This window comes from Callionymus lyra, chromosome 18 (assembly GCF_982586985.1).
Source record: "Callionymus lyra chromosome 18, fCalLyr1.hap1.1, whole genome shotgun sequence".
Lineage (NCBI taxonomy): Eukaryota > Metazoa > Chordata > Actinopteri > Syngnathiformes > Callionymidae > Callionymus > Callionymus lyra.
The window spans coordinates 9,613,265-9,735,160 of NC_141835.1; the positions used below are offsets into that span (position 1 = coordinate 9,613,265).

Below are 121,896 nucleotides of genomic sequence, written 5' to 3' on the forward strand. Positions count from 1 at the left end.
TCAGAAAAGCAGAATCAGATAACTATCTGATGTGGAAGTAAAAAAAAAAGGTTAATAACCGGGGGTTTGTTTGGTTCACTTGACGCTACTTCCTGCTCCCATATCGTAGCGCAACAGTTTGTAACATTGTAACAAACGTAACTCCTGGCTTTAGGATCTCAGTGTGGAGTAAAAAGTGTCAACTTGAATTGAACATTGGATGAACATCTCGAGGCCCCCCCTAGAGATCCTCCTCCAGAACAAATCTCATTATCCTGTATTTACTTTGTCCCGATCGACCTCCGATGTTTAACTTCTTTCTCCGTCACCTCAGGAGCGAGACGAACCGAACTCTGGCTCTTCTCTGGTTTCTTTATCAGACGTGGAGGCAACGCCAGCGCTTTCCCAGAACCTGTCACGACTCGGCGAGCACATCGCTTCATCCATCACAGGAGCCGGCTCCACGGGCTTTTCATTTCAACTGCGGAGGCCCCACTTCAGAGACCGGGGGCCATTAAGGTTTTCACGTCGGTGTCCCCGAAAAACACTCTTTTTTTTAGTCTCACCCCCTTCTTTCTTCTCGACTTTCACCTTCTCGTTTATCTTTATCTCCCGGTTCCTCTCGCCCCGTCGCTTAATGAGGAGTGAACTGGTTCTGAAACGTTGGATGTGATCCACGGGGTCACGGCGCCTAATCAAACCCACGTTGGGTGAACTCGCCCAGAACCGGAGATTCTGGACCCGTTCAAAAATAAAAAAAAAGCTGCATCCGTGGAGCTCCTGTCATGGTGGCGGCATCAGCCGCACACTTTAATCCAGATCATGCGAGAGAAAGAAACATTTCTTTCCTGGTTCTAATAAATCTTTTTTCAGCTGATCCGATAAACACTATCAGGTTCCTGCTCTTACTCGGGTCTGACCCCGGGTCGATACTTTCGGGGCCGATCACACACTGACAATGTTGACAGTCAGATTTAGGCTTGGAACAAATCTGATGCTTCAGCTCCCCTTCATCTTTTCTGGAGGACGTAAAGTGGTTCCGGTACCTCAGCCAATCCTTCCCAAAACATGCCCCCCCAACCTCCCCCCCAAAAATAGGGATCTAATAATTCGAAGGGAATTTATCTTGTTTTGTAACAGCCGAAATGATTTAACTACAAAACTCTGGCTCGAGAATGTGTTTGACTTCTGACTCCAGCTACTGCAGCCGCACGGTTTACTTTCTCTAGTTCTGACTGAGAATAAAAAACACCGAAAAATCCATCCAATATAGTGTCCGGGTCACTCGGGTAACAGCTTCGGTCTGCCCTTGGGCCTCCCCCCGTTTGAGCATCTTGCAAAAATAGTGTTTTTCAATAGGTATGGAAAAGCTTGTTTTTAATATTATAATTTTAAGGGTTGATACCCTTATATTTCTCTTCTATCATGACTCTTGGCGAAGTCGTAACTGCTTTCATTTGTTTTCAAACCAAAATATGTCCAAACATCAGCTTTAAAAGCTGCTAGAGTCGACTGTATCCTCTCGTCCTCAGTCAACAAATGGATTTCATTTTTCTTTTAGCTGTGAATAGTTTCAATTTTGGGTGACCTATCACTTTAGGATGAACTATCGAGTTTATTTGAGTTATTATAGCTCAAAATGATTATCTGGTAGTCAAGAATCTACATTATCCAAACTGAATACAATACAATATTTTGTGATACTGTAGTCACAAGGATATATTCGTAGTATTGTCGAGTGCTTGACTCTGGTGTTGCAGAATTTACAGACCACATGACTCTTGACGAAGTCGTAACTGATTTCATTTGTTTTCAAACCAAAATATGTCCAAACATCAGCTTTAAAAGCTGCTAGAGTCGACTGTATCCTCTCGTCCTCAGTCAACCAATGGATTTCATTTTTCTTTTAGCTACGAATAGTTTCAATTTTGGGTGACCAATCACTTTAGGATGAACTATCGAGTTCATTTGAGTTATTATAGCTCAACATTATTATCTGGTAGTCAAGAATCTACATTATCCAAACTGAATACAATACAATATTTTGTGATACTGTAGTAACAAGGATATATTTGTAGTATTGTCCAGTACTTGACTCTGGAGTTTACAGACCACATGACTCTTGACGAAGTCGTAACTGATTTCATTTGACGCCCTAGATAAAAAAAAAAAATCCACTTTCACCTCTTTCTATTTATTCTAAGCATTATTTTTTGTAGTTTAAACCTACTATCAACAAATTATGACCATCTATGTTTATTTATTATCATTGACAAAACTTGTTTTTTAGAGATATTTCTAAGGTTTATGGTGATAAAACCCCAAGATATTTTGACATCAAAACAATCAAAATATCAATATCCTGAATTGAAGCGACTTTTGTTGTTGCTGAATATTTTTGTCGGCCATCTTGCTTTTTTTGTGTGGGAAAAAAAGATGGCAGTTTATGTCCACTCAGCAATAGAGAGTTAATTAAAGTGTATGTGTTTAAAAAATATGTTGTTTTTCTTCGGAAGTCAATTTTAATTATTAATAATGAATCACAATATTTCTACAAAAATGTAGTTTTTCAAAAAACCTTTTTAAAAAGATTTTTTGGAAGATAACTGACTTGTTTCTGATGATCTTTTTTGCCTTAAAATATATTTTTTAATTAAATAGTTGAGTATTTTCCTCAACTATTGGTCAAGAAAATATGTCATCATGTTTACCAGATTTTTTTTAATTTAAAGTAAATATATTTTGCTTTTTTCTATTTAAAAAAATGATTAAAAAAACTCAACAAACTTTACTATTAAACCGTTTTTATTCATGAAACTCTACGGAAAATTGTTACCAAATGATTTCAGCAGCGCAGAGAGAAAACACAAAACAATATAAATCCTGTCGTCAGACACGATCCGAGTCTCGACGCCGGACCGACAATTGTGGCAACAGGAAGCTCCCGAAACATTCCTAAGTGTTGTTGCTTGTGGTTTTTGCCTCAAATGTTTTCCAGAAGAAAAGTATCAGCAACAGTCCAGAGAGAGAGAGTTATTGATCCGAGGGTTTATTTGTTCAACGTGTCGTTTGAAGGGAGGAGACGTCGGATCGTCAACAGCCTATTATGGACGTCCTTCTTTCATCCTGTCGCTCCGACGCTCGTCCTGGAGGAAAGATTGTGGATTACGAGGAGAAATTAGAATCATCCATGTATCATGAAGTTGAATCAGAGATTTGTTGGTTTAAAACTTGATATAAGTTCTTAAAATATTATTTTATTTGGTGTTTTAATCGTTCATTTGCTGCAACTTAACTCACATTTTTATTCTAAGGGTTTGAAAATTGCTATTTTTTCTTCATGTGATTCTTCAGCCCAAAGTATATAAATTGAATAGTTATTTAATCTTAAAATAATATCTTAAAATAACTTGTACTTCTATCTTAAATGACGGATGCATCGTTTTTTTTTACTTGATAAAAATGATGACAAATGATGAATTTGGCGTATTTAATTTTCATTTATACTTATTTGTGATGTATTTACGTTTTGATTTATTTATATTATTAACATTATTGATAAAAATTTAAATTTAAATTGCACCAATCTTATTTAATCTCTCGATTTTGATAAATAATAATAATTAAACATAATAATTTCACTGATTTTAGTATATAAAAGTATTATTTATTTATTGTTTAATGATATTTATTGACAATCAATGATTATATAAATAAGAACCAAATTAAATTAAACTGTTTTAAGTGATTATAAATTATTATAATGACCCTAAAAAAGTAAGATATTTTACTTATTTACTCAACAATAATGATTAACCAATTAATAAATTAGATTTAATGCTTTTTGTTAATTTTAAATAAAAATAATCTTTTTTTATTTATTATTTAAAAGTCTTATCACAAAAAATCTGATAAAATAAGTTGTTTTTATTTCTATATCTCTGATGTTTATTATAAATAACCAAAAAACTACAACTGTAATTGTTGCAGTACCGTTTGGGACTGGTAAGTAACACACACGTTGTGTAGTTAACGCCAAAGTCTTAACGCACACATCCTCCCGTCTCTCCGGGATAGTCGTTGACATGGCGGCCATGTTGATTTTGTTCCCGAGGTCTTGAGTACATAGAAGGGAATAGAGCTCGTATTAAAACATATTTTTAAAATTATATGATAATTAAAGCAATTAGGAGTTGTTTATGGGCCCGCGCTGGGGTCGGGGGCCACTCCTGCTGTCGAACAATGTGGATCTTGTTTGGCTGACGTTTGAAGCGGTTTGGCTCTTTGGAGGGTCCTGTTCACTTTTTCTTTTTCTTTTTTTCGACGGCTGCGTTTGAAGCTGTCGTGCGCAGCACTCGACCCGATCTGCGGCGGCTGGAAACCCGAGGGGAACATTATCGAATTTAACACAAAAACACACATTCTGTTTTAGATTTCGTCAAGCATATCCACTCGACTTCGCCCAATAATGAGACACTTTTTTTTTTCACTTCCATCCTACTTACTGTGCCGTATGTCGTGGTACACACGTACACACACCCCAATACAACACACCACAACCTGTACAACACTTCAGAAAAGACACACAACACCCCCTCAAAAAAACAGAAAGACACAAACCACTCCTACATATAATCCCAGAACAGAAACACAACCCCGATACAGAAACACACATAAACGCACCCGAAGAAAGACAAACAAAAAAAACACACACCACCCCAACACAAAAACGCACACAGACCAACCCAACACAAGGACATGGAAAAACGCACACCAAACTTAACACCCAACTCCAAACAAATAAATTGAGATACACTACCCCATCATAACACCCCAACACAGAGACACAAACACAACCCCAATGCACGACTCCACAAACAAACCCCACACAGTCAAAGAAACAAAGACACACAACCCAAATACAGACGCACATACACATATAACCCTCAAACAATAACACAGACACACCACCCCAATTCATCATGCCACCCCAACGCAGAGATACAAACATGCACACACACGAACACCCAAAGAAACACATATTAACAACAGAAGACACACAAAAAACACACACAACCACAATACATAACAGAATAACTAACCACCCCGATTGGGCAAACCACCCCAACACAGAAATAGAGACACCACCATCACACAGAAACACAAACACCACCCCAATACAGAATCATAGACGCACATAACCCTGAGACAGAAATACAGACAAACCACCCCAATTCATCATGCCACCCCAACATAGAGATACAAACATGCACACACACACCCAAAGAAACACATATTAACACCAGAAGACAGATAAAAAAAACACACACACAACCCGACACACAGCCGCAATTAGTAACAGAGATTAACCACCCCAATTGGGCAAACCACCCCAACACAGAAATAGAGACACCACCCACATACAGAAACACAAACACCACCCCATTGCACAACCCCAACAAAGAAGCACACACACACACAACCCCAACACAGGATAAGAAAAACAGACAAACCACCCCAATCCACATACCACCCCAACACAGCAACACCATGTCCACACACACAACCCTAACACTGAGACATGCAGAGACAGAAACACTTCACATACCACCCCAGTACACAATCCATTTGTCACACGCAAATGCTCCCCACACACAGCAGAAAAACATAGAAACAAACACACACAAAAAGACACAGACCAAAAAAAGGAGAGAGTAGCACATATATTCCAAAATATCTGTTGTGTGTGTTGTGCGAGTGAGTCAAAGAATGCGACTGTCTCTACTTTACCATCAAGCAGTGACATCAATGATATTTCAAATGCCAAAAAAGGTAATAAATGACAAAGATAAATGCTTTAATTTTTGAGGCGGAGGTCTGCACTCTCTGAGTGTCTTTGAATATGTTGAACATCTAAAGTTTCCTTCATCTTTTGGCGAGCTCCTCCCCTCTCCTCTCATTGGTCGACCAGCGTCTGACATCACAAGTCGGACGTAAGTCGGGTCACCTAGAAAATAGAAAGTGTGTGTCCGGCCTCGGGCAGCATCGGTGTGAGCTGCGAGTATTTTTAACCATCGGCACTAAATGCTGCATTCAGTTCGGTTCTCGTAAAACCTCCGTCAGAGCAGCGACACACAAACACACACTGTTGTGCACACACACAGAGACACATTGATGTGGAGTCAGAGCTCGATAACCACCATCGTGTCATGTGACTTTACGCTGTATCTCAGAACTGAACAAACCGTTTTTTAAGTTTGTGTCTATTTTCCTATATTAATTATTTGAATATATATATATATATATATATATATATATTTTTTTTTATTATTATTAATTTAATTAAAAAATATGTTTAATTAAATGATATGAATATATTTTGATGACATAATTGCTCCTTAATTTGTTGTTTAATATGTAAATAGATACTTTTCTTATTTTTCAGATGTATCTAAATGTAATAAAATACATTTTCAACATGTTTATTGTATGTAAAACTAAGAAATATATGTATATATATTTTTTTATATATATATATATATTTTTTTTTTTAAATATATGAATGCATCATTTTCTACCTATTTCAAGTCAATTATTCAATATTTTAGAAAATTATTTTAATTAATTTGTAGGTGTTTTTCCCATGTATTTAATTTAAAAAAAACAAGAAAATATATATATATATCCTATTTTTATTATGTATTTAAAATATATATCTTTACTCCATGTTTATCAATGTAAACCTTTATATCAACATAACTTACATTTTATAAATATTTTCGTTAATCAAAAATAAAATAATTTATATTTACTTTATGAAACATCACATTTACAATTTCTATCATATTTGTTATTTATATAAACATATTTACACATGTTGTTTATTCACCAATATTGAATATTCTATTTAAAACAAAATAATTTATATTTAATTTAAGAAACATCACATTTATAATTTCTATCATATTTATTATTCATATAAACATATTTACACATGTTGTTTATTCGCCAATATTGAATATTCTATTTAAATAAAATAATTTATATTTAATTTATGAAACATCACATTTATAATTTCTATCATATTTATTATTCATATAAACATATTTACACATGTTGTTTATTCACCAATATTGAATATTCTATTTAAATAAAATAATTTATATTTAATTTATGAAACATCACATTTACAATTTCTATCATATTTGTTATTTATATAAACATATTTACACGTGTTGTTTATTCACCAATATTGAATATTCTATTTAAAATAAAATAATTTATATTTAATTTATGAAACATCACATTTATAATTTCTATCATATTTATTATTCATATAAACATATTTACACATGTTGTTCATTCGCCAATATTGAATATTCTATTTAAATAAAATAATTTATATTTAATTTATGAAACATCACATTTACGATTTCAATCCTATTCATTATTCATATAAACATATTTACACGTGTTGTTTATTCGCCAATATTGAATATTCTATTTAAAATTAAAATAAAAAAAAATAAAACAATATTTATCTATTTTGTTAATATATTATTCCTTGATCTATTTATTAAAACAAATAAAAAACATTTATTTACATGAACTTATAGCATGTTTGTGTATTTGTTTTGATCCGTCTACGACTGTACGACAGTTTTACGACCTCAATCGAATCTAACTTTATTGCTCGACGGAGACGGTCGAAGTGACAGCATTTCCGACTGGTTCCTGTCCCTGAGTTTGACGGAGGAAAAACTTCCCCCGAAAAGTCTTCTAAGAGGAAAAACTGAGTCGAGCGTTCATCTGGAAACGGATCACAGGCTTCTCTGGAGGCGATGATGACATCTGAAGTTGTCTCTTTCATTTTTCCATGCCGGCGTCCCTGCGTCGCCCCCCCGCCCCCCCATCCTGAATCACTGGAGTGAATGAACTGGAGTTGTGGCTCCGAAGCTCCGGGTCTGCTCGCCTGTGGTCTGTCCAATTCGCTGGAGCCAGAGCAGGATATTTTTGGCCACAGACGGAGTTTGAGTCCAGGCCCACACAGAACTGCTGACAGACGCAGTCGAGGAGGAAAAGGGGATGTTTTCCTACTGGGAGGAACTTTCGTCTGGACCGGCAGAGAAAAGGAAGATGAGTCGATTCGTAAGCGAACGTTACTGTTGCGTTTCGAGTCCGATCTACGCCTTCGAACCTCGTGTTCGTCCGAAACACTTTGAAGTGGTGATCAACACTTTTTCAAAATGGCCGCCTCGGAAATTGATGAATCCAGATGGATCAGCGCAAACTCGCAACCACCCCAACACAAAACTACAAACACATCACCCCAACACATAAACACAAGCACACACAGAACACCCCAACGGAAAACTTAGCACACACCACCCCAACACAAAAATAGAAACACACCACCCCAACACAGAAACACACACACCACCCCAAAACATTAACACACACACCACCCCAACACAGAAACACACACCCAAAACATAAACACACCAACACAGAAACACACACACCATCCCATCACAGAAACACACACACCATCCCATCACAGAAACACACACACCATCCCAACACATAAAAGCACACATATTGCCCAGGCGCAGAAACACACACAACCCCAACCCAGAAAAACACACACCACCCCAACACATAAACACACACACCACCCCAACACAAAACTACAAACACACCACCCCAACACATAAATACAAGAACACACAGAACACCCCAAAGAAAAACTTAACAGACACCACCCCAACACAAAACTACAAACACACCACCCCAACACATAAGTACACGCACACACAGAACACCCCAACGAAAAACTTAACAGACACCACCCCAACATAAAACTACAAACACATCACCCCAACACATAAACACAAGCACACACAGAACACCCCAACGAAAAACTTAACACACACCACCCCAACACAAAAATAGAAACACACCACCCCAACATAAAACTACAAACACATCACCCCAACACATAAATACAAGCACACACAGATACCCCAACGAAAAACTTAACACACACCACCCCAACACAAAAATAGAAACATGCCACCCCAACACAGAAACACAAACACCATCCCAACACAGAAACACACACACCATCCCAACACATAAAAGCACACATTTTGCCCAGGCGCAGAAACACACACAACCCCAACACAGAAACACACACACGCATCACCCCAACACATAAAAACACACCCTCAAAAAAAATGGAAACACACCACTCCAAAACATGAACACACACACCGTCCCAACACATAAACATCCGCACCACCCCAACACATAAACACACGGACCACCCCAACACATAAACACACACACCGCCCCAACACATAAACACACACATCACCCCAAAACAAGAACACACACACCACACACACACACATAAACACACACATATCGCCTAAGGCACACAAACACACTATCTACCCCAACACAGCACTACACACAAAACCTCAACACATACACACAACCCCAACACAGAAACATACACACACATCACCCCAACAAAGAAAAATACACACAATACCCCAACACATACATACCACCCCAACACAGAAACACACACAAATCCCCCAACACATAAACGCACACAAATACCAACCTAACACAGAAAACACACACATGCCACTACAACACAGAAACACGTAAACATGCTACTACAACACACACATGCTACTATAACACGGAAAAAAAAACACATGCTACTACAACACAGAAACACACACATGCTACTACAACACACAAATGCCACTACAACACACACATGCTACTACAACACACACATGCTACTACAACACGGGAAAAAAAAAGACATACTACTACGACACAAAAACACACACATGCTACTACAAAACAGAAACACACACATGCCACTACAATACAGAAACACACCACTACAACACACACATGCTACCACAACACACACATGCTACTACAACACAGAAACATTCCACTACAACACAAACATTCCACTACAACACACACATTCTACTACAACATAAAAAAACCACTACAACACACACATGCTACTACAACATAAACATTCCACTACAACACACACATGCCTTTACAACACACACATACTAGTACAACACACATATACCACTACAACACACACATGCTAGTACAACACAGAAACACAGAAACATGCTACTACAACATAAACATGCTACTACAACACACACATGCTACTACAACATAAACATTCCACTACAACACACACATGCTACTACAACACACACATGCTACTACAACATAAACATGCTACTACAACACACACATGCTACTACAACATAAACATGCTACTACAACACACACATGCTACTACAACATAAACATGCTACTACAACACACACATGCTACTACAACATAAACATGCTACTACAACACACACATACTACTACAACATAAACATTCCACTACAACACACACATGCTACTACAACACACACATGCTACTACAACATAAACATGCTACTACAACACACACATGCTACTACAACACACACATGCTACTACAACATAAACATTCTACTACAACACACACATGCCTTTACAACACACACATACTAGTACAACACACATATACCACTACAACACACACATGCTAGTACAACACAGAAACACAGAAACATGCTACTACAACATAAACATGCTACTACAACACACACATGCTACTACAACATAAACATTCCACTACAACACACACATGCTACTACAACACACACATGCTACTACAACATAAACATGCTACTACAACACACACATGCTACTACAACATAAACATGCTACTACAACACACACATGCTACTACAACATAAACATGCTACTACAACACACACATGCTACTACAACATAAACATGCTACTACAACACACACATACTACTACAACATAAACATTCCACTACAACACACACATGCTACTACAACACACACATGCTACTACAACATAAACATGCTACTACAACACACACATGCTACTACAACACACACATGCTACTACAACATAAACATGCTACTACAACACACACATGCTACTACAACATAAACATGCTACTACAACACACACATACTACTACAACATAAACATTCCACTACAACACACACATGCTACTACAACATAAACATGCTACTACAACACACACATGCTACTACAACACACACATGCTACTACAACATAAACATTCCACTACAACACACACATGCTACTACAACACACACATGCTACTACAACATAAACATGCTACTACAACACACACATGCTACTACAACACACACATGCTACTACAACATAAACATGCTACTACAACACACACATGCTACTACAACATAAACATGCTACTACAACACACACATGCTACTACAACATAAACATGCTACTACAACACACACATACTACTACAACATAAACATTCCACTACAACACACACATGCTACTACAACACACACATGCTACTACAACATAAACATGCTACTACAACACACACATGCTACTACAACACACACATGCTACTACAACATAAACATGCTACTACAACACACACATGCTACTACAACACACACATGCTACTACAACATAAACATGCTCACAAAGCGCTTAAACAATCAAAACGATATTCAATAAAGTATATACTTTAAAGGGCAAGATAAAACTGATAACACAACAGGAGTTGATCTGGAAAAGCGCTACACAAATAAAAATTACTTACTTACTTACTTACTACAACACAGAAGCACACGCACTTTGTGACCCAGTTCTGGAAAAGTGCTCTACAAATATAAATGACTTACTTACCGACTTACACAGGCCACTACACACAAACACACACAGGCCACTACACACAAACACACACATGCCACTACACAATAAAACACACATTAGTGATTAATGAGTTGTAATGACACACGTTCGACACATAGTTGGAAAGCGAGTTGAGAAAAGTCAACATGCAAATCAAAGCCGACGACTTCATTACTTATTTTCTTCGGCAAAGGTTTTTGACGAAAGACAAACACTGGAGCAGATCTTCAGCTTCTATTTCACTGGGCTCTGATTGAGGCCGATTTGCATGCGGCGAGTAACACAGGCTCTCACGGGCCATGATCCCCCTCGCATTAATATTTAATCGCCATCAAAGTGTGTTTTCAAAGTATAAGGTGACTCTCCGGCCGTCGGCTCACGACACACCGAACCGGTGCGAGGCTCTCGGTCACCTTATCCGCCCCCCCCCCCCCCCACACACACACCTGTAGCGCCTCTCCAGCAACAGTAAATCACGTGACCATTTCCTCGCCGAGGAAATCTAAATCCGTGTTGCAGGCGTGAGCAGCTGCCTCGCTCCAGGACGGATTGAAACCCGAGGCGACAGCATTAAGAATTAAAAAGCGCGGAAAGTGGTCCCTGTGCGCGCCTTGTTTTGTCATCACTGCTCCATTAGTGTCACTTAATTCCGCACCTCCCCTCCGCCGGCTCCAGTCAATATCGGGAAAGTCGGGCCGGTTTCTGCCCAAATGGTTACAATACACCTTCTTCACGCCTTGAAGAGCTGACGAAGGTTATCAGGGCCGACCTGGGCGCTCTGAGGGACGACTCTCCACGGGGTTATCGACTTCGGAGTTTATTTTCTTCCTGTGGAATTTCGGAACAGAACGGAATGTAACAAAACATCGACCCGTCCAATTGGACGCCCCGGGCCATTTTACCTCTGATGGTTTGCCCCGCCCCCTCCAAAAGGGGGAGTCTGATAAAAGGGGGTCACCTTTGACCACCAACTTGCTTAGTGGTGAGAAGGTCAGAGATGGCGGTTGCATTCATTTCTATCAAGGCTCAAGTACCATAAACGTTTCCAGAAATGTAAAGCATTATGAAGATTATTTCTACCGTTAAAAATACACTGCTCTTACAGTAGGGGGAGTCAGAAACAATCACGCTCAATTTTTTTTTCATCTGGCGGTAAGGTCAGAGATGGCGGTTGCATTCATTTCCATCAAGGCTCAAGTACCATAAACGTTTCCAGAAATAAAAAACAGCATGAAGATTATTTATACAGTTGAAAATACACTGCTCTAACAATAGGGGGAGCCAGAAACAAATGCGATTAATTTTTTGGTCAGAGATGGCGGTTGCATTCATTTCCATCAAGGCTGAAGTACAATAAATGTTTCCAGAAATATAAAGCATCATGAAAATTATTTATATACCGTTGAAAATACACTGCTCTAACAGTAGGGGGAGCCAGAAACAAACGCAATCAATTTTTTGCCGATTTAACTGGCTGTAAGGTCAGAGATGGCGGTTGCATTCATTTCTATCAAGGCTGAAGTACCATTTATACCGTTGAAAATACACTGCTCTAACAGTAGGGGGAGCCAGAAACAAACGCGCTGATTTTTTTGCTGATTTAACTGGCGGTAAGGTCAGAGATGGCGGTTGCATTCATTTCTATCAAGGCTCAAGTACCATAAACGTTTCCAGAAATAAAAAACAGCATGAAGATTATTTATACAGTTGAAAATACACTGCTCTAACAGTAGGGGGAGCCGGAAACAAACACAATCTATTTTTTGCCGATTTAACTAGCCGTAAGTTCAGAGATTGCGGTTGCATTTATTTCTGTCAACGCTGAAGTACCATTTCCAGATACAGAAAGCATTATGACTAATGTTTATACCATTGAAAATACACTGCTCTAACAGTAGGGGGAGCCAGAAACAAACACGCTCAATTTTTTTCACCCTGCTGGTTTAACATTTTTTAGTTGTAAACTTCTCGGTCTCAGGAACAGGAGCAGGAACGTCGTGCCAAGAAACATGAGACCCTATCAAAAATACTAAATATGTTCGAATTTAACTAATCTAACTAGTTGCGTAGGATTTCAGGTCATTATTTTTATGGAGGTATTTCAGCGACATCACAATATTCAATGCTTTGATTAAAACTTTATATATTTTTCTTCAAATGTATAAAAATGTTAATTATTTTTGAATTATTTAATTCAATCGTTTCTATATTGGAAGGTGAAATTTGTTTTTATTGAATAACTCGATTCAATCATTAGTTTATCGGAAGGTTGGAGTCATTTTTATTTTTTAAAATCTAATTAAAATAATATTTTCTAAATTAATTCACGTGTAAAGTTTTGAATGGTCTGTATTTTGTTCATTCATTTATATTATTTCATTCTTTTTCTCTGTAATGTCACCACAAAAATACTGGAAATGATTCTGATTCTGAGTCAAATTCCAAAAATGTAAAAACTGTTTTTGTTGGTACTATTATACCAACAATATATTGGTCAGTTATTATTTAATATTTGGTCAGTTAAGTATTACTTTTAAAAAAGAAAGTGGATACGAGTTAATAAGGAGATTGAAAGTTTCAACATTTGAAATATTAAATTCAATATAGTGATGGCACTGATATACTTTCATATATAAATGACCAAAATGCCAGACTTTGATTCAAGATTCATCACCATTTTAAAACATCAAGAAAGTATAAAATGTATTTGTCAAAGTGCACCTTTTGGAATCTACTGTATGTGTTTTAGTACCAGGAAAGTTATGACATCTACCAGGTAACAAAGGAAACTGGAATAGATTCAGGAACTTTCGATAATGGAGGAGAATTAGCGACAAAATTGAATTTTAATCTCAGAATTCCAATTAAAAGACAATATTTTGCAACTGGTTTTCATCCATCTTCTTGTATGTCTTTTTCACCCATTTTCTCACAATTTTGACCATCAATTTAAAGAAGCAAAGTTGATTTGCGTTGCTCATTAACATCAAGATGCTAGTATGTAGCATGTAGCATGTAACATGTAGATAAATGTTAACAAGTCCATACGGAGTGTTATAATGTCTTAAAGGCATCACCTAAGACGACCTCCCATCCTAGCGTGGGCGCCGCCACGTGACCATTTATTATTATTATTGCGCTCTAAATAAAACCTTAAACCGTGGCACTGTGTAAACATGGAGTGAGTCACGTTTCAGCGCTGGTGGTTTCAGTGGGTTCGAGTCCAACTTCCCCGAGACGCTCGTCCCTGGAGCGAGGACGACCGGAGAACACGGCACCGGCGAGTGCGGTGGTGGTGGAGACCATAACAGAGCTGACAGCTGTTGTTGATGATGTGGCCGGCTCAGGTGGACGGCGTCCGGACACGAGCCCAACCGACCGCCCGTCCACAGATCTATAATCCTGCCCGATGGTGGTTTTTGGGGGGCGGGGAGCCCGGTCAAAGCCCTGCAGATGGTTCTGAACGAGTTCGATTTTTGTTTCCTATAGAAAATCCTCAGAATAGTTCTGACCAATCGAACACAAATTAAAATTTTATTTGATCATGACCAACACATTTAATGTCTAAACCGGTTTTTACTACATTTTTTACATATTTATACATGTATCCAACATTCACGAGTCACGAGAGGAAAATATCGCCCCACAAAAACACACACATTAACAACAACAACTGAAGTAATAGTAATTATAATAAAATATAAACAACAGAAAAATAAAAAATGTAAAATAATATTGTACACTTGTAGGGGTGTGTACTGGCAGTAACCTGGCGATGTGATATGTATCAAGATAAAGGGGCAATAATATAATGTAATCGTGATACTGTAGTAACAAGTATATATTTGTAGTATTGTCGAGTACTTGACTCTGGTGTTGCAGAATTTACAGACCACATGACTCTTGATGAAGTTGTAATTGGTTTCATTTGTTTTAAAACCAAAATATGTCCAAACATCATCTTTAAAAGCTGCTGGAGTCAACTGTATCCTCTCATCCTCAGTCATCCCGAGAAATCAATGTTGGAAATGTAATCGCAACACAAAAATAAACACTCTGCGAATAAGCATGTTAATTGTTGACAAAGAAATACAAAATTCATTTATTTTACTCACACTTTATTGAGCTATTAACAATAAAATAACATAACATAATAACATAATAAAGTAACATATCAAATATGATTGGAAACGTAAAAAAAAAATATATATATATATATACCTTTTTAATTATCAAAAAATTCAAATTGTACCTGAATATGAGCTGATATACTAGTTTAGCATTAGCTAATACAATCCCAAGCTAGCCCCACTCTGCTTCTCTGATACCTTTTTATTTGTTATACTTAATTTAACAGATCGTGCCATATGTATTTTAACGTATTTAATGAACTTTATTGAGATTTTCAGATTATTTATTATAAGTGCTTTTGCATTACTATTAGAATACTTAGAATACTGTTAACGACCTGTGGGGCTGTTAGCTTAGCAGACGCTTTAAAAGTTTGAAACTAGGGAACGATAACTACACTTTTTTTATATTTTCATGAGTGTTTTTTTGTACTCTTTTGGCCACCATGGTTTTCTTAAACACTTGCGGATTGAAGCCATACAAGTAAATAAGCAAACTCATCTTAAATTCATGGAGATATAAGACAAACAAAATGAAACAATCTTCATCTACTTACTTCTTGATTTTAGCTTTATGTTATTATGGTAAAATCTGTTTAATAATAATAGAGTTATGAATCGTTTTGCTTTCTATTTACAGAGCTTATCCAACAGAGTTTTTGTTTTTGGATTAAATACATATTTAACCGAAATATTTGCATAAATATAAAAACGTTAATTTACCACAATAATTTCGTCACGTCGTATCGTAGCGCTCATTAGCTCGACCAGAAGTTGAAACAGTTTATCCTCCTACGTTCTGGTTTTTAAAACGACTTCCCAGTTCAACGGCAGGGTGTGTTATTATAAAGCTGGATACACAACATCAACAACACAAAAGACGTGCAACACAGGCTTCAGGTCGTCTCACAACATCAATAAATACGGACGGAACAGCATTAGCAATAGCCTCAACCGTAACCCCGCCGACTCTAATACGATGGAATTAGTATCAGTGTTTTAAGGTTCGGGCCATTTAGGTGAAATTCTAAGCCGGGCAGGGAGTAATTTGGACACAAGGAAAATTGATTTTGACCATCAGCACTTTCTCATTTTCAAACAGCGCCTGCGGCTAAACGGGTTAGCCGGTTAAGCGCATTACACAGGTAGCTTCGCCTTTCCTCCCCAATGATTATGTGTCCGCCTTTGAGCAATTGATGCTTGGAATCAGAGAATTATCATATTCCATGACTGGAAGAGACAAATTAGTGCCTGGTCTCGTTGAAGCAGGAACGTTTTGGACTGTTTTTTTGTACCGTTTTCTGCCCTTAAAGGGAGGGGTTTTTACGTATCGGATGTCGGCGAGCCATGTCTGGGATCGGGGCGTTGTCGGAGCCTGTCAATGACAATGTTGGCTGATGGAGTGAGAGTGGAGAAAGGAAGGAAGGAGGGATGGAGGTGGAGGTATAGAGAGCAGGTTTAGCAGAAGAACTGAAGAAGAGATTGTGTTACTTGGATTGGAAATTTGCATTTATTTCAGACTTTGTTTCTTTTCTCTTCTATCAGCCGAGAAACTTCCTCTGAAACTTCTACGTCTGGGTTCGCCCCAGGACCTCCTCCCCCTTCCCTGTAGAAAAGCCCCCCCAGAGCAACACCACCCATTTGAAAACCCCCCAAAAAACAGGTTTAATCATGGTTTAGTTTACAGACATTTATACATAAGGAAGATAGACTGAAGATCTTTCCAGGGCGTCCCTTGCCTCTCACCCTGGGCAACTGGGACAGGTGCCTGCCCTCCACCGCGACCACTTTACAAATATAAATGGTTTAAAACTTTTGTCTTTATTCATTCATTCATTTTTCTTCCGCTTTATCCCTTCGGGGGGAGACTGGAGCCTATCCTACTTTCATTGGGCGTGAGGCAGGGGACACCCTGGACAGGACGCCAGTCTGTCGCAGGGCACTTTTGTCTTTAAACAAAGCAAAATACAGAGACAAAATGTCATATTTACAATCAAAATATGCATCTAAAAATCAACTTGAGAGAATGCAGACCTCCACCAAGTAGCTCTTTTTAGCGATTAGCATCAGTAGCATCCCTTGGATAACGCATAGCAAGCGAAGAAGAGTTTTTCAGCTAAAAGAGAGTCTTTTAAAATCCAAATAGAAAACCACCATACTTTGTTTTCTTTTTATTGTCTGTTTAGCAACATGACAAAAAAAATAAGTATTGAACTTTGTTATTAAGCTATCTTGCTGACGGACACAAAGTATAGCATGACCTCCTTGGCAGAGGAAACACTATTTTGTATTTTATTTTAAATATTTTGTTTATTCAAATATTTTCTGTTATTATTTGGGCTTTTTTAATTTGTAAATTTTAACACCAATGCTGATGTTTTTAACCATTTCATGTACCTAATAAAAAAAAAACATAGTACAGCCAATTGTAAAGAATATTGACTATATTTGAACGTTGAAAATCATCTTCAAGTACTTTTCATTTGGAGAATATATTGAAGTATTTGCTTTATAAAACAAAACGATACTTTAAAAAACCAAAAGTTCAATTTCACTTGATATAAAAACGAAGATTCCTCCAGTAAAGGTCAGAATAATATATGATGTAAAGTCATTTTAACGGCAAAAAAACAAGTGTCTTCTCATGTTTCTATTTGTAGAGAAAAGTGTTTCCAACTCAAAGTGGGCCAAAGAATTGAGACTTCTGTCGAAGCCCAGTATCTCGTGGAGTCCACAGATCAACCGCCAACAACGTGTGCGTGTCATTATGTGGATCATCGAGCCCGTCCAACTACATCGGCTCTTCCCTCCGACTCTTGTCGGTTCTAATCGGAACCACATGGTGGAACCGGATTGGCTGAAAGGAGCCGGGATGGAGATTCCTGCCCGACATTCCTCCGTGTGTTGACCAACATCCCCCTCCAGGGGGGTCAGTGGCTTCAGGGCTCTGGGTAGTGGCCGACCGATAAGGAGGGTTTTTGCTGTCGGACTGTTCAGGAAGGCACTAATGGGAGGGAAGGGAACCACAGGCCACAGACATCCAGTAAGCAGCGAACCACAGTCCACAAGACGCTCCCTCGTCCATTTTCAACATGCAGGTACAAGACATGATTCGCCGCATCGTGTCGTGACACCGTTTCCTTCCTCTCCAAGGTGGCCGGTCCGATTCATCACATGTCACTTTAAAATGAATTAAAATAACAAAATATAGTTAGAGTTACTTTGTAGTACAGACATGTTAGCTTCATTTTAACATATTAGCTCGCTAGTTAGCCTTTTTAAAATATGATAACATTAAAATAATAATTATTGAAGTGCTTAAAATAATTCATATTTTATATATAAAACGTTATATTGTTATATAACACGTCACATTAAGATGATTAAAAAAACAAAACAACTATAGTAAGTGTTACTTTGAAGAACAGATATGTAAGCTTCATGCTAATATAGTTATCCTAAAATCTGATAACATTAAAATAATAATTATAAAAGTGCTTAAAATAATTAATAATAAATGCCCTACAATATATTTTTATATCACACGTCACATTAAGATAATTTAGAATGACTTACTATAGTTAGACTTACCTTGTAGTACAGATATGTTAGCTTCATTCTAGCTAGTTAGCCTGTTTAAAATCTGATAACATTAAAAAATATTATTATTAAAGTGCTTAAAATAATTAATAATAAATGCCCTTCTATATATTTTTATATCACACGTCACATTAAGATGATTAAAAAAAAAAAAAAACTATAGTAAGTGTTACTTTGAAGAACAGATATGTTAGCTTCATGCTAATATAGTTAGCCTGTTTAAAATCTGATAACATTAAAATAATAATTAGAAAAGTGCTTAAAATAATAAATAATAAATGCCCTACTATATATTTTTATATCACACGTCACTTTAAGATTATTTAGAATTACTTACTATAGTTAGACTTACTTTGTAGTACAGATATGTTAGCTTCATGCTAATATAGTTAGCCTGTTTACAATCTAATAACATTAAAATAATAAATATTAAAGTGCTTAAAATAATTAATAAGTGCCCTACTTTATATTGTTATATAACACGTCACATTAAGATGATTAAAAAAAAAGAAACTATAGTAAGTGTTACTTTGAAGAACAGATATGTTAGCTTCATGCTAATATAGTTAGCCTTTTTAAAATCTGATAACATTAAAATAATAATTATAAAAGTGCTTAAAAAAATTAATAATAAATGCCCTACTATATATTTTTATATCACACGTCACATTAAAATTATTTAGAATTACTTACTATAGTTAGAGTTACTTTGTAGTACAGATATGTAAGCTTCATTATAGCTAGTTAGCCTGTTTAAAATCTGATAACATTAATATAATTATTATTAAAGTGCTTAAAATAATTAACAATAAATGCCCTGCTATGTTTATTTTTATATCACAAGTCACATTAATATGATTAGAAAAAAGGAAATATAGTAAGTGTTACTTTGAAGAACAGATATGTTAGCTTCATGCTAATCTAGTTAGCTAGCTAGTTAGCCTGTTTAAAATCTGATAAGGTTAAAATAATTATTAGTACACTAAGCATCTATTTTATTGGGTATTGTAGTGATTGTTTAAGCGCTTTGTGACCCTGGTCTAGAAAAACGCTATACAAATATTACTTACTTTCTTACTTCTTCAAATAATTAACAATAAATGCCGTACTATATATTGTTATATAAATAAACATGGTGTCCCAAAAAAATTCTTCTTGCTTCTTAGGATTTACTTTACGCATTTTAAATGTTGAAAAAAACGTTACATTATCTTGAATAAAATACAATGTTTAGTACTGAAGGTAATAATAATAATTCAATATCAATAATTGTATGATACATATCGATCTATCTATACTGTATATATATATATATATATATATATATATATATATATATATATATATATATATATATATATATATATATATATAAATAAATATATTAATGTAAAAGTGAATCAAACAGTGACTGGTTGCATTTAAACTCTTCGAAAATGGAAGTTTTACCTTTTATTTCGCATCTTATTATCAATATAAGATGGGTGGATGGATGGATGGATGGATGGATGGATGGATGGATGGATGGATGGATGGATGGATGGATGGATGGATGGATGGATGGATGGATGGATGGATGGATGGATGGATGGATGGATGGATGGATGGATGGATGGATGGATGGATGGATGGATGGATGGATGGATGGATGGATGGATGGATGGATGGATGGATGGATGGATGGATGGATGGATGGATATGGATAATATCTGTCATTGTTGATTTGAGTATTAGGTTCGGTCTTCCAATTTAAAAAAAACAAAAAAATGGGTGTTTTTTGACAGAAAAATATTAATAAAACTAGTTACAAACCGTCATATGTCGTCTCAATTAATCCCTTAAATAATTTGAAAGTTGAGAAAAAGTTTGCATGTGTTTACCTCATTATTATTTCCACGACATGCGAAGCTACATCATTAGCTCGGCTTCTCCGTCGCACCTCGGCTCGTGATGTGTCTTTAATTGGGGAGTCATCAAGAGGAACGATCCGTCTCTCCGGGGGCCCGGGCTGGTATCTGAACTCCCCGCCGCCCGCCATGTGCTTCCAGTTTAGATGGCGCTCCGCTCGGGGGGTCAAAGGTTAAGTGAAACTACCTGCTCCTCTGTGTCTGGCGATTATTCGCTTTGTCCGCGGCGCTGCCAGATCATAAAACACTTGTGTCCACTTTCACTCCGGACCCTCAGGAGTCCCCCTCGGCTTCATTACTGTTACGCCCCGGACGTGTGGCGGTACGAGCGCCGCCTCTTCTGATGTCGCGCCGTGACAGCACGTGCTTCGCCCGCCGCCGCCGGCACAAGCCATCTCTCAACGTTACAAACACCCGTCATGGCCGCCCCCGTGTTGACGGTCATCGGTCTGGAAGTGATACAGTAAATAGTGAGAAATGAGGTTTCTGCAGGCAAATGGGATGAGACATGAAAGTGAACCGGAGCGCTGGTTCTGGTTTCCTGTCTGAGCGGCTGTTAATTAATGGCGCAGACGGAGACCATCATTCTTCGGTCGGCCCCCGAGACCGTGGCAGCCCGGTCATCATAGTCAGTCACTTTGTTTATGAATTCGTGACCTCTGACCTCCTGGAAATTTGTCTTTCTTTTTAGATTACTACGAATTATAGTCATTGCGATCCTCGTCTGCTGCTCACAAACTAAATCTTCTTATTTTCTTTTAATTTCATTTAAACCAGTTTTCTTTGCAGTGTTTGCGAGATAAAAATCACTGTAACATATATTTGAAATAATGTTTGTCTATTAGAGACAAATTTAGTTTTTGAAATAGTTCACTTTTCCTTTGTAGTACTACTGTACCAGTACTACAAAGAGGTAACATCTTGCATGTTATTTCATATTCGTATGATCATTAAATACTCAGGGGCCACATTATATACTGTGACTGTCGTGAGGGGCCATCAAGACAAAACTAAAACATAGGAGAAAAAAAAGGGGGGAAGTGGCAATTTAATATTTATAAATCCAATCATCTCAAAATTATATAAAATAACTTTGTTTTTTTAATATAATATGGGTCAAGGTGACCCAGAGACAACACAAGGGATACCTCAAACACATTTGTTTTTAGGCATTTGGGTCACCTTGACCCTGAGATAACACAAGGGTTAAGAAATGTTTGTTTAGACTTAACATAGTAATACATAAAAAGTCAAATAATTGTTTTATTTTAAGTTCTACTCGGACTCATGAGGGCCACATAAATACAGTCAAAGGGCCGTATGTGGCCCCCGGGCTGCACCCAGGAATGTCCTAAGTATGATATTATATAGTTGTTTTTTGTGAAATGTCTTAAAGTAAAATCTTGAATGTTCAGAGACAGGTGATCACTGAAAACCCTTGAGGAGCCAAGGTCTCCAGTAGGGCTGTAATGATACACTACCCTTACGATACGATACAATTATTTCAGCTTTCGATACAATTCGATGCGATATTTTCAGCTTCTGATACGGTTTGATGCAATATTTTCAGCTCACAATACAATATTTTCAGCTCACAATACAATATTTTCAGCTCACAATACAATATTTTCAGCTCACAATACAATATTTTCAGCTCACAATACAATATTTTTTACTTCCAATACAATTCAATATGATATTTTTAGCTCATTAACAATTTAGGGGTACTGAATTTTAGTGACATCTAGTAACTGACACAAAGGATCATTTGTTAAAATCGACACTCTTGACTTGATGAAGATAAAGTGTTTTTTTGGAGGTACAGCCTTCTTGTTATTTATTGTAGATAAAGTTACTTTTTTACTTTTTTAAGTTGAATTAACTTTTTAAGTAAAAAAAAAGAGGATGAAGGTGTTGGCAATTCAATTTCTGTTATAAGCAAAAAAAGAAAGGGGTCAAATAAAGAATTGTATATGATGGGAAAATTTAAAGATAAATCAATAAATAAAAGGACATTAGAAAATAAGCTGAGGTTTTAAATTGATTGCATATAAGTTTATTATAATACATTTTATTTTAAGATTCTAAGATCATTGCATATTTCATATATTTAACCATTTGATTAAAAATGAATCAAACGTTAAACACGTGTTATTTATTTTATCTTGTTTTATTTATTTTTATTTTATTAAAAAATATTTTTTAAAAACACTATAAAAAGTATAAAACAAAACCCCTTAAAAAAATGAAAAATAAAAGAGATATTCAAACTAAGATCTTCAGGAAAATATATGTTTAAAAAATTCATGAAAAAGAAAATACAATAAGACCTGCTTCAAAAAAGTTGTGTAAAATTTAATTTAAAAATTCAAACAAATAACTAGTAATAGTATTGATGGATAGTGATTTTGAAACATTTCTTAATGGTCAGTTTTATAGTATTACTTTAACTGCATGTGGGCCAAAAACAACATATATTCGAATGGTGAATAACAAATGTTGCAAAGGATTGTGGGATTTTTCAGGGTTGAGATGCATTTTCTTTTTTATCTTATCTATTTTATTGGGGATTTCCGTGAGATGTTTTAAAATATATGTAACTTGTTTAGTTTTGATTCAACGTTACAAAGCTGCTTTTGTTAATGAGTCAGATTTGTTCTCATAAAATATATGTGAACATAATCCCACCAAAAAAAAAACAGAAACAATGTTTTTCTGTGTACATTCGACTCATCGTTAACCACACGAATATCACGCAAACATTTCTCCTCTTCAATCGGACGCTGTGTCCGTCCGGACAAGAAAGCGTTTCTTCCTCCGACCGAGATGTTGCGACTGTAATTCGTTTTCCTGGGACATTTTTTTTTGTCAAGTCTTAACAGGCCTTGTTCCTTCATATCCTCGACCAAATTAGCGGACACCCGAAAGATCAAAAGCTCTCCTCGCTTCAGGATGAACTCTTGAACAGTAGTTCGCTTCCCCTTTTTCGTGCCAAATTCCATTCACAGAGAGGAAAACATTGGCGCCTCCTGTAGACAGTGATTAAAGTAAACCGTTGAAATAAGATACAAGGAAATTGAAAAGATTGGTTTTTATAGTAACCGCGACGACTCGCGCTCGCTGAACAAACACGGCAGTTGCGCGCTCGACTGGGAACGAGCGCTAGGGCAACGAAATGACATTGATTATGTATTCCACCCTATAGATTCCTGCGTTGAAACACGGTCGGCTTTCAAACGCGCTCGGATTTCTCCGAACAATGTCTGGTTTCCATCACTGACACTGACGCTGACGTTTCTGTCACGCAGTGAAATTTTCTCTGTAAAACAGCAATTTTCTTTTCTGAGGGGTGTTCCAGTGTGTGGAGCCGCACAACTTGACCTCTGACCCGGTGAGCGACGCGCCCAAGTTTACCGATTGTCTCTTTAACAGGTTCATTGAACAGTCTCTCCGTCGGAACATTGTGGATTTTAAGAATGAAAATCTTAAAAATCAACTTACAGTTTCAACTCAATAGTCAAAAAACATTAAAATTAAGTCCTGTCATGGTGACTCAAGGGCAAAATACCGATAATTGTCGTTAAAAGTTGTGGTATATTTCTTTTTTTCTTTAATTAGACAGACTTTCCGTAATAAGACAGAGTTTTCTCTTCAAAAAGTTTGTTTAATACCGTAGCAAGTTGCCTTTGGCAAAATATCTCACCCCTTCTGCCAGAGAAGTCCAGAAGTTCAAAGGAAAAAGTATAAAACCGATCAAGTCGTTCCGAACGGTTGGTTTGATAACAAGAAAATATTTTAATTAATAAAACAGTCAAAAACTATACTAATTAGATGTACGTAACCCCTTTGTTAGTTTGTTTTTTTCTTTGTAAAATCCCAATTTTCTGCAGTTCGTAGCAAGTTGCCTTTGGCAAAATATCTCACCCCTTCTGCCAGAGAAGTCCAGCAGTTCAAAGGAAAAAGTATAAAACCGATCAAGTCGTTCCGAACGGTTGGTTTGATAACAAGAAAATATTTTAATTAATAAAACAGTCAAAAACTAAACTAGGTAGATGTAAACGGAAACATTTGATTTTCCAAACGTTATTTTTCTAAAATCCAAATCATATTATTTTGAATTCACTCTTGCCATTAAGGCCCGGGGCCAAAATATCCATAGTAATGTGAGATATTTTTTTAATTATTAGACGTATGTATTTACATTTTCGGGCTTTGCTGTTCCAAAAAGTTGTCTTAAATTTTCATAATTTATGTTTGAGAGTTCAAATATAAAAAAATAAAAAGGAAAAAAGAGTTTTATTTATATTTTAAAATCCCAATTTTCTGCGTTTTGTGCAAATGTTGCCTTTGGCAAAATATCTCACCCCTTCTGCCAGAGAAGTCCAGCAGTTCAAAGGAAAAAGTATAAAACCGATCAAGTCGTTCCGAAGGGTTGGTTTGATAACAAGAAAATATTTTAATTAATAAAACAGTCAAAAACTATACTGGGTAGATGTACGTAACCCCTTTGTTTGTTTGTTTTTTTCTTTGTAAAATCCCAATTTTCTGCAGTTCGTAGCAAGTTGCCTTTGGCAAAATATCTCACCCCTTCTGCCAGAGAAGTCCAGAAGTTCAAAGGAAAAAGTATAAAACCGATCAAGTCGTTCCGAAGGGTTGGTTTGATAACAAGAAAATATTTGAATTAATAAAACGGTCAAAAACTAAACTAGGTAGATGTAAACGGAAACATTTGATTTTCAAAACGTTATTTTTCTAAAATCCAAATCATATTATTTTGAATTCACTCTTGCCATTAAGGCCCGGGGCCAAAATATCCATAGTAATGTGAGATATTTTTTTAATTATTAGACGTATGTATTTACATTTTCGGGCTTTGCTGTTCCAAAAAGTTGTCTTAAATTTTCATAATTTATGTTTGAGAGTTAAAATATAAAAAATAAAAAGGAAAAAAGAGTTTTATTTATATTTTAAAATCCCAATTTTCCACGTTTTGTGCAAATGTTGCCTTTGGCAAAATATCTCACCCCTTCTGCCAGAGAAGTCCAGCAGTTCAAAGGAAAAAGTATAAAACCGATCAAGTCGTTCCGAAGGGTTGGTTTGATAACAAGAAAATATTTTAATTAATAAAACAGTCAAAAACTATACTAGGTAGATGTACGTAACCCCTTTGTTTGTTTGTTTTTTTCTTTGTAAAATCCCAATTTTCTGCAGTTCGTAGCAAGTTGCCTTTGGCAAAATATCTCACCCCTTCTGCCAGAGAAGTCCAGCAGTTCAAAGGAAAAAGTATAAAACCGATAAAGTCGTTCCGAACGGTTGGTTTGATAACAAGAAAATATTTTAATTAATAAAACAGTCAAAAACTATACTAGGTAGATGTACGTAACCCCTTTGTTTGTTTGTTTTTTTCTTTGTAAAATCCCAATTTTCTGCAGTTCGTAGCAAGTTGCCTTTGGCAAAATATCTCACCCCTTCTGCCAGAGAAGTCCAGCAGTTCAAAGGAAAAAGTATAAAACCGATAAAGTCGTTCCGAACGGTTGGTTTGATAACAAGAAAATGTTTGAATTAATAAAACGGTCAAAAACTAAACTAGGTAGATGTAAACGGAAACATTTGATTTTCAAAAACGTTATTTTTCTTAAATCCAAATTATATTATTTTGAATTCACTCTTAAATATCCATAGTAATGTGAGATATTTTTTAAATAATTAGACATAATTTACATTTTCAGGCTTTGCTGTTCCAAAAAGTTGTCTTAAATGTTCATCATTTATGTTTGAGAGTTAAAATATAAAAAATAAAAAGGAAAAAAGAGTTTTATTTATATTTTAAAATCCCAATTTTCCGCGTTTTGTGCAAAAGTTGCCTTTGGCAAAATATCTCACCCCTTCCGCACTACTGCCTCCGAAGGACAAAATCTTCCTCTCGTTCCGAGGCCAGGCAGAAATTATAAAACTGATCACCTAGAATAAGGGAGCTAGTTCAAAAATAAAAGCCTTTTGGTCCAAATCCAGCTTGCCAAATCATTTTTATTCACAAATATTCGTTTTAAAACTGATTTAAAGTACATCGAAAGCTAGCTTAACACCAGATATTTTAACCCGAAGCGATTACACCGCTGAAGATTTGACTGGGCCTTGAGTGTGACAATAGAGCCAAAGAATTGTTCTGTCTGATCCAATTGCACGACTCCAGTGTCCTCATTCTTGTCGTATCCACGGGTCGCCATGCTTAGTAACAACTGTCACTCTTTTGGCATCGTGTCCTCGCTTTAATCTTCCTGTGCCGGACCACAACCTCCGGGCTAAACCTTCCGAATGAAGAGCCGGAGTCTGTGTTTAATCCCGACTTGCTGGGAACGTGAGGCCACTGTGACGATATCTGCGAGTGTAAGTGCTGCAGACGCTGCCGTTGACTTGTAAATTACAGACTTTGAAATTGTCCTTTTTTTTTTAAATGTCGTTTGTAAGCGAACTGTGAGAGCGAGTATAAATACTTCTACATCTACATCTGTGTCTTGAACTCTTGGTTCAAGACTGTAATGGTACTTCTTAAGAAAGCATCCCGTGTTACATCAGGACACTTTCTCCCTGTTGTTTTATTTTTTTTCCAAAGCCTTATTTAAATCTTTTATTTTCCCACTGCTGATTGTTCATGTGCGTTACATCATTTCCTGAATCTCACGCCCGGTTCCCTCAGGCCGAATATCTCACCCCTTCTCGCACTGGTTCCAGAGAATTGTGGGATAAAATCCATCTCTTCACACAGACTCAAAATTGGGAACGAATGTGATCTTCACATCGGAGTTAAAAGATCGTTCAAAAGTGATGATTTGGCTCCGCAGCTCTCCAGGATGAGGGCGGCCCCTGGGGCCCCATGAAGTCGAAGGGAAGCGATAAAACCCATCATTGGCCGTTATATTTTGTTCTTTTTTTAATAGTTGTTTTTCATTTTAAAAATAGCTTGTTGACATATGTGTTGTAAGAGTCACTTTTCCATTGTATTCTTTTTGTTTTTAACATCTAAATCAATTGTTTAACTTTGATATTTACGAATTAAATAGAAAACCATGAAACCGATCAATGGCCTTTCTAGATTGTGCTTTTTTTAATAGTTGTTTTAATCTTTTTAATAGCTTGTTTTATGACCGACTTTTCCATTATATAATTCTTTAACCTATCTGACTCATTTTTAAACTCTGATCATTTCTACTTTAATAGAAGATATTGACTTATCTCTGAGGTCTGTGGATCAGAATCTACTTATGGTTCCTGAACACGGTTCAGGACCAGAGGAGAGAAATCTTTTCAGGCTGTTGCTCCTAAGCTTTGGTACAATCTTCCTCTCTCTTTGCGCTTGATGGAGTCTACTGACTCCTTTAAGAAACATCTTAAGACGTTTCTATTTGTTCAGGCTTTTCCTTGATTTTCTGGAACTCCTGTTGTGTTATCAGTGTTATCTTGATCTTTAAAGTATATACTTTATTGAATATTGTTTTGATTGTTTAAGCGCTTTGTGACCCTGGTCTGGAAAAGCGCTATACAAATAAAAATTACTTACTTATTTACTTACTTACTTATTTGTTGATTCATGTTGAGAATTTTAAAATAAAGTCCATAAAAAACGAGTTATTTATAATCGATTTTAGTCATTTTACCTTTTATTGTCACACTATTTTATTTAATTATTTACAAAATTTGAAGTTTTACCCACAAACTACTTACTAGTTTAGTAATTTACTACACGTATTTGCTTGTTCATGTTCAAATATATATTATTTTGAACCAGAGTTTAACCCTTTAAACCGTAAATCCCCTTCACAGCGGTGTTGTAAAAATGATTGGTTCACTTCCCTCCCTGTAAATGAAAAAGCCAATCGTCCCGCCTCAGATCCTCTTAATCCGCTGCACTGTTTGATCGCCAGCCTGTGTCCCTCCCCTTTCGCTCTTTTATCCACCTGGCACCAGAAGAAAGACTTTTTTTTCCCTCTAAACACAGAGTGGTCCAGGCACAGTGGGCATGTGCCTTCCCTACATTTCCACATTCCCTCGTTTGCCCCCGAACTGTGTTTCCTCTCCGGGAGCCAAACAAACATCTGGCTCCGCTGGGCCGACGCCTTCAATCGCCCTGCAGCCAAAACGACAAGAGATGCAGCAGAGCATGATGGGAAAAGAAGGTTTTTTTGTTATTTTTCTCGAGACAAATATGACGAGCTAAATTAAAAACGTCCTGGGTGTGGATGTCGTGGGCCGGTCGCCAGGTTGGAAGCTTCCGGAGCTTCCTGCGAGGACATAAAATTGTCACATGCACCAGTGGCCGGACCCAAACCACCGTGACCATGGGTGGAAGTGACATCAGCGTCTATGGCTTGGCGTGCGTCGGCGTCGATTTGGCGCTTTAACAGAAGGTTGGCGTCACATTTGAGGAGCTGTCCAAGAGCCCTGGGTAACCGCCGGGGGAAGGAAAACAGGGGGATCTGGGAAAGAGAAGAAAGGGAAAGGACAAATTGTCAGGTGGCAGTTGAACTGTAGGAAGTGGGGCAGCCATGTTTTCTGGGCCCGCAAACGAGAAACTGGCGGAACCTTTGACTGGATCTTCACCTTTTGTCGATGGTCCCTGAAGTGATGACATCATGAGTGAGGTAGCTGAACCTGCTTCAAACTTCCATTATCTGCTGCGTATTCCCTTAGTGGGGTCATAGTTCGCCAAGTTCTCAATCAACCTCTGTATGTTTTTGGACTGTGGGAGGAAACCGGAGTGCCCCAAGTCAACCCACAGAACACATGGGGAACATACAAACTCCACAACGAAATTCCGCAAGTTGCCTCTCCAGGGAGAAGGAAGCAAACCCACAACCTTCCAGGCTGACCATTGCACCATTGTGCGCCATGCTTAAAACATGAAATACAAAATAAGTTTCCTATTGCCTCTGAACACAGCACTGTTGTGTTACTACGCGTCTGGAACATACAAGTTTTTGTGTATTCCGCAAAAGAATATGTGTTGATTTGTGGATAAATTAATACAGGAACATCTATCCGACATTGTTTCCTTAAATCCCAGTTTGTTGTTGACTTGTGCCAAGTTGCCTTTGGCAAAATATCTCACCCCTTCTTCACTGAAATTCAATGTTTTGTTGAGATTTTTTCTATCAAAATTCCAAATATCCTATATTTGTGCTAGTATTATTTGCTGCCTTTGGCAAAATATCTCACCCCTTCTTCACTAAAATTCAATGTTTTATAGAGTTTTTTTCTATCAAAATTCCAAATATCCTATATTTGTGCTAGCATGATTTGCTGTCTATGGCAAAATATCTCACCCCTTCTTCACTAAAATTCAATGTTTTATAGAGTTTTTTTCTATCAAAATTCCAAATATCCTATATTTGTGCTAGCATGAGTTGCTGACTTTGGCAAAATATCTCAACCCTTTTTCACTGAAATTCAATGTTTTGTTGAGATTTTTCCTTTCAAAATTCAAAACACCTTGTATTTGTGCTAGCATGATTTGCTGTCTATGGCAAAATATCTCACCCCATCTGCGCTAAAATTGAATGTTTTGTTGAGATTCTCTTCTGTCAAAATTCCAAACATCTTATATTTGTGCTAGCATGATTTGCTGTCAATGGCACAATATCTCACCCCATCTGCGCTAAAATTGAATGTTTTGTTGAGGTTCTCTTCTGTCAAAATTCCAAACATCTTATATTTGTGCTAGCATGATTTGCTGTCTATGGCAAAATATCTCACCCCATCTGCGCTAAAATTAAATGTTTTGTTGAGGTTCTCTTCTGTCAAAATTCCAAACATCTTATATTTGTGCTGGCATGATTTTGCAAAATATCTCACCCCTTCTACAGTACTGGCTGAAAAGTTCAGGACGAAATGTACCTCTCTTTTTGAGTTCAGAGGGAAAATATAAAACTGATTGAATTGGAAATATTTATTACAGCAAAAGCTACTGTATGTTGTCCATAATTGTCCAAAAGCTTCTTTTATACCAGCCTGAAAACTACAAGTAAATCTGTCCATTCATGGGGGCCACAAATGAGCGTAAATCCGACACTGGATTCTCCCTCACGTCTTCTCCTGCTCGACAATTTCGAACAAATGACGCTCCTGAAGCGACCCGAGTGTGTGTTTATAAACATGCTTCAATGTTATGCGATGTCTGAGCCGAATTCGATAGATGGCCGCGCTGCGAGTCGACTGCAACACGATCCAAAATTGCATTCTACGGCAACAGGAGACGGTCTCGTGCCGGCGCTAGCTCCTCAGCGCCGCCTCGCTAACCTCATCACGGAGCACACCAGGGGCCCGGAGAGTCTGCAAACAGCCGAGTCCATTACTGGGAGTAACAGGCCCGACCTGCAAGGTAGAGTGTCTCGGGCTCTTCCAGGGGCCGACGTCTGGTGAGAAGTGTTCCCTGCGAGGCTTTAATGGACTCTGCTAAACACATTCTGTCCGTTTAGCAGCGTTTAGATGCAGGCTCTGGTTTCCTCTCCGTGTTCACGTGGTTCAGGATTGTTCACTTTTCTTTTCCGACCGTGTCATCCTCAACATTTTTTTTGTTTTTATTCATGGTCAACGTATTTGAAAAGAGCTCCTTGGCAGAGGTATGTGCTGTCTTGAAACTCTTAAAAAATATACTTTGACGCTACATAAAAAAGCTAAAAGTATTCATTTATTTTCCAGCGCTGAGCAGGGTCAGGGGTCCATCCCAGCTACCTCGGGCGAGAGGCAGGGGACACCCTGAAGAAGTCGCCAATCTGTCGCAAGGTACAGTGAGACACACAAGTAATAATACACACTTACAGAGAGTTTAGTGTTCCCAATTAAACTTTGTATGGACTGTGGGAGGAAACCGGAGTATCTGGAGTAAACCCAAGCGGACGCGCTAACCACTGCGCCCACCATTTGACCTAGCTAAAAATAAAACAAATCAACATTGCATATAATGTACAATCCCTCACAACAACAACCTTCTCAGTAACTGTGACTCCGAAACAGCCTCCTGTAATGCTTTGCCGCCCAGCCAACCAATCACAGCTGTCGATCACTTTCAACATCATAAACGTTACAATTTAAATACAGTATTGCGATCAGCCTTTACTAAATAGAGCAGTGTGTAGAAAGGCATCATGGGAGTTTTACCGTTTTGTTTGCACCAATCAGATCAAAGTATGGCCGACCGTGGACGATGATGTTTGGGGATGACATAGTGATTTGCAGTGACATTTAAGAGGAATTTGAAGACACGTTGAGCAGGTCTGAACCGTTTGAATGAAAGTCAGTAGTACAAGATGGAATACATATGTGTAGGTAAGTAGTAAGTGATGTGAAGGTCAACAAGGGTAAAGACGAGAGTGCGGAGAGGGCAGATGGAAAGAATCTATAGGGGTGATCTTTGTCCAAAGAGAAGACACTCAAAGGACTAAGAGAAAATGTTCAAAGACAGTAGGAAGACTATGACGAGTCCTCATGATCTAGTGTCCTCTCAACGGTGACCCCGAACAGCTCCCGTAATGCTTTGCCGCCCAGCCATCCAATCACAGCTTCCTGCCTGTCACACCTCATTGCCACAAAGAAAGCGTGTTCGTCTGTCGTTGTCGACACTTCCTCGTCGTCAGATCCGTTATTATCATCAACCAGAAGTCGCTGTGAAAGCATCCGGTGCCGTCGTGGAGTGGGTCGGTTCGCACCACTTATGTTGGTGGGAAAACTGATCCACAAAAACCAGAGAGTCAAGTCGGGGACAGATGTCGACCTGAACAGCTGCCCGTCCTCGGGCGCTTCTCCTCGCCACCTCTTATCACGGGCGCCCCCGACAACAGGCCATTGTTCGGGGCCGATGAGATCCTGGCTCTGGCTCCGAGCGGGAAAGGATGGGAACTCTGCTCCAGAAAACACATGACACTCTGGAAACCGTCCTCAAGGGAAGACACTGGGCTTGAACTTGATTGTGGGTACGATGGTAAATAGATGCTCGCAGCAGATAAGGCGCTCAGAAGCTTTCATGTGTGGTGAGAACTGGACCCTTTCCGTGATCGCGGTTGCGGAAAATAGCGACAGAAATTCAATTAGTAAGAATAAGCGTGGAATCAAATGTGGCCTCTTGATTAAGAGAGTAGAACTGAGTCTTCTGAAGTACATCCAGGACACAGAAGTACCTGGAGCTCGGAGCTATTAGGTGGTTTGGCAGAGTTGGTTTGTAATAAATTCACAACTTCCACAGATCCACGGACGATTTACTTTTATGCTATTTTACTTTAATGTTTAAGCAACAACAGCACTATAAATATATAAATATATATATGTTTCTTTTAATACAATTAATTCAGTTACCCCTTCAAAATATGAATAAGTAAAACAAAGCAATGTAAAATTAATTATTTAAAAAAAATATTGAATAGAATAACAGATTATATGAATATCTGGATTATTTAACAATATATATTTAAATAAAAAAAACTTTTTGCATTATTTTACATTATTATGGCAAAAACTATATAAAAATGATATTATGTAAATAAATAAATTATAAGATTTAAAGCCTATTGCGTTTTGTTTGTCTTTTACAAAAAATTGAAGAAAAAAAAAACTAAGGAAATTACCGTAATATAAAAAAGCTAAAAGGGACTCCAAAATGTGATTTTAAAATTAAGAATTGTTGCTACACATTCGTTTTTAAAACAGACATTAATTATAAATATGTATTAATAAATCAACAATTAGTTAATTAGTTAAAAAACATCTTCATAATATAACTAATGGATTGAAATATGGAAGAAAAAAAATATTATTATTGATTAATATGTGTTTCCTGTATTTCCGCTTTGGCCAAATGTTTTCGCTTCGATGTTTGCGTTTGTTGTGAGCTTTAGCCATAGTTTCCTATTTTAAAGTATGATTTAAAAAATGTTTTACACTGAAAATATAACGGATAATTAAATACATTTTAATATAAGAGTCTTATTTGTGTTTATCATAATATCGTTTTAAGCAAAACATTCAATAATAAAACTAAAAAATATATATAGTTTAAAAGTATAAATCATTGAGTTGTTGGTTGTCAAACCAAAAAAAACACGCTGAGGTTTTCCATTTTATTTAAAAATAAATGCATATTTAAAGGGATTTATCATGAATTACCGGGCGTTTGGCGCCCTCTTCCGGTGAAACGATGCAACGAGATCGAACCGGACACAGTTCCATCTACAACAAAAACATCTTCCCTCCCATGATCCCTCACGAAAAAAACCTCTTACCGGAACATCACGAAAGTCCTCTGAGATCTTGTGGCGCTTTAATTTTCATCAGTAATTATCATCCTAAAGTTTGGTGGACGCTGTTGTGTTTCTTCTGATGACAACACAGTAGACGTGTGTGTGCTCTGTGGGCCGCAGAGCTGCTCTCACTGTGGTCCGCCGCCAGTGGAAAACCCATAATGGACTTTAATTGGGACTTTAATTGTGTGCGGTCGAAGCAAAAGCTCCAACAAGAAAGCTGGTGGTATTTGAGTGCAAACATACATCTTTTTTGTGTGCGTCCTGCTCGCAGGAACAGAAAGTGCAGTGTACACGCTCCGCACACACGTCACCATCTATATGATGTTCGGGGCCCACGAGGCAAGGGAGATAATTGGTGAGTCGAGCTCATTATGGGATGCATACTCTGGTGTTTGTGCTGCAACAGAGATGCGTTTGGTTCTATTCGCCGGTGCCCTCGAGCAACGGCAGGCCCCGATTAATACCGTGAACTTTGTCTTTGCCTGTTGGTTGTAAGTTCCAGCTGGTGCTTGTTGACATATGACTCTTCTTATCGTCCGAATCTAAACATTATGACCACTTCCACAACCAGCTCCTTTGCTATCCATTTCATACCATATCCATTGTTAATTTGATATTTACCAGAGTTTCCACAAAGACATGCATTTGTTTTTGTTTTTTCAATCAAATTATGACTGGCTTTATTGTTAAAAATTGTATAAGTGTCAAGTATATTTTCTTTTTTGAAAAATAATGTGTTTTATTTAAAGCTATTACAATAAAACGTTTTACGCTACATCCTGTTAAGAACTAGTAGTGTGTGTCGGCAAGAATCTGGATGATACGAGCAACAATAGAATACATTTTGACACTGTAGTAACAAGGATATATTTGTAGTATTGTCGAGTACTTGACTCTGGTGTTGTAGAATTTACAGACCACATGACTCTTGACGAATTGGTAACTGCTTTCATTTGTTTTGAAACCAAATTATGTCCAAACATCAGCTTTAAAAGCTGCTGGAAGTCAACCGTATCCTCTCGTCCTCAGTCAACATATGGATTTCATTTTTCTCTTAGCTGCGATTAGTTTCAATTTTGGGTGACCTAACACTAGGATGAACTATCGAGTTAATTTGAGCTATTATAGCTCAAAAGAATTATCTGGAAGTCAAGAATCTACATTATTCAAACTGAGTACAATACAATATTTCGTGATACTGTAGTAACAGGTATATTTTTGTAGTATTGTCGAGTACTCAAATCTGGTTTTGCATGATTTACAGACCACATGACTCTTGACGAAGTCGTAACTGCTTTCCTTTGTTTTGAAACCAAAATATGTCCCAAACATCGGCTTTAAAAGCTGCTGGAGTCGAATGTATCCTCTCGTCCTCAGTCATCACTGGAATTTCAATATTCCTTTAACTGCAGAGGATCTAACGACTGCTGTTATTTAGTGGCCGGAAGTTTAATTCAAACAATAAAATGAACAAACGCTTGCATGTTAATTGTAAATAAAGACAATCAATACAATGCTGTCGAATATCAGCACAGTATCGCGTAAAGCGTATTGCGATATATCGCCTTATACATCTAACACCCTTACTTTTAATACTAATTATTTAAACTTGTCCATTTAAACCGCACCTGTTTTCCTCCAGACTGTGTGTAGGAAACCAAACCAACACATATTTAATTATTAAAATATACAACGTTCAAATTTCAAGTGAAGTATCCTCTCGTCCTTAGTCATTAGTCATAAGCCAGGGTCTCGCCGCATTTTCTCCTTCCTTTTAGGAAGGCGCACGTAATGACTGCTGCCATCTAGCGGTCTGAAGTTTCATTGCAGCACTAAAATGAACAAGTGCACGTTAACTTACATTTAAATAATGAAGTTGTTTTATTTTATACACTAAAATTATGATTAGAAAGCCACATTTAGATTTAAAAAATAATATGGATACAATGCTTTTAAGGTGAAACGCCCAAGAAGAGCTGGAAGACGTTTCCTTGGGCGAGGAAGGTCCTCGGCCTCTTTTCTCCGACGGCTGCCCCCGCGACGCGACCAAACACACGACCGTCTTTTATTGTCCTTCTGGCGTAAACGCCGGTGTTTACGTTGGCCGGGAACTGATCACTTTTTTTTTTCAATTTGTGCCGAAATGACAGGAATAGTCATTAAGGAAATGGAATGATTTTATTGGCCATGATGTTTATGTTAAGTTCCAGATGTGGAGCAGCTGCGTGATATGACCCCAACACACACACACACACACACACACACACACACACACACACACACACACACACACACTCACACCACAACCTATAAGCCCCTCTTGATATCTCCAGAAAATACGAGATAAGTTGGTCGAACATGTCGTCGGAAAAAAATGGCGTCGACAGACTGATTGATGAGCGACAGCGTGAAGCGTGTTGTGCACGTAAGCACGCCGCCCTCGCGAGAATCGTATTCGCAGATATAGTGTTACTGCAGTGGAAAAGTCACGGAGGTTGCTCAGCAGTTTTTGGGTGGCCCGTCTCAACACATGAGGTCCACGTCACTCACTCCCCCTCACCCTTAAGTGACGGTGACAAGATCGTCCAGAACCTCACCCCCCGGGCGCCGCCTGTCACGAGCGAAAAAAAACGTCCAGATCGGTCCGATCTTGAACGCACCACGCGTGTTGGCACGAGGGAGGAACTCTTGTCGGGCGAGCCAGGCCTCGTCACAGAATCCACCCGAGTCAACTTTTCTGGGGCCAACTTTTGGATCCTGTCTGCCTCAGCTTTCCACAGGACGTCATCAATTTGTTCTTGGAGCAGAGGACCAGACCTCAACGCCATCTCAGAAACACCTAAGAAAACATTTTCATATAGTCACGTCCAGTGCTGAGACACTTCTGTACGCTGTAAGAAACCTGTTTTTCATTTTATTGTACATACAAATCTATACTTATTTGTTACTTTTATACGAAGTACGATATCGAACCTAATAAATAACCACCCTGCAGATGAAATAAAAAGAAATACATAGTTAAAATATATATATTTATATAAATATAAATATATATTACTATTAAATGCAAGACAATGCCATATATTTCTTCAAGAATAAAGTAAAAATCTTATAATAATCATTATTGACTCCTTTAAGAAACATCTTAAGATGTTTTTATTTGTTCAGGCTTTTCCTTGATTTTCTCCTGTTGTGTTCTCAGTTTCATCTTGATCTTTAAAGTATATACTTTATTGAATATTGTTTTGATTGTTTAAGCGCTTTGTGACCCTGGTCTGGAAAAGCGCTATACAAATAAAAATGACTTACTTTCTTACTTCTTAATGTTTATTGGACTTAGAAAACTTTCTAACACTGAATTTTTACAGCATAATCATAAAGAAACATCAAATTTCTATGTTTTTTTTCCGTCCACTTACTTTACTTACTTTAATGCATGAATACATTCAGTGTAAAGTCTTACTATTAAAAAAATATTCAATGTTAACAATTCAACGTTCAACTGTACAGTACAATAAAAGTCAATGTAAATAAATTCAGTGTAAAAAACAAAAAAACGACTTTATTTATGTTCGTAAAATTTAATAATGAGTTTACTCAACACTTTTTCACGTTGAATTTACTTACATCTAATTTTTCGAAGTAGGTGACAAACTCTTGCAGGAGCCGAGGTCTCGAGCAAGTTCCTACAAAATGTCATATATTTGCACTTTCTCGTAGTTAGACAAGGTCTATTGGGCATAACCTTCCACCCCGTAACACTCAAACGCAAACGCCCCCTCTGCTATAACAAGTAAAGGAAATGCTAAACTTGATAGCGTAGCTAGTTGATGAACAGTGCTAGCTGCAGTTATTCTCAGGTGAATTTTATAAAACAGTAACAATTAAAAGACAAAGGCAAATATCTTACAATTCAGTTTTTTTTTCTCTACTATATTAAGTCAATTTAGAATCAAATGCTTTACTTGCTAGCTTAGCTAATTGCTATAAGTTTCTAGTCTAGGTTATCCTGGGGTGGTAAATGTGTCACCCTGTAACACTAGTTGATAAAAGTGCTAGCTACAGTTATTCAGAGTTTAATAAACCTGTAACACTCAATATACTATAAAATCAATGAACAATTGAGTTTTTGTTTTCTGCTACGTTAAGTTAAGGGCATTTTAAATCGATTTAACACCCCGTAACACTCAATTGACCTCGAGAAAAAAATGTTTTCTACTATATCAAGTTAAGGAAAACATTAATTGGATTAAATGCTCGCTTAGCTAACAGTACTAGCTCCAGTTATTCTGTAAGTGAAATTTACCCACCCGTAACCCTCAATAGACATCGGGGAAAAAATATTTTCTACTATGCCTTTTTTTTTTTACTTTAGTAAGTTAAGGAAGTTTTAAACCAAATGCTATACTTGCTGGCTTACCTAATATATAACAGTGCTAACTACAGTTAGTGCTAGTAACACTATTTATCTTTGTATATCTTAATTTCTGTAAATCTTCAGTTTATTTTGATAGAGATAAATTCATGAAAAATTTAATTTGGATCATAATATATGCCTGTGGTGGAAAAATGTGTTCCAGTCTTTTTAAAAAATAAAAGTGTATAAAACTTAAGTATATGACACAAGCTAAATTGTATCACCAGCCAAACTCATGTGATCAATACAAATGGTTGAATCTACTGTAAGTAAGTAAGTAAGTGATTTGTATTTATATAGCGCTTTTCCAGACCATGGTCACAAAGCACTTAAACAATCAAAACAATAATATAATACAATAAATATATACTTTAAAGGTCAAGATAATACTGAGAACAACACAGGAGTTCCAGAAAATCAAGGAAAAGCCAGCACGAATAAAAACGTCTTAAGATGTTTCTTGAAAGATTCAGTAGATCCATCATCGCATGTGAGTGAATATCTCCAGTAACGTTAAAATGATATAACTGTTGTAGAGTCTGTCGGTGACCACGTCAATGTTTCCTCTCCTTCACGCCACAGTAGAATTCTGTCCATCACCTCCTTCCGGGATGTTTTTGGCTCTGTTGTGATGTTCTCCCATCTGGTTTCCAGCGAAATGCATCACCCCATTAACAGTTCCTGTGATCTGCAGGATGCTTTAATCTAGGTCTATAAACTCCATTTAATTACATCCTCCATCACAACTGTATTAGTGTAATGCAATCAAACAAGGATCCAATTTGGCCGGTCGAGCAAATGGTGTTTACTCGCGTCTCCTGATCCACTCATGGAATCATATTAGAGGGGGATTTAAGACTTTTTTCTTTTTCAGTCGGCCAAAAAATCTAAATATCTTTCATGTCGGATCTAAATTTTGGCGCGTGACTTTTTGCCTGACCTTTCATGCCTCTTACAGTACGACCCCCTTCCCCCCCAGGCCATATTCATAATGGACGTTTGTGTTTATGCCGGTTTCCGTGGCTTCTTATTTCGCAATCATTTTAACTTCAAAAGCCAGTAAACCAAAACTCCGGACAATGATTCGATTGTGCTGTGGATCCGCGGCGAATACATTAGGAAGGGAGTCATGATTTTCAGAGTCTGTCATACGCACAGACGATGCCTGGGCCGATACAAAAATGTTCGACTTGTTGACGATCCTTCCGTAAATCTTCACAGTTTAGATGACATCTCACTCTGGTTCATTATTCTTGGTTGATTCATTAATCCCAGAAGACAGATTGTCTGATGAGGAAGAATATATCAAGTGTTCTTTTTCTCGCTCGTTCTTCACCCCGAGGTTGAGTCTGTGGCAAGAAGATCCCATATTTTCGTTTCCCCGTTTTAATATGAGTCAAAAAGTGTATTTAAAGAGAACCACCAGTTTGTTCCCTCGAGTCATTGACTCGGCAATGTTGGTAAGATATGACCAGATTAAATCTCTTGAGGAGAAAAAAGCCTTTAAAGCTAAGAAAACAAACGATGACAAAGACTTTAGTGATGATCCATTTTAACATTTGTTCTTATTTCATGAACTCATTACTTCCTAATTCAATCTTCGAAGTATTTTATAAAAATCAAAATTGTTTTAACAAGTTCACTCGTTTTTTTATTGCGAAATGTATTTGACATGTTTAGAGATCGATATGTATTTACATTCAGCGATCACATGGCTCTCATCACGTGATCAAATAACGGATAAGAAAATCCTTTATCAGGGATTAAAATAAAATGTACTTATAATCTCTTCCACATTTAACATGTGAAATTATTTTAGAATATTATTTATTTGGCGTTATTTGTTTTTTTAATATATATATCTTGACGTCATATCCTGTGCATGTTAGATTTCCGGTGACGTCTTCTGTTTTTAACAGCAATGGCGTCCGGCAGTGAGGTTTGTTCCTTTCTCTTCTTTGTTGTGTCTCGCTTTTAGTTCTGCGTTATTTTATATCGCGAGTGTTTTAATAAACGACGTATTATCCTCCAAGTATTATCGTATTAGTCGCCGTAGTTTGTGGGTAACCGTAAGCGGTTTACGGTGCTATGCTAATGCTACATCGCTACTAATGCTATCCCTGTTGTTAGCATAACCGCTCTGATAAAAAACACTGTAGTTGTGACTTAAATATATCTTATATTTGTCTTTTATTGTGTGTGTGTGTGTGTTAGAGTCATAAGACCACCTCGGTTGGCGAGCCTGCAGAAGCAGCCGGGTCCAGCAAAAGAGAAGAAAGGCTCCGGAAGTTTCGGGAGTTGCATTTTAAACGGGTAAGTTATTAATATTAATGTAAAAATAAAAATGTATTACAAAACAAATGTGTTTTGGGCTTAAGTTTTGTATTACTAGTACGTTTTCCTATTCATATAATAATAAACGAGTTCATTTAAAAAAAACTATTTCATTTGAAAGTGTCTAAAATCGTTGTTATTAAGTAAGTAAGTAAGTAAGTAATATATATTTATATAGCGCTTTTCGTGTTTATAATCCCACCTCGTGGTCCATTTGTTGTCCACATATTTAGGTTTCACCATTTTTTCTAAATTTTCTAAATGGTCCTGTGTAATTAAATATTGAGTGTTATTTTGAAATTGGATTCATTTGACCAGTATTTGCCTCTTTAAACATAGAGATCAACGTTTTGTTGTATAAATGTTTTAATTGAAGGCAGTATGTTTGGAAGATTTGATTTACAATGTTTTTCATCTCGTTCCAAAAATTGCGCTGAAAATGTGTTGGTTTAAAAAGATAAATTAAGATACAGCTGTTATTGAGTTTATGTCTAAATGTTCTTATTTTTGAAACACAACTATGTAAGAGATGATTTGATGCTTGTCCTCTTTCATGCTCAGCATGCAGATGGAATTAGATTTACTTTGTGTGCTGCAGTGCTTTATCGCAACTAATGCGTTTTATTTCTGTCTCTTTTCTCATCAGAACGAAGCTCGTAAACTCAATCACCAGGAGGTCGCTGAGGAGGATAAGAAATTAAAACTTCCCACCAACTGGGAGGCGAAGAAAGCCAGACTGGAGTGGGAAGTGGCAGAAGATCAAAAGAAGAAGGTATTTGTGTCACGAGTTGATCGGAAATGGTAATAGAATCTTCCCGATAATGGTTCTTGTTTTATTGCAGGAATGTTCTGCGAGGGGGGAAGACTACAGCCGAGTCAAACTCTTGGACATCACGGCCGATGATGCAGAGCGATGGGAGAAGAAGAAGAAGAAGAAAAATCCTGACACTGGATTCGCTGGTCAGTGTGCATCACTCTTGTCTAAATCAATGCATCAATAAAGTCTGTGTCGTCCACTAAACCACTTCTGCTGCACTTCCAGGTTACGCTGAGGCTCAGTTCAGACAGTACCAGAGGCTCACCAAGCAAATCAAACCAGACATGAACACGTATGAGAAACAGCGTGTAGAGTGGTGAGTATCATGTTTAAAATGCTACAGAAATGACGATTGACATGTCTAGACTATATTATAATGGAGTTATAACTATATTATGATGGTGGCACACTTTCCTGAAGTCTTTCATGGACAAAATCTTTAAAAAAATATATATCTTCTGGTGGCGTTTAATACTGGTGCAAAAATTTCTATTTAAACGCGCTGGAAATGATATTGTTGAACCATAAACGTTTGGTTTAAGGTAAACTTATGTCATGTGTTGATTTAAGTTCATCTTAAATATATGTTGGACTTCTACTGTATCATTAGTATGTATCTGTTTGTACAAATCTCTCTTTTCTTTTAAATATTGACAGTAGAAAATGTGAAAAACTTTCTCAAGCTGAAATCTTGTTTGTCATAACCCCACCCACTCTGCTGGGATTGGTCAAACGTTTGGTTCGTCGACGCGCGTCACCAATCCCAGAAGTCTCCATCTCCAAGGGACTCGTTGTATTAACAAAGCAGGCGTATTACAGCTGGCTGGAGGAGCGAAGGCATTATTACATCATAAAGGACTCTGTGCCCTCGTAACCTCGTTCGCCCAGATTTCAGACAGGGGATAACTTTCTAAAGTAATAAGTTAAAAATGGTCATGATGAAGGACTAACTCCATCTTGGAGACTTCAACATTTGAAACATGTGAGTCAGGAGAGTTGGGATTTCACCCTAGTTGACATTTAAATGTTATCTTGTTAATATTAAGCTTAACAAGTGCAACGAACTTCGACGCCCACATGGTGAATATTTTCGTTATCAGTAACATCGCGACTTATCGTTGGATTAAGATATTCTGAGAGAGTTTCCTTGTGAGTGTGATTCAACAGCAATACCCTGAGGAGAAGTCTCGTATTAAGGTGATCAGCTGCTCCACGTCACATCAGACGCTGAATCAAAACAAAATTACACACACAATTTGACAACGGCGACGCAACCGGGTACCATTTTTTTTTTAAGGAGCCATAATTCTTCCTCTTCAGCTGTGTCATCCAGACTTTACAGTCCAGACCAAATAAAATTCTTAAAATTTGTGCGTTCCACCGATGAAGCCATCCCAGCATGTCTGTGAAATCTCCAGTTAATTACAGAAATTAGTTTGGCGCACTAATCTGGGAAGTCACATGTTCACAAAGTAGTTTCTTTATGTCGGTGTACCCCACTAGTCGCCCCGCGGCTCCACGGACAGAGCCGTACACACAATTATCTAAAGATCATAAAAGATCATAAAAGTCCAGAATCCATGCATGCGAGACGGGAGAAGAGTTCACAGTATTCCAGCGTCTAATGTTCGCTACATGCCAAGCGTTTCATTTCGCCGGGAGCTCCAGCGTCTTTTTTTAATCATCTGTAGAGATGGAGGCATTCAGAGGATGTCCAAATGTTGTTATGCGTTGCTAATGCCTCTGCCGGGGCGCTCCACAGCGGGGAGGATTTCTACCCCACCACCAACACCCTGGTCCACGGTACCCACGTGCCCACAGAGGAGGGCATCGACCGCATGGTCGAGGATGTTGAGAAACAGTAAGTCAAACATGGATTCTCTTCCGATATTTACTGCTGCTCCTTAACTTGCTTGTTAAATTATTGTATTTTCAATTCATGTGGCCCTCGATGATGGAAAGTACCAAATTATATCAGAGCAGATTAATCAGTTCTTATTGTAACTTTGTAATAGTTACCTTTAGTGATAAACTATGAAATGGACATACTCAACCATTCGAAAGAAGTTAAAAATAAAATAAAAACTGCGTTGAAGGAAATGACTGGAGATAATTAAGCGACTACTTTCTGTTAGTTTGTTGTGTGTAAACAGCAGCTCAAGTAATGGACGTTGCTTGCTATGATTTTCATAAAATACAAAAACATGCAAACATTTTGAATGAAAACGCAAAGGCCGCGTCATGTAGTTTTACATGTTTTAGATGGATGGATACTTTATTGACTCCCACGGAGGAGAAATGATTTTGTCCGGCAGCAATGGCACAAACATCCATAAATGCATGTCTGTAATATGCTAGCGTCCATTTCTTTTTCGATCGTGTCACTATCCGAAAAACGACGTAGAAATTGTTTTAAGGCGAAAACAAGGCCAAAAACGTTGGAATACTTCCGACTTAACATTTAAGTGTAAAATCAGTTTGTGTCGAGACACGGATCGGTTTATGTCGATCATTTTAAGCCAAAGTTGAGGTCCTATGTCTTCTGTAGCATCCGTGAGAGGTTACGTAATCCGACATAAGTGCCTCTTGAAGATGTAGCTTATGTTTGGCCCGTTAACTTGACTGTAAAATAAGTTTTTGCTCGCTTCTGTGATTGACAGCACTGGCTTACACAGTATACAAAAGAGATTAATTTAACATCTCATGTTAATCGGATCAAAAGTAAAAATTAATCTGAGATTGAACACGATGTTCGCGCAATAACACGGGAAAGTTTCAGTTCAACCATACGTTACAAACGTCCTTAATGTCCAATGATGTAAAACCAAAGAAGGTCTTTGCCCTGAACTGCCCGGTAATAACAGAACTCTTGTCACATGAATGGATGATGATGAATGTTGAGCGGTTCTTCCAGTATATGATGTATAAATAAATACACAATTTATTGATATTGTGATTCGATACTTATTTGATTTTTACCAAAAATGTGTAGCTGTCACATCTGTGCGTGAGGGGGTCGACCAATGACAATATAAAGTCCCTTGTTGTGTCACTAATTAACACTGTTTTATCGTAGACTTTCTTGTTAAGCATCGTGTTCTTGACACTCTTTACGTCCTCGTGTCCGTCAGGATCGAGAAGCGCGCCAAGTACAGCCGCCGCAGGGCCTACAACGACGACGCCGACATCGACTACATCAACGAGAGGAACGCCAAGTTCAACAAGAAGGCCGAGCGCTTCTACGGCAAATACACGGCAGAGATCAAGCAGAATCTGGAGAGAGGAACGGCCGTCTGAAGGCTGGTTACAGCTTTTTAATCCTTTTTTTTTTTTAAACAAATATCTCCCATGTCGTGATGATGAAGCTGTAGCTCACATCTGTGGTATTTTACTCAATGTCGTTTTTGTTCAAGAAACCAAACGATTGTTTTCCTACTTGAATAAACAGACGTTTCCCCAGATCACTTGTTCTTTCACTTTGTGGTCTCATGATGAATGGTGCCAGCGTGAGAAGTTCCCAATATCGCCCTCACACCCCCTCCGGGCTGTGTTTTTATCAGAGGACGGCGGCTCCGGGGCTAGTTCTGGTGCTGGTGTTGCACCGATAAGCAGCCACAAATCGAGCGATTTTAATTCGGTAATCGTTGACTCCGTCGCCATCTTAAAAAACTTGGCCCCCCGGGCGGCGACATGAGTGGAAAACCTTGTGACTGCGGATGAAAGAAAAAGGTTGTTCGGTGATAACCGTGTCCTCACTCGAGGGGAACTTGACACGGATGAGGAAAAACCCGTATCCCCGTTAGAGGATCGCCCTGAAAAGACACTCATCATGAGATAATGTTATTTGTTGAATAATCACAAGCTTCTGAATCAGCAGAGGATTTCTAGGTTTAGTGTTTTCAAACGGCTACTTTCCAGAGCGTTGCGGTTTTCAATATCGGCTTAGCTTGATCAAGTGATTATGACCCCGTGCTTGTGTCCCCCCCTTTTTTGTTAACATTGCCAGCCATCACTTGGGGTCAAGTCTAAACTTTCCCGAACAATTATGACGAAATGTGAAAACGGTTTGAGCCATTCATCCGCGTGGCAGTGCTGACCCCTTGTGGTTAAACCGGGAACTACAGGCTGTCATTTAGCATTAGTTGCCGTTTGGCTCAATTTAATCCATGGATCTCATGCAACTGCCTGTGGTGTCCTATAGTTTGACATATTTGATTTATATTCTTTGGTTTCACGGTTTGTCTAATAAATCTGTTCCATCTGAACAGTAGTTCTATAACTGATGAGTCACAGGCTCTTCTCACAATCATGAAACCATATCCATTAACAACTTCAGATCAATTACTTTTAGAGCTATTCATGGTCAGGCTCCTCCTTACATCAGTGATCTGATCCAGCCTTACACCCCAGCTCGGGCTCGGAGGTCTGTGGATCAGAATCTACTTATGGTTCCACGCACACGGATCAGGACCAGAGGAGAAAAATCTTTTCAGGCTGTTGCTCCTAAGCTTTGGAACGATCTTCCTCTCTCTTTGCGCTTGATGGATTCTACTGACTCCTTTAAGAAACATCTTAAGACGTTTCTATTTGTTCAGGCTTTTCCTTGATTTTCTGGAACTCCTGTTGTGTTCTGTTTTATCTTGATCTTTAAAGTATATACTTTATTGAATATTGTTTTGATTGTTTAAGCGCTTTGTGACCCTGGTCTGGAAAAGCGCTATACAAATAAAAATTACTTCAAGCTGGATAACTAATGTCTGAGGTTGTTGCTCCTGCTCTGGTGTGAACTGGTTTTATGTTCTAGTGTCACGTCTTCCATTTATGACCTCAGTTTGTTATTGCTCAGCCTGATGTCTACCCTCAGATTAATATTTCACCACCTTTATCTAATCTCCTCTGCCCTCGGTGACCCACCAGTCCAAATATTCACTTTTAACTTGTGTGTCAAAGGAAAACAGGAAAACAACTTTTTTAAATAAATACTTTATTCAAAAAACTGTACAACGAAGGTATGAAGAAAAAAGCCCACCTGAACACGTTCTTCACCTTTCCCCATAAAACGCTAACATCTGGAAAAAAATATCCACCATGAAACAAGTATGTACAAATATTCAAAGTATCAACAACGTCCATGCGTCGCACACTAGTGCGACTTTTTGTGTTTGCGTGCGGATCGGACGGGTAACCATGATCCGTAGGGTTTGCTGCTGTCGTAGGTGTCGACGGGGGGCGGGGCGGGCTGAGCCAACATGGACGGCTTGGCAAAGGAATTCTGTGGGGAAGAGACGAGATTTAATACCTTGAATCGTCAAGTTTAAAGACTCTTCGTACTTACATTGATGCTGAACGAGATGGTCTTTCTGGGCGGGGAGGTCCTGGGGCACGGCGGGCGTTCCTCTAGGCTCTGTTGAGACAAGAGAAGAGATGAAATTAAAACGAGGAATACATCTTGCTTTCGTTGAGCTTGAGAACTTCTTCATCTCTTTTCTTTTAATTGTTAGCGTTCAAACTGAAGCTCATGCACAATAGCCAGACCTTCAATAACAAGAATGTATAAAAAAGGAACTTGTCTCTTTTTTTTGGGGGGGAGATGGCAGCAGAATAGGGGTGACCCAGGTTTCCCAGCCCGAGAACACGCCTCACGTTACCAACTTATCTTTGCCTTACGGAGTGAAGTTCTTCGTCAGATTTAGTGCTCTTGACAGGAATAGTCACTATTAAGCAGCGCCAGCGCCTTCGCTCCATCAGCGAGTGGAGGACTCTGATAAATAACATTTCAACTGTAAGCATAAATACAATGTGTCATGTCACAATTCTGTTGCCTACATCAAGTCGTTGAGTAAAAAACAATCAGTTTAACTTCTTTAAATGCTTGCGTGTATCCTTAGCAGTTGAATTGGTGAAGAGAGAATAGAAAAAAAATAGAGTCCATGAATTCTATTCCATCAAAAAACTACACATTGTAATTCAAAAGGATCAGCAGTCAACCTTGCACGCAAACACGCAACGGTGTCACCCAAGTCACATGACAGCCTTTTAATCCCAGGTGCCGGTGAGGGAAGGAGACCACTGTCATGTAATCTAGGAAGACAGGAATAACAGGAAGAGAGTATGTGGAGTCCCTCATGAGGCCAAAGGTCAACACAACAGTGAATCAAAAACAGTGGCCTGTGGCTGATAATGTTGATTGAATTGATATAAATTTTAAGGACTAGCTCTTGTCGTCAACTTAGCTGGTGCAGTTCAAGTAACACAAGTGTGGTGCGTCTGGAGAGCTTCGACAACCTATAGTTTGAATAGGTGATGTGTTCACGGACGAGGAGATTCTCTCGATGCTCACCTGTGACGGAGACTTTTCAGAGTCACGTCTCACCCACTGCTCAAACACGGGCGACTCCCCGTCGGACTGATCCTCCGACAGGGCGGGTTTCACGGGGACCTTCTCGGCGCTGCCATTCTCTGCCAGTTCCCTTTTGTCTGGAAGTAAAACAACAAATTAGACGACGACATCTCATTTAGACGTGGTTGTGATCGAACTCACTCTCAGTCAACGCCGATCTCGAGCGTCTCTCCACCTTGGAGTCGCGGTGCCTCCTGTGCGAGGAGCGTCTAGAGCGGGCGCTGCGGCGCGAGGTCTTGTCGGACGGCGCGTTGTTATCGTGGCGGCGGGCGGTCGAGCGCTTGTGCCCGCGGTGGCGAAGGCATCCGCACCGGGACGAGTCCCTGTGGCAGCGGGGGTGCGAGCGGGATCTGTTGTGCGAGCGGGACCTGGAGCGAGAAGACGATCTGCCGCTAGAGCAAGACGAGGAAGGCGATCTATGGTTTTTCCTGTTGCTACGGCGACCCCTGCTGCTTACAGAGCCCGATCGACTTCTGGATCTGGAGGCGGGGCTCTTCTTATCGAAGATCACGCTGATGCCGTCGTTCTGGCGAGCACGTGCCATGGCGGAGTCTCCTTCTTTGGCCATTTTTTTCTTTACGGCGAGGTCTGGGGGGGAAAAAGAACAAAATGTCAGTTAGTGTCTATTAGAGAATATAAGCAACTGTATGTTCATTCCAAGATAAGCAACAAAATAGAGGAAATACAACTTAAAACCCACTCAAAATAGATTGTTGCGTAATATTTGAAAGAACTAATCCTAAAGCCTTGTTGTGTAATAACATGACCTACTAGCGCCCTCTGTGGCGGGTTGGGTAACAAGGGAAACCGGTTCGTTCCGGAAATTTCCAAGCTAGCCGAGGCTAATGCTAGTAGGCCACGATCGGAAAAAATAACATCAAATAACAAAAAATAAACAGATAAAATGGCAACAACCGAATAACGACGTTGGATTAAACACTTTAAACACATTAACAGTAAAAATATTTCACTAAATTCGACCACGTTGTTCAAGCCATCCGGGGGTAAATGTCGCCATGAAACTTTTAAACTTTTAAAATAACAAAACCATGACTATATTGAGTTTTAGTTACAGAAAGTCGTCAATTAATAACAACATATTAAGATCGCATTTGAAGAAGAAAACTTAACAAAAACAACAATGACGTCACTGGTCTTACCGTGTGGTTTGACGAACACTCGACGATAGAAAAATAATTCGTTGATGTTTTCGTGGATTCGGTCAAAAAAACCTCGTGAAAAGGTAATACCGATGGAATCGTGTGTTTGTTCGAGAAACAAAAAGCGATCAAAACGTGTGTTAAACCGAGGCGGACTTCGACGGTCGTGAGGCGCAACTGAGCAGCGGGAGGAGGAGCGACGAACTATAACCGTCGACGATGGCGTCGTGGAAAATTCCAGCCTCGTCTTCTTCGTGGCGAGATTTGGATTTGAACGATACGTGTGTCGCCCTCTAGCGGTGAACTGGTGTCGCTATTCACTGACCGAACCTTTCTAATAATTATAAAAACGTTATAAACGTGAAGTAAACGGTTGCCTTTGCGTTAAATAATTTCTTAACTTGTTTTTGTGGCTTTGATTTTCATATTTCGTCACAAACCACGTTGCTGATGTCATACTATTTAACTTTCAAATAATTTACTAGTAAGAAGTAAGTATTTTTTTTTTGTATAGCGCTTTAAATCAATAGTAATTCTTGAAGTTTCAATGTGCTGTAAGATTAGTTGTAGTATGGGACGCATTTATTTTAAGTAAAATGTGCTGTTTTCTATTTGTACGCAATGTATTACAATCATTTTGACAATACTGCCGTTTGTGTGAGATATTTGGCGATTAAACATTCACAGAAACAGTGTTTGTATGTTAAAAAAAAAAATTCTTATATGTATATTTTGATATTTCAATTCTATTGTGTTTTACAAATAATAATTACTTACTTCGTTTTAGTATGTAACACGGTGTTTTTGTTATGTTGTTGTTAAGTGTTGTGTTTCAATTTGTAGGAAATGTATTAAAAATATTTTTTGCAGTAGTAAGTTACATTTTTTCATTAAACTTTCGTAAGGAAATCGTGTTTATATTTTTTTTAAATTGTTTTTACGCAACATTGGAACTCTCGCGATACTTGCGCACTTATGAAATCGCGCAGCTTCCTCCTCTGGTCAGTCGACTGCAAAACTTGTCTTGGAAGTGGTTCTTGAATTTAGACACAAAAAAACAAGATGGATCTCATCGCCTCCTTGCCGTCCAGCTTCGGATATGTCATCCTGACCTACGTGTACAGCTGGATCATGCTCACGTATTTAGGGATCAAGGTCGGAGCTGCAAGAAAGAAATACGACGTCAAGGTTTGTGTATTTTGTGCATGTTTTTTTAAGTACCTTGATCCGTTGTTTTCCATGTGATGCACTTTTATTAACTTAACATATGCATTTATTCGCAGTACCCCAACATGTACAGCGACAAAGATCCCGTGTTCAACTGCATCCAGAGAGCCCACCAGAACACCCTGGAGGTGTACCCCCAGTGGCTGGTGTTCCAGACCATCGCTGCACTTGTGTATCCAGTACGTTTTTTTAAGACCAAACTGAAAAAGTTAGAATCAAGGACGCAAGATTTTTGAATCATGATGACTAAGCATTTTTCTTTTGTTCAGCTGATAACAATCTGGGTCAAAGGTGTTGTAGTAATACACTTTTGACCATGGGGGGGATTGTAAAAATATATTCAGGAAAGTAAACTGTAAAGTATTGGGGGATATATTTAGTCTTCTAAAGTTTGAAGTATATTCAATTCACTTCAATTCAATTTTATTTAAAGTGTCTTATCGTAACAAAGTTATCTCAAGTCACTATACAGTTGAAGTAAGGTAAGGTAAAACTTTATTGTTTTTTTCCAATGGCCACAGAAAATACAGCAATTTTTCATAAAAAATAAATCAAAATAAAATGAGAACAAGAACATAAAGAGAAAGAACAAGATGATACAATCTAAGTCTAAAGATAAAGAACGTAGATCAAAGAAAAATAACAAAGACTATAGTTGATTGAAAAACAGATCCCAGCAATTCAACAACATCAGTATTTTGTTTGAAAATACAATAATACAGTTATATTGGTTATTAACTGTATTATTATATTTTTATATTACATTTGTTTACTAATGATTGTTTGTTGTTTCTTCTCGACAGTTGGCGGCCGCCATACTCGGAGCTATTTGGGTTACGAGCAGGTTTTCTTATGCCTGGGGGTATTACACTGGAGGTAAGATTTGTTTGTATAAAATAAACTTTTTTTGTGTTTGTATGTCATTCAACGTCATGCACATAATATCTTCATTTTTATGTACATATATCAATATGATAAAGGCTTATTATTTAACCAAAGATGCATATTTGGGCTTCATGTCAACTAAGTATTATATGTTCTCTCTTTATATATCATATCGTTTAATTTGAAAAAAGGCAGTATGCTTACATTGTATTTATAAAGGTAATTGAACAACAAATTAAGTATAATTTAGACTCAGAAATGGCTTTATTGACAGACAGTATATGAACATATACTTTATTTTTTTCCCTCTGTGATTCATTAAGGAATTTGTTATTTGGTTCAAACAAAACATAGAATAGAAGGACAATATAAAATAGATTATGTCCAAAAAAATAAAAAAACATAGTGCAAACAGAAGAAAAATAACATTTCTATATATGTTTAAGTAGGTAAGTAATGTTTGTAGAGCTTTTCTAGACCAGGGTCAAAAAATGCTTAAAGAATCAAAACAATACCCGATAAAAGATATACTTAAAAGGTCAAGATAACACTGAGACAAACACAGGAGTCTCAGAAAGTCAAGGAAAAGCCTGCATGAATAAAAGTTTCAAACACAGATGAAGATCGTTCCAAAGCTTAGGAGCAACAGCCTGGAAGGATTTCTCTCCTCTGGTCCTGAACCGTGTTCAGGAACCATCAGTAGATTCTGATCCAAAGACCTCAGAGCCCGAGATGGATCAGATACAAATTACTTACTTTAGTTACTTACTTACTGATGTAAGGAAGAGCCTGACCATGAATGTTTAAGGGCCTAGTATGAGAAATAAACGTATTAAATGATTTAAACTAATGTTGCAAATCAGAGTCATCCAAACTTGACATCCATTTAGAACCGTTTCGCCTTAAATGGAATAAATTGTAAGAGAAACAAATTGTCATTGAAAAGCCACAGTGTCCTAAAGTAGGCGGACAAAGAGTTGGTATTTAAAACCAGATCAAGCTTTAAAACTCGAATATGCTAAACAATAGTGTCCCTTAAAATGCATTTAATCATTTACATAAAACATTGAACCCCCTTGTTAAAGCACCATTACTCAAGTGTGAAATGTCTCTGGAGCAAAGAGAGTCTCTCTCTAGAAAGACTGATTTCTTGAATTCTTTGTTCTTTTATCACTTCAGATCCTGCCAAGAGAATGCAGGGCGCCTACGGCTACATCGGATACCTGGGAGTCATCGGTCTGTCCGTGTATGTCGCTCTGCAGTTGCTGGAAGTTTTTTAAAAAAAGCTGAGGAGTAAACTTTTGAGCATGATTTTTATCCCAGAATGTTCAAATGTAACTTCCAAAAAAAAAAACCCAACACTGATTGTATTGATGAAGTTTTTTATGTGTATCATTTTGATCAATAAACCACTTGTGTTATTGTTCATTTTATCAAGTCTAGATAATGTATACAGTGTATTTGTTGGGGAGGGGGGGGAAACGGTATAATTGAAAATGTTGTCACATGAAACTCCAGTTCACAGAGGGGGGTCCCATGGAGGTCCCATGTGACCGGCATGTGACGTCTCCATTCACTAATCTTTACGGGTCTAAAGTGGACTGGGATTCTGGTTGAGAGAAGTAAAAGGTTATTTTTCACCTTTATCTAAATGTAGTAAGGAAATCATTCACACACTATGCTCTCTCTTAAATACTTATAATGGGTAAAATACTGTTAAATTATAATGAAAAAAGATAAAAACTGTTTTATTCAATAAAATAATTACATGTTACGGTTTCACCATGTTGATAAAACACGTCTCCAAAGTTATATTCATAGTTATTGATAAATAGTTAAAAAAGACCCATCATAAATGCTTTATTAGTTTAGAAAATAAAACGAAAAAATATTATTACTTGTCTGTTGATGCGTTCATGAATAAAGTAAATATGAATCAAATTGATTGAGTTGATACAAACTATTTAAAAAAATAAAACAATATCACGTAAATTATTTAAATGTACGTAAATACGATGTTAATATTATGATGTGTAAGTATCGAACATATTTTATATTTTAATTAACTAATTAAAACGTAATAATAGAAGATAATACAATTATCCTGACGCTTTTGAACGCAACGATGTTGGCGTTTTTTTCGTGGGCGTAGAAGATCTGCGCATGCGCGTGAAGAGCTCACTCGGAAGTAAAGCCAGGCTAAAGCCAGGGGGGAGAACATCAAAAAAAAAGATCAAATAAAGGTAAATATTTTGCCTTAATGTCGTCGCTTTGGACGTTTATAGTCAGTGGGAGTCGGGTTTGTTGTTGTCGCTCTGTCATGACCGACATGTTAAGCACTCGCAGAGAAACACGACACCTTTAACTCAGGAAATGTTTTGCTAATCTTGAAGCTAAGAACAAAGAAGTTCGTTTATTTATCCTTAAATTTAGAAAAAAAAGGTTTCGAATTATTCCTAAGAATAATAACTATTTGTTTAATGGCGTAAATGACAAGTTAAACAGGACTTCACGTGAAGCTACTGCGCACAAAGATATTCATTGTTTTCTTCTTCTTGTGTCTCAAGCGATGATGATGATGACGTCACCATTTTATAAACACTGTTTGAAGGTTTGTTTTTAAGTCACAGTTTGATCTTTTTTTCCTCACAGTCATGTCGGGTTTCCTGGACGGGATCCGGTGTGGAGACTGCGAGTGCAATGTGGACTGGGGGGAGAGACGGAACACCATCGCATCAGTAGCTGCCGGAGTTCTGGTGGGTCCTTGAACGTCTCATTTGAAAGAGTATTTGTTACTCAAGTGGACTTGACCAACTATTGTTGTAGTTACAGTTATTCACGACTAGGGGTGTGTATTGTTAAGAATCTGCCGATGAGATGTGAATCACGATACAGTGGCAACAATACGATATATATTTGATATTGTAGTAACAAGTATATATTTGTAGTATTGTCGAGTACTTGACTCTGGTGTTGTAGAATCTACAGACCACATGACTCTTGACGAAGTCGTAACTACTTTCATTTGTTTTGAAACCAAAATATGTCAAAACATCAACTTTAAAAGCTGCTGGAATCACTGTATCCTCTTGTCCTCAGTCATTACCGAATCTCGCGGGATTTAATTTCATCAATATTTGCATTTTAATTGTAAATTGTATACATACTTTATTGAAATATAAACTACGGTAAAAGTTTATGGTTTGAAAGCCAAAAAAAACAACATTTTATTCCTTAAATATCGATAAAATACTGTTGAATATTAATACGATATTAAACCATATATATATATATATATATATATATATATATATATATATATATATATATATGGTTGCTGGAGTCGACTGTATCCTCTCACCCTCAGTCATCACCAAATCTCGCAGAATTTCCTCAATATTTGATTTTAATTGATTTAATATTAAACCGTATAGATATTTTCTGTTGCTGGGGTCGACTGTATCCTCTTGTCCTCAGTCATCACTAGGACCTTGTAGGATTTCATTGTTCCTTTAGTTGTGTAGGTCGTAATAACTGCTGACATAGAGCAGCAAAAAGTTTAATTCAATTTAAAAAAAGTTAAAAGAAATGTCATGTAAGTTAATTGTTCATTATTTATTTATTCCGTACACACTTTATTGAAATATGTCCAAACATTAGCTTTAAAAGCTGCTGGAGTCTACTGTATCATCCTGTCCTCAGTCATCTCACAGAATTTAATTGTTCCCTTTGTTGCCAAAGTTGTCAGCTGTTTTTTCAGTGTTATCTTTTTTTTAAATATAATATTAATTATATATTAGTCTATTATGAGTTATTTTTCTCCAAGTTAATATGTGAATAATACCTAAATAAAAGTTTTGGTTCAAGTGTTATACCCTGCAATCGGAGCGACTGTTTCCTTTTTGTTGCTCAATGTGGTCGGAGTGACATGTAGATTTACTTGGTGTATAAATATGGAAGTATATCAGTAAATATCATTTTTTACACATAGTTTGATATTTTCGATTTCCAGTAATTGAAAAAATACATATTCTAAATTCAATGTTCTTTACTTCATAGCCTTAAATTCCATATTTATTTATTTGAAGCCTTTTCAATTTAAAATATAAATGTAAAAATGATGCTAAAATAATGCCACCAGATATAACCAAAAGACTACCGAGCTACTTGAACTTTCAGCCAATCATGTGACCCGTAGACAGTCACGTGACACCATGGAAGTACCAGCGCGTCAATTTTGGTATTTTCCAGACAATGTTTAATCTTTGTTTGGATGTCTATGTTCTTAACCTTTGTGCTATTTTAGAGTCAGTGTGACCCAAAGGCCCAAAAACAAATGTGCTTGTGGTCTCCCTTGTGTTGTCTCTGGGTCAAGATGAACCAAAGGCCCAAAAACAAATGTGTTTGGTGTATACCTTGTGTGGTCTCTGGGTCAAGGTGAATCAAAGGCCCCAAAAACAAATGTGTTTGTGGTATCTCTCACCTTGACCCAGAGACAACACAAGGGATACCACAAGCACATTTGTTTTCGGGCTTTTGGGTCACCTTGACCCAGAGACCACACAAGGTATACACCAAACACATTTGTTTTGGGGCCTTTGGTTCACCTTGACCGAGAGACAACACAAGGGATACCACAAGCACCTAGACAATAATAGATGCTTTAAACAGCTTTTTTTGCCAATAGATTATTGAAGTGTAATAAAAAAACAGGAGAAAATACGCCAGATTTCAATTTTCCTCCCTGGAATCCGTCGCCATCTTCCTGTTGTGTGTGACGATGTGTTCTCTCTGCCCGTCCAGTTCTTCACGGGTTGGTGGATCATCATCGACGCCGCGGTGAAGTACCCGGAGCAGACGGAGTTCCATCACGCCTACCACACGTGCGGAGTCATCGCCACGCTGGCGTTTCTAATGTAAGGTTTCAAACTCACGAGGTCAAGTTTGGAAACGACTTTTTTAAAAACCGAACCGGTTGTGACTCCAGGATCAACGCGGTGTCGAACGGGCAGGTGCGAGGAGACAGCTACAGCGAGGGCTGCATGGGACAGACGGGTTTGTGTAAGTTGTGTTTGAAACGTTGACCCGAACAAACCACTTTCTTATCTCCTCCCGCAGGCGCTCGCGTCTGGCTCTTCATCGGCTTCATGCTGTCCTTCGGATCCCTCATCGCCTCCATGTGGATCCTCTTCGGTGGATTCGTCGTTCCTCGTGAGTCTTTCCTGAACTACGAGGATCCGAACCTCCTCGTCTGAGATCCTGAAATATTGATGACACTGAGATACAAGTGTATGAATGTTCGAGGAATCGGGAGCATTTTAATGTTTTATTCAAGAGTGACAAATGGCAATCGGGGGGAGCGAGGAGCAGATGGAGGAACTGGGGGGGTGAAATTAATTTCCTCCAGCTGAAGCAGTGGGGTCAGAGGTCAAACATTTGCTAGAGTCAGAGGAGGAATGTTGGATGTATTTAGTGGGAAATACCTGTTGTATTTTTTTATGAGTTGGGGTCCACATTTCCAGATCAGTGATGATGGGGGATGGAAAGATGTTTCTATGCATCCAAACCTTCTCTAAAATAATAATCCAGAAGGGATTTTGCACATTTGTAAATTACGAATTCATTATTTTATCCACTAAAAACGAAATAACATGAGTTAGTTTCAGTCAGTTTGGTATTAGTTTCCCGGAACACTTGACTTCTGACCTCAGTAATTTCAGGCCTATTTCTAAGCTCCCTTTCTTGTCCAAGATCTTGGAGAAGGTGGTGTCCGAGCAGCTGTCTTTGTTCTTGGATCAGAGCGACATCCATGAGAAGTTTCAGTCTGGCTTCCGTAAACATCACTCTACGGAGACAGCTTTACTGAAAGTGTCCAGTGACATCATGATGTCGGCTGACTCTGGTAAATTCACTGTTCTGGTTCTCTTGGATCTGTCGTCAGCCTTTGACACAGTTGATCACCAGATCCTGCTGAGAAGACTAAGGGATGAAGTGGGACTGTCTGGGTCTGTGTTAGAATGGTTCTCATCTTACCTTTCTGGGCGCAGTTTTAGTGTATTTGCCAATCAAATGAGGTCTGAATCGGCAGATCTGTTGTGTGGAGTCCCTCAAGGTTCTGTTCTGGGTCCTTTATTGTTTTTGCTGTACTTGATTCCCCTTGGTAAAATCATTCAGAGATTTCCAGATGTTTCTTATCACATTTTTGCTGATGACATCCAGCTCTACTGCTCTTTTGACCCAACTGAGCCCCAAAGGCTGAACAGCTTAGTCAATTGTTTGCTAGAAATCAAACAATGGCTGAGTGAAAACACTTTACAGCTTAATGTGGACAAAACTGAAACTCTGGTGATTGCTCCTGATGATAAGATTCCAGGGTTGAGTCAGTACTTGGGTGACTTGGGTCAGTCTGTCAAACTGAGCCTGAGAAACCTGGGTGTTGTATTTGATAAAGACATGTCTCTTGTTCATCGCTGCAGAAAACTGACCAGAAACTGTTTCCTTCAACTGAGAAAAATCTCTAAACTTAGGAAAATGCTGTCACAACATGATCTGGAGCTTGTAATCCATGCGTTTGTTTCTTCTCGTCTGGACTATTGTAACAGTTTGTTTTCATGTCTTAACAAGAAGGATGTGTCTCGCCTGCAGTTGATTCAGAACTCTGCAGCGAGAATTCTGACCCGCTCTAGTAGAAGAACTCACATTTCTCCGGTCCTTAAAACTCTTCACTGGCTTCCAGTTTCTTTCAGGATCAACTTTAAAATTCTGGTTCTTACTTTCAGAGCTATTCATGGTCAGGCTCCTCCTTACATCACTGATCTGATCCAGCCTTACACCCCAGCTCGGGCTCTGAGGTCTGTGGATCAGAATCTACTTATGGTTCCACGCACACGGCTCAGGACCAGAGGAGAGAAATCTTTTCAGGCTGTTGCTCCTAAGCTTTGGAACAATCTTCCTCTCTCTTTGCGCTTGATGGAGTCTACTGACTCCTTTAAGAAACATCTTAAGACGTTTCTATTTGTGCAGGCTTTTCCTTGAATTTCTCGAACTCCTGTGTTGTTCTCGGTGTTGTCTTGATCTTTGAAGTATGTACTGTTTTGAGTATTATTTTGATTGTTAAAGCGCTTTGTGACCCTGGTCTCGAAAAGCGCTATATAAATATATATTACTTACTTACTTACTTACTTACTTACATTTAGGATTCAATCACAACAAGAACCCAACGTTTTGTATTACATGTGTATTTACCGAATGAGTATTTGCTCCAAAAAACATGTGTTTGTTTTACTTCACCCACATCACTAACATCAGTATTACTCTTATTGGAAGTCCCTGGGATCAATAATCTGATGTTGATGGAAATGATTCTACTTTGATCCTACTTTTTTTCCTATAATACATTTATGTATTAACATTTTGCTTTTAAAATCATATTTATTTCATAGTATACTTATAGTTACATATATATATACATACATATGTATGTATATAAACATTTTATTAGCCCTAAGACGACTATGAAAGAAACAAAATGTGCATTTATTATTTTTTTAACGCAATTAATGCAAATATTCACAAAAGTGTGATCATTTTTGTTTTGCAATTAAACTTCCGGCCACCAGATGGCAGCAGTCATTCCGTCCTCTTTAGTTAAAGGTACGGTTAAATCCAGCGCAATACCGGTGATTACTGGGGACGAGAGGATACGTGATTCGACTCATTTTAAAGCTGATGTTTCGTCATATTTTGGCTACAAACGAAAGCATTCACGAGTTCAGTACAAACGTATAGTTTTTACTAGAGTATTGAAGTATATCGTAATCACTAATACGCACTTCCGATGTATCTAAAGATCGTTTATATCTATTGACTTTGTCTTGTTGTCCTCAGGTAAGCCGGTCGTCTACCCTGGCATCGCCGTCTTCTTTCAAAATGCCTTCATCTTCTTCGGGTAAGTCGACTGATTCAAACTCTTCCTTAGATAAACCCTCACACTCTCTATCTCTTATCTCTTATCTCTTATCTCTTATCTCTTATCTTTTCTCCAGGGGGCTGGTGTTCAAGTTCGGCCGAACAGAGGATCTCTGGCAGTAGAGAACGAAGGTTTTTTTACTCCCAACAAAACGCTTTATTTGTGTATCTTAACGAAAGTTCTGGCCCGACCTGCTTGGTGTCTCAGCGGACGCTGCTAACCTGTAGTCTTTAATGGTTTCACACGGTGATGTTTGTCCTTTTTATTTACATGTATTTAATTTCTTATCACACGCTCGGTAAGTCGACACGACTGCATTAAACTAAGAAACTCAACTTGCTTTTTTTTCAATCTTCTTACTTGCGTTCCGCGAGGTGAGGAAACTAGAAGAAAAGGAAAAGTTATTTTAAAGATTCAATCCCTGATTTGTTGGAGCTTCAAGGAGAACTTACTTCCCAATACGCCTGATCGTCAAAACACTTCCTGTCCTGAGGTGGTCTCAGCAGGTCGCACTTCAGAATCAGTCCTGACGCCCAAATATGGTCGTAAATCACAGCCATGAGAATATTGTATTAAGTAGAAACATTGAATTGAGAAGTTTGAATTCGTTTTTTTGTTTCTATTTAACCTAATTACAATAATTAAATAAATATTGTATAATGTATTAATTTTTCTATTATTGTTATCATTTTTTTTATATGACTAAAAAGAATATAATGCTTATAACAAAAGGATGCATTTTGTTTCTTTTATTTTTAAAAAATCTATACATTTTAAAATGAATTACATTTTTTTTACACATACAGTTTAATTTGCAACCATTCAAAAAACGCATATATATTTTATTTGAATGGAATTATCTTTAATAATTAATTTAATCAATTTCTTTATTGAAAGGTTCATTTGTTTTCTTTTTAATTTAATTAATTAAACCAGCATATTTTAAAATGTATAACTTTTTTTTCACGTAAAATGTGGTTTTCTAATGACGACAATTAAATAATATAAATACATATTATTTTTTTTAATTGTTTCCATTTTAATTCCATATAAAAAAAATGGGTCAATTATATTAAAACTTTAAAACAACAATTTAATGGTTGTAAATGAAATTGTATGTGTAACGATATTCAATTTGTACATTAAATTAATTAAAAGAAACAAAATTAAACCTTTCATTACTAGCATTTTATTTTTATAATCCAATACAAAATTATATTTAAAAATGTATACATTATAGAACATTTTTCTTTTAATTATTGTTATTAAATAATTATATAATTCGATTTTTTTTTTAATGCACTTATCAAAACCAATTACAAATGAATTATAGAACTTTAAGAATAAGATCATAAAACTCTTTTATTTCGAAAATATTAAATTAAATAAAAAATAAATTGAATCGCTCCAAATAATATTAAAATCCTAACCAAATAATAGTTTCACCAAAAACATTTCCAGGTATGTACCACCGTACCTGCGATGATGCCCACGGCGAGACTCATGGCTACGGTGACCAGCAGAGCGCAGACGTGGAACACGGCGAACATTACGGCCCTGTAACGACACCTTAGTTACACCTCGTCACTCGTCACATCGTCGCCATCTTGTGTTTACGTCGCGTGATCGTCCGAGTCCCTGATCTGCAGCAGGAGATGAACCGACCACCCGAACAGACCCGGGACTCCATGAGCGCTCAGAACCGAACGGGTGTCGTGACACTGGAACGCCAACATCATGTGCGTCTGAAAAAATCATTTTAGTCGACGTATTTTTAATCAAATCCATAAGATGAGAACCTTTAGATATCTGTAGCACGTGGTCGACAAAATGGCCGCCAGGAATCCTACGGTCATGGCCTCCCACGGCTCTCGAACCAGCGGCAGAGAGACCCCCAGAGAAACCGCTCCGGCGAAGACGCTCGACTGAAGTTGAATCTGGTGAAACGTCGGATCAGTAAAAGTTGTGGGTTCGAGGTGAAGCGACGTCTTACCGGGTTGATCTTCCCTCTCGGGTGTAATAGCGCCGACACGCCAGCAGATGTCACCGCGCTGACGGCGAGAGCCAGGTATGTTCCGCTCGCCGCCGAGAGCTTCCTGCCGGGAAGACGGTGGTCCACGAGGACGGAGTTGAAAGTGGGCCAGAAGGTCCAAAGCAAAAGAGTCCCTGAAAGACGAGAAACTGATGATGATTTAAACTGATTTAAAATATCGATGCACTAAAATATCCCGATATTTCTTTTCTACGATAATAGTTATTTTATGGTTCATGGTTAACGTTCGGCCACTAGATGGCAGCAGTCATAGCGTCTTTCGCAGTGGAACTAACAATGAATTCAAACAAGATCCGGGTCGTTGACTGAGAACAAGAGGATACAGTCGACTTCTTTTAAAGCTTATGTTATCACATAAAAATATCAATATATATATATCTGCGTATCGATTGGTTCTTACACACGTAGTCATGATACTATATTCTACTCTGGGTTTTTCCAAAGTAAATTAATGCATACAATTTTTGTCTTTAAATCATATTTTTTTCATAGTTCTTTTATAGTTTATATTTTAAATATAGTGTGTTAAAAGTGTACTTGCGATACGGTTAAATATTTTTGTGTCGCAATTTAACTTCCCGCCTCTGGATGGCAGCATTCATTACGTCCTTTTGCAGCTAAAGGAACAATGAAATCACGCAAGATCTGGGCGATGACTGAGGACGAGAGGATACACTTGACTCAAGCTGATGTTTGGACATTAAAAAATATATATATATATATATATATATACATACATACATCTGGGTATTGATCGGATCTCACACACGTATCCATGATACATCGAAATTCTACTGTAGGGTATCGATTTTTAAATCATATTTCTTCATAGTTCTTTTATAGTTTATATTTCAATACAGTGAGTAAAAATGTAAATACTTTTACTTACAATACATTTAAATAGTTACTTTTTTGTTTTGCAATTAAACTTCCGCCCTCTGGATAGCAGCAATCATTATGTCCTTTAGCGGCTAAAGAAACCATGAAATCACGCGAGATCCGGGTAACTGTGAACAAGATGACTGAGAACAAGAGGATACAGTCGACTCCAGCAGCTTTTAAAAAGCTGATGTTTGGACATATTTTGGTATTTTAGTTATAACTTTGTTCAAGGCCAGTCTCAAGTACTTGACAGTACTACAAATACACTGTATTGTTGCCCCTGTATCGTGATACGTATCGTATGAGCAGATTCTTGCCGAAACACACACCCCTACTTAGGGTGGGGTAGATGTTCTTCAAAACCTTGTGAGGAAGTTGCCTTTTTCATCCACTATTCTCTGAATGTTTCCCAAAAAAACAGGCCTAATGGTTATTATGTGTCAATATTACTGGCGTTCATTTAATTATAAACATCATTTTGTACATTTTTTAGCATTTGAAATATCACTGATGCAATTTGAAGGTAGTTCAGTTCAGCTCCGACGCACCTAAGAAAGAGAAAAGTCCCGTCTTCCCGTCAAACTTCTCCTTCTCAACCGGCTGCTCCAACCCGGGTCTGTAGAGGATCCTCGAGACCGTCGACCCGAAGAACGCCCCGAACACGTGGAGCAGCATGATGCTGTGGAACAGCGACACCTAGAGGCAGATACAATCATTGATACCATAGCGAGGGATAAACCGAACATTACGATTTACTTTAAGAACATTGATCAGGATCCACTTGTTGAGGATGAACCCCGAGACCTCCAGGCAGGCCGAGAGCACCAGGTGGACCGGGTTGACTTTCCCCAGAAGCGATCCCGTGGAAATGACAGCAGGGACGGAGCACATCTGCGCCACCACCAGGCTGTCAGGAAAACTGCTGTCAAAACACAAACATTTACGGTGATTTACTTAACTTTACCTTTTGAGGTCGACTTTTATCTTCCCGCGATAGAACCACGAGTCGAAGCCGTCGAGAAGAAGCGCCAGCTGAGTCGACACGACCAGGACCAGCAGGTTGAACCCGGTGCCGCTGAAGCCGTGGCGCACCAGGAAGGCGCAGAAGAAGCCAGAACCTGCGACCAGCATCGCGTTGATGTCCTGGTGCTCTGTGGACAGTTAAAGGTTAATAATATTAATGAATTTTTTTTTTCATAGTTCTTTTATAGTTTATATTTTAAATACAGTGTGTAAAAAGTGTACTTGCGATGCGTTTAAATATTTTTGTGTCGCAATTTAACTCCCCGCCTCTGGATGGCAGCAATCATTACGTCCTTTCGCAGCCAAAGGAACAACGAAATCACGCAAGATCTGGGCCATGACTGAGGACGAGAGGATACACTCCAGCAGCTTTCAAAGCTGATGTTTGGACATTAAATATATATATATATATATATATATACATCTGGGTATTGATCGGTTCTCACAAACATGTCCATGATATATTGAAATTCTACTGTAGGGTATCGATTTTTTTATATCATTTTAATATAACTTGACTTTTAATTTTTTTTATTGAATATTTTAAGCAATTTTATTCAATAATTGATGTGAAAGGTTGAATTTTTGTTTCTTTTTACTGAATTATTTAATTAAATCGTTTCTGTAATGAAAGCTTAAGTGTGTTTTTTTTAATAAACAAATATATATACTGACATTTTATATTGAATTCAAATGGATATGAATTAAAAAACTTTACATGTTTATATATATAAATGAATGGGAATGAATATCAAACCATTTTTTGGTGAATTTAAAACGCTTTTAATTTGGAAACAATTAATTAAATATAAATTAACGAGAATATCAAACTCTGTTCAAAGAAAAGAAAACATTTACACTATTAAACTAAGACGTTTATCTTGAAATTAAAATGCTTTGAATCAAAAAATGGAAATTATAAATGAAATACAAATGATTTAAAATATCAAACTCTATGTGTAAAAAATTATTCACGTTGTCACTATTATGTAAACACCTTTATATTTCATTTAAAATGCAATTAATTCAAAAAAAAAGTTGAATTTTAAAACAATAAATTAAATATAAATCAATGAGAATATCTAACCCTATGTAAAGAAAAATAATAATAATTTTGACACTATTATACCAACACTTTGTATTGAATTTAAAATGCTATGAATGAAAAAAAAAAACATTTAAAAATTATACAAGAAATAATAATTAAATTAATTAAAAATATCAATAAATAATTAAAATATCAAACTCTATGTGTAAAAAAAAAAGAAGAAAATAATAATCATGGCACTATTATGTGAACACCTTTATATTACATTTAAAATGATTTGAATTTAAAAAAATTGAATTTGGAAATCGTTAATTAAATATAAATTAATTAGAATTTCAAACTATATGTCTAAAAAAACTACTCTTTCATTCTAAAAATATATATATTTTTAAATACAATTATTTTTTTTAAAAAAGAAAAAAAGTATGTGCAATATTTTTACGACTAAAAGTCTTCATTTACGCATGCGTACCTTGAGGATTACGAGTATGAATATGTAGTAACATCAATGCAAGTTAATAGTACACATCTCATGGTACGCGTATGTGGGACTTAAGCACCAGTTTTAACTTCATACTTAGATCTTCCAGCACCTTATCAAGACTGACCAGTACAGCCTCGCCCTGGAAGACGAGCTTCCATTTATGTTCTCGGCGAAAAGAAATACTTCAGACTGAAAATGAAAAATGTATTTTCTCTCACCTGCATAGAAGCCTCGGAACGGAGCCTCGTTTGCATTTATATTGTCGTCGATCTCGATGCAAAAATAATATATGAAAATGAATCCTATTTGAATGAAGAGCAGCAGAGGAGCCAGACGGGAGCGCAGGCTCGGTGCGTACTGAGGAGCCATTGGGGGTCTTGTGGTGGCGCGGACCCTCGGAGAATGAAAATGAAACTTTTTTTTTCTTTTTTTTTTCTTGGGCCAAGTTTCACTTTAACACTGAGGTCACTAGAATTTAATTTTGAACGTTTATTTGTGAATTTAAACAATAACACTACTTTGTATTATTAAAAAATAATACATAGTAAAGGATGTTTGACCCATTTTAAAAACTATAAAGAGTTTAAAAAGATAAACATGTTTACAGTGCATGAGAATTCTGTTGAATTGGTTATAAAAATATATTTCTGATATCTATTTATTAATCTGACGTTTCAACTTGAAAATAGTTGTGTAAATAGCAGAGTGAAAACACAGACTTTTTGCTATTTATTTATGTCAATAAAGGTAAAGTAAAAGGAGATTTTTATATGTTTGTTTTACATTTGAATAGTAAAGTAAAATTCATTTTTTATTATTAAAGAAAAATACTGTAGAGTAATAAAGAACTTTAACACTGAGGTCACTAGAATTTAATTTTGAACGTTTATTTGTGAATTTAAACAATAACACTACTTTGTATTATTAAAAAATAATACATAGTAAAGGATGTTTGACCCATTTTAAAAACTATAAAGAGTTTAAAAAGATAAACATGTTTACAGTGCATGAGAATTCTGTTGAATTGGTTATAACAATATATTTCTGATATCTATTTATTAATCTGACGTTTCAACTTGAAAATAGTTGCGTAAATAGCAGAGTGAAAACACAGACTTTTTGCTATTTATTTATGTCAATAAAGGTAAAATAAAAGGAGATTTTTATATGTTTGTTTTACATTTGAATAGTAAAGTAAAATTCATTTTTTATTATTAAAGAAAAATACTGTAGAGTAATAAAGAGCCAAGATTAATACATTTATTATTTAATATTAAGGGATATTTATCTGTTTTTAAAATAATAATCATATTTGCATAATAATAATGTTTATGAAATAAAACATTAGAGAAATTGTTATATTACAACCAGAAACCCACAACATATTGTGTAAAGGAGAGAGAGAAAACAATGACCTATTGCAAAATATGTCAATCAAGAGTTTATAAATAAAACATATTTTTGTAAATTTAATTAGTCAAGCAAAATACATTTTAAATGTACTTACTAAATAATAAAAAAAATAAAAAAGAGAGATTAGAGAAATTAGATTATACAATATCGCAAATGATATATGTGGAGTTTAAATTATTATTTTATATGTTTACTGCGTCTTATATTTCTGATATTTATTCACGAAAAGTTATAACAAAATTGTGTAATTAAATGTATTTTTTTAGATGAATTATTCATTGTTTATTTAAATAGAATTGTATGGTCCTGTTTCCTATTTCATGGACATATATTTAATGAATGTCTTTCCATTAAATTAGTATTATTTCATTTTTATATTCTGTAATGCCACCACGACAACTTCCTGACAGGAATTTCCTGTGTTGTGTTTACAACGCCGGCGATAAAAGACAAAGTGAAAACACTAACCTTTTCCGAATAAATATGTCAATAAAAGCAATATCAATGACCATTTTTAATCGTATATTTGTAAAATTAAAAAATGGAAATTCTTTTAAAAACGTATTAGTAAAAATCCGTTTCAAGATCAGAAACAGCTTTATTTGCCAAATATATATAAATATTTTTCACCGGTTTTCTTCAAGAATTTGGGATCTATGTGCACACTGGGGATAGAATACAACTGGGGAATTAAATAAATAAAATTGAACAATATCCATGATTTCTGGAACTCCTGTTGTGTTATCACTTTTATCTTGATCTTTAAAATATATACTTTATTGAATATTGTTTTGATTGTTTAAGCGCTTTGTGACCCTGGTCTGGAAAAGCGCTATACAAATAAAAATTACTTACTTACGAAAACCTACTTTGTGTAAAAAAAAAAAAAATACACACAAAAAAAACAGAGAGAAACACTGACCTCTAGTGATGGAATTAATTACACGATTCAAGGTTTTTAAAATGTAAGATTTGTATAAAAGACAAAACCATCAGACTGAAAAAAAACAATAAAAGCAAAGCTCTTTATTTCATCATTAAACATAACAATATAAAGCGCCAAATATTTTCGTTTTCGAAGGGAAATCATTAAACCACAAAGACAGTATTAAAAACCCGAAAAATAAAACGATGATGATTTTATTACGCGGAGATTATTATTTTTTATTATTAATAAATTAATTAAAAAATATAGAAAAAACGTAGCGCGTTAGCCCCGCCTCTACTCTGCGCTGATTGGTCCATCATTGATGCCCGATTTGTCCACAAACGATCCGATTGGCGGAGACGGGTTAGAGAGGGCGGAAGTGGATCCACCGGTCCTCCGAGCAACCCCAGTGGCTCGTCCTCGGATCCGTCAAAAAGGCAGAACCTTCGTCTGGATCCAGCGATTGGACAAAAAAAAAAAACCCAGCGGCCTCACGTCTGGCAACTGGAAGCCCGTGAAGCACCGCGCGCTCTGGGGCTTCAGTGAGTCTGCGCTGACTGCCAAAAAAGAGGAGGTTCCTCGAGTCCGAGTCCCCTTTATTTATTTCTTTGTTTCCAGCGAGAAATAGCAGCGACGGATCCCCCGGAGCTCCTCAGTCACTAACACGGTCCGAACACGCAAGAAAACTGGATAAGACTACAGTGGTCACTCGGAGGCCAAAGCCAAGCGGAGGAGGATGAAGCGGCGCAATGCGGACTGCAGCAAACTCCGACGGCCATTAAAACGGAACCGAATCACCGAGGGTATCTACGGCAGGTGGGTTGACGTTGGAGGGTCTTTCCGAGCGACCCTCCATCGCGAGGGTCGTCTCGTTTTGCGGCGAAAAGACGTTTATTGTGTGGTAAACGAAGCCACAAGCTAACTAGCTAGCGAAGCTAACTGACATGCTAGCTGTGTGTTTTCGCCTGTTAGCACAGCAGCTCCAGCGCTAGGCCACGAAACGGCCTGTTTTGGTGTCACTTAGGACCATAATATTGTTGTTTTTTTTAAAATACAACTCTTATATTATATATATCCTATATTATATTTCTAGTATTTATTTATTCATCCTGATGTTACAACCAGAAACCCAAAGAGTAAAAATAAACCAAAAAAAACACTGACTTTTGGCTAATAATTTGTGTCAAATAAGGTCATATAAATTGACGTTTTTAAACGTTAATTTGTTTAAAAACGTCAGATGATGGTATTTGATTCTTTTTTTTCTTTTTTTTAACTTGTTTATTCACATCCATCATAGATGACATATCCATTATATGTAGTATACATACAACAAGGTACTCCTATTCAAGTCACCCATCAGTGTTCTTTTAAATACAACTCTTGCTTTGTTTCTGATGAACTAAACACACACAAATATTTCTAATATTTATTTATTCATCCGGATGTTACAACCAGAAAACCAAAGAGTAAAAATAAACCCAAAAAACACTGACTTTTGGCTAATATTTTGTGTCAAATAAGGTCATATAAATGGACGTTTTTTAACTTTAATTTGTTTACTTAAGACAGTAGAAAAAATAAGAGCACAAATGATGGTATTTGATCCGCTTTTCTGTTTTTTTTAACTTGTTTATTGTCAATTGACATAAATCATAGATGACATATCCATAATATGTAGTATACATACAACAAGGTACTCCTTGTACTAATTCAAGTCACCCATCAGGTAGATACAAGAAACACAGTAATACAAAGGCAAATCAAACAAAAGAATACGAAAAAAAAAACAAAAAAAACATCAACAACCTTTACCTTGAGTATTTGATCCGTTTTACTTACTCAAATTTAAGAAACATAAAATATGAGTCAGAATTAGAAACCGCTTTATTATTGGACATTGGGTTTTTATCGGTTTGTTTTTGCTTTAAAAATTGGCTATTTTTGTGCACAGTATGGACAGAATCCAATATCAAAATAGAAATAAAATTGAGCAATAAACATACATGTTGAGCTTTAGTGATTTAAAATTTTACCTTTGGTTTTTGTAAAACTAAAAAGTATTTCCAGTATTTAACGGTTTTCTTTCATATTTGCAAACCGTCTTTCGTTTCGTTCCAACAGACTAGTGCCATATTTTAATATTATATTTTAAACCAAGGATTTGGAAACCTTTAAGAACCATTAAGGAGCGTTTCCCCTCCAAAATAAAAACAAACTCGTAAATGATGCTATTTCAGTTAATATGTTGTGTATCGTAAAATCTTTTCCCACAGAAAAACGGACAAATGAAAACCATATTGAAGGAAGCGATGCCACCTTTGCATTTCTACTTGGCCTTAATATGATATAAATGTATTGTTTTTAATCTTTAACAAATCATGCTTTTTTTTGGGAGCGTTCCTCGTCACTATCCAAAAATTTCAGTTAAAAAATACACTATATTGAACTTACTCTACTCACAAGTATTCAACTATTCATTCAAAAAGTAGAATAAATATAAATAAAATGGATGTTATTTGTTTGTATTTCTACCTGCTCTAGTTAGATTTACCTTTTAAGCTGTACTGCGTAAATATTGATGCACTTACAGTAGGTTATCTTATCTACTATGATCAGATAAAGCTAAAATTAGACACGTGTTGAGGTTTTTTTTCGCACATATACTTTGTCTTTATCAGGACAGATAACTGTTACTTTCAAGTGTATACTGCAGACCAGTTGTAAAGGACACCCAGTAAAACCGTGGTATTCCCAATTGGGGAAAAGAAAAGTGAGTCAGTCTTTGAATAATTGAAAAGGTCCCACATCAAATACAGTCGGCTTTGAAGATAAAAACGGATCTGGATCCGTGCGTATCTTCACATCCTTCTATTATGACGCAAGAAAATCAAGCGTTTGTCTAAATAAAAATACTGTTCATCCAAGATTTTATGAATAAAAACTATTTTATGAATTAATATCATAAATATTTGAAATGAACATTGTGAAATCTACACAAAAACCACAAAAAATGATCATAGTTGCCACATGTTTAAGATGCTTAGTCAGCAGATTCTTATAACCATACCAAAAAAAACATACCAGAGCAGTAAATTAAAAAAAAGTGCGATGATGTTTTCTGCGGACATAAACTTGTTGTTATCAGTTATTCACCTCCAATCTCCACAACTAGTACATAAAGCGGTGCCACCAGTCAATGATTTACAACGTCCTATATCGAGTAAGTGGAACTTTCCAGACACTGTGTGAAGTAAAGCACCTGTTTCTTTTTTTTTGTTTTTGTAGTACCTTCCTGTACCTGAAGTTCCTGGTGGTGTGGGCGCTGGTGCTGCTCGCAGACTTTGTTCTGGAGTTTAGGTTCGAATACCTCTGGCCGTTCTGGCTCTTCATCAGGAGCGTGTACGACTCCTTCAGATACCAGGGCCTGGTAAGTACTTGCATGTACTGTCCAGCAAGAATGAAAACAAACTGAACAAAGAGAAAAGTTTGGTTGAATTTATTATTTAAGAAAATTTTTTTTAGGCTAGTTGAGTTTAAGAATAATAACTAAAAATATCTTAATTGATTTAATTACACTTGACTAATGTAGTACACTTAAAGCTTTCTGTAATTAAATTAAATTGAACCCAACTTTTTCTTTTCTCTGTGTAGCATTTAAAAGTTCCTTCTTCAATAAAGTAAAGTGCGACCATTTAGAAGGATTTTCATTTCTATCTTTCCTCCTCGAATGATTGAATTCTCCAAGCAATTAATGTTGTTTATGTGGAAACCCAAATTTGAAGGCATTAAAGAGGGAAATAAGCAGTGCTGGCAAGTTCCCCATCTCTGAGTGGAGCACTCACTCAAACACCTTCACACAGTTAATCTCCAGAGAGCAAAGGAAATGTTTTCTTTCAAATAATATGTCAAAATCATCAGTTTTGTTTGGAACAAAATGTAGTTTTTACATCTAAACCTAATCTCCCTGCAAAAGTTCACGCCTTTGTTGACAGTTCCTTACTATCGTAAATACAAACGCGTCACTCGACATAGGCTGAAGATAACATAACGTCTGTGTTTACCTTTTTCCCGATGTGAATGATTTCTAATCCGTCCATCTTTTAACTTTGCCAGGCCTTCTCAGTATTCTTCGTGTGCGTGGCATTTACCTCGGACATCATTTGTCTCCTCTTCATCCCTGTGCAATGGCTGTTCTTCGCCGCCAGTACATACGTGTGGGTGCAGTACGTCTGGCACACAGGTAAGAACCACTCAAGGAAACATTTGTTATGTGTGGACTTAAAAAAAAGGAGGGCACTTTTTCCAGAGCTTTCAGAGTGATTGGAACGTGGCTCGACCACCAGACTAAACCAAGTCACTGAACTCGTTCACTCGTGTTTCTTTCCGACGCCGTGTGTGCATCTGACACATTACCACGTTCCAAATCCAAATGTCGCCGACCACAATTCAGGGCGATCCAGGTAGCTTATTCAAAACAAGGCCATTCTAAAAATGGACACTAAAACAACAACCACCCCTCATTTATCGTCGCAAACATTTGCCAAGGAAATATTGTGTTTTTTTTTTTGATAAGTCCGTGTTGGTCTATCTTCCGCAACCATGCAACTATTTCTAAGTATTTATTTAAGTATCTAGTAGTTTTACGTTTCCACATTTGGTATGTTGGATCCGTGTTGTAGCCACACGTAGATAAAATTGGAAACATGTGCTTCCAGAACCAGGCCTCTGAGGCGAGGGTTGTGTCACAATATGTGCCAAAGCGAGAACAGTTGTTCCTTTAAGTCCGACCGTCTATTAATGAAACCACGAGTAAACATAACTAACGTTTTGGTAACACGTGCCTGGATTAGCGGGCCTGTCTGATTTTAGTAGTACCCTTCGGTGTGGACCAAAAGGCCAGGTGTCAGATTAAAAACCCCGGTGCCAGTTTAGGGGGGCGGGAGTGCAGGGATGTCCAACTTTTTTTCTTTTTTTTTTCCGCCATTGACATTCAACACCAAAAGTCCATGTCGTGCATGTATTAATATCTCTAGTCACGACCTGCTGATGGAGAAGATTTTCTGAAGTTGGTTGCACACAATTGGGATAATGGACGGAGGCTCTCGCCAAAAAAGCTAGTTCTGGATAAAACCGAATGATGGCTGCATATCAAATGTGAGTGAATGGCTCGACGCTAACTTGTGTTCCTCTTGCCTCCCTTCAGAGAGAGGTGTCTGCCTCCCCACCGTGTCTCTATGGATACTCTTTGTCTATATAGAGGCGGCAATTAGGTTCAAAGACCTCAAAAACTTCCACGTAGACTTGTGCCGGCCATTTGCAGCTCACTGGTGAGTCATTGTCATTGCGTGTTCCCTGGTAATGTCGACGTCGTGTTTAAGTGACGGTGCTTTCTGTGTCAGCGTGAACACGACGCAGGAACTTGCATGCATTATTCATCTTTAAGTACAGCATGTTAGTGCTTTACGTACAGAAATATCTACCTGTATATCCGAACACCTGTTTCAAATTCTCTCTGTGGTCAAGGTTTCATTTAAGTTAAAAAATGTTATTATAATGAATTGTTTTTATGTTCAGTCCCATTCAATTATTATTAACGATGTACAAATTGTTATTTTTGTGGCAAATACCCTTTTTTTTTTATGATTCTCAACCGACTATTTTCCTCAATTTTTCTCCCTTGTAACTTGAATACACACAAAACAAGCCACCATTTTTTTTTGTATTATTCATCTTATATTTTTTATAATTGTAATAATAATTGAATTATAATAATTAACTGCTGTGTTTTCTGTGCAATGACAATAAAAGAAAGTCTAAAGTCTTATAAACCTATTAAATACAAAAAGAAACATCTTAAGACGTTTCTATTTGTTCAGGCTTTTCCTTGATTTTCCGGAGCTCCTGTTGTGTTATCAGTTTTATCTTGATCTTTAAAATATATACTTTATTGAATATTGTTTTGATTGTTTAAGCGCTTTGTGACCCTGGTCTGGAAAAGCGTTATATAAATAAAAATTACTTACTTACTTACAAACGATTAACACTATATTAAAAACAACCTTTGAAGGTTGACAACCGTGAAATAATCAAAGCCACCATGTAAACTTTACTTATCATTCCAACAACAGCGTTTTTTTCTTTACCGCAAAGGCTTTTTTTTTGCGTAACGTAGAAATCCCGTCGTCACTGAATGTGTCATTCGTGTTTATCTGTTAGGTGCAGAGAAGGTTAACGGACATTGTGTTTTTTCCAGTCTAACTCACCCACTTGTCCTTTGTTTATTAACTTTAAAAAAGTAAAAACTTGGTAATAGTAACTATTTATCATCATGTATGAATATAAAGGATAACTTGTGACTTAAAAAAACCTGGCGTATATCATTTTATAGGCAGATCAGTAATAAAAATGATATCAGTCGGTGCAGCACATTTGTTTGTATTGTGTTTTTTTTTTAATTTCTTTTATCTTTCTTCTTTGTGTTAAAAAGCGTGATTCGAGTTGATTTTAAAACGTGCCATAATGTGTAAATGCAGCCCAACAAGTCGGCGCTTTACTAAAGTTTGTGTTTCCCTCCAGCATCGGCTACCCGGTGGTCACGCTGGGCTTCGGCTTCAAGAGTTACGTGAGTTATAAGATGCGCCTCCGAAAGCAGAAGGAGGTGCAGAAGGAGAACGAGTTTTACATGCAGCTCTTGCAACAAGCTCTGCCGCCGGAGCAACAGATGCTTCAGAGGCAAGAACGAGAAGCGGAAGAAGGTAATCTCGGGACGATCGCCCGCCATGACGGATAATAAAACTGTCAAACTGTTTTTTTTTTTGAAGGCACATTGTTACTCGTCTTTGACTGTTTTTTGCTTTCATCCTCGCAGCCAAGATAATACCAGAAGCGGAGCCCACCACGGTGTCGCAGAACGGCGCCCCCGGGAATAAAAAGACATCATCACTTCCAGAACTGGAGTATAGAGAAAAAGGCAAAGAAGGGAAAGGCGGAGGGGAGGCTAAAAAGCAGCACAACAGCAACAGCATCCTGCCATCGTCAGTGGACTCTAAACTCCAGGAGATGGAGTATATGGAGAACCATATGAACAACAAGAGACTGACCACAGAGCTGGGCAGCACGGAAAACCTGTTGCTTAAAGAGGACAACAATTCCTCGTGCTCGTCCTCCTCCTCTTCGTCCTCCTCGAAGAACTACAAAAATGCTAGCAGCAACGCCGCGACGCTCAACTCCTCGCCCCGCGGCCACAGCGCCACCAACGGCAGCGTGCCAAACTCCACGTCATCGTCCTCCTCCACGGGGAAGAACGAGAAGAAGCACAAGTTGGCGGTCGGGAAAGGGACGTCGGGCGGTTCCCACAGGGACCCCACGGACAACTGCATCCCCAACAACCAGCTGAGCAAGCCAGAGGCACTTGTGAGGTAAGATATCAAGTCGTTGTCACCCTTTTAAACCTGACAAGTTGGGCTTAAAATAGTAATATTATGGCCTTTTAATATATTTTACAACCATTTGTTCTTTGAGGAGAATATAAATGAGTTAAAGTTGCTCAGAATTTGGTCAAAATAATCAATAAAAATGTCCAGTAAAGTATATTATTTTCGGGGAGTAAGCATAGCTATATTGGTGTGTAATGTGATTCACTGAACTTTCTCTTTTCTTAAAAGGAAAAAAAATGGTTCATATGGAGTGATAATTACTTGGTTTTTTTTTTTACCAAAATTTAAAACTATTTTTTTTTCACCACAGAAGAAGAATGTATGTCTTTCTTTTGTTGATATGACCCAACATCACCCAGAGGGAATCCACCACCTTAGGGGAAAAAGTCCAGCATCAGCCCTTTTTTTCATAATTAAAATTTTACTTTTTGGGAAGCAAAGCCTCGTGGCCTCTCAGTACATTGACAGTGTCCGGCTGAGGGTTCCTGAGATGTTCCCGGGCCAGTCACGGCTCTAATCCCTTCACCTGGTTTCCAATCCTCCTTTAACTAGATGTTCCTAGAATAACTCGGCTGTTCTTTCGTATCCTCAAATAATATATCTGTCACAGTACAATCCAGTATTGGAATACTGTACTAGTAGGATTCAAGATCCTACTAGTACAGATTGGAATCCTACTACTGAACTGCACGCAAAGTTTTAAAGACCGCAACTTTTCATTATCCAAAAAGTTAAAAAGCATCATGCATGGTATCACTCTGATCCTCGAACATCCGTCGCCATCACTTGATAACGCTAATTTATGCTAACACTTTGACATCAACTTTGGGACTGGCTTGGCTTTTGAAACTGAAATTAGTCACTGACTTATGTTTCTTCTCTGATTGACATATCAATATTAAGTTCGCATTTTAGAAGCAGGATTCCAGATCCTACTGGATTCCAATCTGTACTGTGACATATGTATATAACTAGTCAAAGATATGACAGCAGGTTGAAAACGTTTAATAGTTTACAGGTTAATCTTAAATGAGAACAGAGATTGGAGATGAGATAATATTGTCACATTTTTTTAAGTAGTTGTCTAATGATTAACAACTTAAAGAAAGTCAATAATTGTTGTTTCAAATAGAAAATCTGTCCTTCAATGTCCTTTTTTTTCCCTCCCATTGTGTCAAACCAAGTCTCTCTTCTGTGCCATAAACTGCTACTATGTTGCTACTATGTTTTGCAAGCAATCTCGAAAAGGGTAAAATCCTGACAGAATTATATCAAGACACTCGTGTCAACACTATTTAAGAGAAGATAAAAACGGGTCAAAGCCAATCATAATAAGCAACTGTGGCGAGGAAAAATGTCCTTTGAACTGACAGAAACCTCAAGCAGAACCAGACTGAGTGGCTTCTTGTTGAACGGCTGGGTGAGAGACAGGTTTTTTTGAGGTCAATTTGTTTCAAGGGGGTCTTCTGCTTCTTCCTGATGGTTCTTATGCTCTTGCTTGTAAACGTAAACATTTGGAAAAGTTTATGTTTTGAGCTAATGCTACACATGTTTTCTGAATGAAACCAGAGCGCCGAGCTAGCTAACTGTGTTGTTGTGACTCTTTTTGAAGTACTTTTCTGACCTCTAGTGAAGCTCATGTCCCGGCATGTTGTCGTCCTTTGATCAGACTGGAGCAGGACGTCAAGAAGCTGAAGGCAGACCTGCAGGCCAGTCGGCAGGTGGAGCAAGACCTGCGCAGCCAGATCGGTTCTCTAGGCAGCGCTGAGCGCTCCATACGCACTGAGCTGGGCCAGTTGCGCCAGGAGAACGAACTGCTGCAAAACAAGTGAGTAGTTTCTGTCTAAAGGTGTAAGAAAATGTCGAGATATCCTGTTTTTTTGTTTTTTTCACAAAACAATATCGCTAAAAACTTTTTTTTGGACTTCGAATCATACAGTATTTAATTTTTCTCCTAGTTATTAAGAGGTTATACTTCAATTAAGTGTGTATGGAATAAAATAATTGTTAACCATTAACATGCATGCTTTTTTATTTTATTGCATTAAACTTTTAGCTGCTCAATGTCAGCAGTTATTACGACCTCCGCATCTAAAGGAACAATAAATTCCTGCAAGGTCCTCGTGGTGACTGAGGACGAGAGGATACAGTTGACTCCAGCAACAGAAAATATCTATGGTTTAACGTTGTAATAATATTGGACAGTATTTTATCGATATTTCAAATCTTTGGCTTTCAAATCATGAACCTTTAACATAGTTTATTGTTTATATTTCAATTAAGTATATATATTATATACACACACAATTTACAATTAAAATGCAAATATTAATGAACTGAAATACCGTGAGATTCGGTGATAACTGAGGACGAGAGGATACAGTTGACTCCAGCAGTTTTTAAAGCGGATTTCGGATATATTTTGGTTTCAAAACAAATGAAAGCAGTTACAACTTTGTCAAGAGTCATGTGGTCTGTAAATTCTGCAACACCAAGTACTCGACAATACTACACATATATCCTTGTTACTACAATATCACAGTATATTGTATCGACGCACCTGTATCATGATACGCAACATATTTCCAGAGAGCAACGTTAAAATGTTCTGTGTTGAGTCAAGAATATTTTAATGTGGTAAATACTTAACACGTGGAACGTTCCTCTGTTGTACTTCCAGGCTTCATAACACTGTCCAGGCGAAGCAGAAGGACAAACAGGCCGTGGGTCAGCTGGAGAAGCGGCTCAAGGCGGAACAGGAGGCTCGAGCCACGGCAGAGAAACAGCTCGCAGAAGAAAAGAAGCGCAAGAAACTCGAAGAGGCGACAGCAGCTCGAGCCGTAGCACTAGCAGCAGCGTCCAGGTAAACGTGTTTCAGATCTTCTAGTCGGTCGTAAGAGTGTTGGATAGTAACGTGGGTGTGTTGGTTCAGGGGCGAGTGCACAGACACACTGCGGCGAAGGATCACAGAGTTAGAAACCGAGTGTAAGAAACTAACGATGGACAACAAGCTCAAAGAAGACCAGATCCGAGAGCTCGACCTCAAAGTTCAGGTGAGATCCCTGTTGTCTTTTTCTGGTCCATTTCATACTAGATACAGAGAATTGTTTGTTCTTGTGTTCCTTGTTTTATCTCAGGGTCAAGGTGACCCGAAGGCCCGAAAACAAATGTGTTTTTGGTATCCCTTGTGTTATCTCAGGGTCAAGGTGACCCAAAGGCCTGAAAACAAATGTTTGTGTCGTCCCTTGTGTCATCTCAGGTCAAGGTGGCCCGAAAACAAATGTGTTTGTGGTATCCCTTGTGTTACCGCAGGGTCAAGGTGACCTGAAGGCCTGAAACCGAATGTGTTCCCCTGGCTTCCTTGGATACATATGCAGTGGTGGAGATCGTTCACCTTGACCCAGAGACAACACAATGGATACCACAAACAAACATTTGTTGTCGGGCCTTCGGGTCACTTTGACCCTGAGATAACGCAAGGGTTAAAACGCCCACATTAAGTGAAATCTGTTTAAATGAACAGAAATGATTTGAACGTTCAAATCCAAGCTGCATACGACCTTCCATCCCTCTCAACAGCCCTCTCAGTTACGGTGACCTGTACAGCTCCCCTAACGCTTTGCCGCCCAGCTATCCTATCACAGCTGTCGATAACTTTTTACATATTGACTCCTTCAAGAAACATCTTAAGACGCTTTTCCTTGATTTTCTGGAACTCTTGTTGTGTTATCAGTTTTATCTTGACCTTTAAAATATATACTTTATTGAGTATTGTTTTGATTTGAAGCGCTTTGTGACCCTCGTCTGGAAAAGCGTTCTATAAATAAAAAATTACTTGCGTACTTACTTACTTACATAGCTGTAGAATTTAAATACAGTATTGTAGTAACCAATCAGCCGTCACTAAATAGAGCAGTGTGTAGAAGGGCATCATGGGAGACTGAGGAAACAAATATGCAGTACTGTATGCAAAGAAAATATCATGTTGAAAACGGATGTATGTTCTGTTATATGCTTCATATGTTGTTAAATAAATGTGTATAGAAACGGGTTCATAAATCATCTATTCAGTGTAACACACTAGTATATAATATTGTTTTTCTGCTCCTGTGCCGATGACTTTTCTCGCCGTCGCACTGACCTGGTCTTCTCCGATCCCGTCTCTCAAGGAGCTTCATAAATACAAGGAGAACGAAAAAGACACAGAAGTGCTGATGTCGGCGCTGTCAGCGATGCAGGACAAGACTCAGCACCTGGAGAACAGCCTGAGCGCAGAAACCAGGATCAAGCTGGACCTTTTCTCCGCACTCGGAGACGCCAAGAGACAGCTGGAGATCGCACAAGGTCGGTGGACGGCGTCCGTTTGACGGATATTATCACTTGTATATGATCGGCTTGATATTCGCCTCATGATGACTGAATTAAAGTGTCAATATTAGTCAAACAAGGGGCCAAAATCACTGGCATCTTTACAAGTCCCCTCATCAAAATGAACATTAATTTAAGTTGATCTTTTGCCATCTAGCCGGCCTCGTGAAATGACTTGCTGGGCCAGAATTGGCCCCTGGGCCATGAGTTTATTTTAAGAGGTCAGCGTAGAAAAATGTTTGGTGTGTAAAGTGTATTGACTTCTGAGTTGTGTTATCTTTGCCGATCACGCGACAAAAATGGACAATAATCGGCTTTAAAAGCTGCTGGAGTCGACTGTATCCTCTCATCCTCAGTCGTTGCCGGGATCAATATGCGCATTTTTATTGTAAATAAAAATATAAGGTACAAACTTTATGGAAATATGAACTATGGTAATATATTATGGGTTGACGGCTACAAAAAAAAACATTTTATTTTTAAAACATCAATAAAATGCTGTAGAATTTTAATATTAAAGTGTATATTTTCTTGCATCTCTACTGTGCAGTTGTCGTGTTAAACACCATCCAATCAAATCAGAATAATAAAGTTTTATAACTAGTGTTGAAAATACAGCATACGAATTTGCTGTGGTGTTAAAAAAATATTGAAAAAAAGAAAACACACAATATAATAGAAAAACCGTACCAAGCATCAAGGCAGCCATTATTTTTTTTTGCCATCTTCCACCATACATCTCTGGGTTCTAAGAAAAAAAAGTTGGGACATTTCTTTGGAGGGTATTGACAGAACATGCAACATGCTCACAATGTTTTGAAGAACATCTACCCCACCTTTACATGTGAAAAAAGGACTTGGAAAATCATTTTTACTTCAGATAAACTCGACAATAAAGGAGCGAACGAGTGACACTCCACTGACTTGCGGTTTGCTTCTCCAGGTCAGATCATGCAGAAGGACCAGGAGATCAAGGACCTGAAGCAGAAGATCGCCGAGGTCATGGCCGTCATGCCCAGCATCTCCTACACAGCAGACACCAGCAGCATGACCCCGGTGGCCCCCCACTACTCCTCCAAGTTCATGGACACCAACCCCTCCGGCCTCGACCCCAACGCCTCCGTTTACCAGCCACTGAAAAAGTGAACCCTGTCCTCCTTCTTCTCCTCCTCCTCTCCATCCATCCTCCCCCCATTTTACCTTCCCTCACCCCCCCCCCCTCCTCCTGCAGGCCCACCTCCTTCCAATCTGCTCGGCATGTCTGCGGCTGAGAATGTTGATCTCTTGGTTGTTTTTTTTTGTTTTTTTTCTTTTGGTTTCCTCCTCACCAGGTCAGACGGATGTTGTATTGTGTGACTGTGTTTGTTGTAGCTAAAACAAAATACAAAAAAAAACAACTTAAATGGACATCACACGTCATCTAGGAAGTCCCGTTTATTATTTCCTCTCAAGCGTCTCGTGGAAACCTCACAGATTCGGGTATTTTATCTCCATCCCCTCGATCGCTGCTTCATTTCTTTCAAAATTGACCTTCGTTTCGACAAATCTGAACCCCCCTCACCCTCCTCTCAACGGATTGTTCCTCCTCTTTTCCCCCCCATTTAAAAAGCGGCAACATCTGAAGAATGTAGTGCAAAGTCAGCACATTTTACTTTCACCGTCAGAGCGACGCGTCACACGGATATATAACGACCAGTCAGACGAGAGACACCTTCAAAAGTTTCAATCCAAAATCCCAGTGCCTTCAGTGAGGACGGTCCAACCAATAAAACGCCCCTTTTTTTTTTTTTATCCGAGAATCGCTCGTGTAATGAAACCATATACGATTCACCCCCGGACGCCGTTATTGTATTTTTTTTTTTTTTAAAAGGGAAAACCTGTTACTCGGGGAAGATACTGGAATAAAATGATTTCCTACTTTTTAATCGTCATGAATTTCCACGTCTGGCTCTTGATTTATGTTCCATAAACGGAGCTTTAAAGAAGCTTAGAAGGCTTTACAATGTGAATTGTTTTTGAAAATATCTTCAATAAATATTAAAAAATAAATTAAATACGGTGTTATTTATGTAAGAAATAATATTTAAAAAATGTCTTACCTTTTTATTTTAATTAACGTTTTCTAAAATCTTGGAGAGTCGGTCCAGTATTTTCCTGAGGTCAAATTGCCAAAAAAAAAAAAAACAAGATTGCAGTCCGATAACAACGAGCATCCATCAAACCTCTGGTCCGTGTGCCAAGAACGCTCCAGCGATGTGTTTCCAAGAATGTACGGCAGATCTTTTTTTGGCTGGGATTTGAGACTGTGTTGCCAGTAAAAGGGACTAGAAAATTATGTTTTTTTTCGTGAATGTTACAGTATTTACAGCTGTTTTGGCCAAGTGGCTGATTTAAAGCGGTTTTGCTTTAACTCCCGTTTCTGGTATCGTTTGTTTTTTTTTTCCTGCCGAGAGGAAACTTTTGCTTTAGTCAGATGTTTTTTGTTTTTTTTCGCCATCATCTGAAGATGGTCATTGTTGTGCGTGTGGTTTTCACCTACTGTTTATGGACAAGCTTTTTTTTTTTTTTCTTTTTTTTTTTTTTTGCTTGATTGCTGTCATTGGCTCTTGATTTCAAAAAAAAAAAAAAAAAATGTTGTGGAAATAACAGTTTAGACAGTGGTTTGGTCAACTGATGGTTGGAAGTATAAAAAAAAAAAAAGTGTTTTGTTTTTTTTGTTTTCTATTCCCCACAGACACTGTTGACACTGTTGTCTGACCTTGGCTGCGTTCTCGCTCTGTGAGGTTTACAAGAAATAAACATTTTGTTTTCTTGCAAAATTCACTTTTTCTCCCTTTTGCATCTATGATGTTTGAGAATGACTTTTGGGAAACACTTTTGTTTGTCACGGTCGAGATGGTTTTGATGGCACTTACTTGAGCGTTCAAAGATACTCATCAAAAACATTTTTAATTAATCATTCAATCAAGGAAAAGGGTTTCAATTTTTAAGTTTTTATCCTTTTTTCTTCATTGAAAACGTTTTTTGATTAAAGCAACTTTTTCTTAGAATTATTTTATTTTTGTTGAAGCAACTTTTCTTATTGATTTATGCACTTTTTTAATCAAAGTAACTTTTTGAATGATTTTTTTTTATTAATGAAGCAACATTTTTATTTTAATTGAAGTAACTATTTTTCTATAAATATTTAATTTGAGAACTTTTTAATTCAAGCAACTTTTTTATTTATTTAAGTAACTTTATTCTATAATAAATGTTTCTATTAAGGCAAAAAATGTTTATGGAAAATATACATTTTTATTGCCTTTTTAATAATACTACTTAATTTTGTTTAATGAAGAAACTTATTTTTTATAATCTTTTTTTATTGAAAATATACATTTTGATTAAAGCAACTTTTTTTTTATTTAAGTAAATTCATTACTTAAATGTAGGGAATTTTTTATTGAAAATATACATATTTATTAAAGCAACTTTTTTATTTATTTAAGTAAATTCATTTTATAACACTTTATTTATTGAGCCAACTTTTTTTATGGAAAATACACATTTATGTAACTTTATTTTATAATAAATTTTTCTATTGAGGCAACTTTTTTTTAATGGAAATATACATTTTGATTGCCTTTTTAATTATAGTACTTCATTTTGTTTAATGAAATAACTTTATTTATTTTTTATTGAAAATATATATTTTGATTTAAAGCAACTTTTTAAATAAATTCATTTTATAACCCTTTTTTTTAATTTAAGTAACATTTTTTTTTTTATAAAGGCAACGTTTTGATTGAAAATATTCATTTTAATTGAAGCAACTTTGAAGAAACCTTTTTTGTCTTTCGGCCACTTTGTGTAGAACATCTTTATCTTAATATTAAAATCCCTTAAAGAAGAAAAATGTTCCATCAACGATCAAGTGAAGACAACATTTGTCGAAGAATAGTTAACAAGTTAGTTGTAATTACCTCCTCTCACCGCTAGAAGACGCTCCTCGTCTACGTTATTTCCATCCACACGGTTAATCCTTGACTGAGATTCAGACAAAAGAAGCTTCAGCTCCTCAAAGTGTATAATTTTCTTCTCACAAAAAATCGTCCTAGTTACTCGTTCTCAGCCACATTAGCTCTGGAGAAGAAAAGATGTTCAAGACTTGTTCGTGTTAAACCATCACAGATTTTAATCGTCGGTGCTGAACGTGAGAGGAAGCGAACCATTGGCTGTCACTCATTGTCATTATCCAAGATAATTCATTTGTAGGAGAAAAGGAGATAAAGAAAAACCCTTTTCAAGGACGAGGAATTCACTCTGGTTTGGTAAAATGAACACAAAATCAGATAATAAATATAAATCTTGTGTATTATTTAAAAAATACTGAGCAGGGAAGTTCTGTATTCATTCACTGCTCAAAGCTCCTTTTATTGTGTGTCTTTTTAAACACATTTTGTCATTGTTAGCAGAGCTGGTGCTGGAGATAATGAGGTGTTTCTTAAAGTCTCCTCTGGGACCTGTTGGTCTGTCTGTCCGAGGAAATAAAGGATTTAAGTGGAGACCAGTGTCTGGAACTGAAGCTGAGGGTTGACTTGAAGTAGAAATGAACACAAAAAACATACATTTGATTTGATTTTGATTTGAAACAAAACCCCAGTGTTGTTACTCTACTAAACCTGTGCCTTTTGAGTTTATTGTAAATATAAATCTTAAATGTCTCTTTAATTTTTAATAAATATTGTTTTTTTGTTATTATTTTAATTCCTAATGATACTAATCAATCTTAATATTTCAAATAAAACTTGAAATCGGTTTAATGTCGGCATTATGGACCGACCTTCAGATAAAAACAGTAAAAAATAAATATGTTTTTAGGTAAGCTTGACTGAAACAAGTGTCTTGACGTATCACTGGACTCTATGTGAGTATATTTAAATAAAAATGCCTATATAAATAAAATTATCATTATTATTATTATTATTATTATTTGATCGGACCTGGGAAAAGTGTGGCCCGGGGGTCACATTCGGCCCTCTGAATGTATTTACGTGGCCCTCATGAGGTCAAAGATCATGTACAATCTAACTTTATTTTGTGTGAATTTTTTATTATTATTTTATTATTGCTAGTTCAACTCTTAATATGGTTATAGGCATTTTGTCTTTTTTTTGTAATTTTTAAGAGTATTCTTTCTCTCAAAAAGAAGCAAATATAAAAAATATTGTGGGGAAAAGTCCTTTGATTTATTTAACATACAAAAAAACAGAAAAGAAATACACAACATAGATCTTAGACGTCTATCGTATCATCAGTATGTGTCTGTTTGTACAAATCTTTCTTTTCATTAAAATATTGACATTAGAAAATGATCTTATGCCCCGCCCACTGAAAACAGCTAAAATCTTGTTTACCATAACCACGCCCACTCTGCTGTGATTGGTCAAGCATTGAGGTTCGTCACTGTGTGTCATCAATCCCAGAAGTCTCCACCTCCAAGGGACTCGTTGAATAAACAAAGCGGGGCGTGATAACAGCTGGCTGGAGGAGGAGGAGTGAAGCCATTATTACGCCATAATGGACTCTCGTAACCTCTCGTTCGCCCAGATTTCAGACGGGGGAGAACTTTATAAAGTAATAAGTTGAAAACATGGTCATGATGAGAGACTTCATCTTGTTGAAGAAGATTTAAAACATTTGAAACATGTCAGTCAGGAGAGTTGAGGTTTTAGTTGCCCGAAAATTAAAACAATATTTTTTGGAATATTAAGATTTTATTCGATTGTTTTAGTAACAATTTATTTTGTTTTAGTTTTCCAAATTAAAAAATGTTTGTTTTTTTTAATTTTAATGACAAAAGACATGTTTTAAAAAAAAAAAATGTAAATGGCGCCTCTTTCTTAAAATGGCCATCAATCACTCCAACTATTCCGGGGTGAAAAATATTTAAATAATAGATATTCGACGTTCCTCTCCCGTGTGTCGGCGTGTCATCTGATGTCACACGCCGTGGCTCGTAATCCGTGGCGTGTGCGCGGGCAGGGCTGGCCATGATCCGGCTCATTTCCATACATAACACCGCCCACGGGGACGACCATGGTCGGCCAACATCGATTGAGCGGCGCGGAGGGGAGGAGGAGGAGGAGGAGGAGGGAGAGGAACAGCTGAGAAAAAGTTCAGAGACGCTGTTTTGAAGACCCGCCACTCGAGGGGTGTTCGCCCCGCGGTACTGGACGGCGGACATGGACGCTTTGAAATCCGCCGGGAGGGCGATTATTCGAAGCCCCAGCATCGCCAAGCAGTCGTGGACCGGAGGTCGCCATAAAAGTGAGTGTGTAACGCCGCGGTGTTTAGCGGGAGCTAATCCGGCTACAACCGGAGCTGCTATTGCTAACACACTACCTGACGGATGCCACTGTGGTGCGTTCACGGTCCGCGTTCGTTCCTCATTTAAAAATATATATATATGTATTAACAATTAATTCACTGCGACTCTGAACTTGACACGTGTCATTAAAATCGATTTAAAAAAAAAAGTCAACCGAAACTGAAAAGTTTGGATATTGAGAAATCATCCACGTCACTGAACGACAAGAACAAGAAGAAATAGTAAAAGAAGGGATCGGGTTTTTTTTCTTCTTCTTCTGGTGAGGCGAGGACAATCCTAGCAACGCGCTGTTGCTAGGCGATGCGCCATGTGTAACAAAAAAAAACAAAAACGTTGTAATATCATCATCGTCGTCGACTCTAGTGACGCGAGTTCTTGTCATCCATCTTTTCTTTCTTTCTTGCAAGCACGATTGTTGTAGCTGTCACAATATTGTCCTCACAAAAGCAGCGATGTCTCTTCTTCTTCCTCTCCTCCCTCCTCCTCCCTCTCTTCTCTGTTGTTGGTTCCACACAATGGAACGCTTTTGGCAGCTTCATGTCACACGTGTCGGTCAAGGATCAATGTTTTGGTTCAGCAGGGGTTCAGTTCACCCACATCTGACCAGGGCGAGGAAGGATTACTGACGACAACCTTTTGGAAAAAACACGTTCAATTTAATATGAAAAATGAGAGAAATAAAAGGGAATCATGGTGTAAAGCTATCTTGCAATTTTTCCAGTAACGGTAGATACCAAGTATCTTTATTATTCTATATATATAAAGCATTTTAAAAACCTTCTTCTTTACTCACTTCCTTTTTTACATTTCAAAGAGTCGACCAGTTGTGTTCAATAGGGGTGTGTATTGGCAAGAATCTGGCGACGTAGCCCAATACGGGGGCAACAGTACGTTGCGATATATCGTGATCAGTGTAGGAACAAGTATATATTTGTAGTGTTGTCGAGTACTTGACTCTGGTGTTGCAGAATTTACAGACCAAGTGACTCTTGATGAAGTTGTAACTGCTTTAATTTGTTTTGAAACCAAAATATGTAAAAAACAACAACTGTATCCTCTCGTCCTCAGTCATCGTCAGGAGAATGCAGTATTTAAAATATAGTTTATTGAAATGTTTTCCTTTAGCTGCGGAGGATTGTAACTACTGCTGCCATTTGGCCGCTGGAAATCTATTGGGAACCCAAATTAATATTTGCATTGTTTCCAGTATAAGTATAAACAAATATACATTTTTTAATTTTTTTATATGTTTAAATCCTTTAAAGAAACTTAGAACATGCTTAGGATTTATTCCAACTCTCTCCCTTCCTTTGAAATTTCAAGCAGTTTACCAGCTAAGTAGGTGTCTGTATTGGCAAGAATCTGGTAATATGTGATACTGGAACAACACCAGGATATATTGCAATACTGTAGGAACAAGGATATATTTGTAGTACTGTACGAGAACTGGACTATGGTGTTGTCGAATTTACAGACCACATGACTCTTGACGAAGTCGTAACTGCTTTCATTCGTTTTGAAAATATGTCCAAACATCAGCTTTAAAAGCCGCTGGAGTCGACTGTATCCTCTTGTCCCCAGTCATGGCCAGGATTTCACTGCTCCTTTACCTGCGGAGGACCGAATGCTGCCGCCATCTATCTGCCATTACACAAAAATGAACAAATTCCGTGAATATTTGCACGGCATTTGTATTTTTTTTATTTTAAACACACTTACTTGAAATATAAACCATAAAAGAACTATGCCCGAGAAGAAAAAAAAATGGATACAGTATCGTGGAAAATAAACAATTTACATCTACCAGTGATTAAAGTCTGTCAAAAGTAAACAGTGACGGAAAAATTCATACTCAGATTTAAACCTTTTTTTTCTTAATACCTCAAATAAATCTCTTCTCCGCACTTTATTTTAGTTCATGTATAATCCATATTCACAAACTTAAGATGGGTTATAAGATACTTTGGTTGAACGTCTTTTGTGAGACTAGTATTTTATATTCCGTATGACTAAGGAAAAGGGATTCCAGGTCTTTCTTTGCGAAACGTTCATTTTTTTTCCTCGTCTGGAGATTTAATGACAGGCTGAGCTGCAGAGGTAGCCAGTCAACCACAGTGTTATGAATAGAAAAGCGACTTGTTCTGTCTTGCGGAGTCAGGGTGGTGCTCCAGGGGTGGACCCTGTCTTTGGCGTGCGGTGCGCTCGCTGTAATTTTAGACTTTGCCTAATGTGGTTTCCAAAAAAAAAAAAGCCCCACTTATTCGGCGTCGTCATCCATTTTTTCTTTTAACACTAATGTATAATCAATGCAAACAGGCAATTACTGAAGTTGCGACGTTGATGCATTATCTTGGACGCGGCTGTCGAGCGGAGGATTGATGGCCCGAGATGGTCTTGAAAAATAATTATTGAAGGGGGGTATCTTGATTTATCTTGGGAGCAAATTGAGTATCGGACATCAGAGATAAGAAGAGTCGAAGTCCCCTGACACACTTGGGGTCACGTTCTGGACTATGTACTGAGATACAATGCAAACATGGCTTTAAATTCAATATAATATTCTATATATTCAGTCAAGAAGGCATTCAGACTATGAACCCACTCGACCGGCTTTTCTTGTTCTTACTGTACCACTGAACCAAGCTTCTTCTTACCAACCCCAATTTGGAGACCATAGTTGTAGTTAAAAATGAAGATATGAACAAAGAAGACTGAAAACATTAAGCACCCGGACGATGTGTACCTCCTCCAAGGGGCTTATTTTTAAATGATGATAATAATACAAGAAAATCCAAGATTCATGGCAATCTTGTATTGACACTTGGCGTAGGGCTGCACGATATTGGAAATATGTGCGATATTCGATATCGGTATCTTGACTAGCGATATCTATATTAATGCGATATTTTTTCAGCTCGCGTTTGAGTAGCGCTCATAAGTTAGTATTACTTCCGTGTATATACCGAACTAGGCTAAGTCGGCGCGCCGGTAGGACATGTCGCCATAGCAACCTAGCCAAGCTAGCTGCTCCGCAAAGCTCCCAGATGGACGAAGACGTGAACAACAACGAGACATAGAAGTACAAATCGACAACTTTACAGAACGTGACACTGATTGATCATAGTGCGCATTTAAGAAATGCTTGATTTGTACAATGAAAAATGATAAATTATCGCATATTTTTCGATATGCATATCGCACGTGACAACGTCGACATTTTTTCGATATATCTTGCAGCCCTAACTTAGCGGTATTAGGTTAGGTAGAACTTTATTGATCCCTCAGGAGGTCTCCTTCGGGATTTTTTTTTCCAATTAAGACACAGCAATACAGCAATTTTTCATAAAAAATAAATACAAATAAAATAAGTACATAGAACAAAGAGAAATAAAGAGAAAGAACACGTTTTAAAACTATCGTGATCTTACCCATCAACCCTAAAACTTGAAATTGAATAGTCAACAGTTTTTTGCATTTCAATTCCTAAATGAAAGTTGATTTTAGCAATTTAAGTGTATGTTTTACAAGTTCTGAAGTGCTCGTAAGTAAGTGAATGATCCAGATGGAACTTCGGAACTCTAACCAATTGAACCATCCGTTTCTATCGTCAACATTTTTTTGATTGACAACCAGATGATCACTTAACCCTCGGCAGATGTGATGACACACACTATTGCAACAGGCATAAACCTCAAATTGGATATTTGCACATCAATGACTGGACATGTCCTCACACAATACCCCATGTGTTGGTATTTTGTGCGAAGGGATCGTCCATAAATAGCCGGTCTTTGCCGCAAACGCTGCCGAGAGAGAAAGAGGGGGATGTGAATTGTGAAACCCTTTGTTGCCGGAGAGAAGCACGAATGCGTTGAAATCAGATCCGTGCGCAGTCACGGTACACTTGCTTAAGAGCCGGGGTTAACAATTACGGTCACGCAGGTTAAAATGGCCGTTAAAAGAAAGCAATTATCATCAGCTTTATTTCAACACCACCGTGAAAAAGAAAACATCATTGCTTTTCTTCACTACACCCTATAAAAGTAACATACGACCATGCAAACGCAGCGATCACGTGAAGTACACGCTTTAAAGGACATGGTTTTTTTTTTCTGTGTGTCTCCTCATATGAAAGGTGTGGGAGGAAGGGAATCCCCTTCTCCGCATTGGCGTCCGTTCTCCTCCCACATTCACGGCCAAGGACTCGTCTGCTCCGAGCTTTGTCAATATTTGACCAGTTGACGACCCGATGTTTGCTGTCCCGGCGTCGGCTAATTGAGAAATCTTACGTGTTTGCCGATACGATGAGGTTGATGTCTATGGAAGTATGTCCGTGGCATCGGAATATTGGATGGTATGATTTAAAAAAATCTTCTTAATAAATCAGAACATTTTCCAAAACATTTTTTTTTCTTTAAATATAGTTTGATATTCTTATTACGATAATACAAAAATAACTTTCTAAATTCAGTATTTTTCAATACATAGGCTAGTGTTGGCATTAATATACCAACAATTTTATATTGTATTCAAAAAGCTACAGATTTAAATGCATTACAGTAAGAAACAACATTTTTTAATTATTGTATGTAATTGGAATATCAAACTCTCTTTCTCTCTGTGTATATATACATATAAATATATATGTCACAGTATAGATTGGGAATCCAGTAGGATCTGGAATCCTACTAGTACACATTGGTATTCCAATTCCAATACTAGTACAGATTCACTAGTAGAATCTGGAATCCCCCTAGTACAGATTGTACTAGTAGGATTCGAGACTCTACTGTATTCCAATCTGTACTCTGACATATATATATATATATATATATATATATATATATATATACAAGCATTCATGTTGGCAATATTATTTTCAGATTTGTATATAAAATCTAAAAGGCTACGAATTAAAATACATTGAATTTAGAAAATCAATTATTGTAATTAGATATCTAACTATACGTGTTAAAAAAAAACAATAATTCATTCTGAAAATATTTGCACTATATGAAAAACCATTTAATAGAGAAATTATTGAACATAATTGTTCAAAAAATAATGACATGCTTAAAGGAAAACAATACAGCTATCAATAAAACTACATTTTAAAAATTGAATATTCTGATGGCTCTGATATACTTCCATAGTCGTAGCAGCACTGGAATGTCCGACACCCGGAGCTAACAAGTAGTTGTTGAAACGGAGCATAGTAGATTTATAGTGAAGAAAAAAAATTGAATTTTTTTTAAATGTTGTGCTGACTTTATGTGCAGTAATTTCCCTGCTGTACCTGTCAGTGTTAGTGTGTCCACCACACCGTGGTCCACCGGGTCATGCCAGGATTGTAATGGAGATTGCTTCCTACAGGAATCCTTTACAGACCTGTAAACTCAAGGCTGATTTATTGCACCGTAGGGACTTGTGTATCTTTTAAGCTTCGTCTGCTTGTGTGTTTGTGTGTGTTTGTGTGGAAAAGATTTGCACAATCATGCTGGAAAAATAATTTGTAATCCTGTGTGGGAATTATTTGCTTGACTAGCTCTTGTTTCTACCACAATAAATGTGGTGCCAAGAAAAGTTCAGATCAGTATCTTCCAAAAATATGTGTAAATAGAACTTTATTAAAGACTCCTGCACACATTCAGGAAGTCCGGCTTTACCGCTTCACCTTCCCGGTGAGAAATAATTGATGTAATCCACTTCAGCCATATGCCGGGACATATGGTCACCATGGACCGGAGCCGCCTCTCTGTACTTCAGTTGCTGTACAAAATGCCAACTAAGCGAAAGCATTTGCTTGATTGATCTGCTATTATTTGATCAGTTTTCAATCTTATCCCCTTGAAAAGTTGATGAATAGAAAATCCAAACTAATTCTTCTTGATGTCCCAACGTCGTACACTGACAAGCTAGGGTTGTGAAGAAGCGAAGCAATGATTTCAACGGGTGTGGAACTTAAAAACAGTTCTTGATCCCTCCCCCCTGCACCGACATGTAATTCAGGTAAGACTAGCTCTGAGAAATTCCCTTTTGAAACCTGTGCTTTCGTCTGGAACCTCCGTGAATACGTCGGCTCTGTTTCACAGGGCAGATCCAGAAAGCCCAGATCCTGCCTTTGTCCTACTAAGATCTGACTTTTTTAAAAATGCATCTAAATTTAGGATTTAAATTTCACTCCAAGTCGGGCTAAGACTTTCCAGTTAATACTTAATAAAGTCAAGCCGGCGTTATTCATTTTAAGATCGGATGGGTGAGCTACAGCGCCACCTGTAGACTAATATGAATGTACAGTTGGACTCCCTATCTAATCCCATGTATATCATAGAGAGGCTATGTGAAAGTATAACTACATACCGCATTGGATGTAAGGTCTTTGTGTATAACTGTGGATTGCACTGATGCTAGTTAGCTCCAACCACCAGCCAGTATTCCAGTTTTCGGACCGTCAGTTCTTACAGCGAGTACGACAGAAGTGATTTATTAGAAGGGATGTTAAATAATCATTACAGGACAGTAGGATCAACCTTAAGCTATGTCATATTAGAATTAGCTTGTGTCACGCGCATGCAGTCGTTTTAGCATCGAAAAAGAAACATTTTATTTCCTAAAGGATCAATTTTCTTCCATAAAAACACACTATAGTAAATTTCCAGATGCGACAAACTATTTTTCCGCGACGTACTCATAGCGTCGTATATACTGTTTATCAATGGTTTACTGTGTTGGAATAACTGAGAAGTTTGACACAACGTTCTGCCGTCACACTCTGATATTTCCTCTTTTTGCTTCTCTGGTCAGCAGTTGTTGCTCATGTTTATTTTATGCAGAACGAACTCTAATGACCCCTGCCGGTCCAGTTTTATCTGGGGCGAGATAAAGATTGCAGTTGCATTATCGACTCGCTCGTGTTGCATCCATACATCCATCATTCGACGTTTTATCTTGAGGTCGAAGAATAAACTACTCCTTTTTTTGGGTCGTCTTTTGCTTTTTTTTTAACCTTAAAGAATTTATGTGTTTTTTCTGTCCTTTTTACGGTTGATCGTGAGCAGAACACTTTCATAGCAATGGTCTGGAAACGGTTAATTGGCTTTGGAGAATTCCGGTTCTTGACCCCCTTCCTGCTTTAAATGCCTCCACGGTTCAACGAACGCCGAGTCCTGTGAGGTCCGGTTTCATAACCCTGATACTCGATGAGGGTACATTCTGGCTCGGGATCAGCTGCAATCTCTCGACCGACATGACTCCATTTTCCCTTCACCTCATTGAGCGGATTTATCCGATACTTGGACATGTGTCGAACCACCATAAGAGTCTTATCCCCCCCTTTTTTTTTTAAATCCTTTTCCTTCTACTGGTGTTGTTAGAAAAAAGTGAAGGCTCCAAAGTGATGCGATGTGTTTTGGGAAACGCTCCAGGACTTCTATACAAGAATATCATGCTGGTTCAGGAAGATGAAACTGGAGGAGCACTCGTGGCCCAAGGACAAAGAAAGCAGGACACAGGCTGTTGGGCGCCCGGGCTCCCCACTGACTCTTCATCTTACTTACAGGATATCGATTGTTCTTTTAGTGTCCTGGCCTGGTTCCGTGGCAATATGAACCTAATGCTTTTATTTGTGTTTCATGACCCGCATTTGCGCATTTTTCCCTGGCACCCCTTTAGTGAAAAAGCCCGAAGCAGTGTGTTGGGTGACATCTTCCTTCCGCAAATCCTTATCGTAGCAATTCCCTTTGCGCTATAGGGTTTCGATTCGTAATGGAGAAAATCCATGGCCCTGAAAGTGTTTCCTTTTTTTTAAGGTGAAGGTCGGGTTCAATAAATAAGTAACTTGATGTTCAATGAAGCTGATAGAGGTTGAACAAAGTGTCCTGAAGTCCTCGTTGTTGTGACTTCTTCGCTGATGCACATTTGCTCGGAAGATTGTGTTTTTATTTAACACTGTGGTTAGTTCTTTTATAGTTGTGTATTATCAATAATATACCTAATTTTCTTAGGCCAAGACTCTACTTGGACAGGATGTCAAGACCAATGATTTTTATTGAATTTAGATACAAGATCAAGACAAAGGCGGTAAAAGAAAAGACACAAATGACATTCTCAAATAAATTGCATCATATTTAATATAAATATATATATCATTTGGTCATTTTGACGGCATTCTACACCATCAATTGATATCTCCAGCGTAGGTGACGAGCTACTTCATTTCTTATGTGGCTGCTTTCCCTTAGAAATGGTGTGGAAGTCGGTCCCTGACTTGGAAGTCTGATTTAGTGGATTGAGTCGCTCGGCTAATGCGATCCACGACGTCCCGCTGAGAGCGGACGACGGATCGGATGGAGAGATTACATCTCTTCTGTATCTTCGTATCGTTCACGGAATCCTCTCGTTCTCGCAGCATTGCTCCGGATAAGCAGTTTTAATACGTCGTCGATGATAGACCAGCTGTAGTTTAGGGATGTTTTAGATGAGTCTGTAGTAGAAAGTGTAATGAATCGTCAGAGGATGGATTAACGCACCAGAAGCTTGTAACAGGAGGTTATAGAGGTGAATCCAAATGTTTCTGGTTTATTTTATAGAAATTACAATGACTGTATAAATCTCAACATGATAGTCTGGTACGTATTTGTCTTTCTACGCTTATTTAATTGAACAAACAGATTTTTAAAGCTTATTATGCTAACAAAGCTTTTCCTATGTCAACGCCTCCTGGCTTTACTAATGGTTCCAAGTAAAATAGAAGCTACAAAGCGTTGTTTACCTTAATTTTACTTTCATACATATTTCTATTCCTTTTATCCATATTATTTATTAATATTCGAATAATCCAAGAAGAACGTGCCTACGTGTTTTCTCGTTTTTTTCCATTTTTTTCCCTCATTGTATCTTTTCCCATAACATTCTAATTGAAATGTTAAATTGTTTAATAACTCGTACATCGTTCTTAAGTTATAGCAAATTATTTCCTGCTACTTTCCCCTCAAAATCACTACTGCAATGTTGTTGTTAAGTGTCTTAAAAAAAACAACGTTTATAATAGTAATGTATCGTAAATATCAAACTCTATTTATAATGTATATTCTTAGCATTTAGCTTCTTTTTTTTGTCAAGTCTGTCTTTTGATTTGATAACAGTCAAAATGTATAATACATTTTCAATGTATTTGTAAGATAAAGATGGTTGCGTTGTCCATGTAATTACATTATCTGTGCTGAAAAGACAGCCTTTCAAAACCAAAAAAGAGCAAATTGTTGACACGGCGCCTCAACTAAAGCATATTAGCTTGACCATTGACCCGTCATTATTTAATGTTTGTTTGTCAAACCAGATGGGGCGAGGGGGTGGGGGGTTGTGTCACTCTTCACTCTGGAAGTATTGAATGCTTGACATTGCTCATTTAAACCATTTCCTAACTCAAACAAGTCAAAAACGATACTAATCACTTGTTGGGGAAAAAAACGGTTTCGAAGCTGAACTCATCGGTCTTAAGGATCTTAGCCTCTTATGCCGAATATAAAGCATGAAACATCTTTCCCATCGCTCTTTGCCACGCAGTATTAACTGCATTATTTAGCATTCAAAGCTAGGCAGAAATCCCACCCCCCCCGCCCCTTGTTTCCACGGCGATCAGAACGTGACACCTCGCTTAATCGCACAGTACATCAACAAGCTGTGTGTGTGCGTGACTTTATCGCAAGGTTGTTAACTAACGGCTTCTTTTTAGCGCAGCTGGAATCTTTAATGAACCAATTTGCTTCGCTTTTCATATCTTCTTGACCTACATTTGTGATCTCGATGGTCCCTGCTCTCTCCTGCACATTCATCCCTGTATTTGTTGTGTAACCTTTGTGCTGTTTTTTTTTCATGTATATTGCTTCCAAACTTGCACGCACTGTTCATAACACCACAAAATTCATATTTATCATTTCTTAAGAACCGCATCTGCATTTCATTTGACATTACAAAATTTGTAATGTAAAAAAACACTTTCATATCCAGTAAAACCGAGTAAATATTTGAATAATTATTATTTCTTGGTTTGTCAATGAAGTTCCATTAGCAGAATTAAGTACTTTGACATAAACTTTTAGCTCAATCTGTGGTTCTATCCGACCTCTACTTACTCTTGCGCTATTATGAAAAGTTGGGCAAGAAAAACAAGACTTTAATGATGCTTTGATTTGACCAAAACTCGCCTCTGACCACAAGATTCATGAAATCCAACACAGCAGCCTCTTACAGTCCAGAAACTCTTGGACGGTGAACTGCCTCTTCTTATGTACTCCACTAAACAACCCCTAGAATTGCTAACCCTGACATGAATAGTTATTTGTCTCAGAGTTTTTGGTTTTTTTTCATGTAGCAACCGTGTAGTCTTTCTAAGAATCCTTGGGAAATTTGCCAACCGCTGACCACATGAAATGCTGACGCTCTTGTTCTCGGCCGAAGGCAAAGTACACGTTGAAAACATCAAGAAAGAATGTTTTTCTTAAATTTGTATGTTGGATTTTGGTTCCTCTTTCATGCTTGGTGATGTAAACTGTCTATTAAGAGTAGAGACAAACATTTCCTTCCCGTCTGCGGTCAATAAGGCGCGTTGAAATGAGAATCGTACAAATGGACTCGACTACCTTTAGGATTAGTTTGTCATTTTAATTTCTTTACAAACGGGACGATTTCTACTAAAATGAATGTCTAACACTTTGGTTTGTGCCACATGGTCGAGGCAAACTTTGTGAGCCTGATAATAGTTTATATAAATTTGACAGATTTGAAAAAGACAGGCGTTAACTGACGTATACAATAGGGGGCACCACACCCAGATCTGCTTCGATACAGCCAATTGTTTAGCTCACAAACGAAAACAAAACAAAGTTAACTTCATAACAAGGGGAAACTTGAGAATATACCACTATACAAAAGGGGGGTTTATGATGGCAAAATGTGTAGGTTTTAAAACGACCAAACAAAGTGCTTTTGAAGTCAAAATATATGTAATATCTTTTTAAAGATCTCAGAAAGGAAGAGGAATTGTAAGTAAGTAAGTAATTTTTATTTGTATAGCGCTTTTCCAGACCAGGGTCACAAAGCGCTTAAACAATCAAAACAATATTCAATACATTTTAAAGATCAAGATAAAACTGATAATGCAACAGGAGTTCCAGAAAATCAAGGAAAAGCCTGAACAAATAGAAACGTCTTAAGATGTCAGTTTACCGTTTTTACTTTTGCAAATGTAAGACGAAAATCAAGACTTTTTTGTACTTATAGATTTATCTTAACATGCCACTTTTTCACGATATTTTCTACCCAGGATATGATTCATTACTAATGCAATTTTTTGACCCGTTATAAACCAAACTTTAGGTCATCTTTTTTTCCTATGTTCCTCAATAGGTAGCTGATACGCAAACATCTTAAATTTCACCTCTATTTACCGACTCAATTCCCTGCTATTATGAGCATCACTATGTATTCTCCATGCTCTGGTTTTCTGCTCATATCCGCGTTAAATTGCCAACCCTGGTGTCGTCACATGGCCCGGCACGTTGCTCAATGGCCGTCCACAGCTCTGGAGAATCCCACCAAGCCTTTGAAGTTCTTTGAAATCAGAACCGCAGAAGCTTCTGCTGCTGCTGCTGGAGATGGTTTGGGGGGGTTGGTTGGTTGGTTGTGTAGATGTAAATGCAGCCACTATGGAAATTGATTATTAATGTACACAAAGCGGTACTTACTGCTTTTCCATAAGTGTTACCTCATTGCGGTTTATTTTGACCCGCTTCTAAAATAGACGTCTATTTTCTGGTATGTCTGGTGTATTTTAGTGAAGTCGTGATCATGTTCACTGACATGTAAAGAAAAAATGAACAAACCTAATGAATATTTCCGTGTTCTTTTTTTTAAAAAAAGGAACACTTTATTGAGCTATAAACAGAATAAGAACTGTAATAAAAAATAAAATGATTTGAAAGCCAAAAAAATGTGATCAATTTAATGCTGAAAACATTGTGATATGCAAGTGCATCGATTTATTTTTTTCTTTTTACACCCCTATTAAGAGGATTAAGAGAATTAAAATCACATCCGAGGTTCCAGGGTGTCAAGAGAACCTCCATTAAGGAAGGGCGGACATTGACGGGTTGGTCTCTCCATGTCCGTCTGCTCTCTCTGACCCAACAAGTCCATAAAGCTTTTATAGACCTGCAGGAAACGTTATTGTGGAGACAAATGGAGCCGCAAGAAAGCAAAGCAGTGTATTTTCTGAAAGTGTTGAAGCAACAATTCTATCTTTTCAGCGGCGGGTCAGACGACTGGTCTTTCTTGAGTCATGTAGACTTTACATTATTATCCATCATTATACTCTCATGGTCACCGTGGTCAGTTTAGGTTCAGCTCGTAAGTGAATTTGCAGAAAACGACCAGAAACCATAATTGTTTATTAAAGCTCACTAATGAAAGATTCATTGCTTTTATTTGTAATAATTGGCTTAAAAACCTTTTTCTTTTTTTTTTCAGAGCTCCCAGAGAACTGGACCGACACGAGGGAGACCCTCGTGGAGGGCATGGTGTTCCAGCTGAAATACTTGGGCGTCACCATGGTGGAGCAGCCGAAGGGTGAGGAGCTGTCGGCAGCTGCTGTCAAGAGGATAGTCGCCACGGTGAGAGTTTTAAGAAGCTAAAAGTCTTATAATTATGATTGATTATTGAATTATTCAATCAAACAATTGCGTTTATTCTAGTGTTGTATAACCATTACACATTTTAATCAGATTATTCAAGATTAAATGTATAATCATCATTAATTTAAATCCATTTTGGCACATTTTTGTTTGAATTGATCAGTTCAACCAAAGAATTTTGAACATTTTCTCACTTTATTGTGGACGTTTTGTGTATTTTAAAACTTGAAAAAGTTTAATTTGCCGATCGATTGTCATGAACAGTATCATGATGATCCGCATAACCGCGTTAATTTAAACAGTCCTAGTTTATATTCCTGTTTCAACGCCAACCTGACGCCTCCCAGAACAAGATGAAAGAGATGAAAGAAACCGTGATTGAAGTGCAGAGACGTAACCGTGAAAACAAACATGACGAGTAAACAAGCTTGTTTGCGTTTTATCCTCACAATAAAAAAATCGAATGTATTGATTCTCCAAAGCATTTCAACAGGGATTATAACACGGAGCGTTGTCCCGCCTTTAACTGAAACTTTACTCTGTTGTTTGTTTTGAAACCAAAATATGTCCAAACATCGGCTTTAAAAGCTGCTGGAGTCGACTGTATCCTCTCGTCCTCAGTCATCACGCAGGATTTCATTCTCATTTTAGCAGCAGAGGACGTCACGACTGCTGCCATTTAATTGAATTGCAACAACAAAAGTTGGGAGATAGAATCTGCACTGAGGTCATCAACCTTACCTTCACTCAAACAAAGCCGGCGACGCCGTCGTTCCCTCCGAGACTCGCTCTTTCTCTGAAACTCTGGCCGCCCTTCTCTCACCCTCGAGAACCGGTCTGACATTTGGAGGAGGCTACAATTAATTTGGTGCTCTGTTTGACTCGGCGAATGCCTCGGCAGCTCCATCATGACGGAAAAGACATCCGAGTTATTGGATGTGGCAGCTCGCACTGACCACTTTTCTCAAAATGGTGCGCGGATAAAAAGAGTTAAAAAAAACGATGCCTCTTCATGTGGATCTAAGTAGGTCACTTTGGTCCCTAAATAAAAAAAAACCCCTGTTTATGGAAACGGAAAGCAGACAAATAATCACATTTTCCTTTTCCTCTCTCAGGCGAAAGCAAGCGGAAAGAAACTCCAGAAAGTCACGTTAAAAGTCTCCCCTCGCGGAATCATCCTCTACGACAGTGCCTCCAACCAGCTGATAGAAAATATTTCCATATACAGGTGAGTCTTCTTTTTCCCCCCTTTTTTGAGGCACTATGTGACGAGTTTGCGATGGAACGCCGGAGCTCATCCGTCACCCGGGTCGGTCAAAAGGTGCGGTTCAGAAGGAAGTGCGAGGAATGCATGAGTCATCAATGGCTCCCGGTATGCGGTTACGCTCCAGGTGTAGCGCGGCAACATGGACACACACACACACACTTGTCCGCTCTAGTAAATATTGGCAAACCTGTCGCCGCCCCGGCCCAGCTGGACTTGATCTTCCTTTTAAGAAGATGTTGTAATGGGAACATTTCGGAATAATCCCCGGCAAAATGAAGGGACTTCGGATGAGACATAATCCCATCATTACCTTCGGCCAGAACAGATTGAAATAGCTGACGATGTTGCGTAACTACATATTTTTCGATGGCTCTGCCCTTCAAAATAAAAGCGAGTCCTTGCACTGATTTCTTATTTTAGGGGTGTGTCCAAGTCGATCAAAAATGGTGCATGTCAGGTTTCGCCTTCTGTGTTCTTGTCTTTGCACACGCTACTGCATATCCAATAATAATGTAGCCACCTTAGTTACGGGGCCAACAAATCGGTGAACTCCCATGATGCCTTATTAGTCGCTCTAATGATGTATTTAAAATTCTACGTCTATGTTGTTATGTCAATAGCGATGGCTGTGATCGGTTGGCTGGGCGGCAAAGCATTATTGGAGCTGTTCAGGCTACTGTTACTGAGGGGGTCGTTGCGTGAAAAGGATTTTATAAGGAATTAAGAGTTTGCACGTTTAAATTAGACGTGTCAAAGTACAGATTGGAATCCAGTAGGATTCCAGATTTTACTAGTAGGGATTGGAATTCCAATCTGTACTAGCAGGATTTCAGATCCTACTGGATTCCAATCTTTACTCTGACACACATATATATATATATATATATATATAAAACATGTTTGTATATTCCTTCATAATTAATTTAAAAAAAATTATGGGATTTAAATATGAGCTATAGCAACTCTTAAGTATAAGTGCCCATTTACACTTCATTTTGGGCCTTGAGTTTGACAAAAGAAAGGAGGTTTATGGATCTAAGAAAGGAAGATATTGAAAAGATGGATCTGACAATGACAAGGGTCTAAGAACTGGTTAAAATGGTTTTAAATCCGATGTAATTCTGTAAAAAAAATATGTGCGATGAATCCATCGAAACACAAGTGAGATATAAAATAAATGCAGTAAACATAAAAGTGCTAAAATAGAGTAAAATAAATGCATGTTATAACTATTTGAAAGTCAACATGAATGCCAGTGAATAGCAGACAAAATGTCAAACACAATAATTATAATCAGAACCTTGACTCGACTAAATGAAGGACTGATTCTGAAGATGTTTGGCCTTGTCCCGGCTTTTAAGGAACGTTAACTTTATCAATTCCACACGCTAAAACGTCATCGTCGCTTGATGGCCTCGGAGAATATTTTTTCAGCTGACCTTCTGAGGAAAAGAAGTATAAATGCAGATGTTAAACTTGGCAGGAGGGGTTGAGATGTTTTTGCACTTGAGATTCGTGTTAAGATGTAAAACGGCTGGTAGCACCTGGGGTCAGAGGTCGCTCAAGAACCTGCAGAGAAAACGCTTGTTTTCATGTCCTTAAACATTTGTTATCTTTTGGATTTAAAGTTTTATCAAGAGAAATCAATATGAAAATATATGTAAATTTCATGCACAGATTGTCTTGTGACATTTTCACTTTAAGAAGAGCACTTTAATAAACATATTTCTATTTAAAAAGCTTTGTTTTGAAATATGTGGATGTTGTAAACGGCAGAACTAAAGGTGGAAAAAAGATTAAAATATTCCAGCCAGAGGTTAAACAAGGACAGTGTTTGAAGAACTAATGAAAGACAGATGGCAGGCGTCCATTACTGCAGCCCTCCATTCTTTCCCCTGCACCTGCCCCTGTCATCTTCCATAATGACATCCAACGCTCGGGCTGTTTACGGCGCTGGATTTAAGCCTCGCTCTCGCACCTGATGACCAGAGGTAGAGCGACGTGTCTCGCACCCGAGCGTATCGTCAGCCACAACAAACCCCGTCGTAAAAAACACAGTTGATGTCATAATCTAGAAGCTTTTTCCTTCAGCTGGGCTCCAGATGTTCCCTGCAACACGTGTCCTGTACCCACAATGCACCTGCAGGCAGCTGTTGGCCCAGAGGCTCAAGACTGATTTGAGTAGAAATGCTAGATTGACCGTGTCAAAACCCAAGTTTTAGGAACGGATTAGAGGTTTTTAAAAAGCCGATAAAGGCGGCGACGGTTTGAGTCGGTTTCTGAACCTTTTTTTTTATTTAATTTTATTTCAGAATATCATATTGCACAGCGGACAAGATGCACGACAAAGTGTTCGCATACATCGTCCAGAGCCAGCAGAACGAGACGCTGGAGTGTCACGCCTTCCTCTGCACAAAGAGAAAAGTGGTGAGTGTCAAGGAAATGATCGTACTTCACGCTCTCAATGAAATCTCTGCTATTAACACTATTCATCCAAGACAGGCGTGTCAAACTCCATATAGATAATGATATAATGAATAGAATTCAAACCTAGTCACGGGCTGAACAGTATATTTACTATAGTTCATGTGGATTCTTTTGTGAACTAAATAAAGGCTAATTTTATCGTAAATTTTCTCTTTGTATAGAGACTGACTGTCAAAGGCACAAAATCGGAAAGTAATTTACAAATAGTGTAATATTAACATGAATTTTAAGGCGTCTGCTCTTTTTGGGGGGGAAAACAAGCATTTGATAGTCTTTGCCCTTGTGTTATCTCTGGGTCAGTGTCACACGTCAGCTGAAAAAAAATGTGTTTTGTGGTTTCCCTTCTGTTGCCACCGGGTCACTTCGACCCAGAGTTAAAATTACTTGGCCAGTTTTCCTCGAAGACGTTCACCTCTAATGATTCACACTGACCTAGAAAAACTTTCTGACCTCATAAATGTGTATATACTATTAAATAAATGTTTACCATTAGATTTCACAAGTTTTTTTTTTGTTTACCGTCCCTCAGATAAAAACTAATAAAATCAATTTGTGTCACTCGTTTAAGTCAAATTTACTCGGGGATATAAACCCATAAACTGGTGAAAATAAGTGTCTAAGCTAATGTTGCTTCAGAAAAAAACATGATCTATTTTCAAAACAAAACATTAGCAATCATTGGAACAGAAATAATGTAAGTATTCCTTTCATTCCTCGCGTCCCCTCTACATATGTATTACCGAACAGTACTGGCTCCTGGACCAGGGCTTGGGGACCACCGGTCTCGCCAACAACAAGAGGGAATTAAAAAAGCAAATTGTGTTGGTGCCTGCTTGAGACCTTGGCTGCTACAAGGGTTTGAGTGGCGTCATCTTTAATGTAATATCCTTCATTAAGGTACTTTAATAGGACTCAAATACTATACTTATTTATAATAATATACTTCAAGATGAACCCAAAAGTTCAAGTCGGGTCAAATCCACACGGGCAACAAAAGATGTCAAGAGATCGTAGCACAAACAAAGATGTTAACAAAAAAACCTGTGTGAGATAAGTTGTTATTATTTAATGTATGTTTCCTGTAATGTATATTTCATCCTTTCTAGTTGTGAATTCCGTGTGATCTAAATATAGATGTACTTCTGATGTAACTAGTGCGTCACACGGAGTCGTTCCGCCGCAAGCTAGCAAGACAAAAGGATTAATACTTCTATTATGTATACTTTAAAGAACTACATGTCACGATCTTAATATGAAAAGAAAAAAATATTTATATTTTAATAGTTTATAGTCTAAAATTGTATCCCAACTTCTTTGAAAAACGTTCAACTGAACATCAATGCCTCATTATATACAAGTCAAAGGTCAAGTCCTGCACGTTCTGGGGTCTTAAGCGAGAGGCTAAAGAAGGGAGAACCTCTTGATCCTGTTCTTTCTGTTCATCCCAGGAGGTGGTGAGTCTGAGTGAACCACACCCTCCCCTTCCTTCCCTTGACTCACAGGACAAAAAAAAACGCCACGTATCATGTAAACACGTCGCCATGACGCCTCTTCTGACGATCTGACAAATAACTTCTCTTATTAGGGAGCGTTTCCTGTTTTTCTATTTTTGTTTTTGTCTTTAAATCACTGTGTTTCCCCCCGACAGGCGCAGGCTGTTACGCTCACCGTGGCTCAGGCGTTCAGAGTGGCGTTTGAATTCTGGCAGGCTGCCAAAGAAGGTACGCATGGTTGCCCCCGGCGACAAAAAGAAGTGTGACGGATGAGTACAAACGTCCTCCCCCCCCCAACCCCTCCGTTTATTCTGTTACATCCTTCTTTTCTTTTTCCACTTCTGCCTGGCCAAGTCTGATTAATCTGGGACGTCTTACTCGTTCTTTTCTCTCCGGTTCCGTCAATATTTGTGTTTCCCACAGAAGCCGTTGACTCTGACGTTCCGTTGACTCTGTGGTTCTATCTTTGACTCTGTGGTTCTATCGTTGACTCTGTGGTTCTATCGTTGACTCTGTGGTTCTATCGTTGACTCTGTGGTTCTATCGTTGACTCTGTGGTTCTATCGTTGACTCTGTGGTTCTATCTTTGACTCTGTGGTTCTATCTTTGACTCTGTGGTTCTATCGTTGACTCTGTGGTTCTATCGTTGACTCTGTGGTTCTATCGTTGACTCTGTGGTTCTATCGTTGACTCTGTGGTTCTATCGTTGACTCTGACGTTCTATCGTTGATTCTGTGGTTCCGTTGACTCTTTGGTTCTATCTTTGACTCTGTGGTTCTATCGTTGACTCTGTGGTTCTATCGTTGACTCTGTGGTTCTATCGTTGACTCTGTGGTTCTATCGTTGACTCTGTGGTTCTATCTTTGACTCTGTGGTTCTATCGTTGACTCTGTGGTTCTATCGTTGACTCTGTGGTTCTATCGTTGACTCTGTGGTTCTATCGTTGACTCTGTGGTTCGTTGACTCTGTGGTTCGTTGACTCTGTGGTTCTGTCGTTGACTCTGTGGTTCGTTGACTCTGTGGTTCTGTCGTTGACTCTGTGGTTCTATCATTGACTCTGTGGTTCTATCTTTGACTCTGTGGTTCTATCGTTGACTCTGTGGTTCTATCTTTGACTCTGTGGTTCTATCGTTGATTCTGTGGTTCTATCGTTGACTCTGACGTTCTATCGTTGATTCTGTGGTTCCGTTGACTCTGACGTTCTATCGTTGACTCTGTGGTTCTGTTGACTCTGTGGTTCTATCGTTGACTCTGTGGTTCTATCGTTGACTCTGACGTTCTATCGTTGATTCTGTGGTTCCGTTGACTCTTTGGTTCTATCGTTGATTCTGTGGTTCTATCGTTGACTCTGACGTTCTATCGTTGATTCTGTGGTTCCGTTGACTCTGTGGTTCTATCGTTGACTCTGACGTTCTATCGTTGACTCTGTGGTTCCGTTGACTCTGTGGTTCCGTTGACTCTGTGGTTCTATCGTTGATTCTGTGGTTCTATCGTTGACTCTGACGTTCTATCGTTGATTCTGTGGTTCCGTTGACTCTGACGTTCTATCGTTGACTCTGTGGTTCTGTTGACTCTGTGGTTCTGTTGACTCTGTGGTTCTATCGTTGATTCTGTGGTTCTATCGTTGACTCTGTGGTTCTATCGTTGACTCTGTGGTTCTATCCTTGACTCTGTGGTTCTATCGTTGACTCTGTGGTTCTGTCGTGGATTCTGTGGTTCTATCATTGACTCTGACGTTCTATCGTTGATTCTGTGGTTCCGTTGACTCTGTGGTTCCGTTGACTCTGTGGTTCTATCGTTGACTCTGTGGTTCTATCGTTGACTCTGACGTTCTATCGTTGACTCTGTGGTTCCGTTGACTCTGTAGTTCTATCGTTGATTCTGTGGTTCTATCGTTAACTCTGACGTTCTATCGTTGATTCTGTGGTTCCGTTGACTCTGACGTTCTATCGTTGACTCTGTGGTTCTATCGTTGACTCTGTGGTTCTATCGTTGACTCTGACGTTCTATCGTTGACTCTGTGGTTCCGTTGACTCTGTGGTTCTATCGTTGACTCTGACGTTCTATCGTTGATTCTGACGTTCTATCGTTGACTCTGTGGTTCTATCGTTGATTCTGTGGTTCCGTTGACTCTGTGGTTCTATCGTTGACTCTGTGGTTCCGTTGACTCTGTGGTTCTATCGTTGACTCTGTGGTTCTATCGTTGACTCTGTGGTTCTATCGTTGACTCTGTGGTTCTATCGTTGACTCTGTGGTTCTATCGTTGATTCTGTGGTTCCGTTGATTCTGTGGTTCTATCGTTGACTCTGTGGTTCTATCGTTGACTCTGTGGTTCTATCGTTGACTATGTGGTTCTATCGTTGACTCTGTGGTTCTATCGTTGACTCTGTGGTTCCGTTGATTCTGTGGTTCTATCGTTGATTCTGTGGTTCTATCGTTGATTCTGTGGTTCTATCGTTGACTCTGTGGTTCTATCGTTGACTCTGTGGTTCTATCGTTGACTCTGTGGTTCTATCGTTGACTCTGTGGTTCCGTTGACTCTGACGTTCTATCGTTGACTCTGTGGTTCCGTTGACTCTGTGGTTCCGTTGACTCTGTGGTTCCGTTGACTCTGTGGTTCTATCGTTGATTCTGTGGTTCTATCGTTGACTCTGTGGTTCTATCGTTGACTCTGTGGTTCTATCGTTGACTCTGTGGTTCTATCGTTGACTCTGTGGTTCTATCGTTGACTCTGTGGTTCTATCGTTGACTCTGTGGTTCTATCGTTGACTCTGTGGTTCCGTTGATTCTGTGGTTCTATCGTTGATTCTGTGGTTCTATCGTTGACTCTGTGGTTCTATCGTTGACTCTGACGTTCTATCGTTGACTCTGACGTTCTATCGTTGACTCTGTGGTTCCGTTGACTCTGTGGTTCTATCGACTCTGTGGTTCTATCGTTGATTCTGTGGTTCTATCGTTGATTCTGTGGTTCCGTTGACTCTGTGGTTCTATCGTTGACTCTGTGGTTCTATCGTTGACTCTGACGTTCTATCGTTGACTCTGACGTTCTATCGTTGACTCTGACGTTCTATCGTTGACTCTGTGGTTCCGTTGACTCTGTGGTTCTATCGTTGATTCTGTGGTTCCGTCGACTCTCCTGGTCATGAACACGCGCTCGTTTGGTGACTTTGCCGTTGATGTTTCGTCACACGAGTCCCACCATTGACTGATGAACTCTCGCTTTACTTTGGACCCTCGTGGATCATCCTCTGTTCACGAGGGTCCAAAGTAAAGCGAGAGTCCAAACATTGTTAATATTTAATTTAATGTCATTCCCCCCCCCCCGGTCCTGATTATTGGATTCTTGGAACATGCTCAGTAAACCTCATCTCAGGGTCTAAATGACCCGAAGGCCCAAAAATGAAATGGGTTTGCGGTACACTTGTGTTATCTCAGCGTCAAAATGACCTGAAGGCCCAAAAACAAATGTGTTTGCAGTATCCCTTTTGTTATCTCAGGGTCATAATGACCCAAAGGCCCAAAAACTATCTCTGGGTCAACAGGTTTTTTTTTCAGTGCCTTTCGGGTCACCGTGACCAATGAGACCCTGTTTTTTGGGATTATAATTCCTTACAAATGGATTTATTACTACTTAATGAATAACAGTTTTATATTAATTGACAACATTTATTTCATGGACGATTTAAGCTTTTAAAAATATAATTAAATACCTCAAATATTCATGATTTTTTTTATTGTGTGTAACAGGAAGTAGAATATTGACTCCAAAACATAAATAATTCATAAGTTTGCTTCTTCATCTCAGATGACATGTTGTACAAAAAGACACAAACTCTGCAACCTTTGCTTATGTCTTGTCTCGTGTCGTTCCTGGTTATTGTCGAACTGACCTTGTGCTTTGGTTACAACAGAATTCCTCCAAATGTTATGAAAACATGTCATTCAGATGCAAGTATTTGCCAGTATTGTTCAAAAATCCTGATATAAAACGACCAAGTTGTACTGTAAATAGAATAGAGCGAACGTCTCTGTGCCGTTATGAGCGTCCGGAAAACGAATCGTCGCTCTTTTCCCGCCCCTGAAGTTATTTTAAGAATATTAAAAAAAATAACGGTCTTTAAGAACTCATCTCGGTGTCAGCAGGGGAGCGTAGGTGGATATTTAGGTTAGCCTCGGGGAGGAGTCGACCACTTTTGCGTCCGTGTGTGGGATTCGAAAAGCTTCTCCACACCTTCAGGATGAGGTTTAAGTCGTTCAGGAAAGACGACGTGGAGGAGGGTAGTCGACACGGTGTGGAGGGGGAAAAAAAAAGCGCTGTGTAAGGAACGCCGTCAAACATCCAGCTCTTCTCCGGCGAAGCAGCTCAGCAGAGCGTCGGAGTAAACAAGTGTATGATTGTAGTGGGAGTGACAGGTCGGGGGGAGCGGAGCCACAGGACCGTGACGTCCTGGTGCGACGTGTGAACTCGGTGCTGCTCTTTTGTTTCGGCACCTGGAGACTAGTGGCTTTGAAAAAAAAAAAAGATTTTCTTTCACCTCAAACTGAAAACCCCCCTTTTTTTCATGCATAAAGATGTGCAGAAGTGAGGGGGGATGGGGGAGACGTGCCTGACAGGTGGGGTGTTGGGATGGACAGGTTTGCAGGAGACAAAGGGAGGTGAATGTGTTGCGGGTGTGTCGGGTGTTTCTGACGGATAAAGTGTGTTTGTGAGCCCATGATGGGTTTAGAATCTTTTAAGATATTTAGGTTGTATTTCAGAGGAAATGGTGGAGACCTTTGCAAATTATAGTAATTATTATGAGATTTAACCTAAAATAGTGTTTTTTTATTGTCTTATTTTACAGAAATGATCTGTAATATTTTAAGCCATTTATTTCATGTGAAGATTTACCTTTTTAATTTTGGATTTGCACTCCATTGATGCCCATACTTAAAATAAAAAAGGGTGGAAAAAGGATAAAATTGAAAGAGAAGAGTTAAAGAAGAGAAAACTATTATTTAAACATTTTTTGTTCATTTTTTTTAAAATTTTTATCTGGCATTTGAATCTTGGATAATACTTTTAAATATATAAAACATTTTATTCACAAGGAAAAAAAAAGTTTTAAAAATATATTTTAATCATCTCTTTGTAAGGTTTTACCTAAGATCACACTATTTTTGTTATTACTATTAAAACACTAGTTAGTTTTTATATCTAGTTTTTGTTGTTGTTTAAATTGATTTTCTTTCTGCTAAAGATATGTTGTTATCATTTTAAATGTTTTTCTTTTCTTACCATTTCATTCTTGAACATTTAAAATTAAATAAAAATAGGAAGTCTATACAATCCAATTTATCACAAGAAAAAAAAACTATTTTAAATCGTTTTAAACCTGTAATCATTAGTTTATCGATTTATTTTATAAATGTCTTAGCTCAAGCAATTTTTATGATTATTTTTTCAACTTTGTTTTTTATCTTTGTATTTATTTATTTTTTTAAATAACACTTGTTTTAAAAGCTACATAATGAAAAAAAAGGTTTTTAATCTGTATTTTTGTTTTGTTTATCGCTTTTTTTAATCATAGCTTGTGCCTTAACTGATGCTTTCTATCTTGGCCTTTAATTATTGCAAAATAAAAAGTGAATTAAAACAGATTCTATTTACTCACCAATAAAAACCACTTTAACGGTTTAAGTCATTTTCTGTAGTTGTTTATATTGCTTTTATAAGCAATATATAGCTTGTTTTTTATATTAAGCTAGTAGCAACATTCTAAGGAACAGATTATTATTGTCGCTTTTATTATACATTTAATTATTTTAAATTAGTTTGCTTGCTTCTTTGTAGAAAGGATTTGAATGCATGAGATGTACAGTAAATGATGCGTTAAAGTTCCAGCGAAGTCGTAGAGAACATGGAGAAGAGAAGGAGCTGCGAGCGAGTGGCGTTCTCCTCCCACAGGAGTTCTCCACCGCCCTCCTCGCATTCCTCCCCACATTCCTCCTCGTGTCTCCAGCTGGAACGCCTCAGGAATATCTTTCCAAAAGCTGCAAACTTTGAACCTTTAAGAACTCTATGTTTTTTCCTTTTCCGTTTGACTCGAGTCGCACTTTTTTTGTTCTGTTACAATTTGAGCAGGAAGTCGTTGTATCTGCTGCTGACACTTGTGCAAACCTGCTCTGTGGTGAATCTTCTGGTGGAGACGGTAGATAACACAGCGTTAGACTTCCTGGAGTTTAATCTGTGAGGGCCGCTCCCTTCAGGGTGTGGAGGAGGAGAAGATAGTCATCGTCTTCAGCGGGATTTGTGGCTAAAAAAAATTACTGCTCATGACGGTTTTTCACATTTTCATTTGTGTAATTTTATTTAACTTAAGTCAAAATGCTCTTCTTTTTTTTAAAAAGGTCAAATATATTTTCATTTACATACATTTTTGCTTCTACAATTACACACAAATGAATAAAATGTTGTTTGAGGAAAATGCATTTAAAAAAAAGTTATAAATTAACAAAATAAAAGGAACAGTTTGAGCTTATTAACAGAATGTTGTTTTTTGCAACAAAAACTTGCTTTAACTGCGCCGACACTTGTGATCTTCACAAAATAGACCAATATTTAAACAAAAACTGACATATATATATATATATATATATATATATACATTCTGATAATAGTAACATTTTTAATGTTCTGCCAGGGAAACAATGCTCACTTTGAATCTCACAATGATAATTTAAACACATTTTTTATCGTTTTGGCATTTTTGCCCTCATTTCATTGTTGTCACAGTTGGGTTATAATTGTCGTCATTACAGCTTTCAGTGCGTTTATCACAGATAGTGACATCATCACCCGCTAGAATCTTCTTATGAATCATGAAAGTGAGCGATTGTCATCACTAATACAGTCATTTAATGGTGTTCTGTACGATTATCAACAATAATGGTGTCCAAAGACTCAAGGTCCTACTTAAAAAGTAGAATTTTTTTTAATTATTATTATTAGCTCACATATTTAAATGTAAATTTATATTATTTACTACATTTTGGAAGCTTTTTTCTTCATTTTTGGACCAAACAAGAAATTAAATTTAGTGTTACATTTGTTTTTAACATGCTTTAAAATATGAATATATAAATATATATATGTTTTATGTTGTGCGATTAATAAAATAAAGTTTTCTATTAAGTTAAACTGCCTTTTATAAAAAATACCTAAGAATTAATTTGATAATATCATTTAATATTTATTTAATTTTGATTTAATTTAGAACAAAGTTGACAGAACTTTAGAGCTATTTTTCACCTTTTTTGTGACCAAACAGGTCCAGGTTTTAATTGTATTATTACGATTAATAGCTTTTTACCTCTGTGTTGTGTGTGACTTCCTCAGTTTGTTAAATATATAAATGTAAAATTGTTTTTTTAGGTCTTTTTCCCCTTCACACAATGCTTTCTACAAAAAAAACGTTCTTTTAGACACTTCCATCCTTTAGAAAACAACATTACAGACAATTTATTACCTTATGTTTCATGGTAATTATCACAACTTTAGACAATATCATCAGTTTTACAACATCATCAAATTATAATATTTAATTGTTTAAATTAAACTACTTTTTTTGCATATAAAGCAGAAATGTTTTTGTTTGGTTGTTGCCTTATACTATTATGTTGTACTTTATACATTTTATTTTTTGGAAATGGCTCTCAGGTGACCTTCAATATTCCACACTATGATGGATTTTCCAGATGCATTGTTTGGGATTGTTTTTTTTTACTCTCTTAACCTTGACCTTTTAGATTTACCGCCGACCTCTACGCTCTATAGACGTAAAAACAAAATGAAAGATCCATGATGCATCTCCCTCTGACGCTGGTGTTCTTCCACAGAGAAGGAGAAGAGGGTGAAGTCGGGCTCGGACGGCGAAGGCGCCAGCAGCTCTCAGTCGGAGAGCTCGGCCAGCATCGGCAGCATGAAGGGAGGAGGTCAGTGTTGTCGTGCCGCATCACGATCCTGCGCTCGCTCGCACTCGCAGCCCCGAGGAGATGGAATTCTGAGGCGACGGGTCAAAAAGCTAATACGCTCAGCTGGCTGGAGGAGTTGTTGTTTGGAGTATCATTAAAGGAAGCTGTGATTAAACCACGGCGGAAACAAAGCGGCCATTAGAGCGTCCTGATGATGCGAGTAAATCACCGGCTCGGAGGTTTTGTATTCTCTTGTCAGAGCCGCTTATGATTGGCTATTCAAATGATGGCCCCAAAATGATGTCCTCTGCTGCTGAAGGAACGATAAAATCCCTTACGATCCCAGTGATGACTGAGGACGAGAGGATATAGTCGACTCCAGCGGCTTTTAAAGCTGATGTTTGGGCTTATTTTGGCATAATATATTATTCAACTTCGTCAAGAGTCATGTGGTCTGTAAATTCTGTAAACACCAGAGTCAAGTACTCGAAAATACTACAAATATATCCTTTTTACTACAGTATCTCAATCTATTGTAATCATTTTGGATAATGTAGATTCTTGACTTCCAGATTATATTTCTGAGCTATAATAACTCTAACTCGATAGTTCATCTTAAAGTGATAGGTCACCCAAAATTGAAACTATTCACAGCTAAAACAAAAATTAATCCATATGTTGACTGAGGACGAGAGGATACAGTCGACTCCAGCGGCTTTTAAACCTGATGTTTGGACATATTTTGGTTTCAAAACAAATGAAAGCAGTTACGACTTTGTCAAGAGTCATGTGGTCTGTAAATTCTACAACACCAGAGTCAAGTATTTGACAATACTATGAATATATCCTTGTTACTACAATTTTTTCGAGTTATACTAACTCAAATTAACTCGATAGCTCATCCTAAAGTGATAGGTCACCCAAAATTGAAACTATTCACAGCTAAAAGAAAAATGAAATCCGTATGTTGACTGAGGACCAGAGGATACAGTTGACTCAAGCAGCTTTTAAAGCTGATGTTTTGGACATATTTTGGTTTGGAAAAACAAATGAAAGCAGTTACGACTTCGTCAAGAGTCATGTGGTCTGTAAATTCTGCAACACCAGAGTCAAGTACTCGACAATACTACAAATGTGTCCTTGTTACTACAGTATCCTGAAATATTTTATCGTATTCATTTTGGATAATGTAGATTCTTGACTTCCAGATTATATTTCTGAGCTATAATAACTCTAACTCAATAGTTCATCCTAAAGTGATAGTTCACCCAAAATTGAAACTATTCACAGCTAAAAGAAAAAAGAAATCCATATTTTGACTGAGGACGAGAGGATACAGTCGACTCCAGCTGCTTTTAACGCTGATGTTTGGGCATATTTTGGTTTCAAAACTTCATCAAGAGTCATGTGGTCTGTAAATTCTGCCACACCAGAGACAAGTACTCGACAATACTACAAATATATCCTATTTGCTACAGTATCGTTGCCCCGTGATGCGTGTCGCCAGTTTCGTGCCATTAAAGATGGCAGTGAATAGGATAAGATATGGAACAGCGATAAAAGATGTTAATCGTACACAGAGACTTCCAATAAGGTAAAAAAAAAACTGAAGTTAAAAGAAAGAAATTTGATAATAATTGATATTTATTATTAATAACCGTTTGATAATGAAATGTGTTCAGTCTACAAGCGAGAGCGCTTGGATGTTTTGACCCCTGGTGTGATTGAGTTTGACGCCACCGATGTGAAGAAAAGGGTCGACGGTTGAAATGCATATTTGCACAGATACAGTCTTGTCGAGGCGAGGAATGTGTGCGACCCAATTGTTCAACAAGACGTAGCAACGCTTCCCATTGATGAGGACGTGTATCGAACGTGACAACCTGAAGACGTTATGGATCTACTCTCAAGAGACCGCGGCTCCCAGCTCGCTCCGACAGCCCATGATTCATGAAAATGGACAGATTTATTCTCTTTAAATCCGTCGTTCACCTCAATCTACTTCATCATTACGGTAGAGAAGCGCCTCCTCGGCTTCGGCCAAGTGGCCGGCGGCCAGAGATCTCTGTAAATCTGCCGTGACACTTTGTGCCGCCGCTGCTGCTTGTGTGGCATTTTGTGGCTGACACATGTTTTAAGGATAATGCATAATCCCGCTCTTAATAACGTGTAGCGACAGAGGAGGTGATTTTGGATTTATGTTGCTGAATGCTGCAGATGATTGCATGTCAGTGTGTGTGACTGAGCATGAGAGGACACAGCTGACATCTTCTTGATTATATACTTGTTGTTAATACTATATATATATATATTAGGGGTGTCAACAACGACACGTGTGTGTTGCAAAGGTTTTTCCTCTGATAATTACTGGAAGGGCTTTGCTGTAATGGGATTAACAGGTGTTTTAATGGGGGTAGAACCCTCAACTACACTTGTAGAAATGTGTAATGTTTACACCCCTCATATATACTGAATATATCATCTATATAAATATAATATTCCACAACATTTCCCCAAACTTTAGGCTGGTGTAGCGTTCTTGGTTTAAATGGTTATTTAACATATTTTTACATAAATAAATGATGCAAACACAACAAAAAAAGTTTTCTTATTAATCTATTATTGTTACCTTAAAGACTCAAGATTACTTTGTGTCCATTAAAGCCAAAAAAAACGCATTTTAATTTCTTTATTAAGTTGATTTTTTTCCGTGCATACTATTGAACTCACACTTTTCTATCCGACTCGGAGAAAGTGTGTTTGTGGTGTTTATAAACAAATGTAAACGATCTCTAGTCAATTTTCAACTATAACATTTCTAGTCGGGTCATTTCTTGGCATAATTATAGTTTTAACTCTCAATTGTTACATCATTCTTTTTTAATTTCTAATTATTTTTTTAAATGTATATATTTATTAACATATATGGATGGATAGTTTTATGCAGGTGGATTTTTTTCCAGTAATATAATATAACTTTAATATTACGTTAGGAAATATAGATAAGTTTGATAAAGTTATATTTAATCTAGTCTATCTAATCTATATTCTTATTTTATTTATTATTCCTATCCGCTCAAGTTGCTGTGTAAATAAAAAGTAATATCGGGTGGAAAAAGGATTTCCTAAAAATGTGTATAAATGTCAACTTTGTAAGTAAGTAATTTTTATTTGTATAGCGCTTTTCCAGACCAGGGTCACAAAGCGCTTAAACAATCAAAACAGTATTCAATAAAGTATATATTTTAAAGATCAAGATAAAACTGATAACACAACAGGAGTTCCAGAAAATCAAGGAAAAGCCTGAACAAATAGAAACGTCTTAAGTTGCAGGACACATTACTTGAAACAAACTTAAGTTTGAAGAAACAGCAAATAAAAAAAGTTCTTATTTGAAGGTGTTTCTTTCAGTAGCTCTGACATGTTTAAGGTTTACAGACTTCACCGAGCGTCTAAACAAACGTGTCCTTGTGAGGAAACGAGTTCCTGTGCGAGTTATCGTCACTCGCTTCCTGTGTGGTCACCGCCTCATGTCGTGTCTCAAAAATCTTAACTTATCTTTTGAAAACAAGTGACTATCTATGAACCTTCACGAGCATCATTAGTCACGAGCGTTGGTTATTATTGACGGACTTTAGATCATTCTGGTCCAGTCGTGGCGGCGCTTGACGTGAGAGCGATGATCCACTTATCTCCCACAGATGCACAGATGGCAGCAGTGACGCGTTCATCAAGTGGCTTCATTAACGGACGTGTGATCGTGTCAAAAGCTCTTGACGAAAACCCATCCGAGAAAAAAACAGTTTTTAATGATGGTTTCAGAGGTGGCCACGGCGACGCTGCTGGACATCGCCGAGGGTGCGAGGGCGGCTCTGGTGCACTCAGGGACGACGACGACGACGACGAAGCAGACGGGATCGGATCCCTTCACGGTGAATAATCACGCCACGGAGAACAACAACACCGTCTGGGTGAGTCGACGCTTGTCAAAGATGGGCCACAGTACGGTCGTTTGTTCGGTCGACCAGTGGGGGGCGCTGTTGTCTAAACTCGTGTGGACGTGGAAGCGAATGTTTGCAGTTCAAACACTTCTCGGTTACTTGAGACTCACAAGTATCTTTTGTATCTTGAACTCTTGACTTGTAAACAGTAGGACTTGTGACGTCACAGACTCTCCGAATCTGCTTATCAGCCGCGCACTTCCTGTTGACGGCTCAAAATGCAGACAGGAAAAAAACAATAGTCGCTATATTTATTTTACGTTTCATTCATCATTCATGACAAACAAACAGACTTTCAACTGTAATCTAACAATTTTCAACTTTAATCTAACAATTTTCAACTATAATCAAACAATTTTCAACTGAAATCAAACTATTTTCAACTATAATCTAACAATTTTCAACTATAATCAAACAGTTTTCAACTGAAATCCAACCATTTTCAACTGAAATCAAACAATTTTCAACTGAAATCAAACCATTTTCAACTGAAATCAAACAATTTTCTACTTTAATTAAACAATTTTCAACTATAATCAAACAATTTTCAACTGAAATCAAACAATTTTCAACTGAAATCAAACAGTTTTCAACTGAAATCAAACCATTTTCAACTGAAATCAAACCATTTTCAACTGAAATCAAACCATTTTCAACTATATTTAAACAATTTTCAACTATAATCAAACAATTTTCAACTATAATCAAACAATTTTCAACTGAAATCAAACCATTTTCAACTATAATCAAACAATTTTCAACTATAATCAAACAATTTTCAACTATAATCAAACAATTTTCAACTGAAATCAAACCATTTTCAATTACAATCAAACAATTTTCAACTATAATCAAACAATTTTCAACTATAATCAAACAATTTTCAACTGAAATCAAACCATTTTCAATTACAATCAAACAATTTTCAACTATAATCAAACAATTTTCAACTATAATCAAACAACTTTCAACTATATTTAAACAATTTTCAACTATAATCAAACTATTTTCAACTATAATCCAACTATTTTCAACTGTAATCAAACAATATTCAACTATAATCAAACAATATTCAACTGTAATGAAAAATGTGTTCTAATATTTCACTTTTTGTTTTTTTTGTTTGGCTCAATGTTTGAAATTCCCGCACCGAGCACATGTTTATTTAAGCTTCATATCATTGATTGTCGAGATAACATTCATCATAAAGTGCCTAAAACACATAAAAACGAATGTATTTTGTGTCCGGCAGGAGCTGGAGGACGGTCTGGACGAGGCTTTCTCAAGGTGAGCGAAGTCACGTTGAATCTCGGCGCTCAGCGAAAACGCTGCACCTAAGCCTTGTTGAAACGTCCATCTGCAATTTCAGCCGCTTCCCCTCCGACAAACACCGCCTTCCTCTGCAGCTCGGTTTACAGGCCCAGACACACCGACTGAGTCACTCGGAGGGAGCGTTTTTTTTTTTTTACTCCAGTTAATCTAATCAGCGGCGATAAGGAGAGCGACGGCCATTGTTGTGGGAAGAAACTCATCACATTTGCAGGAATTACATCCATTCGGCTCATTTGGGAGAAAAAAAATCCTTCAATTTCAACCCCATGTGAAAACATGCCGTCAAGTCCGGCTGATAAATGTCTCAATGGAGAGTCTGGGCTTTTCATCCTGCCGTCGACTCTTTGACGAGTCTTTTGGGTTTTCGTCGGGGGGGTCGTCGGAGGGCGAGCGGCTCCGCGGTCGGTGTAATGAAGCGGCGCGAGGCCATTTAAAGAAGCCTGTTATCTGATGACTGTTTGGCTGCACAAACTGTAATTACAGCGCAGCAGTGTTTATCTCCCACGCTGGCTTTAATGAGGCCGGTGAGCGCTTTTCTTTTTTTTTTTTTTTAGGGAGCTCTGGTGCTGATGGTGTGATTTCTCAAGTGTCAAACCTCTAACAGACTCGCAGAGGAACAATATATTGAGCAATTAGGATTATTTCAAAGTGAATTGAACTTGATTAATTATTATATTTTTAATATACAAAGCAAATGATTGGTCGGCGAATAATAGAGGGTTGTAAAGACCTTACTTTGACCTCTGATTTCCTCTCTTTATGGGGTTAAAATTGAGATGTTAATCATTTATTCAAGTTGGAAATATGATAAGAACTAGAAGAAAATGCAGTGTGAATGCTGACCCTGCTGTGCTGTGGAAGTAGTATTTAAAGTAGAAGAAGTGAAATTAGTATTTAAAGTAGAAATTGCGGAATTAGTAGTAAAAGTAGAAGTAGTAGAATTAATAGTGGGGGTTTTAGTGGAATTATTAGTTAAAGTAGAAGTAGTAGTGGAATTAGTTGTGCAAGTAAAAGTATAAGTAGTAGTAGTATTAGTAGTGGATGTAGTAGTGGAATTAGTTGTGGTAGTAGTAGTAGTATTAGTAGTGGAAGTAGTATTGATATTAGTAGTGGAAGTAGTAGTAAAACAAGAAGTAGTAGAAGAAATAGTGGAGGTTTTAGTGGAATTATTAGTTTAAGTAGAAGTAGTAGTGGGAGTAGTAGTGGAATTAGTTGTGCAAGTAGTAGTAAAAGTAGGAGTAGTAGTAGTATTACTAGTAGAAGTAGTAGTGGAATTAGTTGTGGAAGTAGTAGTAAAATTAGAAGTAGTAGGTCAAAATGGAAGGAGTTGAAACATGAAATCCACATTGAAATGAATGGGGTAGAAAAAGAGGAATAAAAGAAAGAGTGGAAGAGATAAAAGAAAGCTAGAACTTGCTTCCCAGCATTCACACAATTAAGTGAAAAAGAGTGGAAATGTTGTTCCATTTAAATAGTTTTGACCCAACTTGTCCTCGACTAATATTGTGGGATGTTTTTCATTTTAACTTTAATTTCTTTTTTTCTTTATTCACAATATTGTGATGGTTATCGTGAGCAGTCTAATACTGTTCATAGTTAACGTCTTAATGAATCTGTTCATATGTAAAAGTTGAGAGAAAAGAGAGTCGTAACATAAAATTAAGTCTTTCCAAGAGAAAAAATAATAATTTAGTGACATTATATTTTTATTGTAGCTTCTCTTTTTGACACTTATATCAACTGACGTTAGACACAAACAAGAAGGTTTAGCAAATACGTTTTTATTCAACATTTAATGTACATTTATATAAAACTTGCATCATAAATAGTCTTCTTTCCTAGTTGCAAATATCTAGAAATAACCTTTTATTAAACATTTTCCATTAAATTAAAGTATGTACTTTGTATGTATTATAAAGTATGCACTACTTTAAAGTTTAAAATTCAATAAAATCGTCAGGAAAGGTCGTCCGGTGGAAACGGCGTGATAGGAAAGTTAAACCTACACTGCCATCTGCTGGCTGTACTCGGTTAATACACTTCCTGACGTTTAACTCGTTTTAACTTTTCTTAAGAAACTACTGTGTTTAAATTCACGGATTAAATCTCCTGACCTGTATGTTTCCTCTGCAACCTCCTCCCTCCCCTCCCTAGTCGCAGTCTGGATAGCTTTGAGTCCTACTCAGGTAACAATGTCACTCACGGCGACTTCCACCTCATCGTCATCGTCAATATTTTATCATCCGTCCGGATCTCGCCATCTTCCTCCCACCATCAGAAATCATTAGTGAAGTTGAGAAGAAGAAGAAGAAGAAGAAGAAGAAGCATCTCCTGGTGTTGTCTTTCACGTTGTCCTCATCACAGTCGTGTTGTCAAGCTAGATCAGTCCTGGGCAAAAGTGGCTCGGGGGCCACATGCGGCCCTATGACTCCATTTAAAGGGGGCCAAAGTTCAGTTTTACATTGAAACTGTAGAACTGTTTGACGGCCCTTTAACAATTTTAACTTTTAACTTACTATTTCAACTCTAAATGTACTATAATCAAACAATATTTAACTGTAATCAAACAATATTCAACTGTAATTAAACAATTTTTAACTATAATAAAATAGTTTTCCACTTTAATCAAATAATTTTTACTTTAATCAAATAACTTTCCACTTTAATCCAACAATTTTCAACTATAATCAAACTATTTTCAACTATAATCCAACCATTTTCAACTATAAATCAAACAATTTTCAACTATAATCAAACAATTTTCAACTATAATCCAACCATTTTCAACTATAATCCAACAATTTTCAACTGTAATCCAACAATTTTCAACTATAATCCAACAATTTTCAACTGTAATCCAACAATTTTCCACTTTAATCAAATAATTTTCAACTATAATCAAATAATTTTCCACTTTAATCAAATAATTTTCAACTATAATCAAATAATTTTCCACTTTAATCAAATAATTTTCAACTATAATCAAAAAATTTTCAACTATAATCAAATAATTTTCCACTTTAATCAAACAATTTTTTTTTTTAAAGAAACCTTTATTTAAAGGCTTTTTTAATTTATTTTTGTAATGTGTTATTATCATGTGGTATAAATGGCATAATAACACTTTTTTAAATGTATGTATTTAATTTCTATTTAAATCTATATGGGAAAAAAAAAAATCTTTAGAAGCTTTAAACGAAACAATATCCAATCAAATTAAGAATAAAACATATTAATGAATGTCCTTGTATTAATACAAATTTTGAAGTTTTTGTCCCTTTTTTCTTTTGTCTTGACGGCCCCTTAAAGAATATAACGTGGCCCCTGAGGAGACGTCACTGCCCATCGCTGAACTAGATTGTGTCCACAGTTCTTGGTTTCTTATCATTTACACCTTAGAAAGCTTTCTATGAAAGATGGAAAGCGAAAAAGAAATCATCGCCATTTCTGTGTCGACATGTTGTCAGTATTGTTAAAAAAAAAAAAACATGACTTTGTAAAAAAACTGCGTCACTAAAGTCCGGTTTTCTCTCCCCTCAGACTCGCTGAGTCTCGCACTAACCCCCAGGTCCTGGACATTGGGGTGAACCCTCAGGACTTCAACACTGACGAGTGCCTGTCTCCGGGAAAATGGGACCAAGAAGACACGGACTTCTCAGCGCGGAAAGACTCCTTCGGGATCTGAAGGCGTTGCCACGGAGACGCTTGGAGGAAGATTTAAAAAAAAAAAAAAGAAAAAAGAAAGACCCTCCCTCGGGAATCCCTTCGCTGCACTCTGGTAGAGCCTCCGCGCTGCTCTGTGATCAGGCCAAAGCAATAAAAAAACAAAACGACAAAAAAAACAAAAACCTTTCCAGATGACGAGCGCCGTCGTTCCATCTTCGCCGCCGAGCGTCACCTCCGTCTGTTTACGTGTTTTGTAACATGCTTTTTGTACAAAAAAAACAAGATGTCGATTATATGAGAATTGTAAAGTCTTGACGGTGGATTCAGGACGCGAGTCTCGGACTAAAAAATAAAGTTACTTCCTGTTTTGCTGCAAGCTTTAAGAATCCCTCGGTGTTTGAGTTGATCAACAAGATGACAATCTTTTTTTTTTTTCTATTGCAAAAGTATATTTTTGCATATTATCCACATTTAAAAAAAAAGCACATACAAGTAATTAAAGGTTAATATTATTTTCTTTCTTGACCTGGAATGACGATGTAATTCCCGTAAACTTCACTAACGTAAGGCTGAAGATTGTTCACTTAAATACATTACAAAACTAATCCACGAAGAGTAACTCGAATGTTTTATGGCTTTTTTCCACTACTTTTCCTTGAGTTATTTTCACTTTTTCTTTATTTTCAAGTTAATTTTTTTTTCTCCCCCAGTGTTGATTTTGATACTTGTGTTTGGATCTAATTTATGAATTTACATAAGTTTCAATAAAATTATGTTTGTTACATTTATTCTATTAACTGCCATTTTGTCTGATTAATTTAACATTTAACCCACGTGATAGTTTATTGAAATACATTTTCAATTTCGATGTTTATAAAAATAACTTCCGGTATCCACAGTGAGCGTTTCCGGGAAGTTCAACCTTTTAATGGTCGCCTTTTATCCAAGATTGTGGATTAATTGTAATTATAATGCTTCATTACGATAGATTTTTTTCGTTTTTAATGTGTAAAACCCAATAACAAACCAACGGAGAACGCGTTGATATTTCGT

At 37.6% G+C, this 121,896-nt stretch overlaps 7 protein-coding genes across 9 annotated transcripts; 5 read left to right on the top strand and 2 right to left on the bottom strand.

Annotated features, from left to right (window-relative positions):
• Positions 1-41,058: 41,058 nt before the first annotated feature.
• On the top strand, positions 41,059-45,764 carry syf2 (SYF2 pre-mRNA-splicing factor). The gene is made up of 7 exons (XM_087780248.1): positions 41,059-41,091; positions 41,367-41,465; positions 42,133-42,258; positions 42,329-42,446; positions 42,529-42,619; positions 44,066-44,164; positions 45,435-45,764. The coding sequence occupies exons 1-7, from the start codon at positions 41,074-41,076 to the stop codon at positions 45,598-45,600; spliced, it is 717 nt and encodes a 238-aa protein (XP_087636374.1). The 5' UTR covers positions 41,059-41,073; the 3' UTR covers positions 45,601-45,764.
• A 1,538-nt stretch (positions 45,765-47,302) lies between these two features.
• rsrp1 (arginine/serine-rich protein 1) lies at positions 47,303-50,073 on the bottom strand. Its single transcript, XM_087779737.1, has 5 exons — positions 49,864-50,073; positions 48,845-49,291; positions 48,644-48,780; positions 47,639-47,707; positions 47,303-47,575 (listed from the first exon to the last, which is right to left on the bottom strand). Exons 2-5 carry the CDS (start codon positions 49,269-49,271, stop codon positions 47,447-47,449), a joined length of 762 nt encoding a protein of 253 aa, XP_087635863.1. The 5' UTR covers positions 49,272-49,291; positions 49,864-50,073; the 3' UTR covers positions 47,303-47,446.
• A 773-nt stretch (positions 50,074-50,846) lies between these two features.
• Positions 50,847-53,408, top strand: mgst3b (microsomal glutathione S-transferase 3b). Its single transcript, XM_087779738.1, has 4 exons — positions 50,847-51,051; positions 51,147-51,269; positions 51,894-51,966; positions 53,155-53,408. Exons 1-4 carry the CDS (start codon positions 50,926-50,928, stop codon positions 53,253-53,255), a joined length of 423 nt encoding a protein of 140 aa, XP_087635864.1. The 5' UTR covers positions 50,847-50,925; the 3' UTR covers positions 53,256-53,408.
• Positions 53,409-54,120: 712 nt separating this feature from the next.
• On the top strand, positions 54,121-60,279 carry tmem50a (transmembrane protein 50A). Of its 2 annotated transcripts, none has more exons than XM_087780081.1 (7): positions 54,121-54,218; positions 54,628-54,731; positions 56,779-56,891; positions 56,963-57,036; positions 57,094-57,186; positions 59,863-59,923; positions 60,021-60,279. In XM_087780081.1, the coding sequence occupies exons 2-7, from the start codon at positions 54,630-54,632 to the stop codon at positions 60,064-60,066; spliced, it is 489 nt and encodes a 162-aa protein (XP_087636207.1). In that variant the 5' UTR covers positions 54,121-54,218; positions 54,628-54,629; the 3' UTR covers positions 60,067-60,279. The 2 variants fall into 2 exon arrangements, with proteins under 2 accessions (XP_087636207.1, XP_087636208.1); XM_087780082.1 differs by having other exon boundaries at positions 56,963-57,030.
• rhd (Rh blood group, D antigen) lies at positions 60,204-66,050 on the bottom strand. Its single transcript, XM_087780080.1, has 10 exons — positions 65,653-66,050; positions 63,844-64,030; positions 63,636-63,786; positions 63,428-63,575; positions 61,938-62,110; positions 61,744-61,881; positions 61,562-61,689; positions 61,422-61,501; positions 60,397-60,470; positions 60,204-60,327 (listed from the first exon to the last, which is right to left on the bottom strand). The coding sequence occupies exons 1-10, from the start codon at positions 65,801-65,803 to the stop codon at positions 60,301-60,303; spliced, it is 1,257 nt and encodes a 418-aa protein (XP_087636206.1). The 5' UTR covers positions 65,804-66,050; the 3' UTR covers positions 60,204-60,300.
• A 2,292-nt stretch (positions 66,051-68,342) lies between these two features.
• Positions 68,343-82,401, top strand: maco1b (macoilin 1b). Its single transcript, XM_087779548.1, has 11 exons — positions 68,343-68,591; positions 71,064-71,205; positions 71,892-72,018; positions 72,982-73,105; positions 74,355-74,533; positions 74,647-75,196; positions 76,884-77,042; positions 77,895-78,077; positions 78,147-78,267; positions 79,384-79,558; positions 80,526-82,401. The coding sequence occupies exons 1-11, from the start codon at positions 68,512-68,514 to the stop codon at positions 80,726-80,728; spliced, it is 2,043 nt and encodes a 680-aa protein (XP_087635674.1). The 5' UTR covers positions 68,343-68,511; the 3' UTR covers positions 80,729-82,401.
• A 3,304-nt stretch (positions 82,402-85,705) lies between these two features.
• ldlrap1b (low density lipoprotein receptor adaptor protein 1b) lies at positions 85,706-121,636 on the top strand. Of its 2 annotated transcripts, XM_087779836.1 has the most exons (10): positions 85,706-85,894; positions 98,481-98,623; positions 99,760-99,872; positions 102,224-102,338; positions 104,047-104,119; positions 111,770-111,865; positions 115,667-115,815; positions 117,098-117,132; positions 119,332-119,363; positions 120,718-121,636. In XM_087779836.1, exons 1-10 carry the CDS (start codon positions 85,810-85,812, stop codon positions 120,762-120,764), a joined length of 888 nt encoding a protein of 295 aa, XP_087635962.1. In that variant the 5' UTR covers positions 85,706-85,809; the 3' UTR covers positions 120,765-121,636. The 2 variants fall into 2 exon arrangements, with proteins under 2 accessions (XP_087635962.1, XP_087635961.1); XM_087779835.1 differs by lacking the exon at positions 119,332-119,363 and having other exon boundaries at positions 85,707-85,894.
• Positions 121,637-121,896: the final 260 nt, after the last annotated feature.

Coding starts and splice junctions, on each gene's coding strand:
- syf2 (XM_087780248.1), top strand. Junction 42,620..44,065: donor GAGAAACAGCGTGTAGAGTG/GTGAGTATCATG, acceptor GGCGCTCCACAG/CGGGGAGGATTTCTACCCCA. Junction 44,165..45,434: donor GTCGAGGATGTTGAGAAACA/GTAAGTCAAACA, acceptor CGTGTCCGTCAG/GATCGAGAAGCGCGCCAAGT.
- rsrp1 (XM_087779737.1), bottom strand. CDS start 49,271: ATGGCCAAAGAAGGAGACTCCGCCATGGCACGTGCTCGCCAGAACGAC. Junction 48,781..48,844: donor GAGATCGGCGTTGACTGAGA/GTGAGTTCGATC, acceptor TTTTACTTCCAG/ACAAAAGGGAACTGGCAGAG. Junction 47,576..47,638: donor CCATCTCGTTCAGCATCAAT/GTAAGTACGAAG, acceptor TCTTCCCCACAG/AATTCCTTTGCCAAGCCGTC.
- mgst3b (XM_087779738.1), top strand. CDS start 50,926: ATGGATCTCATCGCCTCCTTGCCGTCCAGCTTCGGATATGTCATCCTG. Junction 51,270..51,893: donor TCGCTGCACTTGTGTATCCA/GTACGTTTTTTT, acceptor TCTTCTCGACAG/TTGGCGGCCGCCATACTCGG. Junction 51,967..53,154: donor CTGGGGGTATTACACTGGAG/GTAAGATTTGTT, acceptor TTATCACTTCAG/ATCCTGCCAAGAGAATGCAG.
- tmem50a (XM_087780081.1), top strand. CDS start 54,630: ATGTCGGGTTTCCTGGACGGGATCCGGTGTGGAGACTGCGAGTGCAAT. Junction 54,732..56,778: donor CAGTAGCTGCCGGAGTTCTG/GTGGGTCCTTGA, acceptor CTGCCCGTCCAG/TTCTTCACGGGTTGGTGGAT. Junction 59,924..60,020: donor AATGCCTTCATCTTCTTCGG/GTAAGTCGACTG, acceptor TCTTTTCTCCAG/GGGGCTGGTGTTCAAGTTCG.
- rhd (XM_087780080.1), bottom strand. CDS start 65,803: ATGGCTCCTCAGTACGCACCGAGCCTGCGCTCCCGTCTGGCTCCTCTG. Junction 63,576..63,635: donor TCCTGATCAATGTTCTTAAA/GTAAATCGTAAT, acceptor ATCTGCCTCTAG/GTGTCGCTGTTCCACAGCAT. Junction 61,882..61,937: donor CGAGAGGGAAGATCAACCCG/GTAAGACGTCGC, acceptor ACGTTTCACCAG/ATTCAACTTCAGTCGAGCGT.
- maco1b (XM_087779548.1), top strand. CDS start 68,512: ATGAAGCGGCGCAATGCGGACTGCAGCAAACTCCGACGGCCATTAAAA. Junction 68,592..71,063: donor ACCGAGGGTATCTACGGCAG/GTGGGTTGACGT, acceptor TTGTTTTTGTAG/TACCTTCCTGTACCTGAAGT. Junction 77,043..77,894: donor AACGAACTGCTGCAAAACAA/GTGAGTAGTTTC, acceptor TTGTACTTCCAG/GCTTCATAACACTGTCCAGG.
- ldlrap1b (XM_087779835.1), top strand. CDS start 85,810: ATGGACGCTTTGAAATCCGCCGGGAGGGCGATTATTCGAAGCCCCAGC. Junction 102,339..104,046: donor TCTGCACAAAGAGAAAAGTG/GTGAGTGTCAAG, acceptor TCCCCCCGACAG/GCGCAGGCTGTTACGCTCAC. Junction 115,816..117,097: donor AGAACAACAACACCGTCTGG/GTGAGTCGACGC, acceptor TGTGTCCGGCAG/GAGCTGGAGGACGGTCTGGA.